Below are 144,179 nucleotides of genomic sequence, written 5' to 3' on the forward strand. Positions count from 1 at the left end.
GGGGAATACAAACATCACAACCACTAATACCTCTGGATGAATCCACCAGAGTGGTATCATTAGAAAGCAATTTTCAGTGAAGCCTGTCCTCTGTTGTGCAAAATTGAGAGCTTGCCCTGCTCTGATTTGTTTTATTTTAAAATCTTATTTTTTTTAAGGTTGCCAGTTGTCATTTTCTTTCATTAAAAGGAAGTGTTTTAGCCAACGCTTGTTTAACTGGAGGAAAAACAACTTGAGTTCTTCATACAGAGTAATTCATTATTATTTTCTGGGTATTTAAACAAACTTCAACTGCAATTCTCTTCCACTAAGCCATCACAATAAAAACATTTTAAAAGTCTCATTTCATTATATTTAAACAGTAATGCAAGACTAAATTCCTGGGAAAAGGGTGAAATGAGGTTGAACTGCAGTTTGTTTAGAAGGATTGGTTAATGGGCAAATCCTCAAAATTATTTAGTGATTTTATTCAGTACCCATTTTTGGCATCTTATTTTAACTATCCAGATAAGCACCTATTGGAAGTATCCAGCACTCTTGGCTATACAAAATTTCTTCTTCTGGCAAGGTAAACATAATATGCAAAAAAAATCAGCTGGAATTCTAGCATTCCCCCCCCCCCCCAAAATCATAATAATTCCCCAGGTAATATTCACTAGTATGAAAATTAAAATTTCATTTTTTTTAAACTCAGCTTCTTCCAACCTTTCCAAAGCGATGGACAAATGTTCAGGTTGTTGCTTAACTGTACCTGAACTGGTTTGCTCATTCCTTTTGATTGTGATACAGATTTTACTGTCAGCAAGCAGAGGTTCTCCCCTGTAGAGATAGCTGATGTTAGGCCTTTCACATGTCTTGGAGGAAAGCTGTGACAACAGTCAAGGTGACAGTGGCTGCTGAAAGGTACCATCTTTCTGTCAGATACCTCTCTGTTGGAAGTAACATGGACTGTGACCTGTGAGATTCAGGGAAGAAATATCAGGGTAATTTTATTTGTCAATATATGACAGTCCTAATTATTTACTTTGAAAGTTAATAACAAAAAGTTCTGGTGGTAATTAGTACATGTATTAAAAATCATTGTTTCATCTATCTGCACATCAGTAAAACACATTGGGATGTGCACCACTAGCCAAATAACACACTCCCAGGGTGTTTGTATGTAGTTCTTATCCTTTATTGCCAAGAACTTACTTAAATGTTCCATTTATTTTCTCATACATCCCCCAATCTGGTGGTCACCACAGAGGTAATTCGCTATGACCACAGTCTGAGAGCTGATGTTCTGTTCTCCTCAGAAGAAATTAGTTGGGAGATTTCCTCTCACAGTCACTGGAAGCCCCCCCCCCCCCAATATGGCCATTTTAAGGCAGCAAAAAACCTTGCTTAACTTTTTCATAGCTTTGAAAGGTGTGTGTGCACAGTGCAGCCCACCCTACCCCACCTTTCAGTGCCATTTATTGCTGTAAGCTCATCTGCTTCTGGCCAATGGTTTCCCATTTCACGTGATGGGTGTGCTTAGCATCCAGTCCATCTACTGTCCTTTTTGTCAACCTCTAACTTCCAGTAGCCTCCTATTGTTCTTTTCTCTTCTGTATGAACTTAGCATGCCCTACTTAGGGCTTATCTACATGGCCCCACTGCCATGACTATGGGAGTGTGAATTGCAGCATGCACTAAAGTGTGTTGAAACTGCCCCATGTAGACCCTGCTAGAGCAAATTTAAAGGTACCTAGTTGCATTAACATAGTCCTAGCAGTTCAACACAGCAGCACTACAGCAGCAGGGTTTACACAAGGCAGATACAACTTTGATGCACATGTAACAGATATGACAATATTCTGCAGTGTCCTGGACAAACATTAGGGAATTAAGATAAACATTATTTAATTAAGTTTAATACTTTTGGGATCCATTGTATTAAAAACACAATTGTGTGTATTTTATTGTGAAAGTGTATGTAACTTCTCTTGGAGATTGACTAATCCAATCTCTGGGAAGGATTAGGAACGTCAAAGGATTTTGGAACGATAGTTGTTAAGTGGATTTCCTAAGAAATATTTGGGTTGAAGTCAATGCAAATGACCCACCTCCAAATTTTGAAGCTGCACATTGAGAACAACTCATTGCCTACTGTTTACATGCTCCTGAAAACTCCAAATAAAGGATCCCTGAACTTTGTAAATGATGGGCTAAATTTTTCATGAGTATTGTAGTTCTGATCTGAGGGTGTTATGGACTTGTGACCATAGAAAAGATCCCTTTGAGGGGCATGGGGTCGAAGAACTCATATTGGAGACAGTTGCAGGGAATTCTGGTAAGCTTATTAGCAGGTGTGTGCCTTCTTTTATTGTTTTTAATATATTTTCTCTGTAATGCTTTTATCCTAAGAGTAAATATGCATGCATAGGAAGTACTTTGTGATAACTGTTGGCAATTACTCTATAATTAGTATCTGTTTAGGCTCCCTATCTTTAGCTCAGAGTAACGCAGTGAAGGCAAGGAACCACTCATTCTGAAAATACTCTGGTCAGAAGTTTCAGAGTGGTATCAAAAACACCTTAGAGACTTAACAAATGTATGTGGGCATAAGCTTTCGTGGGCTAGAGCCCACTTCATAAGATGCATGAAGTGAAAAATACAGGAGGAGGTATAAATACATGAAATGTGTGAGGTCAGTCTAACAAGATAAATCAATTAACAGCAGGATACCAAGGGAGGAAAAATAACTTTTGAAGTGGTAAGATATTGGCCCATTACAGACAGTTGATAAGAAGGTGTGAGTAACAGTAGGGAGAAATTAGTAATGGGGAAATTACGTTTAGGTTTTGTAATGACCCAACCACTCCTATTTTTTATTCAGGCCTAATCTGATGGTATCCAGTTTGCAAATTAATTCCAGTTCTGCAGTTTCACATTGGAGTCTGTTTTTGAAGTTTTTGGTTGATGAATTGCCGCTTTTAGGTCTGTTATTGACCAGAGAGATTGAAGTGTTCTCCTAGTGGTTTTTGAATGTTATGATTCCTGATGTCAGATTTGTGTCCATTTATTCTTTTGCACATAGAGACTGTCTGGTTTGGCCAATGTACATGGCAGAGGGGCATTGCTGGCACGTGATGGCATATATCACATTGGTAGATGTGCAGGTGAATGAGCCCCAGATGGTGTGGCTGATGTGGTTAGGTCCAATGCTGGTGTCCCTTGAATAGATATGTGAACAGAGTTGGCACTGGGATTTGTAGCAGGGTTTGGTTCCTGGGGTGGTGTTTTTGTTGTGTGGTGTGTAGTTGCTGGTGAGTATTTGTTTCAGGTTGGGGGGCTATCTGTAGGCGAGGACTGGCCTGTCTCCCAAGGTCTGTGAGAGTGAGGGATCATCCTTCAGGATAGGTTGTAGATCCTTGATGATGTGCTGGAGAGGTTTTAGTTGGGGGCTGTAGGTGACAGCTAATGGCATTCTGTTACTTTCTTTTTTGGGCCTGTCTTGTAGTAGGTGACTTCTCAGTACCCTTCTGGCTCTGTCAGTCTGTTTCTTCGCTTTACCAGGTGGGTATTGCAGTTTTAAGAACGCTTGATAGAGATTCTGTAGGTGTTTGTCTCTGTCTGAGGGATCTTAGCAAATGCGATTGTATCTTAGAGCTTGGCTGTAGACAATGGATCGTGTGATGTGGTCTGGATAAAGCTGGAGGCATATAGTTAAGTATAGTGGTCAGTAGATTTCCGGTATAGGGTGGTGGTTATGTGACCATCACTTATTAGCACTGTAGTGTCTAGGAAGAGACACATGGGTCTCTACCCAAGAAAGGCAATGACTAGGGAGCCGGAAGACAGACTGGGTGCCCTTGCTGAACCACAAAGAGGAAATACAGATATAGGTGCCCTGAACTGCAACAGTGCATAGCAACTTAGGCTCCTGGCTGCAGGTCTGTGTAGATAGCTTAGGTAATTTCCCATCACCAGATTCTGTCCACAGCCATTTCCCATCTCCTCAGTGAGTGAGCATATTGCTGTGTTCTGCCTACTTCTATGTTGTTATTGCTGGTTCTGTCCTGCTGAGTTAAGCTTTATCTCCATTGGAGAAATAATGAAGGATGACACAAATAATAAGAGCAAAAGTATTTCTATTGTCGCAAATCTAATCATTGCACTGTAGTGCCATCCATATATCTCCACTCTTTGCAGATACAGAAAGAGGGCTTTCAAAGCATAGTCTTACATGTGTTGCCCTTCAGGTCCTCTGCTAGAGGCTAGACCTCTCACTTTATTCTTTAAGAAAGTGCTGTGATCTGACAGATGGTTCTGGAGACAGACATCTTAATTTCCAAAAAGTCTGTGTTGTCAGATGGTATTTAGCACCTATTCACATGCTCTGACCCTCATGCAGATTCACATTTCTTAGGAAGTTACAACTCCTTCCGAGAATTACTACTTCAGAGGTAAGAAGGAAAATCTGACTTTAAAACTTAGGCTAGACCAGGATTTAAAGGTGTGATGTTAGATAATGTTACTTAACTTACTCTAACATGCTCTGAATTCTAGTTCGGACAAAGCAAGTTGTATTTTAGCATGTGCTCAATGGGTCAAATTAAACTCTAGAGAGGAACCTAAGCATATAAACAGAAAACCTGTAACCTCCTGATCATCTTCAAGCGAGACATCAGTCAAAAGTAACTTTTCTGAGCTACATGGTGAAGAAGAAATCTTATGCCAAGTCCAGCGTATGCATCCTGTAATCTCATTTTCTAATGAGGAACCTGCAAAATATGGGATTGCCAAATTCAAGAAGAAATCTATTAAATCCAGAGCAACTTCTTGGTCCTCAGATGAAGAGTTAGCAATTAACTAGTTAATGTAAAAAATCCACAGACATGTCCCTACCTTTTTTCAAGGAGGACATGTAAAAGTCAGGTCATTTGATCAGGAAATAAAAACAGTCCCATGTGATTTAAGTGAGTAATCTCATAGTGCAAATATCAGATTATCAGTCCCTTTATGCTTCAACCACCATTCCAGAGGACATGCTGATGACGGGTTCAGCTCGATAATGATCCAAAGCAGAGCAGACCGATGCATATTCATTTTCATCATCTGAGTCCGATGCCACCATGTCATAACTATAAAGGGAAGGGTAACAGCTGTCCTGTGTACAGTACTATAAAATCCCTCCTGGCCAGAGACTGCAAAATCCTTTTCCCTGTAAAGGGTTAAGAAGCTCAGGTAACCTGGCTGGCATCTGACCTAAAGGACCAATAAGGGGACAAGATACTTTCAAATCTTGGGGGAGGGGGAGGCTTTTGTTTGTGTTCTTTGTTTGGGAGTGTGTTCGTTCTCGGGGCTGAGAGGGACCAGACATCAATCCAGGTTCTCCACATCTTTCTAAACAAGTCTCTCCTATTTCAAACTTGTAAGTAAATAGCCAGGCAAGGCGTGTTAGTTTTCCTTTGTTTTTCTCAACTTGTAAATGTACCTTTTACTAGAGTGTTTATCTTTGTTTGCTGTACTTTGAACCTGAGACTAGAGGGGAGTCCTCTGAGCTCTTTAAGTTTGATTACCCTGTAAGGTTAATTTCCATACTGATTTTACAGAGATGATTTTTACCTTTTTCTTTAATTAAAAGCTTTCTTTTTAGAACCTGATTGATTTTTCCTTGTTTTAAGATCCAAGGGGTTTGGATCTTGATTCACCAGGAGTTGGTGGGAGGAAGGAGGGGGGATGGTTAATTTCTCCTTGTTTTAAAATCCAAGGGGTTTGGATCTGTATTCACCAGGGAATTAGTGAAGGTTTTTCAAGGCTTCCCCAGGAGGGAAAATTGATGGTGGCAGCGGAACCAGAGCTAAACTGGTAGTTAAGCTTAGAAGTTTTCATGCAGGCCCCTACATTTGTACCCTAAAGTTCAAAGTGGGGATCCAGCCTTGACACACCAGCAGAAGGTTGATTTTCTTTTTTGGTGGTTCAGGTTCTGTAGTTTCCATATCTGAGTGTTGCTCTTTTAAGTCTTCCGAAATCATGCTCCACACTTTGTCCCTTTCAGATTTTGGATGGCACTTCAGATTCTTAAACCTTGGGTCGAGTGATATTGCTATTTTTAGAATTCTCACATTGGTACCTTCTTTATGCTTTGTCAAATCTGCTGTGAAAGTGTTCTTAAAATAAACATGTGCTGGTCATCATCTGAGACTGCTATGACATGAAATATATGGCAGAATGCAGATAAAACAGATCAGGAGACATACAATTCTCCCCCAAGGAGTTCAGTCACAAATGTAATTAATGCATTCTTTTTTTAACGAGTATCATGAGCACGGAAGCATGTCCTCTGGAATGGTGGCCGAAGAATGAAGGGGCGTACAAATGTTAGCATATCCAACATGTAAATACCTTACAATGCTGGCTACAAAAGTGCCATTCGAACATCTGTTCTCACTTTCAGGTGACATTGTAAACAAGAAGTGGGCAGCATTATCTCCTGCAAATTTTAACTTGTTTTACTGAGCGATTGGTTGAAGTAGGATTGAGTAGACTTGTAGGCTCTAAAGTTTTATTTTTGTTTTATTTTTGAATGCAGGGTTTTTTTTGTACATAATTCTACATTTGTAAGTTCAACTTTCATGATAACGAGATTGTGCTACAGTACTTGTATTAGGTGAATTGAAAAATACTATTTCTTTTGTTTTTTACAGTGCAAATATTTGTAATCAGAAATAAATATAAAGTGAGCACTGTACACTTTGTATTCTGTGTTGTAATTGAAATCAATATATTTGAAAATGTAGAAAACATCCAAAAATATTTAATACATTTCAATTGGTATTCTATTGTTTAACAGTGTGATAAACCAGGATTATTTTTTTTAATCATGATTAATTTTTTTGAATTAATTGCGTGAGTTAACTGCAATTAATTGACAGCCCTAATCTCCACTGCTACTATGATCAGTACTCCCTACCACACACCTTTCAAGATTTATGCATCTGACATGTGCCTGTCACAACATTTGGTGTACCTCATCCAATGCATCAAATGCCCAAATAACTATATCGGTCAAATTAGACAATCATAGAAACTATAGAAATGTAGGACAGCAAGGGAGATTGATAGGTCATATAGTCCAGTCTCCTGCACTGAGACAGGACTAAGTATTATCTAGACCAGTGTTTCCCAAACTTGGGATGCCGCTTGTGTAGGGAAAGCCCCTGGCAGGCCAGGCCGGTTTGTTTACCTGCCCTGTCCGCAGATTTGGCCTATCACGGCTCCCACTGGCCACGGTTTGCTGCTCCTGGCCAATGGGGGCTGTGGGAAGTGGCGCAGGTCAAGGGACATACTGACCGCCGCTTCGAGCAGCTCCCGTTGGTGTGGAGCAGCGAACTGCGTCCAGTGGGAGCCGCAATTGGCCGAACCTGCGGACGGGGCAGGTAAACAATCCGGCCCAGCCCACCAGGGGCTTTCCTTACACAGGCGGCATCCCAAGTTTGTGAAACACTAATCTAGACCATCCCTGAAAGCTATTTGTCTAACTTGTCCATAAAAATGTAATATAAATGACATTCCACAATATTTGGTTCCAATGATTAACAATAAGGAAGTTTTGCCTAATGTCTAACCTTTATCTCCCTTGCTGCAGTTTAAGAACATTACTTCTTGTCCTGTCCTCAATGGTTAAGAAGTACAATTTATCACGCTCCTCTTTATAACGTACTTGAAGACTGTTATATTCCCCCTTCGGTCTTCTCTTATTCTGACTAAACAAATCCAATATTTTCAATTCTTCCCTTTTTGGTTATGTTTTCTAGACCTCTAATCATTTTTGTTGCTCTCCTCTGGACTGTCTTCAATTTGCCCACATCTTTCCTGAAGTGTGGTGCCCAGAACTGGACACAGTACTCCAGTTAAGGCCTTATATGTGCTCACAGCATTCCTGGTATAACATCCTAGAATGATGTTCGCCTTTTTGTGTGTGTGGCAAGTGTGACATTGTTGACTCATGATTAGTTTAGTTTGTGATCCACTATAACCCCAGATACGGTGACCAGATAGTACATGTGAAAAATTTGGACAGGGCATGAGGGGTAATAAGCACCTATACAAGACAAAGTCCCAAATATCGGGACTGTCCCTATAAAATTGGGACATCTGGTCACCCGACCCCCACATCCTTTTCTGCAGTACTCCTTCCTAGGCATCATTTCCTATTTTATATTGGTGCAATTGATTATTCCTTCCTAAGTACAGTACTTTGTACTTGTCCTTACTGAATTTCATCTTATTTATTTCAAACCATTTCTCAAGTTTAAGATCATTTTGAATTCTAATCCTGTCCTCCAAAGCACTTGCAACCCTTCCAAACGTGGCATTATCCACAGGATCTATGAGTGTACTGTGTCATTATCCAAATCATTGATGCAGGTATTGAATTAAACTAGACAAAATCATCTTGACTGTGAATCATTAATAACTACTCTGAGTACAGTTTTCCAACCAGCTGTGCACCCACATTATTGTAGGTTCATCTAGGGTGTATTTCCCTAGTTTGTTTATGAGAAGTTCAAGTGAGACAGTATCAAAAACCTTTCTAAAGTTGAGCTATAACACATCTATTGCTTCCTCCCCCCCCCATCCACGAGGCTTGTTACCCTTGTCAGAGAAGGATATTAGGTTGGTTTAACATGATTTGTTCTTGACAAAACCATGTTGACTGTTACTCATCACCTTATATTCTAGGTTATTACAAATTGATTGATTATTTGCTCCATTATGTTTATGGGTACCAATAATTCCCTGGGTTGTCCTTATTCCCCTTTCTATAGATAGGGTATGAGATTGCCCTTTTTCAGTTCTCTGGTATCTCTCCTGTCCTCCACAATTTCTCAAAGATAATCAGTAATGGCTCAGAGATCTCTTCAGCCAGGTCATTAAGTATTCTAGGAAGTATTTAATCAGGCCCTGCCGAGTTGAACACATCTAACTTGTCTAAGTAATTCTTAAATTGTTCCTGCCCTATCTCAGCTTCAGATTCTACACCTTTTACACTGATGTTCACTGCACTATCATCTGATCACTGCTAAAGTTTTTGGTGAAAACTGAAACAAAAAAAGGCATTTAACACTTCGGCCATTGCTATGTCTTCTGTTATCGTCTTTCTCTCCTCATACTAATGGCCTACCCTGCCCTTGGTCTTCTTCTTGCTTCTAATGTATTTGTAAAATGTTTTCATGTTACATTTTATGTCCCTAGCTGATTTTATCTCATATGTCCCTAGCTAATTTAATCACCTTTCTAATTTTGTCCCTACATGCTTCAAGGGGTGGGTTTCTTTATATTCATCCTTCATAATTTGACCTAGTTTCAATTTTTTTGTATAACTCTTTTTTGTATTTCAGGTGGTTGAAGATCTCCTGGTGAAGCTAGGGTGGTCTCTTACCATATAAGCTATCTTTCTTACACATTGGGATAGTTTGCTTTTATTCCCTTAATAATATGTCTCTTTAAAAAATGCCAACTCTCCAGAACTTTTTTCTTTAGACTTGATTCACACAGGAACTTACCAATTCTCTGAGTTTTCTAAAGTCTGCATCCATGAAGTCCATTGTTTGTATTCTGCGGCTTTCCCTCTTACCATACCGTAGCATCATTAACACTATCATTTCGTGATCACTTTCACCCAAGCTGCCTTCCACCCTTAAATTCTCAACTAGTTCCTCCTTTTTGTCAGAATCAAATCTAGAAGAGCCTCACCCATAGTCACTTTCTCCATCATCTGTAATAAAAAAAGTTATCTCCAATGCATTCCAAGAGCTGGTTTGGATAATCTACCCTGCCGTATCAGCTGTCTGTGCAGTTAAAATACCCTATCAACACCAAGTCCCATGCTTTGGATGATTTTGTTAGTTGATTTAAGAAAAGCCTCAGGCTCCTCATCTTCCTGGTTAGGTGCTTTACAGTAGACCCCTGCCATGACATCAATATATTTGCAAATGTAGAAAACATCCAAAAACATGCATAATAAATTGAAATTGGTATTCTGTTATTGTTTAATAGTACAATTAAAACTGATTAATCACTACTATATTTTAATCTCACAATTAAGTGCAATTATTTTTTTTTATAATTTAACATCCCAAATTATATTCTCTTTTATGGTAGACTAGGGTTTGTTTTGGTTTCTTTTTTGTGAAAACTAAGGGTCAAAATTAGCTTTATTAGTCAGTTACAAGGAGGATAAAATGAGTCAGTTCATAAAGTGTCAGAAAACATGAGACAAGACATAAAGCTATACTATGGATATGGTTTCCTTACAGTACCATATCTGTTTAGAAATAAGGAAAAGATTCAGTAAAGTCATTGCTGGAGAGCAAAACACAGACTGCTGAAACCCGCTCCTCTTTTATATAATTTTTGTGACTGCTCTAAATTTATCATTTGCTTCCCGATTACTCTCTAAACAGACAGCATGTCCCTTTCACTTGTGAAATAATCTGATGCAAGATGAATTACCTTCTTACCACTTCAGTTACATGCCAAGAAGTACTTTATTTTTCCACTAGAAAATAGAAAATAACAAGCTTGTATTTTACTTGCTGGATCCTTCTGCATTTTAATTCTGGACTCTGGGTGAACTTCAGAGGGGCCTTATGATGTTTAGCACAAAAGTGCCTGTGTTCATAGTTTTACTCCCGGCACTGAAAATAGCACGCAGTAAGCAGTGACATACTGTGAGTTTTCAAAACTAAAAGCACAAGTGTCTTTTACTGGCAGGAAGCTGTAACTTCTCAAATTTTCTGAGGAGGAGGCTGAGAAGTTAAAAAAGAACTCCTTCCTTTTCTCCATCAGATGTTTAAACTGATTTTATACTACCCATTCCTTTAAGGCTAGGAGGGCCCAGAGGTCTCACAGGTAAGTTTGTGATATTTTTTCTTCATTATCTGTACCAATCAAATAAAAAAGGTTCAACTGGGTGCCTCTAGTGTACATTTGAAAGACCTATAAATGCAAAACCAGAAGCCACTCAAAAACCCTTCAGTAGCAGGGCTCTGCTTCGGTACTGTTTTCTCAAAACATACTCGAAATCTTGTAATTGTTGGAAACTTGACTTTATTTACTCTGATTCACCTGATTGAATCATTTACTACACTTGTTTTGCGTACCTTGCATGTTAGAATTCTCCTGCTGATTATCAATCTGTGTTCCTGCAAGGCATCCTCTCCTGACAATTTATGAAAACATCATCTACTCCATAGTCATCCAGGACATTTTCATTTAATGTGTTCACAATTTTTGTGACCCTATAGAGATGAGAGAAAAGCTTCCTGTTGTCTTGCAGAAAGACTGAGAAGTGTTATCGGTTCCACAATTCAGCATCCTACTGCAGCAATAAGAAACTTTTTAGTTTCTTATGCTGTACATGCACATATCTGATCCTATTTCACTTTATAATCCTATATCTGACAATCAGAATGCCTTTCAGGCTGCAGAAAGTTATTCCTGTGCTTTTATTAGATCTCACATGTAAAACGGTGCTTGCCAGAAAAATAAGATTGTTCAAACATTAGTGCAGTATACCATAAATATATTGTAACTGAGCTTTCCTTTGTAAATCTACTATTAGCCAGGAGAAGTAAAATTTCCAAGAATGTTGGTGGGGTATTTTGTTTCTCTTTCATGTACAACATTTCTGAGATTAGACTGGACTAAAGAAAACAATCAGAAAAAAAGAGGTATTTAACAGTTGAAAAATTATCATTTCAATGCAAAATATATACCAGTGTGTTGAACTTTAAACATCCTTGTTCTATGAAACAGATATGGGTGATTATTTCACCACTGTAATATATGGTAACTTGGAGACAAATTCTGCTCTCATATACAAAAATTCACTTAGTTTCAGTGAAATCATTTAAGATGCACACTAGTATAACTAAATACAGAATTTGGTCTGTGCACTCAACCAACTATGATTGCAGAGATGTATTTTTAAAAGTTTGGCATATCTCTGTTGAACGTGATTGAACCAGACAGATATTGTGGTGTATGTGTGCCTACAGAGCTCTGTTTTTATTGCCTTTTCTGACATTAATTAATTCATCAGAATTATGACCAACTAATGGACAATGAAATCCATGCATGGAGATGTTTTTAATTAAGGGAGGAGTGGAAAGAGTTTAATATCACTTGGGGTATCACAATACACTGAGGAGAGCCATACATAATAGAATAGGATAAAACAAATCAGTACATTTGGATTACTATTAGAACTGCAATTTAAACTATTTTTAGCTATGTCAGATATTCTATGAAATGCTAGTATTGATTTCGTATCTGCGCAGACCAATGTTTAGAGTTTTCAGAAACTATCTCACAATAATGACTTCCTATTTCAGTGACTACCACTCAGATCAATAAATTCTCAGTAAATATTGACCAAGATCAATAAATTTTGATATTCACTTATATTCAATAAAAAGTCAATATATGTTATGTTTAATAATTGGAGCTGGATTGATGCTTATAGTTAAGGTTGCCACTTTTCATTTTAATGCTGTGCTTTCAGTTGCGTGTAACTTTAACAAATTTTAACTATTTGGGCTGACATTTTCCATGTGTAGTCTCTGTCTCAAGTTCAATTTTACTTTATTTTATTAGGTTTGATCAAAAAATGTTTGGCCATTACCAAGAATGTGATTAGTACAATATAAGGAGTTTTGCAAACCTCTTTAGAGTCTATGTGGTTTGAAGCAGGAATTTGAAATTTACAAGGGGGCAATGCTGAGACTGGAGAGATTCATTCTGTCCCCAAGAAAGACCATGGAGATCTGTCAGGGTTATATGCCACAGAAAATCTCATTTCCACATGTGCAGTAGAGCTTGTTCCACACTTGTCCCTTCATTTTGTGAATGTTACAACTGCACTGCACCTTGTTCCCAGACCTCACGGAGCCTTCCTTAGTGAATACCTACACTACACAAAGCTAGAGCTCTAGCCAGGAGGACAGTTCAACCAAATATTACCTCCTTCTCCACTTACTGCTATTCTCCCAACACCTTTATCCCAAGAAAATAATCTTTGGCCTAGAAGAAGATGCACTGGACTTGGAGCCAAGACCCCAGGTTACTAGCATTAATCACAACCCTTATTACTGGATAGGGCCTCATGCCCCTATATTAGGAATAACATCACATTCCCCATTTTACAGAGAAAGTAGCTGAGGATTAGAGAGCTTGCAGAAGATCTTGCACTGGGCAGAATTGGAAATACAACCCAAGTTTCTAATATGGCAGACTTATATGTCATTCCTTTAAACATATTGCCTATAGGAATGAATATGAGAAATATATGCAATTAGCTCTGGTGTCTTTAAAAGGGGATTACTCCTACATACTTCCTTTGAAAGACACAAATGAATAAGGCCTGAGTAAATGAATGCTTTTTGTTAATGAAGCTTATAAAATCCATAACTCTCACTCTATGCTCTAACCACTATATCACTCCTTAGGCACCAGGAATAGACTCCAGGAATCCAGATTCTCAGCATTGTGCTGGTGTCTAGCGAACAACTGTGTGACCAACTGGCAAAATATGTGTCATTTCCCCTTCAAATGACTGATGTACACAGATCATAACATACTATTTCTATCAGTTGATTGAGTTATTACTCATTTAGGTCAAGTGATAAATCAAACCCTCCTAATGACTCATGTGGGAAGTTGTTACCAAGTGATTTTTTTTCTTTTTTTTTTAAATCGCGTAAGGAATTTTAAAAATCTACATTTTTTTTTTTTTGGTTTGTCTTTAAGGATGCAAAATCAAGTTAAGAAATGCCAGAAATAAGGTTGCCCAAACAACCTCAATTCTGTCCCCTTGTACATTATTATACAATCCTTAATTATTTGCTCACAAACTCTTTTTGCAGAGGCAACTTTAGTTTTGGCATTTTCTCACTTTTGAATGTTTGACGTTGTAACTTAAAAATGTTTTTGTGTTTGATATGGAATTATTGCATGCTATAAGTCAAATCCAATTCCCATTAAAGTCAATAGAAACACAATATTTGACTTTGGTGTGAAGAAGCGTTAGCCCTATGCATTTATTATTAGGAAAATTCAATTCTATCAAGGCTAAAATTCCTCTGCTAACTCAACTTTGTTCTATTGTTTCCTAATTCCCTTAAGGAACAGCTCACATCCTGCTGCTCTGGGTAAATAAGATAAGAACATAAGAACAGCCATACTGGGTCAGACCAAAGGTCCATCTAGCCCAGCATCCTGTCTTCCGACAGTGACCAATGCTAGGTGCCCCAGAGGGAATGAACAGAACAGGTAATCATCAAGTGATCCATCCCCTGTCGCCCATTCCCAGCTTCTAGCAAACGGAGGCTAGTGACACCATCCCTGCCCATTCTGGCTAATAGCCATTGATGGACTTATCCTCCATGAACTTATCTAGTTCTTTTTGAACTCTCTTATAGTCTTGGCCTTTACACCATCATCTGGCAAGGGGTTCCACTGTGTGTTGTGTGAAAAAATTACTTCCTTTTGTTTGTTTTAAACCTGCTGCCTATTAATTTCATTTGGTGACCCCTAGTTCTTATGTTATGAGAAGGAGTAAATAACACTTCCTTATTTACTTTCTCCATACCAGTTGTGATTTTATAGACCTCTATCATATCCCCCCTTAGTCATCTTTTTTCCAAGCTGAAAAGTCCCAGTTTTATTAATCTCTCCTCGTATGGCAGATGCTCCATACCCCTGATAATTTTTGTTGCCCTTTCTGAACCTTTTCCAAGTCCAATATATCTTTTTTTTTAGATGGGGTCACCACCTGTGCACACAGTATTCAAGATGTGGGCATAACAGGGATTTATATAGAGGAAATATGATATTTTCTGTCTTATTATCTATCCCTTTCTTAATAATTCGCAACATTCTGTTTGTTTTTTTTGACTGCCGCTGCACATTGAGTGGATGTTTTCAGAGAACTATCCATAATGACTCCAAATCTCTTTCTTGAGTGGTAACAGCTAATTTAGACCCCTCATTTTATATGTATAGTTGGGATTATGTTTTCCAATGTGCATTACTTTGCATTTATCAACACTGAATTTCATCTGCCATTTTGTTGCCCAGTCACCCAGTTTTGAGAGATCCTTTTGTAGCTCTTTGCAGTCTGCCTGGGATTTAACTATCTTGAGTAGTTTTGTATCATATCCAAATTTTGCCACCTCACTGTTTACCCCTTTTTTCCAGATCATTTATGAATATATTGAATAGGACTGGTCCCAGTACAGAGCCGTGGAGGACACCTCTCTCCATTCTGAAAACTTACCATTTATTCCTACCCTTTGTTTCCATCTTTTAACCAATTACCAATCCCTGAGCGGACCTTCCCTCTTATCCCATGACAGCTTACTTTGCTTAAGAGCCTTTGGTGAGGGACCTTGTCAAAGGCTTTCTGAAAATCTAAGTACACGATATCCACTGGATCCCCCTTGTCCACATGCTTGTTGACCCCCTCTAGCATTCTAGTAGATTGGTGAGGCATGATTTCCCTTTACAAAAAACATGTTGACTATTCCCTAACAAATTATGTTCATCTATGTGTCTGACAATCAGGAAATCATCTGCAAACACTTGGAAGGTGGTAAGGTGATAGGGAGCAGCCAGCATGGATTTGTGAAGAACAAATCATGTCAAACCAATCTGATAGCTTTCTTTGATAGGATAACGAGCCTTGTGGATAAGGGTGAAGCGGTGGATGTGGTATACCTAGACTTTAGTAAGGCATTTGATACGGTCTCGCATGATATTCTTATCGATAAACTAGGCAAATACAAATTAGATGGGGCTACTATAAGGTGGGTGCATAACTGGCTGGATAACCGTACTCAGAGAGTTGTTATTAATGGTTCCCAATCCTGCTGGAAAGGCGTAACGAATGGGGTACCGCAGGGGTCTGTTTTGGGACCGGCTCTGTTCAATATCTTCATCAACGACTTAGATATTGGCATAGAAAGTACGCTTATTAAGTTTGCGGATGATACCAAACTGGGAGGGATTGCAACTACTTTGGAGGACAGGGTCATAATTCAAAATGATCTGGACAAATTGGAGAAATGGTCTGAGTTAAACAGGATGAGGTTTAACAAAGACAAATGCAAAGTGCTCCACTTAGGAAGGAAAAATCAATTTCACACATACAGAATGGGAAAAGACTGTCTAGGAAGGAGTACGGCAGAAAGGGATCTAGGGGTTATAGTGGACCACAAGCTAAATATGAGTCAACAGTGTGATGCTGTTGCAAAAAAAGCAAACATGATTCTGGGATGTATTAACAGGTGTGTTGTGAGCAAGACACGAGAAGTCATTCTTCCGCTCTACTCTGCTCTGGTTAGGCCTCAGCTGGAGTATTGTGTCCAGTTCTGGGCGCCGCATTTTAAAAAAGATGTGGAGAAATTGGAAAGGGTCCAAAGAAGAGCAACAAGAATGATAAAAGGTCTTGAGAACATGACCTATGAAGGAAGGCTGAAAGAACTGGGTTTGTTTAGTTTGGAAAAGAGAAGACGGAGAGGGGACATGATAGCAGTTTTCAGGTATCTCAAAGGGTGTCATAAGGAGGAGGGAGAGAACTTGTTCACCTTAGCCTCTAAGGATAGAACCAGAAACAATGGGTTTAAACTGCAGCAAGGGAGGTCTAGGTTGGACATTAGAAAAAAGTCCCTTATTGTCAGGGTGGTTAAACACTGGAACAAATTGCCTAGGGAGGTTGTGGAATCTCCGTCTCTGGAGATATTTAAGAGTAGGTTAGATAAATGTCTTTCAGGGATGGTCTAGACAGTATTTGGTCCTGCCATGCAGGCAGGGGACTGGACTCGATGACCTCTAGAGGTCCCTTCCAGTCCTATAATCTATAATCTATGACAATTTTGTTCTTTACTATAGTTTCAACCAGTTTGCCTCGTACTGAAGTCAGGCTTACCAGCCTGTAATTGTCTGGGTCACCTCTGGAGCCCTTTTTAAAAACTGGCAGCACATTAGCTATCCTCCAGTCATTTGGTTCAGAAGCTGATGTAAATGATCGGTTACAGACTACAGTTTGTAGTTCTGAAATTTCACATTTGAGTTCCTTCAGAACGCTTGGATGAATACCATCTGGTCCTGGTGACTTACTGTTTAGTTTATCAATTCATTCCAAAACGTCCTCTAATGACACCTCTATCTGGGACCATTCCTCAGATTTGTCACCTAAAAATAATGGCTCAGGCTTGGAAATCTCCCTCACATCCTCAACTGTAAAGATTGATGCAAGGAATTCATTTAGTTTCTCCACCTTATCATCCTTATCATCCTTGAGTACTCCTTTAGCATCTCGATTGTCCAGTGATCCCACTGGTTGTTTAGCAGGCTTCCTGCTTCTGATGTACTTAAAAAAAACCTTGCTATTACTTTTTGAGTCTTTGGCTAGCTGTTCTTCAAATTTTTTTTGGCCTTCCTAATTATATTTTTACACTTCATTTGGCAGAGTTTATGCTTCTTTCTATTTTCCTCACTAGGATTTAACTTCCACTTTTTAAAGGATGCATTTTTGCCTCTCACTGCTTCTTTTACTTTGTTGTTTAGCCACGGTGGCTCTTTTTTGGTTCTCTTACTATGTTTTTTAATTTGGGGTATACATTTAAGTTAAGCCTCTATTATGGTGTCTTTAAAAAGTTTCCATGCAGTTTGCAGGGATTTTACTTTTGGTGCGGATAACAATTGTAAGTCCTTTTATCTTGAAGTTAGATTCCTCATGGTCATTTCAACTGAACATTTTATTCCTACAAATGTATTAAAAATGAGTAACAACCCTAAATGTAAAATGGCACTGTAATCTTTTTCCCCTCAGTCATATAGATTGTATAGGCCATATTTAATTTATTTATTCACTGCAGGTATTTATATAGCACCTACCACCATACAATCTGCAGTTTTTAAATCCTCTAGACTGCAAGGAACAAAACTGCACAAGTATAGCATAGGGTACCAGCACACCTTTCCAACACAGCCACTTTACAGAATGGAGATGAAAAATGTGAAGGGAATTAATCGTTGGAACAGCTTAGCTAAGGATGTGGTGGATTCTCCATCACTTTCAGTGTTTAAGTCAAGGCTGAATGTCTTTCTAAAAGAGATGCTATATTTGAAACAGAAGTTATGGATTTGATGGGGAAATTATTGGGTGATGTTCTTTGATCTTTGTTCTGCAGATTAGATCATCACTATGGTCCCTTCTGGCCTTAAAAAAAATAAATAAAACTATGAGTCTATGGAAATCCTGCCAATACATTGAATTCCAGGGATACTAGTAGAAGTTCGCATTGAAGTCAGTAGCAAAACTGAGTTCAGTAGTAACAGGATTGATCCCTAAAAAATACCACTAGAAACATTAACATGGTTATTCACAAAACAGCAAAAAGAGTTCCCTTTTGAATGTTGAAAGATGAAAAGTTTTCATTTTACCTCTTCTGACACTATGAAATTGATTCAGCTACAATATGTCTTCTAGGCCTGTGGAAAATTGAACTCTTTTCCCAGAGTGTTAGAACACTAGAAATGGCCACAATCTCTTTATACAAAATGACTCTTTACTTGGAGGAGATAGAAAACATTATCAATTAAAGTACCAACATTTTTTCAGTGACTGGATTTCTGCTGCTGCTTCTCCTGCTTTTAAGTTCTTATACTTTCTTTTTGTTGAATTCTCAATAATGCTTTAAAATAAGGATCCCAACATTTCTTATTAAGGCCCACTTGTAGCATACATAATTTCATGTTTTCAAAAATTCCATATTAGTGATTGAGGGCTAAATTGTGGCTTTGTCTCCAAGCTCCACAAGAAGCAGTCCAGGTACCAACTTGTGACACAGTCTAGTTCCAAGTCCCCCCCCTATGCACTTTAGCATGCATGAGGTCTGGGGAAGTAATCTGTACTAGTCCTCCTAGTGCAGATTATATTCCCATAATGGCAGCATGTTGGGAGGCAGTGCTAAAGGTTCCACCCACTCCCTGTCCAGCGGCAGAGGTTACACTTAGAATCATAGAAGGTCAGGGTTAGAAGGGACTTCAGTAGGTCATCTAGTCCAACCCCCTGCTCAAAGCAGGACCAATCCCCAGACAGATTTTTGCCCCAGATCCCTAAATGGCCCGCTCAAGGATTGAGCTCACAACCCTCAGTTTAGCAGGCCAATGCGCAAATCACTGAGCTATCCCTTCCTTCCTTCCACCCTCCTTAAACTCTTAACACTCACCAGTGAAACCATGTTAGCTAGGCCATATTTTGGCCCTAAGGGTAACCCCATAAGGTGGGCAAGCTAGCATTGTTTATTTCATTCATGGTATTCCATGGTACAGCTCTGGAAAATAAAAAGAGTTCCAAACAAATTAAGAAGATGATAACCAGTATACATAAAGAAAATATGGGTGAGTATCTGTTTTTCCCCCCAACAACAAATGTAACATATAAATTGAATTGGTTTCAAAAGGCCAGATCGTTAGATAGCTGATGTGCAGGGTTATTTTCATAAAGAAACTGACCCATGAAATATATAAAAAGCATTTGGAAATGTCACATGGAGATAGACTGTGATGATGGTTCAACTTTTCATGTGTACATTTGAGAAATATGCTAATGCTATAAAATAAGGCCTTTTTGAACAGCATAAGATAAGTAGGGCTTTGTGTATAAAATATTATGCTTTTCAGTTCCTTAGCTCAGTCTTTAATCATTTAGTTTTCCTTTTGTGAAAGGCTTTTCTCCTTTGAAAGCTTAAGGGAAAATGAGACATGAACCTGAAGTACAGTTATATAAAAATAGGGAGTATTGTAAGAAAGGTATATAAAAATATGATAATAGATAGTGGTGTTCTAAGCTGCATGTAACCATATCTTTAATGGAAGCTCAGTGAACCCTGAGATGCTTATCCGGGGGGTCAGGTTGCGAGCCCTTTTTTCACATTTGTGAGCAGTTACTTACCTAAGTTGTTCTGTTACTGTCAATGGGACTATCTTTGCAAGTAACTGCTCACTCTTAGGAATAATGTGGTGGCAGTTTGATCCCAGTTAGCAAACTGTTTACACTTGGACAATACTAGAGGTCTCATAATTTATAGAAAACCCCTCCACATATTTTCCCCAAGTCTTTCCAGGTACATTGCATATATTTTTGATCTGAATTATTTTACTTATACAAAATATATGACTGGAACAACTAAGCAATAATGTGAATAACACAGCTGTAACATCACTATGTAAACTGAGGCAAGAGGCATTTTTACAGCAACTCTTATATCTCCATGAAAAATTTCCAGTGGTCTCTAGCAATAGTAGGAGTTCCCTGAACCAGCAATTTCCCATTCAGACATAAGAATATAATGGAATTTTAAAGAACGTCACTGCACCGAGGGATTTTAAGTGACATTTCCAATTACATTTGTGTCCTTGGTTTAATCCCACAGTCTGAAATTAAGCTGAAGGCAATATGTTTTTTCCCCCAGCAAATAAAACAGTTCATCCTGGAGATAAGAGAGAATATAAAGTGAGGTCTCACACCACGTGAGATACAGCATTTGCAAGTATTGGGCTTGCAGGATATATGAAGTGTCCAAGGAATCTTTAAAATAATGTCTCGATACACATGATACAAACTGGACATGAAAGTAATGTGGAAGTGTGAATAACTGTCAAGTTGCCATAAACTACAGATTCTTGCTTTCCTTTTCAGCTATAGTTTGGATCAGATAGTCTCTCCAAAATGACAGCAGGTTTTCAACCAAAGAAACAGTGTGTCTTACCTGTTTAAGTCCGTTTTGTTCCAAACCAAAACAAGGCAGCACAAAGTGTTGCATTAAAAAAAATTATAGTCTATATCACTATGGGGTCCAATTTAGTTAATCATAAATGTTCAAATACAAATGTCAAAGTAGCAAGTATACACTTTACATAAAGATAGCTGTGACTAAATTATCTGCTGGCCCAACTCCCGTGACTTTATGAAGATAATTTGATAACTGAATTTTGGAAAGCAGGAATTTTTATGGTGAGGAACTTTGTGTTGAGGACACATTGTTGAATTTTTTGGATATTTCCATATATACCTCTGCAAAGAGAGGGATATATTTCCTTTCACATACTCCTGATCTTGGGGACTGCTGGGGCAGGGGGTTGAACTAACCACCAGCACAAGTCTGAGCAGCAAGTTCCCAAAGCATAACAATCTGCTGTGATTCACTGGAAATATTGCAATAAACAGGCATGAGACACTAACATAATAAACTCTTTCACACGCTGAAAAATAAGAACATGAAAAGACAGAGACTTAAAGGATTTTTAGTCTTGTCCAAAAAGACATTTTTCAATTCTTGTGATACTTGAGAAAAGCGAAGCGTTGATTTTTTTAGAGTTTCAATTCAGGAAAAAACATCCAAGAGATCAGCTGTTTATCCCAATCTTATCTGAACATCTTCAGTTTTAAAACTGAGCTAGAAATCTTCTGAGAACAGGCTTCATAGAGGAATTTCCATTGATTTCAGCCAACTGGAAACGCTGCAGTTCTTTCACTGTAGCACTATCCCATTTGATACTAGACCAAGCTAGGAAATAATGTAGCCAACATAATTATATATATATATATATATATATATATAAAATCACCAAACATTCTCCCAAGCTGGAAAAAAAAAGTTGGATTTGGGTAACATTTTTGTCCCGTTCTTATTTGTCTGAACAGATTCATCCATCTTTACCTGAGATAGTTTATACCATATATATATGGAACACCCAGAATTAAACTTTAATTTCACAGTAACATTCTTTAAAAAGATGGTCTTCTTTAATATTATTATAAACACTGAGGTAAGTGGGACTACTTAAATAATAAAAAAATATGCAGTTTGAGGAAGGAGATCGGAATCAGATGCTAAAAAAATAGTTGAATCATTTAAAGTAGGACTGGATAAAGCATTAGGTAATATAATGGAGGAAATCTTTCACTAGCATGGGGATAGACTAGATGACTATTTAAGTATTTATCCAGGGGGGAGGGGAGAGAAAATATGACTCTGCGGTCCAATGGTTAGAGTACCCTCCTGGGAGATGGGAGACCCTGGGCCCAGTCCCTCTGTTCCAGTCACTCTTTCATTATTTATCCACAGTGGAACACCTTCAGCAGGGGAACCCCAGCTCAGAATATCCCATAACTCAATGCTTAGAGTACTCCTTGGAGAGGTGGTTCAATTCTTTTTTCCCCTTCTGGCAGAGAAGGGGGAATTGAACCTAGATCTCATTTCCACCATCCATAAAATTATTTGAATATTGTGTTCTGGAAAATCCTATTTGATATCTGATCTTTAGGTATCAGTTATTTGATTGCCAGTATTTTGGCATAATTAGCATAAATATTGGCAACAAGGGAAAGGAGGGGTGCAAAGTTGGCATAAAGCTCATATTTTTGCTTGACTGATCTTGGGCTGGGTGGATGCGGACACAGTGTCTGTAGTCTGCTCTACTTTATACCATCTATCCAAGTGATCAAGCGAGATATATGTCAGCTAGACAGAAAGCCCCTCCAATAGTACTGGGGGCATAAAGGCTGGCTTAGGAGCATTCCTGTACCACCTAAGAAACTTCTTACATTGGGGTGATCAGTCTGAGACTATTTGCACCAGATGTAGGGGTATTTTTTGCAAGCTAGATTTTTTTGCAGTGCAGAAGCTGGGCCCTTATGTAGAGATTGGCAGATGACAAGCATAAGATTTTTTCCTGAAGAATGAACACTGACTAAGTAAATATAATGTATAATTTTCCTCTCCAAGATGTATTTCCAAGATTGTGCATTTCAGTCGTCATGTCTGGGTATCTCTATTCACATTTCCTCTACCCCACATATGTTAGTTTATATCAGACTTTGTTTTGTTTTAAGTCAGATAAACAATTAAATTCCTTACCCCAAAAGTCCTTAACAAACAGGACAAGGTTAACAAAAGACTATTAGCGAACTCTTATATTCATGTACCTACTCCATATTGTATGCCTATTACAGCCTGTAGCATAGTGGCCAATTACTGAGCATACCCTCATGGCCAAGCGTACCTCTGCAGTGCCCTATCTTCCCTGGGCTCCTTAAACAAATTCTACACAGTCCAAAGGAAAACTAAAACTTTCCCTACCTGGGTTCAATGTATTCAGTCCTCAGGTACACACTGGCCTTTCAGGCTCCCGTCCCAGGTCTTTCTGCCTTAGGCAGGGGTGTGTATAGGGCTGTTCCAAGCCCTCTTTCCCAAAGGTGGGTCACAGCTCAATGTCTTGCCCCGTGAAGCTGCTTCTTCAAACCAGCTGCCGCCTTTCAGGCTTGTTTCCTGAGCTTTCCCAGCTTCCTGCCGCCTACAGTCTCAGCTACTCTCTCATCCACACCCTTCCCGGCAACTGCCTTTGATATAATCAGGTCATACCTTTCAGGTTGGGCTCATCTTGTAATGAGAGTGGGTTTAGCCTGAGGCTCTCCAGTCCACTGGCAAGCCACATTGTTACAGAACCCACTTAGCGGATTGTCCATTCCCAGTGTCTTTCTGTTCTCCTGATAAATATGTACTGTAAATGGTATCTCACTGTTCCTTTCCACTGAAACAATTTTAAGAGCCTCTTAGCAATCAGTATGTCTCTGTCTTCCATATTCAGAAAGTCCATTTTAATCTGTTTTAAAGGCATGGCAAAAACGCATGATATGAGAGAGGAACAATGATCTCTTGGGTAGTGCACTAGCCTGGATTTGGGAGACCTGGGTTCAAGTCCCTGATGCACCACAGATTCTCTGTGCGCATGGGCACCAGGTTTGTATAATTTTTGGAGGTGCCCAAGCAGTGCCATCCTGTCCATAGGACGAACCGGGGCAACTGCTCCAGGAGTTGTGCTTTGGGGGCCCCCGCACTTCAGGGGGATGCTGGGTCCAGGGCAGCCTCAGGTGTTAGCGGGGGGCCTGGCACCAGCAGCAGTGAGCAACCTGGCCCCAACCCACTCCATCCTGCACCCACTCCACCCCTCCCCCAAACTCCCACCTCTGAGCAATGCCAGGAGCCGGTAGGGTGGGGCGGAGCGGGCTGGGGCCGGGTCACTCGCTGCTGCTGGCACCGGGCCCCCCTGGTAGCCCCCAAGGCCACCCTGGAGCCTGCGTCCCCCTGAAGCGCAGGGCAGGGGTAGGCACCAGCATGTTGCACAACGAACACTTGACAAAATTACCAGACCTAGTGACGGACATTGTGTGTTGGGGGGTATTATGTCATTCAGTCATTCAACCTGTAAAATAGCACTCAATTTTCCACATTGAACCCCCCCCCAAAACAGTAATCTATCTAATAATAATAATATTTAGTAATAAATTCAACTCATATAATTAATGAAAAATGTGTGTATACTGTATATGAGATTATTACATGAGAAATGAAAATGAGCTTGCGTTGGGATTTTACGAGGCACTTATATCATTTAAACACATTTGGTGCCCTGAGTAATAACAACACTTCTTGCAAATCACATAAATAGGGAACCCATTGTCCCCTTCCCTCAACCCATTGCAAAGGCACAGGGGGTTATTGCTGGCTGCCCTAGGGCTGCAAAAAACCCTATGGGCAAAATATATGGAAAGAAGGGGATCAATTTATACAGAGGGCTGTAGGGGGACTCCCATAGTGCATTAATTAACACTTAATCAATACATCACAATTAAATACATTACAGAGATAAGAACCTGTAATGACAGACTTTACTTCATGAGACGCTCCAGAGAAAGAAGACCCAAGGGAGTAATGGTAGGGGGAATCCTAGGGAGGCCAAAGGGGCTGGTAGAGGGAGCGTACAGAGAACAACAGTAGGGGCAGAGTTGCTGCAGGATTAACCCAGTCTTCTGCCTCTCCCCTGTGTGTGGAAACACTGATCACTATCACCATAGGAGGGAACAATAGAATGGAATTCCCAGAAGAATTAATGACTTGAGGACAATTTCCTGAAAGGACCCTTACCCTTGCAGAGCTTTTCTAGCTCTGACATTTACCTTTCTACATAGGGTGGTTTGGCCCACAGAAATAAAAATCTGCACATCTTCCATGTGTTTTTGGACCAATGGAAAAAAACAGGTACAGTTCAGCTACAACATCACCGGCTCATTCACCTGCATGTCCACCAATGTTATATATGCCATCATGTGCCAGCAATGCCCCTCTGCTATGTACATTGGCCAAACTGGACAGTCACTACACAAGAGGATAAATGGACACAAGTCAGATATCAGGAATGGCAATATACAAAAACCTGTAGGAGAACACTTCAACCTCCCTGGCCACACAATAGCAGATGTAAAAGTAGCCATCTTACAGCAAAAAAACGTCAGGACCAGACTCCAAAGAGAAACTGCTGAGCTCCAGTTCATTTGCAAATTTGACACCATCAGATCAGGATTAAACAAAGACTGTGAATGGCTATCCAACTACAGAAGCAGTTTCTCCTCCCTTGGTGTTCACACCTCAACTGCTAGCAGAGCACCTCACTCTCCCTGATTGAACTAACCTCGTTATCTCCATACTGATTTATACCTGCCTCTGGAAATCTCCATTACTTGCATCTGAAGAAGTGAGGTTCTTACCCACGAAAGCTTATGCTCCCAATACTTCTGTTAGTCTTAAAGGTGCCACAGGACCCTCTGTTGCTTTTTACAGATTCAGACTAACACGGCTACCCCTCTGATACATAGAATCATAGAATCATAGAATATCAGGGTTGGAAGGGACCTCAGGAGGTCATCTAGTCCAACCCCATGCTCAAAGCAGGACCAATTCCTAACTAAATCATCCCAGCCAGGGCTTTGTCAAGCCGGGCCTTAAAAACCTCCAAGGAAGGAGACTCCACCACCTCCCTAGGTAACGCATTCCAGTGCTTCACCACTCTCCTAGTGAAATAGTGTTTCCTAATATCCAACCTGGACCTCCCCCACTGCAACTTGAGACCATTGCTCCTTGTTCTGTCATCTGCCACCACTGAGAACAGCCGAGCTCCATCCTCTTTGGAAGCCCCCTTCACGTAGTTGAAGGCTGTTATCAAATCTCCCCTCATTCTTCTCTTCTGGAGACTAAACAATCCCAGTTCCCTCAGCCTCTCCTCATAAGTCATGTGCTCCAGACCCCTAATCATTTTTATTGCCCTCCGCTGGACTCTTTCCAATTTTTCCACATCCTTCTTGTAGTGTGGGGCCCAAAACTGGACACAGTACTCCAGATGAGGCCTCACCAATGTCGAATAAAGGGGAACGATCACGTTCCTCGATCTGCTGGCAATGCCCCTACTTATACAGCCCAAAATGCTGTTAGCCTTCTTGGCAACCAGAGCACACTGTTGACTCATATCCAGCTTCTCGTCCACTGTGACCCCTAAGTCCTTTTCTGCAGAACTGCTACCTAGCCATTCGGTCCCTAGTCTGTAGCAGTGCATGGGATTCTTCCATCCTAAATGCAGGACTCTGCACTTGTCCTTGTTGAACCTCATCAGGTTTTTTTTGGCCCAATCCTCTAATTTGTCTAGGTCCCTCTGTATCCGATCCCTACCCTCTAGTGTATCTACCATGCCTCCTAGTTTAGTGTCATCTGCAAACTTGCTGAGAGTGCAGTCCACACCATCCTCCAGATCATTAATGAAGATGTTGAACAAAACCGGCCCCAGGACCGACCCTTGGGGCACTCCGCTTGAAACCCGCTGCCAACTAGACATGGAGCCATTGATCACTACCCGTTGAGCCCGACGATCTAGCCAGCTTTCTATCCACCTTACAGTCCACTCATCCAGCCCATACTTCTTTAACTTGGTGGCAAGAATACTGTGGGAGACCGTATCAAAAGCTTTGCTAAAGTCAAGGAATAACACATCCACTGCTTTCCCCTCATCTACAGAGCCAGTTATCTCATCATAGAAGGCAATTAGGTTAGTCAGGCACGACTTCCCCTTGGTGAATCCATGCTGACTGTTCCTGATCACTTTCCTCTCCTCTAAGTGTTTCATAATTGATTCCTTGAGGACCTGCTCCATGATTTTTCCAGGGACTGAGGTGAGGCTGACTGACCTGTAGTTCCCCGGATGTCAGTAGGCCTCTAATTTTGAGCATCCAACAGTAGATACCCTGGGCCAGATCTTCCTTTGAGATCAACTCTGATGGTGAAACAGGATCAGAAATATAGAAGGACCTATAGCACATCTCTAAGAGACCTCCCCAGATAGGAATTCCTACACAACGGTGTAGCCCTGAGTGGGCACAGAGCCAGTATAAGGAGCACACCATCTCCTGCAGTTTCCAGCATAGAAGGCATGCAGTGGATGGGAGGGAATGAGGAAGGGGTATAGAACAGAATCTAATCCTTAGGATGTGACGGGTTGGATTACAGAAACCCCCTTGGGAGCTGCCACCCAATGTGCAAAGACTACCCCTGCTTCTGTTTTCCCTGCCAGCTCAGGACTCCAGCACCCTGTCTTGCTGAGCCAGACACTCCTGTCTGGCTTCAGACACAGATCCAGGGTCTGAATCACCTGTCCCAAAGCTGCAAGTTTACCTGAAAACAGCTCGCAGTAGTGCGCTTGTCTTTAGCACTCAGATGCCCAACTTCCAATGGGGTCTAAACCCAGATAAATCCGTTTTACCCTGCATAAAGCTTATGCAGGGCAAACTCATAAATTGTTCGCCCTCTATAACACTGATAGAGAGATATGCACAGTTGTTTGCTCCCCCAGGTATTAATACATACTTTGAGTGAATTACTAAATAGAAAGTGATTTTATTAAATACAGACAGTAGGATTTAAGTGGTTCAAAGTAGTAACAGACAGAACAAAGTAAGTTACCAAGCAAAATAAAATAAAATGTGCAGATCTATGCCTAATCAAACCGAATACAGATAATTTCCTCACCAGTTTCAGAGTGCTCCCTTTTACAGGCTAAGCTCCTTTTAGCCTGGGTCCAGCAATCACTCACACCCCCCGTAGTTACTGTCCTTTGTTTCAGTCTCCTTCAAGTATCCTGGGGGGGGGTGGAGAGGCTCCTTCTTTAGCCAGCTGAAGACAACCTGGAGGGGTCTCCCACAGGTTTAAGTAGACTCTCTCTTGTGGGTGGAGACCCCCCTCCTCCCTCCTATGCAAAGCCCAGCTCCAAGATGGAGTTTTGGAGTCACCTGGGCAAGTCACATGCCCCTGCATGACTCAGTCTTTGCAGGCCGACGCCATTGTCCACATGGCATCTTGCATGTCTCCAGGAAGACTTCTCATGTGGATTGGAGCATTCCAAGATGCATTGTTCCCTAAGTGTCTCCTGATCAGGTACTTAACCTGGCAAATTCCTTCCTAAAGAAGCTGACCAAATGCCTCACAAAGCTTACTTAGAAATCAGGCAAGCATACAGCCCATATTCTTAACCTCGAGTAGAAAATGATATATATGTACAAATAGGGTGAATAGATATAGTAGACCATACGGAGATATGTTACATGGCACAGGCAGCACAAAACATATTCCAGTTATGTCATACATACATTTATAAGCACCCCCTCCCCATAAAGCCTTATGGGGTACACTGTCACAGTATAGAACAGAATCTAATCCTTAGGACCTTCACTAGGAGATGCTGACTTGAGTTGTATTTGTGGGTGCTCACAAAATCAGCTGTACATATCTAAAGTTAGGCACCCAAAATAAGAGGCACCCAAAACTGGAAGCCAACAACTAGTCCATATAAGCTGTGCTAGAGGTAAGGTGGCTGTACAGCACCTTTGTTGCCCCTTGGTTCACAGGGTGGCTGGGGACACTGGTGTACATTAAAGCATTGTAAGGTCTTCTCTAATTGATTTCCATTTTACATGACCCCAACAGTCCATTCCACCAGTTGAGGATTGCCATAGTGTAAGCCTCCCTTTTCTCTATCCATGCCTCCTAAATCGTGGCAGCAAAGAGCTGGTTTGGTGTCTTTATGCCACCCACAAACTCTTCTTATAAAAAGAGAATTCCCAGGTAGTTACTTAAACTGGCTTGCGACCTGCTTTGCATCAAACAGCCGGATTATGTCTTAATTCTTGAGTCTACTGACACTTTGAGGCTGTTTTAAATATTTTGATGATAAAAATCAAAGATGGGCATGCTTCTGAGAGTAACAGATTTATTCAGAGGAAAGCTGAGTGTTATCACTATTTTTTATCATATTAGCATTATAGCAGTGACTAAGCTCCAATCAAAGATAAGGGCTGTATTGTGCTAGGGACAGTAAAAATGTAGCGAAAGAAACAACCCCTGCTCTAGTCATCTTACAATCTAGCATTATGATACCATGTAGCAGGAGGATGCAATAGACAGCCTACAGCAGTAAGGGGAAGAAACGGTGTGAAGAATGTGGGAGGTATCTGATTTCATTTTTATGTATATTCTATCTCTGTGTGTTTGGAGGTTATTGCATTGCCGGCTAAAAGGTAGTTAAGGGTTAAATCCTGCAGGAACCCAAAATAATGGCGGTAGTCAGAGCTCTATTGCTGGTGCTCAAAGGGACAATACTGGGAATCTACTGTTGGAAGACTACCTCCAGTCCCTCTGGAGAAATGCATAAACCAGGTCTAATCAAGAGCTCCAAACCTCAGGAGATTTTTGCATGGGAACTTTCATACAAAGGATCTTGAAATAGATAAAAGACATCCAATGTCCTGAAGAAGACACACTAACTGGGAGTGAGTGGGGTCAGACTGTTAGATATGCAATGTGGAGGGTATCTAGGCTAAGTGAAACCTTCTTAAACTTGCAAGGAAACGTTAAGTTTAGGTAAGACAATTTGTGTTTTGGCTTTTGGTATTTTTAATCCTTTTCTCTCTGCTTATCAGATTCACAGGGGTAAATGAATTATACTTTGTTTTGAACAAGCTGTTTTCTATTATTGCATTTACTGGTTGGTCACAGCTCCCAGAGAGGATTCTGTAGCAGGGGCTAAACCCAGTAGTGCCTGCTGGAGGGAATATGTTTGGAAAACAGAGGGTGCTATCTCCTTGTGATCCAGCCTTAAACTGGGGTGAATCATGGGATTCCACTCTAAGAATATAGTATAGGTGTTGGTCTGTCAACTGTAAGAAGTTCCCATGGGTGGGAGCGGGGAATGGAGAGAGAGGTCACAAGTATAGCTCACCCCTGAACTGTAAACACAAGGTGACAGTAAGGTTAGAATGTTTAAAATAACGAAAGCATAGGTCTCAGGTTCCCACCTTTCCTACCCATATCAAGCACGCCATATTAATGTAAGTGGAGGCCTCAGGAACCCCAAGAGAAAGTGACGTAGCACCATGGGAGAATCTAGTGGTCCCATGAAATGATATATCTAGGCTATTAGATTTTATAGTATGGGTTATATAAAATGATGAAAGCTAGAGATAGGAAAAGACTTAATAGATCGTCTAGTCCATCTCCGTGCCGGTGTAGGGTTGGTTCCAATCATACATTTATTAATCTTATGTTCAAGGATTATGGATAGTTAGAATGAGTTAGGGCAATTAAAACACAGTGGCCCTATATTCTCCATTGCTTTTGAACCTAGTGTAATCATGTACACTCGTGGTTTTCAACCTGTGGGCCGCAGACTATGTCTAAGATTTCCAAAGGGGTTCACACCTCTCTTTGAAATTTTTTAGGGGGTAGCAAATGAAAAAAAGATTGAAAACCACTGATTTACACTATGGGAAATAGGTTTCACATGCTAGCCCAGGGGTTAGCAACCTCTGGCATGCGGCTCTCCAGGGTAAACACCCTGGCGGGTCGGGTCAGTTTATTTACCTGCTGACGCAGCAGGTTCGGCCGATCGCGGCCTCCACTGGCCGCAGTTCACCGTCCCAGGCCAATGGGGTGGCAGGAAGCCGCGGCCAGCAGATCCCTCGCCCGCACCGCTTCCCGCCGCCCCTATTGGCCTGGGACGGCGAACCGTGGCCAGTGGGGGCCGCGATCGGACGAACCTGACGTGTCAGCAGGTCAATAAACTGGCCCGGCCCACCAGGGTGCTTACACTGGCGAGCCGCGTGCCGAATGTTGCCGACCCCTGTGCTAGCCAATCAGAATGGTAGCATTTTAAGCGTATCACAGTTATAAATGACAGCAGGGAAGTAAGCCCAGTTCTCACATATGAAATTATGCACTGATCGAAGAACACACTCATAAGTGATAAGTGATCAGAGCTAGTGTGTGACCTCCATACAATTAATAGTCAAAGATCTGGTATTAGAGACTGTAACAGGCTGCTTGGAAGGCCAGGCTGCCTAGCAATTGGCATGCCTGACCTCTGGCCCCTTGTTTTCCTCCTTGACTTGCCTAATTTTTTTAGGTGGTGGGGTAGAGGATCCAGGCCCACCCTCTCCTCTGGGTCCCTGCCCAGGGCCCTGTATGAGTGAACCTTTGAACAGGGAGCCCTCTCAGCAAGGAGTCTAAATCCACTGCCCTGGGCTACTTCCTTCCAATGTCTCTTCAGTTTGGGGCATGGCCCCTATAGTCCAATTTTCTGGGGTGGCTTGCCTCCTGTAGCACCCTCTCATGGATCTTCGGTGGCACCCTGCCATGGTGTTATGGATTGGGAGGGAGGTTATCTGGTCTAATAATCAAAGCAGGAGTCCTATGTAGAGGTCCAGAGCCGGCATCCAGGTTGGGAATGAAGCCAAGGGTCAGTGCCAGAGTCAACTGCCAGTTACCAGAGCCAGAGTCAGAACCAGGAATTGATAATGAGGGTCAGAGCCGAGGTCAGATACCAAATGTCAGAGCCAAGAGTCAAGACAGAGTCAAGGTCAGAACTCAGAGTCGGAGCCAAGACTGGTCACCAAGGATTGGATGTGAGTCATAAAGACAGGAGGAGAGGCAAGGATCAACTATGGAGCAGGAGCACAATGGAAACAGGAGCACAGGCGGGAGTAAGGTAGGAGCAGAGCAGGTTGAGTGCAAGAGGCAGGTACAAGCAAAGTCCAATGCAGCCACACCAGGACACCACTTTGTTGCTCAAATTTCCTGTTCCTCCTTCTGGTATAAATGGCATAGTTGGACTGATCGGTGGAGCAGGGCAATCCTCCAATCGGAGCTCCTGTGGGTGGTGTCTTAGCTGGGACTATAGCCTTAGTAGCTTCCCAGCCAACGTGGTTTCAGCAGCCATTGGGTGGAAGCTAGGATGTGGCAACTGTCTGAGGACCCCAGGCCTGTGTTCCAGATGTGGGATAGGCTCCTTTGGGCAGGGCAGTTGCAAGTTTAGTGAGGCCAAACCCCACAATGTCTCTGGGCGTCAGTTACAGAGACTCCTAGGTATCCTCCTCAGTCACCTTTGGCTAGGGGGACAGTATGTGCTCAGGCAGCTAGCTCCTACCTCTTTACCAGTCAGCTGTGAACTAAGCCAAGCTCTCTCCTTTTCTCCCCCTCCAGACATGGCATTGGCTGTATGTATACCAGGGCAGGCTAGCGGGGACTCTCTAACTCCTGCCATACTGGTGGGCAGTTTCTCTGCTCATCACAGAGACAAATACATAGAGAAGCAGGCCACTTCTCTGAACTAATGGTAATGTGTGATTTTTTATTACTTAATTTTGACACATTCCATCTTGACATCACAGAATATAACAGATGACTGCATCGCATCACACATATTCCAACATAACAGAATTCAATACATCAAAATAAATGCCACATCTCATGACATACTGATGTAATGGATCAAATATTTTCCAAAAGCCTTTTCCCCTGTCTGGTTGCACAGCTTGCTCATTATTTGGGCAAACAGTGCTCTTCACAAATTATATTTGTGAACTGGAGCAAGCAGAACAGAGGACTGGCCCACCAATTTTCATTAGCTTGCGAAACCAGAAGCACTTTGCCCCCTGCTACTGCATTGTCCACGCTATTTTTACAGAGCTTAGCTTTTGCACTTTGAGCTCTTTTTTACTATGCTTATCAAAATAAATGTCTAATAAATTAATGATACATATCACATTTTGTACCTTAACATGAAAAGAATTAGTGTTACTGAATTGTGTTCTCCTATTCCTATTCATCCACCTTGACTTCCTGACTGCCTGAATATCAAACACAAAGTGCTTTTGTGCCAGTATGGGGCAATCAAAGCACATCTCTTACTATTAGGGAACTAGCACCTATTTATTAAATATATATACACATTTCATTAGCAGTGTACTTTATAGATAATACATAAATAATTAAAAACCTTTACTGTCTACTGAATCTGAGTTCTGGCTCAGCCAGACCACTGAATTAACTCTTTGTCCAATCAGTTACTATGGCAACATTATGGCCTACCCAATTTTTTCCGGCTCAGGATGAATTGTATTCAATGGTCAGTATCCCTGATTTCTGAAAGAAGGAGAATTATGTGTGGAAAACCAACTTTAAAGGAGAAAGATTACATGGAGAAATTGATTTCAGTTGTTGTTGTTGTAAGGGTTTCCTTTTTGTAGGCAATTGTAAGCAATTCTAAAAGGCAATGAAAATTAAAACCGTGTTTGTATGTTTTATACATATATATTTACATACACCTTTGTCTGTGTCAAAGATTTTTGGATGACATTCAGCCATCAGTGTAGAGGCCAGAGAATGTCCCAATGCAGCAGGGTAGCTGAAAGGGGACAGAAATAGCTACAAGACAGGAGCACAGGGAGATGTTATACTTTGAGCTTGACCCAAGGCCTTTGAAATTGATCGAAAATGCCCATTTGCTTCAACGGACTTTGGAGCTGTAAGCCCAGAAGGTCTCAAACCCAGGCCTGTAGAGTTGCCAGGCAAACACTGACACCCAGTAGCAGCTATAACCAGATCACACTTACCTACCCATACCCCACTGCAGTTATTGACCACAGACAATCCTGCCTCAAGGAATTCAATAGACAGCATCCTCATGGTGCCTAATTGGCTTTCCAAACAACACCCAATTGACCTGATACCTGGTACAGACCCTTGGCCTGATCCTCGACCTGTCTCCAGTTCTGACCTTCTGTCTGAACCTGGGCTTGATCATGGGCCTGACTATTTGCCCTGATACTGACTTCAAACCCCAATGGTTGTTCCTACCTACCGAGCTCCTACCACTAGTCGTGCCTACCTTTCCTTCAATGCAGCTTTGCATAGGTCAATGTATCAGGAGTAGTGGTGGAGCTTGGAGAGGTGTGACCACTGAGTCCACAATTACACAAATCCAGTTGTCAGAAAAATATAGAGGGCTGCCGAAGTTCATAACCACCATTCTATTCAGCTCAGGGTGCAGTTGTAGACATAGCAGGGCTGAAGACACCTCCTACAATCCTGCCCAACACTGGGAAATAATTTCTATTCATCTAGTTCTCCATAGCTCCTTACACAAAGTCCACTTTGAACTTTGTGCAGAGTGTGGAAGAAGTGAATGTACAAGAGAGAGGGAATTTAAGGACTCCTTATATAACAGATCCCATTTTTATATAAAAAAAAATCAATATCAGCACGCAAATAGCATTTTTCATAATCACCAGTAATATCAAACCATTTAGTGGACACAAAATATTTTTCATACTTGTGAAAACATTTTCTTCCTACTATTGCTTATAATAACTCCTTTGAAAATTAAATCAGTTTCCTCATGCAGGATTTACCTACCTCCCCAAAAAGACCAGTGTGTTTCTGTAGGCTTGCTCATAAACACTGTCTCTCTGATAGGATATATTTTAAGAGTTTGAAATATTTTCTGGAGCAAAGCCCTGCACATGCAGGATTTGGGGGAGGCAGAGTCCTTTTCTAAATATTATTATTGTTCACTGTTGATTGAACACTCTGGTGTTATATAAATATGTTATTAATAACGATAGTAATTAAATGGACTTTACAGATCGGTATGGGAGAAAGCAAGCCAGGTCAGAGCTAGTCTGAGTCTCCTTAATTATTTTCTGACAAACTTACCAAAACCATGTATTGATTTAGGTTCTCTCAATCACATGATACAATAGCTCAGGGGTGGGCAAACTACGGCCCTGTTGGCTGGATTTGGCCCACGAGCCGTTTTAATCTGGTCCTCGGACCCCCACTGGGGAGGGGGTCTGGGGCTTGCCCTGCTCCAGCGCTCCAGCCAGGGAGCAGGGTTGGGGACCATTCCATGTAGCTCCCAGAAGCAGCAGCATCACCCCTCTCCAGCTCCTATGCATAGGGCCAGCCAGGGTGCTTCGATCTGCATGCTTTCCCCGCCCCAAGTGCCGACCCTGCAGCTCCCATTGGAACCGCAGCCAATGGGAGTTGCAGGGGCGGTGCCTGTGGATGGGGCAGGGTGGAGAGCCACCTGGCCATGCCTCTGCGTAGGAGCTGGAGAAAGGACATGCCATTGCTTCCAGGAGCTGCTTGAGGTAAGCACTGCACGGAGCCTGCACCCCTGAGCCACTCCCTGCACTGCAACCCCATGCCCCAGTCCTGATCCGCCTCCTGCCCTCTGAACCCCTCGGTCCCAGCCTGGAGCACCCTCCTGCACCCCAAATCACTCATCCCCAACCCCACCCCAGAGCCCGCACACCCAGCCAGAGCCCTCACCTCCCCCCTCACCACATCCCCCTGTCCCAGCCCGGAGCCCCCTCCTGCACCCTGAACTCCTTATCTGGCCTGACCCCAGAGCCCTCACCCCCTCCCACATCCCAACCCCAATTTTGTGAGCATTCATGGCCAATCATACAATTTCCATTCCCAGATGTGGCCCTGAGGCCAAAAAGTTTGCCAACCCCTGCAATAGCTTCTATTCAGTAACCTAGATAATGTGAAAAATGCAGATGCACAAACTCTGCTTTAGCAATAATATATTTACAAGATTCACATAATTCTTTTAAATTTTGCCTCGTTACTTTGATTCTTTATGTATCCGCACATCTCCATTGCACATTTTGAGCAGCTATTTAAAGAAATAACCCTCCCCCATTCCAGGACATAGTCTTAAGAACAGCTATAAATTGTCTAATTGTTTATTAGCTGCTGAAACTTCCTACATCCCAGGACAATCCTGCCATCTTCCAGAGCCTCGTGTTATTTCCCCAACTTGATAACCCAGTGACCAAATCTCTCCTGTCCCAGTGATATTCCTGGTCTTTGAAGGAAGGCTGTGATTTCCTTTGCATCCCATTAACTCTGCTTGTTGTTCAGCTACATGATTTATTTCAGAACTACAGAATAGTCTCCCTTTTTAACAAGTTCTGATCACACAGCATCTATAACACTCTTATTTCCTGCTCCAATCTCTTACTAACCTGGGTCTGGAAGGTAGATCTCATCTCAGACCCTGCAATGTTATACACTAACCACACAGGCCATCCCTATTATATAGTGTTTTGCTTGTTAATTTGAGACAATTGTGACAGGCCTTAAAATTTAGAACACACTTCTGCCATCTACAAAAGACGGGACTCTTCTAGTGGAGCTTGCCTGGTTTCTGCAAAGTTCAGCCCAGCAACAGAAGATTACTTTAACAATAATATTTTTGAATTACGGTACCAGAGCCAAAAACTAAATGGAAACTTGCAGATTTTGTCTAAAATCTCAAATGAGTCTTATAAATGGGGAAGAAAACTGCAGCTTTTGGCAACATTCCATCCTGATTTCTGGTAACCTAGTATATGACGGTTGGCACAGGACACTGCTCTATGTGGAATAAACTGCTGGAGACCCGCTATTGCTATTGTTTCCCTCTAACTCAGTGCCTGGCTACTTTCCCAACCACTGCAGGAGAATTAAGCAAACTTTATTTTGTTTTGCATTCTGAACGACAGCCTCTAGCAGTCACTCACTTTTCTTTGTCATTTGCCTCTAATTCAGATTCCAGCTCCATTAATCCTCTCATGCGCTCTCAGACTGGCCAGGATTTATTTTTTAATGTGGACTCATTCTGTTTCTATCTTTTCCCTCTGCTGGCTTCTTAGCTTGAGTTGTATCTCTTGGGGAAAGAGAAAAGTATGTAATAAAGTTTAAAAATCTACAGTTTGATTATGCATTTAACACTACAGTAACATGGAAAGCACTGAAGATATCAAACACTATCCAGTTTGAGATATGAAAAATGAGACTACAAAGTTGTAGTAGCTCTTGAGGTAGACCAAATTACCTTCTGAATGAGTCACAGAGACTTTGGTTCAACAATATAATACAGCATGGTTTATTTTTTTTACAATAGTGTTCTATGAAGTAAAATATCAAAAACACTGTACAGAGAGCTATGATTGAGAGATAAAATTTAACAGAGTTAGCTACAGAGACTCATGTAGGTAAAGAGGGAATAATGACATACAAAGATTGAAGAGAGTTAGGAAACTTGGATCAAGATGCAATAAAGTATTCTGGCAGATAAGTTACAGTAGTGGAGATAGAACTGACAGGTGCTTTAGTGAGCAGGTAGATGATCAATCTTAGGCTCAAACAAACAGGCAGGTTTTAAATTAAGATTGGAAGAAATAAATTGATTTAATATCTTTATGAGAGGGGAGGGAGAATTCTGTGTAGGCTGGGGAGAGGAAGTAAAAAAGCGATTCAGCATTGCAGTGAGTCAAGGAAGATAAATTGGACAGACAGAGAAAGTGGGCAGGGAATTTACTGGATGTGAGGTCAAAGAAGAAGGGTAGAGAGCATATCATAGAGATGAGCATGGGGTTGATATAGTCCTGTTTCTTTAGATACACAATACTCTGCCAGCATGAGAAGACAAATTTGAATGAAGACAAAAAGGAACCAAACCCTAAAAAAACATAGTGGAATGTCTCAGGAAGTGCTTTCCTGAAAATCATCTGACAAACAGATTCAAGCGTGTTAAGTCACAGAATGTGGCCCTTCACATAGTTATGCTGACAAGTGGTGTTACAGTACTAAGTCATATCCTGAAGAGTTGACAGTGTTCCTGCAGGATTTGTCCAGTGAGTCAAATATTTTGTAATTAGATTTGCCATTTCTCAACAATAGAAATTGGGTACTGAAGGGAGTGATTTTTGATGTTGCCACTGTGTTTGTTTGTTTTTTAATCATCAAAACATTTATGTTAAGGACATGGTGGCAGGTCTTTTTTTAAATACACAATGCACAAACTATCTTCAAAAATATCTAGTTAACAGAATACTTAGAAGAAGCTACAATTCAAATATAACATTTTCTTACTTTAGTTTGTAGATTGTACTTCAATCATTAACATAATTGAATCTTTAGAGTCCAAGCATGTTTGCTAAATTGATTTCTTGATTTGAGATCTCTAAATAAAATTGCTGTATTTACTGAATGACTGTAAAAGTGAATGTAGTTTGTCATAATATTCAATTTGCAGGTAAAGATTTCAATTTTTCTTCAGCTTGGTAGCATCCAGCTGCAATTTGATTTAAATAGGATTTGGTTTTATACTAGTGTAATCTCTGAAGGAGAGCAGGAGATAATTATTTATTAGTCAGTGTTAGAGATAAACACTATTTTTAATCAGAAGTTTAATCAGATGCATTAAACTTCTTACCCATATTTTAATATCTGCTGGCAAATGCTAAGTAATCCAAGGGGATTTGGGATTGAGCTCTTCTACAGGTATATCATATACTCTGTGCATAATCTCCTTTGTGTAACTGCAATGATGTATTGCTCTGATCATGGTGATAGCTTGGAACAACCTTTTAGTTTTCAGGTTTAAACTCCTTAAAACAAGTATTTGAAATCATTGGAGCAACAGTTCTTTAATTACAGTATGAAAATAATCCTGATAATGAGCCAAAAATAGTATTATTTCTTTTATTATTAAAATCAGACAGTGTATATTAAACAATAATATATATATAAAACCCCCAAGCAACTTCATTCAAATTAGATTATTTAAATTGCTTATTTCAGTCTGAGGGCCCAGGCTCTCCTCTGCTGCTGAAAGCAGACAGTATGACACTGGCATTGCTTGGGCTAGGAAATGCAGAAGGAGGGGCAGCCTCCACAGCACTTCCCTAGAACCTGTGTAAGCTCCTCCCTAGTTGTTCCATGCAGAGCCCTACTGGGAATTTCAGTAGACTCCATCACACTCATTCAATTGTCCTCTATTCATTTCTTCTGATCTCTATTCATTTTTTTTAAATAGTCTCTGTTGGTTTCAGTTGAAAGACCAATAGTTCTAGGAACTAAGAGGGAAGAATTACGGAAATGTTGGGCCCTATTTGGCTTGACCCAAATATAAGCCTGCTTTCAGCCTCACCCCCCTGCAACTCTCTCTATATCTACTCTATATGCAACCAGGATGCATAGGAACTACTGCTAGAGTAGAAGAACCATTATTGCCATAGAACCCACTGTCTGTGGGGGAAGGAGAGCACCCTCACAGAGCCCTTGGATTTGGGGATGTCCTCTCAATATCCCTCTCCCACATACAGAGCCCTCTACTCATGTGGCGGGTGTGGTATGAATGACATGTCTGTCCCATCACTCTCTGTTTGGATGGGGAAGGCAGTCTTCATAGAGCTCTCTGTTCAGGTGGAGGCTGAAAAGAATGGCAGTGGTGGGCTACTGGATCCTGTTCTCCTGCAAGTTGACAGAAAAGCTATAATCGTGGCATTTGCCATTGAGGCAAGCTGGGGAGGAGGAAAGACTGTGGCTCAAACTGTGAGTGACAGGCCAATCTGTAGAGAAGTCCTACCCTTCCAGAACACCCAGGATCTGCATCCTCACTTGCCCTCCCCAGAGCCACATCAATGGCAGTAGAGGCAGTGGCCTTGGCTCGGTGGAAGACAAGCATCAGAGATAGGCTAATGCTCCCATACTTTAGGTGTGAAGCTGATACTGCTTCTGTGCCTAACAACTCTGAGCCTAGGACTTAATCCAGTCTCAGGAACATATAGCCCCAGGAACCAGAAGACCAACAGACCAGTTGCTCTGTACCAAAAAATATGTTAGCCAAAATTTGGAATTTGGGTTGGAGGGGAGGGGCACAAGGGGCCAGCTACTTTATGCAGCATATTACCATATAGACCAACACCATTGCAAATGACTGAAGCCTGAGAATAAATGTTTCCAAAGTATTTAAATGAATTAAGGGCTTAACTCTTTGAAAGTCAATGGGACTTAGGAACCTAACTGCTTAAGTCAACGTTGAAAACAGGGCATAAGTACTTCTGAAAATTTCTCTCCTGGCCCCCCCCCCCCCACGCTCTTCCGAGCTCTGTGGAATCTCCCTCCTGCAGGAGATACCAGGAAATGAGGGAGAGATACTGGGCAGTATTTTGGAGGGAAGGAGACTCTGGATGTGAAGTCCTTGCCTGAGGAGGATCTTAGGGACTTGAGCATTTATTGAGTTAAATTGAAGTGTTAACACACCTGGCTATGTGATAGAAATGACAACAAGAGGAATAAAATGTAAATGGTTGCACTAAAAGGCAATTGTATTTTATAGTGATTTGCTCCTGACAATATTAGTCTCCCTGAGTCCTGATTCTAGTCCCAAGAAGTGTCCTATGCCTTTCTTTATGTTTTGAAAAAGCAATGGCCAAGCAAGATTTTGAGGAGGAAGTGTCCGCTCTTACAACACCACACCATATTGTCTTTTAGTAGTTTTCCAAATTTGCTTTTCATTCTCAACACTTCCACGTGTAGGATTCAGTAGGAAATGCAGCCTGACAACAAAGATGCTGATTCTTCTATCATATCTAACATTTAAATCAGGTCCTTTAGCTTTTGCTATTGTGACCAATTCCTTGTGTATTTTTAATGATCTGTTCACGGAGGGGTAGGTAAGAAGTAATTATCAATAGGCTGCCCTGCAAACATACATTTTGGGACTGGTTAGAAGGGACTAGTAACCCCTTTTCAGGGTTATGTTGTGCCTAGCCTCTTTCTCCCACTCCTCCCCCTAATCATGCACTGTGATCCTGTCCCCCATTGCTGCTATGCGTGTTCTTGTAGCGGAGTGAAAGAGATGGAAGTTCTGGGCTCCAGCACACTGTAGTTGTTTGCACTATCCTAAGCTGTAGGGCAGTGATTGAATTCTAGGCCTCAGGAATGGTCTACGTTTTGTTATCACGTAAGCAGATGCAAATCCAGACAGCTGGAATCAAAGGAGCTACTTCAGATTTGTGCCTATTTAAATAAAGGTTGATTTGGACCCAGATATATTAGTTATAGACCTACATAAATATTATACATATGCCAGGCCAATGTATATTTTGACATTTGAAATAAAACACATGTTGCACCTAACTAAGATCTCAGAAATTAGATTTATTGGTAGGAAATAAAACATGACAGTAGTTAATGATAACTGGAGGTATACAGAGATTGTGACACAGTCGTCAGACAATCATTCAGATATGGCAGTGTGCATAGGAAACAAATTACATGAATACAAACATCAACATTTGTCATTCTCAGGTTAACAAAAGGCTTATCCATACTGGTATACCTCTCCATAGAGGTGGCAGGATTCATTCTCTTGAGGAAGAGATGCATAAAAGTTATCCATACAATAGTTTATTTTTTTTAAAAAGAGAATGTCAAAGTGGAAAACAGGAGAAATGGTATAAATCTAGTAATATTATGCAAACATTTCATAAGCTAAATGAGATAGGCCTCTTCAGCTTTGTTACAGAAAAAAAAAAACAGGGGAAGATACCTTACATCTTTCAAAAACAATGTTCCTCTCTGACAACTAACAAGTCAGCCTGATAGCACCCTTTGAATGATGCCCGAATCCACCCATGACAGACATTGTATCACCCTATATTATCCCGGATGATACCAAGCTCTGCAAGGACACAGCACCTGAGTAGAGTAGAAGAAACTGTGTCCTCATTGAAGCAAAAGTTGCATTTAGGGAGGGTTAAGTAAACTCCATCTGGCTACACCTAATTTTACTCAGCCATTTCAGCTGGTCATAACACAGCAAAGGGTGGACTAAGTGCATGCAGATAAATGAGAGAATACAATGAGACACAACAATATGCCATACAAAATGGCACATTTACCTACTCATTCCGTAGGTCTGCTTATCATAGGGCAGCCCTGGTTGAAACGTATCTCCAATAGCTCTTGCCAGCTCCAGAGGGCAGAATTAAGGTTGTGGGGCAGGCTGGCGTGTAACTTGATTCTGTATTTCCTGGTTTTCAGAGGTTTAAATATATTGATATTCTGGCAGGTACAAGGTCAACCTTAACTGTATGTTAACAAAGTTTTTGGCAGTGAATATTACAATTCACTTGCTCAAACCACCTTACAACTATTAACTAATTAATCCACGGAACACTCTTGGAAGGTAGATATTAGAGCTGTTTGGGAAGTTTAGTCAAAAATTAAATTTCAGTAAAAAAAGTTGTAAACTTCTGCAAAATTTCTAATGCATCCCCCCCTTTTTTTGGGGTGGGGGGGAGGGGTAGCTCTAATAAGGCATATTAATCACTGACGTGAATTACATAAGGCCAAAAAGAAAGTTCAGTGGAGCCAAGATTAGAATTAAGGAATTCCTTATTGCCAATGTCATACTCATTCCACTAGATCTAGTGTATTCCTTTTTCTAGTGTAGTATGCACAGTATTATTAAAAGAACTAAAGAGTAAAAAAGTTACATCAGACTATCCTTCACATAGGTTCCAAAAATATAAAGCTATAATTAAAAAGCAGCGAATAATAATAAAGAGGTTCTATAACACCAAGCCTGCAGTAATTGGTCTCTATTTACCATCTCGGTGGAATTCAACAACAGAAGTAGTAAGAATGGGATTATTCATAGACTCCAAGTAACACGCCTGCTCTGTGATGATTCTGCATTTACAATTACATTTAGACCTGTCCGTTAGACAATTTTTAATCCATTTAATGTGTGCTGTGTTCATTTTATCTCTTTCTAGTTTTTCATCAAAATATGATGTGGTACCAAGTCAAATACCTTAAAGAAGTCTAAAAATATTACATCAACATTTCTACCTTTATCAACCAAACTTGTAATCTCATAAAAAAAGTATCAAGTTAGTTTGAAAGATCTATTTTCCATAAACCCTTGTTGATTTGTGTTAGTTGCATTACCCTCTTAGTTCTTGATTAATCAAGTCCCATATCAGCTGCTCAATTATCTTGCAGGAATCAATGTTAGACTGAATTGCCTTTAATTACCTGGGACATCACATTTACCCTTTTTAAAAATTGTCATAACATTAGCTTTCTTCCAGTCTTCTGGAACTTCCCCCGTGTTGCAAGACATACTGAAAATCAACATTCATGGTCCATTTCCTAAACTAGCTCTTTTAAAACTCTTAGATGCAAGTCATCTGGACTTGCTGATTTAAAAGTGTCTAACTTGAGTATCTTCTGTTTAATATTCTTCAGCAATACCAGTGGAATGGAAAGAGTGTTATCATCATATAATGAGACTATATCATCCATTGAAAATACAGTACACAACTATTTAACACTTTTGCCTTTTCTGAATTATTATTGACATCTCTACCAACTCCATTTAGTAATGAACCTCTATCTATCTATCTATCTATCTATGCTGGCCATAGATTGCCACTTGTGTCACTTTGCTTCACTTATCAATTTTCTATTATTCCTAACTTATGATTTACATTCATTTTCATCAACTTCTCCTTTCTCCCATCTGTGTTGAGAGAGAGAGAGAGAGAGAGAGAGAATGCACTGTCTTCATTTTTTCCACTAAACCGGGTCAGTTTTTAATCAGTATGACCTTTTATGGGATTGTAGCTTTTTGGCCATCTAGTAGGGTGTCCACCACTTGGCACACAGGAAGAGAATTAATAATTTCACACCTATTATTGCACAAATGTGTTTTTTTCCTTCAAAAAACAAGTTACAAAGAAAAACAACAAACCATACACATTAATTATATAGTTTGATCTATATATGAGTCCTCCATTGGGAATTACAGAAATAATGAAGATAACATTTCAAATAAATTCCATCCTTACTGGTTGAATCCTAAGTAGCTGGTGGTATACAGTAGCACATTTCCAGAGGTAATCTTTTTTCAAAGAAACATATAACAGCTTATATTTTAATATAGTAAAATTATCACTAGCTTATCATATAAAATAGTGTTTCCCAAGCCACTTGATTAGGGAGACCCCCTGGGGGACCGGGCTGGTTTGTTTACCTGCCGCGTCCACAGGTTCGGCCGATCGCGGCTCCCAGTGGCTGCGATTCGCTGCTCCAGGCCAATGGGAGCTGCTGGAAGCGGTGGCCAGCACATCCCTCGGCCCGTGCCACTTCCAGCAGCTCCCATTGGCCTGGAGCAGCGAACAGCAGCCAATGGGAGCTGCGATCGGCCAGATCTGTGGATGTGGCAGGTAAACAAACTGGCCCAGCCCGCCAGGGGCTTTCCCTAAACAAGCAGCGTCCCAAGTTTGGGAAACACGGCCTTAGTAAATAGATCCAGAGGTCCTTTCCCTTCTCTGTGTTTTACTGAAACAGTCTTTTGTTTCTATTTATAGACAGAACAAACCCCTGTCTTGTTGTAAAAATTCCTTTTTTTTTTAACTTTAAGTGGTTTTGATTGTTTGCAGTTCCCTCTGATGGTTTTCCATTGAAAGTTTTAGTATTGTGCAAGGCGAAACAAATGAGCCTTGCAATGCATCACCAGCTAACCATAGTGGGTAACAACTCCCTTCTGCCTGAATGGGTCATCATTGAGACACTTTATGCCCTGGTGACTATTTTTTACTCCAAGTCCTTTCAATATAAATACTTAAATAATACCCATATATGTATTTCACAATTGTTAGGAATCGTGACAAGTTACGAGCTTTCTATATATACATTACATTGGGGTTCCCAAACTGTGATATGTGTACCCTTGGGAGTATGCAAAACATCTCTGGGGGCACGTGGGATACATTGTGTAATGGTGAATTCTATGTATTAATTTATTTCTTTATTGAATTTTCATAATTTTCATAAGCTTTATAACACTTTGGGCATTTGTTATATAAAATACAGTACATTATTTACTTCAAGATATACCAATGAGAACAGTTACACAGAGACGCTGACATACAGAGCCCTCACCTCCAATCACTGTACAGCGTGGGTTTAGTTGCCCAGCAACTGTTCAGTGTAACTGAGCTCAGAACTTAGGGTTTTCTTTTTGGTTGTATGTGTTGCACTATAACTATATCTGTACGTAACAGTGAAATATGGACAGTTGGCTAAAGACAGTTAGTGTTAAGAACACACAAAGTATCAGTCATGAGAAGGGTAAGGGTAGGCAGGCAGCTGCTAGCTCTGGAAGGGTGCATGCAATAAGAATAGTTAGGGAACCTCTGCATTACTCTATATAATACATATCCTGTAAGACGTGTTTAGGGTAGTGAAAGTTTGGTGTAGTGAGTTTGTCAGATCTGACATGAGAGTTGTTTCCAAAGAAGGGGGACCCTTTGCTAAGGAGCCTCTGTGTCACAAACCCCAGGAATATGACTACTGTGCAATATGTTGTCCGTGGGGCAAATTTCTTCCTAATCCATAGCAAGTTAATCATCATGGGCCCCTAAAATTTTTTAGCCTGTCTAGTATTATTGCAGTTGATATTCCTATTATTCTTGTCAATGTAACAGTGCAATCCAACCCAAGTACGGGGCAACATGTAGCTGTATTGTCTGAAGAGTAGGGCAGAGACCAGACTATTACATTGAGATGCACAATCTGGTCCCTGTTTCTCTCTTGCTCCATGTGGCTCCATGTGCCAGCCCTTTTGCTTATCCACCCAACCCCTTCCCAAATACAACCCCCACTTGGCAATAAATTGGCTTCTGTTTCTTTTTTTTCCTCATAAAAGAGGATCACTTGTGAGTTTAAAAACTACAACCACTCACCCTCAAAAATCTCACAATATTTTTTTTTCATTTCCTTAGTTTGTTTTTTGAAACTGGACTAATATTTTTTACATATTTAGTGAACAGTATGCAACACCTGAAGCCAAGAACAATTTTTATTCCCCTTAAATTGGAGGTTTTCAATGGAAGTAACTGCAGCATACTGTAGATATGATACTATGCCATGAGTATCATAGCCATCATCACAAATAAGAAATACAGGAGAAATGTATTAATTATATTCTTTCAATTGTCTGTCTAATTGATGGCTAGCTGTTGAGTGCATTCTTAATGGGTGAGCAATAGGAGAGCAACATAGTCTTATTCTGTATAGTTATTAAGTTGATGTGTATACATACAGTGTTTGTCAGATGAGTTTACTAACAAGCTTCTGTTTCCTTCTGCTTGAAATACTAGTTTATAACATGCTTGAAGGAGTCTATTAAACTGGATGGGTAAGGTGGGTAGCATCAGAATAGATGGTTGAAACACAAGCTAATGTGTAGCCAGAAGCAGGCTAAGCCAGAAGTAGCCTAAGCCCAAGCTGAACACCTGTCAGTTGATTTACGTCATGATTGAAATAATTTTCTTTATGAATTATCTGAAAAGGCCACTTGGTTTTGATTTTCTTCAGCGTGTTTTCCCTTTGCTATGAAATACAATACAATGAACTGTATATGTCAGATTCCAATGGCTTCTTTGAGAGATATTGTAAGTCACACATCACTAAGGGTGAAATTCACCCTCTGTGAAGAAGAACAGCCCAAGGCCTATGCACTACTTAATTCCTCTGTAGCTTTATTTTCAGAGCTAAAGTGTACCTCTCTCTGGCCTTCTCACATGCCATGAAATTAATCCTTAGTGAGTGTTAAGGAATATAAGGGGGAGATTTTCAAATGTACAGAGTGGGTAGGCATCCAACTCCCACTGAAAGTTGATGGCAATGGAACCCCTAACTTCAATTCCTTCCTTTCAAAATCTCCCCTATGATACTACAGCTTTAATATGGAAGAAACAGAAGAACGTGTACAAATTTAAAAGCTGAAACATACAACTCTTGATACCTTCCTATTAGCACTTTTTCTTTTCTTCTTGTCCCTCAGCATGTAAATTTCTTCAACTTAAATTCCTTTACACCCACCTAAAAATGAGTATATGACACTTTGCATTATAAGTGAGAGACATTACAGTTTCTCTCCAAGTAATGCAGCCTTGTGAGATTCCATTCCTCCAGGGCAAGTATGTGCCAGGCCAAGTGTCTTTAGTTTGTGTTGGTATTTTTTTTTTTTTTTTTTAATTATTAAGGGAGATATCCCATCTCCTAGAACTGGAAGGGACCTTGAAAGGTCATCAAGTCCAGCCCCCTGCCTTCATTAGCAGGACCAAGTACTGATTTTGCCCCAGATCCCCAAGTGGCCCCCCTCAAGGATTGAACTCACAACCCTGGGTTTAGCAGGCCAACGCTCAAACCACTGAGCTATCCCTCCCCCCCATTCATTACTATTGTTATTAATATCATCATGGTGAAGGGTAGGTGAATAGATGTTGTGCCTGGGTAGGTAAGGATACATGACAAGTTCATGGTTAAAATGTGGATGTATAGCCAGATTTGTCTGCAGTGCTGGCAACCTCCCTTATATTCTAAGAGCGGACTGACATGGAGTCAACTCATAAAACACATTTTTCTCATACCTAGATAACCTCATCATCCCCAGAGACTGGATTTCCGAGTAAGGTTTTAACACGTGTGTGTGTGGCCAAGTATTACAGAATCCTTTATTTCACCTCATAAAGGATGGCCATTCTCAGTCAAGCATTGCACTTTATTTCAAACTGACTGTTCTGTTAATTCTGTCAGTGCAGGAACCACTCACAACAAATGATAATAGCATACATCTTGTGCAAAGACTTGGCTTACCTAAAGAATAATTTGTGTGATCAGTTAAACTGACTGGTAGAACGCAAGGGCTTCTAGGCTGTATTTTCCTTTTGTCTGTTTAATTGAAAACATGAAATGTCAGAGGAGATAGAATCGGATGAGACAGTTAATTTCTATTGATCAGGAAAGAAGAGATGTGCACATTTTAGCTGCTTCTTCTTACCACGCTAGCTCCTTCGGCATTTTCAGCAGGGTGATTTTGTTGTGATAGGAGGCAGGGAATGAGGAGATTAAAAACAATTGTATGCACTCCTCCATTTTAGCTGTCAGTCATTAGGATCACGGAGGCTACTTATTCACCCTTCAGGCAGTTCTGTGACTGCAGCTCAAAATGAGCCTTGTCTAAGCAGAAATGTACAATTATACCAATCAAATGATTGCCGGTCTACACAATACAATTATCCAGCTTAATTTGGAGGATGAATTAATTGAAGGATGATTTTCTATTTTGCATAGAAGGTCCCTCTGAAGGGATTTCATAAACAGAAAATTGAATGCTTGACTTTTATACCTTTGAATCCCTAATAAAATACTTCTCTTTTTTAATTAGAAGTTGATTTTGTTCTGGTTCTTCTCTTTTAGGAATAGGAGGAATTTTTAATAGTAAAAATGATCTGTTAGATTAACATAGAATCAATATTTGTAAGGGGCTGGGGAAGTGCTACTTTGTAAAAGCTTTTCTTTTTTTTTCCCCCTTCCACAGATGAATATTGATTGAAAGGAGGTTTCAGTATGAATTGTTATACTTGGCTATCTCTTCTGCTAACACTTGGTCAGCTATGGCCTGGCCTTCCAAGTATGCAGAACCATAACATCCACAAAATGAACCAACCTTTTGCAACACTTCAGAGAGTGAAACGTGGCTGGGTATGGAGCCAGTTTTTTGTGCTGGAAGAACAGATTTTAACAGAGCCTTTGTCTGTTGGCCAGGTACGTTCTGTGGGAGATACAGTAACATAAAATGCAATGCTTTGACTTAACAAGTTGATTAACAACTGTTTGCATCACATAAATCTGGCCATGGACAGAGCAATCACCTCCAGAGATTTGGAAGACTGTGCTCAGAAGCAGGAGGGAAAGTGCACTGGCAAAAAGGTTTGTCAGATGTCTGCACATTTGCCCTTATTATGGACCTAATCTTACAATCAGGAAGATCATTGGAGGGTCGGAGCCCTACATATGCCAGGCTTTTACCAGTGCAATAATATAAGTCCTTCACCTTCCTCAACACCAAATTCATTATGCAATTAAAAGTAAAATCACACACAGTAGATGTTGACATGAGACTTTAAATTTCCCTTTTATCTTCTGAATGAAAGTTAAGGACTCATTTATCAACATCTGGCAATTTGCTTATGCTATTTTTGGCACTGTATGGAAGCAGACATACTGAGTGCAATGCAGTTTACAAACAGTATTTAGCATGATTTTCTATTACACTAAGTAGCAGGTGATTTACCCCTCATTAATTTTTAATGAAGCAGATTAATACTAAATCCTTTTACCACTGAGAAGCTATAGGAACCTGCATGGTTCATTAGATTAATGTAGCTTTAGCACAATGAGCAATTATTTTTCAACCTCTTTTAAAATTGTGCATTAAGATAATTTTCTTAATAAGATCTCCCTCTCTGCTTATTTATTTTTATTTATTATTATTAATAATAATAATAATAATAATTATTAATTTATTTGCCTTTAAAAAAAAACAGAAATAATTGTAATCTCTAGATCTGGTGTCCTTTTCTGTAAGGCACTTTCTAGATGAATGAACTGAAATAAGTTTAACCACTAATTAACTAGCACTAAAATTTAATTGGGCCCAAAGGGTGAAGTACTCAAAATTCATTAATTACTTTTTCACAGCTCTTTCAAAGTAACTACTGTGGAAGTATGATGTCTCACTTCTAAAGAAGCAAGTGTAGATACCGCATATGCTTTTGTGGCTAAGAATTTAGTTTCATGCCAAAAAAATGCTATGATTTCCCTGATCCTTAATATAATTCTTATATTCTTTCCTTTTTGTTCTTCACAGTGCTACAGGTAAATTGATATGGAATTTTAATTGAGGATTATGGTTAACTTATTGCTGTTTAAATCAGCCACATTTACTTGTGATTTTCCACCAAGAAGCATATGCTCTGTTGTCAGTAGGGAAGTGACAATCTAAGATCAGCCAGTGACTTCTTAGTAAATAAGGCCCTGCAGGGAACTGCATCAACAAGAGTCCAAAAACAGACTGTCTCTGTTATTAACTGTCACTTATTCCAGCTCACAACTCCCCTGCACACTCTGATTGTACAATCAGAGCTTATGTTTCTGTAATTTCAATTTTGAATCGGTCCCTCCTAGATTTCCAAATGTAAATGAATCTGATGAATCTCTTTGCAGTGATCACATTTGTGAAAAGATATGTGTCGATCAACATCACATTTGGAACTATTTTGGGGATGTTCTGTGGCTGTTTTATGCAGAGGTCAGACTAGATGATCACAATGGTTCCTTCTGGCCTTGGAATCTATGTATCTATAACCCCTGATATATTCTTAAACCAAGTACATAAAACCTTTTGGGCCTAATTCTCATTTGTAATACAGGACCATTTACTTTGCTGTTATGCCCCTCTGACTTAATATAATTTACACGTACTCTAAAGTCCTTTTACATCACCAGGGTAGTGCAAAGAGATCTTAGTGTAAATAAGAATTAGGTCCTTTTATGTATTGCAATAAATGTTCAATATAAGAAGTATCCTATTTTTATGTAATACGGTCATGTCACCTAACACAATCTTTTGGTTACAAGGATGGTAGTACAATATTGGTTAAGGTTGAGACCAGCTGACTGTTTTACAGATGATTTTTTAAATGGTATAAAATCCACCCACTTACGTGGTTTGTCTTGAAAATCAATGTATCCCATGGGCATCTGGGGGTAAGATTAGTGGTAGAGCTGGTTGGAACATTTTCATTGAAATTTAATTTCACGAAAGCTGAAGAATTTCATAGCGATATTCTGATTTTGATTAAGTATTTGTTGGGAATGCGAGAGGAGAAGAGAGAGAAAGAGTTTCTCACACTCTATAGCTTGGTGGTTACGGTACTAGCCTGGGATGTAAGAAATCTAGGTCCAAGTCTCTATAAGGCTCAGACTGATCTGGGATGAAGGATTCTGCTCAGAAACAGGCAGAACAGGCACTTAAAACTGAGTCTCCCATATCTCAAACCATTATCAACAAGATCTGGTTGTGGTCCAAAACCAGACATTTTGAACCAATTACATTTCATAAAAATATTTTTAAAGTTTTGGATTTGTTCCAAGGTGGAATGAAAACAAATTGTTAAACCTCAAAAGTTGCCACAAAACACAATTTTCATCCTGTGATCGTGTCAAGTTAATGGTCTAAATGTGAGGTTATGTAAGCAAGATACAGCCCCCACTAAAATAATCATGTGACATCAAAATGTTTTGGTTCTTATAACACATTTTTTGCACACACCTGGAGCTCAAACTATTATGCTGATCTTCTTCACACTGATATCACCTACCCAGGACTGATCTCAGCTAGTGTCTGGCACCTGCTGTCCTTGTGGGGAAGCAATATTTAAAAAGTCATTCCAGGTAAAGGTTGGGTGTACACTGTGGCTAGAGCCAAGGTTATGCTCCAGAGTTATTTGTACATGTGCAACAGTGCTGTTATTCTGTTGCAAGTTAGTGTTTGTAGGTAACCTGATCTCAGAGTAAGTGTGTGGATCAAGGTGACCTGCTGTAGTCATTGAACCTGAGCAACTACCTTGAAACCTATTCCATATGCAAGGCCAGTTAGACCAGCAGAACTGCAGGGTCACAATGTGTGGATGAGATGGTGGTGTTCAGAGAAGGGATTTGCGTTTATTAAGAACTGGGGAACCTTTGGGGAAAAGAGGATCCTATGCAGGAAGGATGGGCTCCACCTAAACCAAAATGGAACCAGAGTCCTTGAATGTAAATTATAAAAGGTCATAATAGAGTTTTTAAATTAATGGCTGGAGTAAAGCCAATAGGTACACACAAGCACACATTTTGGACAGAGACATCCGTTAGGGGTTGGCTTATTAGGGGGATACTCTATATCGATGTAAAGAGAAAGGACAGAAGCTGATAAAGTACAGGAAGGAACCTGAAGAGAAACAGTCAAATGAAAAAGAGACCCACTCAGTTATATCACATGAAGGCAGACCACTAGATATTGAAATTTTTTTTAAGTGCTTATATGCAAATAGTGGAAGTCTTAATACCAAAATGGGATAAACTTGACTGCCTGGTATTAAATGAATATATTGATATAAAAGGCATAATAGAAACTTAGTAGAACAATTGTAATCAATGGGTCACAGTAATTCTAGGGTTCAAAATATATAGGAATGACAGAGTAGAGTCGTGCTGGTGGGGGAGTGGCACTAAATGTGAAAGGAAGCATTGAGTTAAAAGTTGTAAAACCTTAAATGACTCAATCGCTATGGATGGAAATCACATGCTTGTGTAATGAGAGTATAGCACTAGGAATATACCTACCATCTGACCAGGATGGTTATGGTGATTGTGAAATTCTCAGGTTGATTAGAGAAGTTATAAAAGCAGAAAACCCAGTAATAATGGGAGATTTCAATTATTCCCATATTGATTGTGTATATGTCATCACAGAACAGTAGAAGAAGTTTTGGATCAAACTGATAAATTAACAGTAATACGTCACCAGAAACAGATGGTATTCACAAAAGAGTTGTGAGAGAACTCAAATATAAAATTGCAGAACTACTAACTGTGGTATGTAACATATTACTCAAATTAACCTCATTAGGTCATGGGATAAGAGGGAAGGTCCTCTCATGGATCAGTAACTGGTTAACAGATGCGGGGAAAGAGTAAGAATGAAGAGTCAGGTTTCAAAGTAGCAGTCATGTTAGTCTGTATCCTCAAAAAGAACAGGAGTACTTGTGGCACCTTAGAGACTAACACATTTATTTGAGCATAAGCTTTCGTGGGCTACAGCACACTTCATCGGTTGTATAGAATGGAACATATAGTAAGGAGATATATATACACATACAGAGAACATGAAAAGGTGGGAGTTGCCCTACCAACTCTAAGAAGCTAATTAATTAAGATGAGCAATTATCAGCAGGAGAAAAGAAAACTTTTGTAGTGATAATGACAAGGTGTGAGGATATTTAACATGGGGAAATAGATTCAATGTGAGTAATGGCTCAGACATTCCCAGTCTCTATTCAAGCCTAAATTGAAGGTATCTAGTTTGCATATTAATTCAAGTTCAGCAGTTTCTCATTGGAGTCTGTTTTTGAAGCTTTTCTGTTGCAAGATTGCCACCTTTAAGTCTGTTACTGAGTAACCAGAGAGGTTGAAGTGTTCTCCTGCTTTGTTTTGTTATGATTCAGTTAAGAGTCAGTTTTCACAATGGAGGGAGGTAAATAGCAGGGTCCCCTAAGGATCTGTACTGGGATCAGTGCACTTCAACATATTCATAAATGACCTGGAAAAAGGGGTAAACAGTGAGGTAGCAAAGTTAGCAGACAATACAAAATTACTCATGATAGTAAAGTCCAAAGCTGACCAAGAAGAGTTACAAAGAGAACTCATAAAACTGCGTGACTGGGCAACAAAATGGCAGATGAAATTTAATGTTGATAAATGCAAAGTAGTGCACACTGGAAAACATAATCCCAACTATACATATAAAATGATGTGGTCTAAATGATCTGTTACCACACAAGAAAGAAATCTTGGAGTCATTGTGAATAGTTCTCTTAAAACATCTGCTCAATGTGTAGTAGCATTCAAAAAAGCTAGCAAAATGTTAGGAACCATTAGGAAAGAGATAGATAATAGGACATAAAATACCATAACACCATTATATAATTCCACAGTACCCCCACACCCTTGAATACTGCATGCAGTTTTGGTCACCCCATCTCAAAAAAGATAATTAGAATTGGAAAAAGTACAGAGAAAGGCAACAAAAATTATTAGGAGTTTGGAACAGCATATGAGGACAGATACAAAAGAATATGACAGAGATTTATAAAGTCATGAATGGTTTGGGGGAAGTGTTATTTACCCCTTCATATAACACAAGAACCAGGGGTCAATGAAATTAATAGGCAGCAGCTTTAAAACAAACATAAGGAAGTACTTCTTCACACAATGCACAGCCACCCTGTGGAACTTGTTCTAAGGGGATGTAGTGAAGGCTAAAAGTATGACTGAGTTAAAAAAAGAATGAGAAGTTCATGGAAGTTAGATCCATCAATGATGCAAGCCCTTGATCTTGATCTCCCTGAACCTCTGACTGCCAGAATCTGGGAGTGGATGACAGGGGATGGATCAATTGATAATTATCCTGTTCTGTTCAGTCCTGCTGAAGCATTTGGCACTGGTAACTGTCAGAAGACAAGATACAGGGCTAGATGGACCACTGATGTGGCTCATTATGGTCATTCTTATATACTGTGAGATTGAATCTTACACTTGGAGCTTTCTGAGAATGTGTATTGTCTGCATTTCTGTAACCTGCAAGGCTCCTTCTGGACCTGAGAGCAAAGTCTCCAAATTTAACAACTAATTTTCTAAATATTCTGAAATCCACATGCACACTCAGATTTTACTTTAGAAGTATTGTCAAGGAAAGTACCATTATGTAAACAGAAAGAAAATGAAAGACTCTAGTAAGCAGCAGCATTAGGGTAATGTAATCATGGCGTATGCTCCTCAGTCATTTTGTGAACAAGGGAACTGAGTGTGATCAAAGGACAGTAAATAGCTGTGACTTTCATCAATGTCAGCATGATAAAAGAGGTTGTTGAGAATCAGGAAATGTATTTATAATCATGTGAAAATGCAGGAAAAATTGGAATTTACATTTTTAGAGAAAATGTTTAATTTTTATATGCTGTGAAAAAAATTTAAAAAAAATACAATAGAATCCCATTTATTTGAGCCTCCATTATCCATTTTTCCATATTAACTGGACTGGGGCTAACAGCAGGAGCCCTGTTGCCCAGGTCTGAAGCTCTCCAGATTATCTGTATTTTTGATTATCTGATCTGGCCCCAGTCCCACTTAGATCAGATAAACAGGGTTCCCTGGTATCAGTAAAATGTTGTGTTAAACTGATACCAGTATATATTGTGAGTAGGAAAACTAAAGTTCAGTGTTTCATTTTAATCATGGAAAAAATTGGGTTTTTATGTTTTTTTTTTATTGGAAATATATATATATATATATATTAATAATGGAAAACTAGGATCCCTGTTCATAATAGAGATCCATATTCTAAGGACTGGAATAAGCTTGACAGTGACAGGTCATTGCCATCAGTTAAAACAGTAATTTGTGTTTATAATAAAAATAAACATAAAAACTAAATTTCAACCTTCTACAAGAATTCATCCAACGTACACAAACCTAAGTTTCATGCCTATTTTCACTCTTCAACATGATGTGGTTTTTGTAAAGAAGGGGTCCAAAGCAAATATCAAATAGAAAAAAATCACAGCCTTTTTAAAAACAATTGTAGCAAATCTCAAATTATATTCTCCCTCCCTATAGAAAAAACAAGCAGTGTGAAAATGACAATCAACACTCAAAAATGCTATTCTAACCAAAAAGACAGACTTTTAGTAGATCTTCTTCTTCCCTATTAAAATAGAAATCCTTGTGCCACTCTACCCATCCATAATATTTGTTATGCCACATTAGAGCCAACATTAAAGTTGTTAGTGTAAATTATGGTCATTTGATCAAGGGCTTTCTCAGATATAGCCCCCACAATAAGTTGTTGATTTTAGTTTCAAATTGAAGTCAAACCCACATGCATACCGAGATTATCTTGAAAACTGATATTCCACAACAGGTGGACTTTGGGAGAGGAGGAAGGAAAACACACATTTTGATGAATGGATCAGTTCACATCTCTTGTGTCAGGCTGTATTCATCTCCAGGGGGTGTTCTGATTCATCTAAGAACCACAGAGGGTTTTGCACTGCTCCTGAAGAGAAGTATAGAGTTCAAGACTTCCCTCCTTTTCTCCTTGCTGACTACAGCTGGTAGATGTGCTCCTCACAGCTAGAGCTAGGTAAAAAAAAATTGGACACATCTTTTTTTTTTTTTTTTTGCTAAAAAATGCAGATTTGGTTTGATGAAACATTTCATGAACTCATGTTGAATTTGCATAATTGCTGTGGCTGAAAAAAAAAAGAAAAATCTGAAAAAGTTAAAATGATTTTTCAATTCAAAAGGGCTTTTCATTTTGAATTTTACTTGGATTTTATTTTTTAAAGATAAAAAATGTCAAAATGTTTAATTTTGGATCAAAGAAAATGTTTAGTTTGACCTTAAACATTTTTTTTAATCTGTTTTGCTGAAAATTTAAAAAAAAATGTAGGTTGACCCAAAACTTTTTTTTTTTTTCAGGTCAGCCATTGAATTGACAAATTGGTTATTTACACATATCTACTCACAGCCCTTCAGTTACCGTCTTCCTTCCTCCCCATGGTCCTTCAGCTCTATTGGAGCCATAGAGAGGCAAGGAGAAAGGCCAATCTGATAGCTGAGTTGCAGTGAACTGTTCTCAGAAAATGTCCATGTGCACCCCACAGGTGCACCTCAGTCATACCCTTCTCATTTCCACTGCTTCCCCCCGAAACAAGGGAAATCCACAAAACAAACAAAGCTCTGAAAACCAGAAAATACAGAATTAAGGTTCACATTATTCCCACCTGCTTAACTCTGTCCTCTTTGAGTGATGCCACAATCTGCCCCAACAGACATTGTAGCATTCTATCCTTCCATATGATATGGAACATTGCAGAGCACACAGCATGTGGGTACAGTAGGAGAAACTGTCAGACCACATCCACACTAAGGCAAAAGTCACATTTAAAGCTAGCTTAGTGAAAACCAACTGGCTGTGCCTGGCCTGCCCTCAACCACTTCCCTACACTGAACAAACCACCCATTAGTCACTAGATGTTACCACCCTTTGGCCATTGTATTAAGGACTGTCTGGAACATCACCTGCACTTACGTCTGCCTTGTAGTGCACTGTTACATACACAACCAGACTGTTACAAATTCCCATGATTAGAACTAACTATTGTGCTTCTCTGCTTGCACAGCCAACATAACTCACCACTGAAACCAGGGGATTGTGATCCCTTTGGGAACATTTGCTCCTCTCCTCATATCACAACGTGAACTATGTCATCCTGCTGCAAGTAATCCCTGAACCAGTCAAAAGAGCTGTCCCTAACTCAGCAAAAGGTAGATCAAGTGCCTGGAGATAAATGAAGAAATACAATTGTGTGGGACACAACACATCACATAAAGTGGCACATTTACTTAGTCATTTCTCATGTCTTCTTATTATAGATAGGGCCCTACTAAATTCACAGCCGTGAAAAACATGTCACGGACCGTGAAATCATACCTTCCCCTCCCATGAAATCTAGCTATTGGAAGGAGGTTAGAGGAGGGCCCCCAGCTCCAACTGCTAGTCCCTTCTGGACTGGGGATGGACAGTCCATCCAGACTTACTCTTCCCCTGAACAGATCAGACCCACTTCTGGGTACCTACCCCAGCTGCAGGAACGTGCCGGAGGTGGGTCTGATCTTCCCCATGCTGCGGGAGCACCCCAGCCAGAGGCTCATAGCTGCTAGTCCCAGCTGGGCTGGGGAGGCACAGGATTTGCTCTTGTGGGGAGATCATACCCACCTCCTACTCTGGCAACCTCCTGTAGCTGCAGGAAGCTCTGGCTGCAGGCTGCTTCCCAATCCCGAAACTTCCTGCAGCTGTGGGAGGTACCTGGAGGTGGGTCTGATTTCCCCCCAAGCATGGCCATTCAGGGGAAGAGCAAGTCCTGTGCCTCCTCAGGCTGGCCAGGACTAGCAGCTAGGAGCGTCCGGCTGTGGTGCTCCCAGCAGCATGAGGGAGATCAGACCCACCTCCACCTCCAGGAACCTCCAGGAAAACTCCGGGGGTGCTGCATTCAGAGCCCAGGTTTAAAGTCAGTGCAGAAGTGAGGGTGACAATCCTGTGATCTCCCCCTTACAACAGCTTTGCAACTGCTCCCATGACATCCTTTTGGGTTGGGACCCCCACGTTATAACACAGTGAAATTTCAAATGGAAACATCTGAAAACATTAAACTGACTAATTTTCATATCCTATGACTGTGAAATTAACCAGAATGGACCATGAATTTGGTAGGGTCCTAATCATAGGGCACCCTTGGCTGAAACATACTTACAGTATTACCCCAGTGGCTCTCTCCAGCTCCAGAGGGGGCAGAGTTTAGGTTGTGAGAAAGGACAAGGCTGGTGTGTACCTTAACTCTGTATCCTGGTTTTTAGAGGTTTAAATATGGGTGCACGTGACATTCTGGAATGCTATGAGACATTGCCAGTTAACGGTAACTCTGCATTAATGAAGTTTTTTGGGCTGTGAATACCCACAATTACAGCCCACATGAGGGACTATCTCTCTGCTCATGGTACACCAGGGCTGCCCCAGGGGCGGGGGGAGAGGGCAAGTGGGGCAATTTGCCCCGGGCCCTACAAGGGCCCCCACGTGAGTTTTTTGGGGCCCCGGGAGCGGGGTCCTTCACTCGCTCCAGGAGCCCCAGAGCTTCTTCCGCTCCGGGTCTTCGGTGGCAATTCGGTGGTGGGGGGTCCTTCCGCCCTGGGACCCGCCGCCGAAGTGCCGGGTCTTTTGGCGGCAATTCCCCACCGCCAAAGACCCTAGGCCCCCTGAATCCTCTGGGTGGCCCTGTAGTACACTGCCACAGTAGCAGTCAACAGAGGCCCTGATTCAATATCTCCCTTGATAGAAAAGAGAGGGGGATGGCTGGCCATTCATTCTTCACAAGGCCATGATGGAACTCTGACATGCTTTCTTTTCCCTGGTCCCAAATAGCGTGGTTCTGCCAACTTTCAGGGAGTGATATAGAGCCCATTTGTTTCACTGGCTTTTACAAGGAAGCAGGGAACAGTGAAGCACTAGCTAATGGGCTGAGATTTGTATTGGAGGGAGCTTCTGCTTGATAGAAGGAATGAAATGACTGAGACTGGATTTTTAATTTTATATAATTGGCAGTGTGCTCAGAGATTGTGTATGGGCACTGTTTATGATTCAAAATCAAAAGGAAATAAATGGAACACTATAAAATAAAAGACATGTTGGAAATTGTTGTTCTCATAATACCATAATTATAGATCTTTGGCATGTTATAACTGCATAAATGGTGACAAAAGTGCTGTTAACTGGTGTTAATACTAAGAAAATAATAATGACAGCATGAACAAATCCGACTGGACCAAAATGATCTCTGTGGCTCAGCCTGGTTAGAGTAAACCTCATCATAAACCTAGTCTTAGCTACAGGAACATAGACCACCACCTTGTAAAGAAATGGGAAATAGCAATCAATTATTTCAAAATAAATAGCACAGAATTACTCCTCCCACCCTCCTCCAAATAGCTTTGTATACATTTACTATTACTGTATAGGTACAGTGCCACTCTTGCTCAGATGTAGATTTACTATTGTTAATAGTTAGTATAATAGTATATTATAAATAGTATAAGAGTATAGTATAGTAGTATATATTACAATAATATAAGAGTATATAGATAAATATATATAATATATATAGAGAAAAAATATATTATATATATATATATATATTATATTTTTTCTCTATATATATATTATATGTTTATCTATGTACTCTTATATTATTGTAATATATATATATATATATGAAAAAAAAAGTTGAACAGTTTTTCACCCCTTCACTATCCCATTACATAGGTATATAGGCCCTGATTCGGCAAAGCACTCAAACATCAAACAGTGATGTCAACTGAACTTAATCATGTACTTAAAGTTAAGCAGGTGCTTAAATGTTTAGCTCAATTGTCGCCATAAATCAACAAGAACTACTGCATGGTTGGATGGATATATCACAATACCCTGTAGCCTCAGCTTATTATAAGACCCTAAGAATGCTTACTGTTGACCAGACTCATATAAGTCTGAACAAAAAAAGATATAATTCTTTTGATTTGTTATCCAGAAAATAAATAGTTATCTTTTTCCCTTGTAGCTGAAGTCTGATTCCGACAAACTTGATGGCACTTTCAAATACATTTTGACGGGGGATGGAGCGGGAAGCATTTTTACTATCGATGAGTATACAGGTACAATTCATGTGACACAGAAGCTTGATCGAGAAGAGAAACCTTTCTACACTCTAAGAGCACAGGCAATTAACAGGAATACCCAGCTGCCCGTTGAACCTGAGTCAGAATTTATCATCAAAGTTCAGGATATCAATGATCAGGAACCAAAGTTCTTGGATGGACCTTATGAAGCCACTGTTCCAGAGATGTCTCCTGAAGGTAAAAGAAAGTCAAGAACCAAACTCTTTTTTCCCACCTTGCTGGACCATTATATTATTTGGGGACTTCAACAGCAGAGTCAAGGGAAAGGGTAGGGACGGCTTTGTGGCCTGCATCATGCGGGAGGTCAGACCAGATGATCGTAATGGTCCCTTCTGACCTTAAAGTCTATGAGTCTATGAGTCTAAAATATTTATATCCTATTTTATAGAGTGCCTTTCATTCAGAAGGGCTCCAGAGCATTATCCCAAAGGGGAGCTCTAACCCTGCAAAGACTTACAATGCAGGCTTAACTTTAATATGTGAGTAGTCCTACTGAACCCATGGGCATGTTTACCTTTAAGCATGTGGGTAGTTCCATGTGCATAAGTCTCTGTAAAATCAGGGTCAAAATGAGCAGATATATAATTATGGCTACATCCCTTCATACACATTATGGATACATCCCTTCATACACCAATGAAACCCTGCCAACTTCTAGGCTTGAAAATAGTAGCTGTTAAATATCAGGAGACAGCAACATTGCATTTCAAGACAGGCAGAATATTGTATCAAGTTGAGGTTGCAAAGGAGAAGTGAGGGAAACAGAATGTAACATTCAAATTTAAAGTTGGCTAAGACTCCACTCCTCTAATCTCTCAAAAAGTGTCACATATCATGTTTACTGGTCACAACCTGTCTGTTCTTCAGGCTTATATCCATGGAAAACTAACACTATACATTTAAACAGCAAGGATCTATAACCCCTATTGACTCTTCTAAGTACATAAATGTGAGCTCAAACTAAATGAAAATTACTTAATAACCTCTTTCAGGCTACTCTGAGTGTGTATGATGATTAAATCATAAGCTTTTATTATACTCCATGTAATACACCATGTACTGTAAATGGAACATCATGGGTAGTCAGTATTTTCCCCCTAATTTAGTTCCAGATTTCAAGTTTAATAATCTGGTCTTTGTTGGGAATTGTGTGGGGATGCAATAGGGTGGCGTGGCACTGCACTGACCAAAGATACAATTCCTTCTTTCTGGCATGCAGTGAGAGTGTTCACACACCACCATCCTTTAGACTGGTGACACTTGTTCCCTAATCCTCGCCCAGTCAGTTTCCCTCCATTCGGTGTGAATTATGCTCTGGAGGTGCAATAAGGGAAACACCCCTGTATTCCTTAAGCATGGAGACGGAAATTTTCCCTGCCCCTTGGATAGGTTGCACTAGAGGAGAGGGGTCTTGAAGATAATTTGTATTCCCTCTCTGACCCTGCATCCTTATGTTAGGGCCAGACAGAATTTGGACCATGATTTGGAATATGTCTGGAAGGTTGGTACTGAAGGTAACAAGTAAAGATACCTCCTGTCAAAAAAGGAAAATTAGGAAAAGAAAGCAACTGGGACAAATGAGCAGGTTATAGATAACTCTCATGTCCGAATTGTCCTGAAAGACAGGAAAAAATGGATCCTTTAAAATTTACTCAACAGATCCCTCTAGTCTCTTTAATTACTACCTTCATCTACTTCAGTTATTTCCATTGCAAATAATACTGAAAAGAAAGTCAAACATTGTGCCAGTTAAAACTGTGTGAATTAATAAGCTCATTACCTCAATAACATCAGTGATCATAAAAGCTAATAAAAACTATGTATCATTCAGCATTACCCATTTACTGTTAGGGCAGCTTCACTGAATTTGTCACAGCCTCACAGAGAGATGTAAACTACAACTTCCTGTGCTGGTCTGGATCTCAGCTACCAAGCAGGAGAGATTTAGTCCAGAGGCCAGGAGGCAGTGCTTCCCTCATATGCATATAGTAAAGGGATTCGACCCAGTATTTGGATAGATGATTTAGAGTGTGTTCAGGGTGAGTGCACTGTCATTGTTCCTATCCCCTCTCTCTAATAAAGTGGGAGGTGAGGAAGTGACAGTTGAAGGGGAAAAGGGAGATGGTGGAGGGACAGAGGCAGGCTGGGGGGAACCTGAGAGAGAGACAGAAACAAAGTCAGTGAGTAAACTGAGAGAAACAGGCTGAGAGGAAGAACGGCCACATGGACAGAGGGAAACCAGGACTGAGAAAACTGTGAGTGAGTGGAGAAGCTGAAGTTGAGCAGGACAGACAGAAGTGCAGGAGAGGGTCCCCTGAGTTCAATGCTGGCTGGTCAAGTCAGTGTGTATTTGATGGCATGTTCCTGAAGGCTCCTGAGCATCGGACCTGGTCACCTCCTGTCATTGATTCATAATGTCCCAGAGATCTAGAACAGGAGAACCAAAGGTCCTTCAGATCCCATGGGTCTGGTTTAATGTGCACCCCTGCAAATAAGCACCACTGGAGTCAAGTCCATCTTTTCAGGAAGTCACAAGAGGCACTTGGGGCTCAAAGATTAACTTGGGTATTAGACAGCACCCAGTGAGATATCTGGGGAGAGGGGAACCTAGAACTAATAATAATAATAATAATAATAATAATAATAACCTATAAGATAATAGCCTGTACATACTGAGATAGATATAGTTTTTTTTCTCTATTTAGAGAGTTATATTTAGTTAAGTACACTTAGTAGTAAGTTAAAGTGTGTGTGTTTATTCAAACAGTTATTTTTTATTATATATATTCTTCATATATTTAATGTTATTGTAAGTAGATGGAAACCAGTTCCATTTGTTTCAATTTAAATAAAATCCCTGTTGTGTTTTTTTTTTTGACAACCATCTTATCTATCATTAAATAACCATTTATCATGGTGTAACACCCACACCCTGCCTCCATCTCTCATCTGCTGAATAAATTATAACATCACTATGATGGATCATTACTAAATCATGGTCAGTGATTTTGGGATAGGGTGATGCTTGGTTGTATTTCAAATTATAACATGATAAACTACTCCGAGAGGCCAGTTTACACTCATTTGGGCTTCCCATAGAGCAGGGGTCGGCAACCTCTGGCACGTGGCTCGCCAGGGTAAGCACCCTAGTGGGCCAGGCCAATTTGTTTGCCTGCCACATCCACAGGTTCAGCCAATTGCGGTTCCCACTGGCTGCGGTTCGCTGCTCCAGGCCAATGGGGGCTGCGGGAAGCAGCGCAGGCCGAGGGGTGTGCTGGCCGCGGCTTCCCACAGCCCCCATTGGTCTGGAGCAGCGAACCGCAGCCAGTGGGAGCTGCCATCAGCCGAACCTGCGGACGCGGCAGGTAAACAAACTGGCCCGGCTTGCCAGGGTGCTTACCCTGGCGAGCTGCATGCCAGAGGTTGCTGACCCCTGCCATAGATGGAGCATGTTCATTCTGCAGCCAGGGATCCATAAGACTGCACTAGCAGATGCCACTTGCAGATCCACTTAATCAGCATATCTACTACCACAGGCTATACCCATGTCCTGACAGTGATGACCACTTTGGGGCCTGTTCTGGGCCCTCCACTGCCACAGAATTCTGTCTTGGCAGACATTTTGGCCTTAAAACCCTTCCATTTAGGTTTGCATGGAGTCAGGCATAAATCTAGAATTGGCCCTTAGTCTATGTAATTGATGTTTAGAATTGACTATACACATGATACGAAGATTGAATTAACATAAAAATAGGAGCATAAACAGGCATCAGTAACCCATGAAAAATGGTTTTAAAATGTTAACCTTCTAGCAAATACCACAGTGGAAGATGAATTAATAAGGAAATAATGGTTAATCAAAAATGTTTCACTTCCCTCTGTTTTCCGAATTTACATTTATACATTAATATTTTGTGTGTTACTTATATATTTGTTTCCTTTAATTATGTGACAATTAAATTCTTATCCATGAAAAGTGCTGACTTGACAGCTCAAGAGATTGTAGGGCAGATCCTCCGCTCAGTGGAGCAGGGCCACTTTACATCATCTGAGTTTTGGATCAATATTTTTCTATAATCCTTCAAAGAGCTACAACATGGGGTACAGTTGTGAAAGTTTCTTGCTCTGTCCTGCCTATAAACCTCAACCCTGAGGTTTATAAGGTAGTTACATCTCCACAGGAATAAACTCGGGCCTTGACCTCTTGGCTGAGCCTGCCAACAAGGGTGCCAGTTAGGGTCAATTGTATTGGCGATGTGTGTGTGTGTGTGTGTGTGTAGACCTGTTCCCTAGGAACTTTTTTGAAACCATCAGCTTATTTCAAATACTCCAGCAAATTGCTTTTAGATGATGCTAAAATAATTAGTGACCGGGGATAGAAATTGACCACGTAAAATGAAAGGCTCAAAGCCCTATATCCAATCCCCTGAATCATTTATTATTTATTTCCATTTTAATATATCAGAGAAGTCCAGAATAATATGACTTAAATATTCCATCTGGTTAAAGGTTTCTTTTAATCTAAGATATTCTTCTAAAATCATGTAAGAGGTACTTGTACTTCGACAATTACAGATCTAGTGCCTATATCCTCCCCTTAGCACAGAAAGTAGTAAAACTCCCTCAGCCTTACCTGAATGAGTGATCTCTGAGAAGACTCTCTGCATGCTTCCCTCTTGGAGGGACACTTGGTTTACAGAAGTGATAGATTCATGGTCTTCTGATCATCCCAAGTCATGAATATAAATCTAGGTGAAAGCCTGCAGATCTTGAGACACCCATATAAAGCAGCTTTCTCTGGGTGCACCAGGGTGCGGGAACCCCTGCAGCACTGACAACATGGTCATTTAAAAAGTTATACTGCTACAGACAACTCCCATACCCACACTGGCTGAACATGCCCCTTTACCCTCACTCATACTGTCATTGGAACAGAGGCCTGGTCTACACTGGAGGGAAGGAGGGGGAAATTGATCGAAGTTACATGACTTCAGTTATGTGAATAACATGGCTGAAGTCAACGTATTTAGACCTACTCACCATGGTGTCTTCACTATTTATCACGTCTAGACTAGACGCGATAAATCGATCCCCGCTGGATCGATCGCTGCCCGCCGATCCGGCGGGTAGTGTAGTCATACTCTTAGAGTGGTGTTAAATACTGGCTAGCAGTGCTGCATTGTGTGTAGAGACTGCACCCTGAATCTGGACAAAGCAAGTAGAGACAGGCCAAAGACCTTAGTTTCTCGGCCTCCTAAAACATCAATTCCAGTAGAGGGTCCTCTAACCTACCAGCAGATGGAGACTGGAAACAGCAAAGCTTTGTGACGTCAACCCCATGCCAGTTCAGCACACCAGTTCTTTCTTCTCTGCCAGCAGACAGAATTCCCCTTGGCTGAGTTAAGCATGTCAGTTTGCTTGTATCTTCTAGCTTAGGTTCCCTTCAGATCTGGGCATCACCTAGTGAGCAATCAGCACTACAAGGCTCTGCGCTCATCTTCTGCCTCTGGGAAAGAGTTCTCTGCTGGCAGACAAGCACAGACCAAGGAAAATAAGGTGACAGCAAGCACTGCATAGTCAAATACAATAATGCATTGCTTTCCCTAGTGTGCACACAGAATCCTCTGACCCCCCACACACATTGGAAAATTTAGCTCAAAGTTAGGTTCAAATACCAATATTTATATTAACATAAATGCAAATGAGTATAAGAGTTAGTATGCTTTCTAAGCTCTCCCTTATCTGCTGCATTTAAATTTTATTAGGATTTTATATGCAAGTGTCATAGTAAATGAAACATGTATCTGTAAATGGACTCTTCTGGGAGTACAAGACTATGGTTTTCCCTTAGGCATTTGGTATGATTTTATATAAAGTGCTTCCCATAGTGCTATTAGACTTCTACAAATGCAGTACATCTTATGGAATGGGTAGGAGTCAGATGCAATGATATATCAGTATGTAACATGTTTTATCTATTTGGGGCCCTAGTTAGAAAAACAAAAGGATATTTCCCATATGACTGTCCTGTAGCTACCTAATATATTATAACAGGTAAATGACACTGATGTTTGCACCATAGGAGGCTCCAATAATAAAGAGAACAATTTTATCTTTAAAGAGAATGTACCAGAAAGCAGTGTACCCAAGTTAAATGTTAGCGTAGTATCATAAAGAAAGTGTAAATAGATTTATTATCTAGATCTACGTTTGAACATATAAAACACATATTTGGGTCTGAACTGTTTTATAAGTATTGTGTAATCCAACTGTACTGTATTCAAAGACACAAGTGTGTGAAAGCTGATGGGTACGTTTGAGTAACTTGCATCTTTGGCATACCAAGGTCAAGTTCATTGTCCTTTCCAAACTTCCATTCCTGCATAAATGATACTTCCATAAATGGTATCATAATTCTGAACAATACCAATTAGGCCATCTATTATGTCATTTTTCTTCTGGAACTTTAGAAAATGGCTTAAAAATGTGTGAACCCACTAGTATAAAGTATAACATTTGTATTTGCTGATTTATATTTTTAATTCCAAGCAGGAAGCTGCAAAAATCGTTTATACTATTGTTTCAGGGATGCTAAAAGCATATTAGCAGTTGCAACTTTTTATTATTCAGGCATAACTGCCCACGTTGACATGTTTAATGAAACACTATTCCACTGAGGTAACTTCTTGCTTTTGCTAACACAGGTAATACTCATACAGAAAAATCTTCCATCTGAGGTGAGAAATTCAAAATTGGAAAGGAATCTCTCCTTGGAGAATGTGTAGTGTTGGGCTACCTAGTACCACATCCATATTTAACCCATGATGTGGAATCTCATTCCTTGGGAGATGTGAGAAGACAATCCCCTCAAAATAAAGCTCACCCCTTTCAAAAATATGTTCCAAATTTTAAAATGGAAGTTCTCTTCCAACTGAGGTTCAAGCAGGAGAGGAGCATTTACCCTAACCTTGAGACTGGACTCTCTTTACCAGATTACCACTACTTGCTTACTTCTCCTTTTATACCCTGCCCCAGGGCCTGGCAGAGCCCACCTGTAGGAGCTCCATGCTCATTAACCTTTCCTTGTTTGGTTCTATACCTCAGCAGAGCCAACACAGAACCAGAGGGATTGGACTGGAGCTGCTCAAATGGGCAGCACTACCAATCACAGCTTCAAGTATTCATTTTTTAATAAAATGAGTAGAAAATAAAACATGGCTTTAACTGAATGAGACCCAATAGGCTGCAATCATCATATTGCAGTCACATAAGCAATCTCTTTTTCTGTGTATCTATATCCCTGATCTATTAAATATAATCCCATAAAACAGCACATTTCTGAGCTTTACTGTTTGTATTTTGGTTCCTGTTTCAGAGATGGCATCAATCATACACTGTATCTACTGGATTATCCACAGTGGTAGCTTTTGTCAATATTAATACTCAGTTACTTCAAAAGGGCTGCATTATTTTCATGCTTAACAGTGATTTTCGTATGGCAGGAGTGGTTCAGTGAGACTGATCTCTGGTGACCTTCTGTTTCTAGATCACAGTTTGTTTTGAGTTAACATTTATGTACTTGAGTGTACTTACTCGTCAGTCATATTTGAGAACAGTGTTGCTTCTGAAGTTGTAAGCCTCAAATGTTTGTGGTTGTTGAAGATTAACCTGTCAATTTATCTTTGAAATTTCTTCCAGCAATAGAGAGATGTATATATCACCAGTTTGATCAGCGGCAGAGCCAGATTTTGCAACTAGGGGGATAATGGGTTGAAAAAGTGTGGTTGATGCATCCCTTGATTTTGACTGCACCTCCCCTCTGCCTTGCATCATTATAGTGCTCCCCATCTGTTCCCTGCAATGCTTCATGGTTTCCTCCATCCCTGGGACCAGGGACACACTCCACATCGAGCCCTTGCAACCCTGCCCTTGGAGCTGCTCAGTTCAATCATAATGGGGCCCCCTGTCTGTCTACCCATACTCCACACCCCAGGCTCCCCTCCCCTGCCTGGCCCCCCAGCAGCAGTAGCATGCGCCCAGAGTGGTGGCAGCAGCAGCTGGGGCAGCAAGATCCACAGAGACTGGTGTGGAGCAGTAGGTGCAGGCTGGTACCAACATAGAGCCGGGTGAATCACTGCACTTGTAACCAAAGCCCCACCCTCAGACACAGGTGCTGAACAGCTCGGGGCTGCTCCTGGTAGTACCCGTGATCTTATTCGCTGGGGGTGGGGCGAGAGTGCTTCCCCATCAGGCACAGCCTATTTGGGGGATGCTTCCTGCTCCAATGAGCAGCCCCTGAGAAAGAGGCAGGAGCACTTCCCCACTAGTGCAGTAGAGGGCCATTTTTTGCTGTTCAGAGCCCCAGCCACCCCCTGCACTGGGCAGCCCCACCATCTTCATACCCCGCCATCACCACTGCCACTTATACCATTTCTGCCCATCGGCAGCCCCCAAAATTTGCAGCTCTAGGCAGCTGCTTATTTTGCCTATAGGTAGAGTGGATTCTACATAACATGCTCGAAAAAGTGCCACATATACACCTAAAGGCCACGAGTGTGTGTGTGTGTGGAGGGGACTCTCTCTTCTCTCCACTCCCCACTCCCATTAGTTTCACTCTGAAACTGATATTATAGGCATGTTCTGAGGATGGTATTCTATACCTGCTCTAGACATAGAACTGCTCTTGAAGTTAACAGCAAAGGAACAGCATTTCGCTCCAGACTACTGCTTTTTCCAGACTACTGAGTCTTTAGTCTGAGAAGTTTCTAAAAGAGTATTTTAATATCCAGAGAGTGGCCTCAACTCGGATCAAGATCTTTTGAGAAGATACTGTATTTTACACTAGTGACCCCAAACCTTCAGGGTGTTGCTGACTTAATTATCAGAGAAAACATGCAACAGAAGAGACTGTCTTATGATAAGATGTTATAATGTGATCATATGTCAGAAAGTCATGGAAAGTGGCTCTGGGTCTTGTTTTTCCTCAAGAGAGGTAGCTATTTGTATTCTTATATAGAAGTCAGGTAAGAAATAAGATAAAAATAACCATTTTATTATAAAATGATGATGCTGAGGAATATTTCTTTGCAAGGATATCCTCATGGATGGCCCATGGGGATGTTGTCAATTTTGGATCTAGGACATGACTGACTCCCAACTAGAGATGAAATCGTGTTCTGCAGATTGATTTTGCTATCTCTTTTGCAGTAGGAAAGGCTCATTAAAGGCCTCAAGGATATAAAATGCTATTAGAGTCTTGTTCTATTTCCTGGCTGCTTTGCTTGTTAACAGTTTATTTCTATCAGCTCCTCTGTAGGTTTTAAATTAGAGGTTCATACAATATTCGTCTTTTGTTTTGGTTTGTTTTTTATATGGAGCACTTTAATAAAACATCTTAAAGCATATTCAATGGAAAATAAATCTGAAAGTAGCCCATTCACATATCATAAATTAGAAAAACTGAGGACAATATACAGTATTTGCCAATATAGAGATACAATCCCACTGGAAAGTCCCAAGTTAATCTTTTGTTTTAATATAAATTGAAAAGGAGAATGGAACCAGTACAGAGGCGGAAGAAAAGAAGAAATATTAAGCCTTCTATTGAGCCTATTTTTGGAACATACACTCTACCATTCTCTCTCTGCACTGTAGGATGACATAGCTGGGTACATGAAATGGTTAGAAGTCAGGTACAGTGTACTATTCTATTCTAAGTTACCATATATACTCGTTCATAAGCTGAATTTCTTTAGTAAAAAGGGAAGCACCAGAGACGGGGGTCGGCTTACGAATGGGTATAGAGAGGGACACAGCCCCTCCTCACAACAGAGGGAGCAAGGAGAGGCAGCACAGCCAGCAGAGACAGAATGGAAGAGGTGAGGCCAGAGTCTCTCCACTTCTGGCCACGCTGCTCTCCCCTCAACCTCCAAAGCAGCTCCAGCTCTGGGGCTGGCAGGCTGCAGCCGTGCTGCTCAGCCCCGCCCCCCCCAGAGCAGGCTGTGGCCGCGCCGCCCGGGTGCCGGAGAACGCTTCGGCCGCGCCGCCCAGCCCAGCCCGCTGGAACATGCTGCAGCTGTGCCGCCCGGTCTGGCCCGCCGGAGCAGGTTGCAGCCATGCTGCCCAGTCTGCCGGAGCAGCTCCAGCCAGGTTAGAGACATCCTTCCCTGGCCCTCCCCAGATAAGATGGGAAGGGATGGGATTGGGCAAGTGTGTGGGTCCCAGGCTAGGGGAGGGGTCATGTGGAGTTACTCCCCTGACTCCCAGCTTCTCCCCCCAAAAAAACTGTCCCCACCAGTTGCTGTCCCGGCCCGTCAGGGTAAGCAGCTGGTGCGCCGGGACACTTTGTTTACTTAGGTTTACCTCCGTGCCTGTGGATGCTTGAGATAAACAAACTCAGACCACTAGTGGCTTACCCTGATGGCCCGGGAGCCAAAGTTTGCTGACCCCTGAATTATAGTGTCGGTTTATGAATGGGTTATAAAAATTTTTACTTATCCATCTTGGGGGGAGAGTGGGGGGGTCAGCTTATAAACAAACCGGCTTATGAGGTTTTTATACCACACTCATCACCATAGTACCTGAGTACCTTCCAGTAGTGCATTAATCAGCATGACTACATATTTATCACAGGTTTGTTTTCTCATTTTCTCTCCAGTGAGAGAAATATGTGCAGTGGAATGTCTTGTTTTGGCAGTGTGTGGTTTATATATACACATACTGCTGCTATGTAGTTCTGTTAGGAGAAGGCAAGATCAAAGAAATGAGCCTTGAACTTGGAGTAAAAAAAGTGATGAGGTTGTAATGGTCCCTACTTCCTCGGGGAGTTAATTCCACAGCCTTAGACAGTCTCTGGAGAAGATGTTGTCTCCTGCACAGACAAGATTTACTCTTAATCTTGAGAGTTCAACTGTGTCACAGGAACATAGTTGTCAACCACAGTCTTAGACACCCTGGGCCCAGGCCATGTAGTGCTTTGAAGATAAGGACTGAGACCTTTAACTTGTTTTTAAATTATGTGGGAAGCCTATAGAGAGTGGAAGGTGGGTTTGATGTATTTGTAGCAGCCTGTGTTGCTGACGGGATGTGGTACAACATTCTGAACTACTTGGAGTTTCCTAAGTGCTGAAGGATGCATGACCAGTTATAGTGAATTGCTGTAATCCAGCGGAGAGGTGACAAAGGCCAGGTCACCAAGATGGAATGGAGTTTCCAAGCCAGATGGAGATGGTAGAAAATCTTATTTGTAGATGCTGATATGTAAGAGCTCAACTTCAGAAAGGAATATAAGAGTTCTCCTTTACAGACAGAATTGACTACGGACTGATTGACCAATTGTGAGTGCACTATGATTGCAAACTCTTCGAAATCCTGTCCTCTGTCCACCAGCATCACCTTTGTCTTGATCCGCCTCAGCTTCAGCCAGCTTTTCTTCATCAAAGAATTGATCTTTTCCAAGCACTGGGCCTTTTTGGTGGTTTGCGATGTGGTCATATTTGTTGAAGGATAGGTACACTTGTGTATCATCAGCATATTGCTGTCATTTAAGTTTTGATCTGACCAGTTCACGTAGTGCAGGGGTCTCAAAGTCCCGGCCCGTGGGCAATCTGCGGCCCGGGAACCTCCCCACTGTGGCCTGCGGAGAGACGCATGCAGCCACATTGCTGGCAATGTCTGCTGTAAGCGCCACCCCACCCCACTCCGCAGCTCCCATTGGTTGGGGGAGAGGGAAAGAGATACCATCACTAGTTGCCGGGCAGAGTCAGCCATGGAGTTAGCATCATTAGTTGCCGGGCAGAGTCAGCCATGGAGGCAGCATCACCTTTTTCCACAATGAATATAAACAAGTCAAAATACCGAATACAACTATCTGATGCACACCTTGCTGCAATCTGGAAGGTTTTAACTGCGGCCAAACATCAACAAATTGACAGAACTGAAGCGTTGCCAGGTATATGGTAAAGATTTAAAACTCTCTGGCAGGCGAAGGATTGTATAAAGTTGTATGACAGTTTTATTATTTCTAAGAAATTCAAAATAAAAAATATAATAGAAACATTTTCTTTTCTGAACACCATCTTCAGTGACATTATTGGCCTGCTAGGAGGACTGGCACTGGCCCTAAGGTAAATTGAGTTTGAGACCCCTGACCTAGTGGTGTTGTGTTAATCCTGAAAATAACCAGAGAAAAAATTGATCCTTCTGGGACTGCACAAGTAACAGGTCTAGTGGTGAAGGTACAGTTTCCCATCATTACTCATTAGGTGCATCCCTCCAGGAAGGACTCAAACCATCTTAGTGCATTACCCTGAACAATTGCCACCTCTCTCAGGTAAGATAGCAGAATCTTGTGGTCAACAGTGTTGAATGCCGCGGAGAGATCCAGGAGGATGAGAATGGATGTCTGTCCTCTATCCATGGACAGCAGAAGATCAACCATCAGTGCAATTAAGGCAGTTTCAGTCCCAAGTCCTTGCCTGAATCCAGATTATGCAGGGTTTAGAATGTTAGCTTTAGTTACATGAGCATTTAGTTGGTTTGCTCGAGAATGAGACGTTTGACACTGGGTGGTAGTTGGCCAGTACTGAATATATTCATACAGTATGAGTTGATTTATATTAAATGAAATGGGTAAAAAAATAGATGTAGACAAAGACGAGACAAGAAGAGAGAATCTGACACTGGTTAAAAGCTATAGATATGCCAAGACAGAGTTATATGTTATTTATATGGCAAACAGTCATTTCATTTTAAACAAATATATATAAGAAATTTCTTATTTCACTTCTTTTCTTTTCAGGTACTTCGGTGATACAGGTTACAGCTACAGATGGAGATGATCCTGCTTATGGCAATAGTGCCCGACTGCTTTATAGTATTTTGCAAGGACAGCCCTACTTCTCAGTGGAGCCAAAGACAGGTATTGTTAGGTCTTCCTATAACTCGAGCTTCATTCATGAACTCTCTTAAAATATCTGTGTGTCAGGTAAAAATTACAATAGATTGTAATCTTATTTTCTCAAGACAGCACAAGTATAATGTCCTCAGATCAAACAATCTACCTACCTATCTAGTACCCACACCTGCAGTATCTGAATGTCTCCTGATTTAGGGCTTGATCCTGCTCCTGCTCCTGCTCAGGTCAATGGAAAAAACTCCCATTGACTTGACTAGTGCAGGATCAAGCCCTTAGGGCCCAATTTGGAGACCATTTAAGTCAATAGAATGAGTCATATTTACTTCAGTTGTTTTTGGATGGTGCCCATAGTCACTTCATTAAATTCAACGGAATATATTTCACATAAATCTAAGAAAATTTCAGCCTGTGAGACATTTCAGATATATCCCTATTTTTAAGACATATATAAAACTGGTTCAAATAATAGTCACGATGCAAACATTAAATTCCAGGACATATAATAATAATACTCCCCAGTCTATAAGATTTTATGTTTAACACCTCAAACAAAATTTAATCAACATAATTTATTTATACCTCAGTACTTCTCTGAAGTAGGGAATATTATTATTCTCATTTCAGAGATGAGTAAGCTGAAGCACAGAAAGTTAAAGGACTTGCTAAAGGTGAAAGTGAGACAGTGGGATACCCAGGAACATATAAAACAAGAAGTCCTAACTTCCAGCACAAGGCCACATGTGCTATGAACTAATCAGTGTGTATATTATTGGTTGTGGCCAAAGACTTAAAACTTGATGGCATTTGTCTGTTTGTCTGTCTGTCAATTTGTATGTAACAAAACAACCTTTCAAAACGGCATCTGATCAATTCCAAAACTTCAGGGAATATTCTAGGAACCAATGAGCAGAACCCTATTGATTTGGGAGATCATGGGGGACATGTGTAGCTCCCTTTACTCCGTTTAACCCAGCTTCAAATACCTATGCAACTGTATAATGATTAAACCACTGGTTGATAGCACCAATTAATGGCTTTGAGCATAACAATATCCCATTTCTGTCCATCCTCCCAATAAAATTTAACATGGCATGAGCAGAGGATGTGGGGCATTGTGTGGGAAAAGGGCAAATGGGAGGGGCACATAGAATCCCTAGCATGGGGTAATGGGGATGCATATAGAGCCAGGACATGGTGTAATAGGAAACTCTGGCATGGTGGGAAGGAGTCACACAGAGCCCGTGGCATGAGGGAAAGGATGGAGGATGCAGGGAACCCCTGCAATAAATGACAATGGGAGGGTGTCACATGGGTGGGAGTGTGGGAATGCAAGAATAAGCTCAGCCTACAGATGTTATGAATTGTGAAACCTCTTAGTGGTACTAAATCTGATGCTTCTTTTTGTACTCTTAATGTCTGGTCAGTTATTGTAAATAATGTGCTTGGCTAACTGTATCTTCCAGGGGTCATTAGAATTTCTTCCCAAATGGACAGAGAAACTAAGGAGCAATACTTTGTCATTATCCAAGCCAAAGATATGGTTGGGCAAATGGGTGGATTTTCAGGAACAGCAACTGTAACCATCAACCTCTCTGACATTAATGACAACAAACCCATATTTCAACAAAGTGAGTAAATGGCAAGAAGTTTTATTATTACACATGAGACTGTGGGGAAAATTTAGTACTAGTGCAATGTCAGTGAGTTCAGTGGTATACCCATTTACATCAGATCTACATTTTGCCTTTTATATCAAATAAAAGATTGATAAACCGATAACTTTTCCACACAAAAAAAAGCCTGGACTAAATAGCTAGAGAGCTTAAGCAAGTGCTATATTTTGTTATAGTTTTGAGCTAACAAGAGACCTACTTTAGGGAAGTTAAATACAAAAAAAGTATTTTTTCTCTCTTGGGGTTTAGAGCATAATTTTTCTTTATTACTGTTAATATATTGACAACTGTAAAATTATGTTTCTCAAAGGATAAAAATTCTCTTTCAGGACTTACTAATTAAACGATAAATACAAACTGAACTAGTAGGGAAGCCATGCATTGCCACTGCTATCTAGCATGCAGCTGCATTCAGGAGAAATAAACCACTATGCTGGTTTAATACAGAAATCTATATTTTAATGGCAGTCTTCCCAGAGTGTGCATCTGTAGAGAGGAGGTTTCACACCACTGGTTTTCTGCACGCTGTGGTCACTAATCTGAAATAAAGATTAATTATAAAAAGTGTGGAAAACAAAGGTGGTTTCAGAATGAAGTGGTGGGAAATAATTCGGATTTAGATACTTTTTAGTCAGAAACCTACCGTAAATAATAATAATGTTGCAAGTGCACACCATACAAATGCTGTAAATCAGTTGGGTCCAACTATTCAGCAGTAGAATTAAATTTAACAGATGAATTCCTAGTCCCACTGAAGTTATTGTGAGCTTTGCTATTGATTTCAACTAAGCTAAGATTTCATCCAATAGTTTAAAAAAGCCAAAGAGCCACAATCAATCTTCTATTTCCCTGTGCTCAGGCATAGGCAATTGAGCTGCTATGCTGTCCTCCCTATGGATCCCTCAATCTAGCAAGGAAACAGGCAGTGTAGAACCTTAATTTTCTCTCTCCTCCCTTCCCTTTGCCAGGAGACTGAGCTGTTGTCAGTTAGGCCTAGTGGTTGGAGTGGGAGTCAGGCCTAGTGGTCAGAGTCTGAATGCCAGGACCAGGAAGCAGAGTCAAAGGTCAGAACTGACTTACTAGGAGTAAGGGAATGCAGGCGCAGGATTGGTTCTGAGACAGGAGGGGGACAGGAGGGGAACAAGGCTTACTGCAGGGCAGGATCTGGACTGGAGCTGTGGAGGAGCAGAGGAGGAGCAAGGCTTGGCGAGAGACAAGCCCTGGGAGAGAGAGAGGGTGTGGGCGTTGAGCAGCCAGTAAGCTACTGCTGCTGCTGAGCTTAAGAACTGGCCTGTTGGCTTCCTCAACAAATCAGGCAAGGCAATCCATCAGGCAGTCCAGCTGGCTTGTTAGGATGTCAGGAGTGCTGAGCAGGTGCAGCTGCAGCTACAGGGACTTACTCTAACAGTACCTCTCATTAAGGGCATCTTCTAGGTACCCCAGGCCTGGTTTCTGTGAAATGTCCAGAACAGATCCAGGGTGTAGATGTGATTCAGTAGTGAGTAACCAGGCCTGATGAAAGAAGCAAGCCATTGATAGACTCCACCAACTCCAGGATGTCCTTGCGTTAGGTGGGAATATGGTGTATTCATGCAAAGTCCTGATCCATGAAGTTACCTGAGACACTCAAATCCACAAGTGACTCCAGGTGGACCTCGGAGATGGAGAGGTGTCAGACTTGTAGAGGAAGCTGGAGATATGTCGGGACCGCTTGCTCATTGCCAAGATACCAGCAGACATATACTAATGTTGGGTACCAATGAGAGGCAGAGAGCAACACCCCAACCCAGACCCTGCTATCAGTGGCTGGGGTTTGGCATTCCCTGACCAGGGTGCCAATTGGACCTTAGCAGGGCAGCCTGACACAAAGTGTCCTGGTCTTCGACACTATAGGCATATCCCCAATGCCCAACGCTGCTTTTTCTCTGTGTCGAGCTGTGTGGGTTGGGCTGTGGGGAAGGTGCTGAAGGTTGGTGAGCCAGAGATGGCAGGGCTGGCAGGAGTGGGGAAGCTGACCTTTTTTCTTGGCAGCGTTCCATCAGATGGTTGACAGTTTTTATGCTTTAGGTCAATCAAGGCATCAAGGCATCCAGAGTCGGTGGACAGTCCACTTGTGCCAGCTCTTCTTGATGTCATCATTTAGGTCGAAGTGGAAATGATAATGCTGTGAAGTCTTATTCCATTCAGTATCTGTCCTGGTGCAACACTCCCAGGGTGGCCTCAGCTGTACACTTATGATTAGAGTCACTGAGGACCCACATCCATGATTTGAATGAAGTCTTCAAGCTGGCCCAGGATTGGGCTTGTTTTCTCTAGGAGTGTGGATGTCCTCTCCAGAGCCTCCCCAGTCAGCAAGCTGAGAATCAGTTGTACCCTGAATTGATCAGTGGGGAATGACTGCAGGCACAGCAGAAAGAGGAGCCAGCATAGACTGAGGATCCCCTGAACCATGCCCCGATCACCGTTAAACTTATCAGGCAGGAGAATCTTTGGCTCACACCAAGTGGGAGGCAGAGTCAGGGGTGGCATTGCCTGCCTGTGCAGTGCTACATTCTGTGCCTGCAGGACAGTGACGTTGGCTTGCAGGTTAGCAACTTGGGCTTCCAGGATCTGTAAGGCAACCCCTATCTTTAGCAGGGAAAGATTGGCTGGGGTGGGATCCATACTACCCAGTGCTCTGGACCTCTTGTCAGCCCAGTTTCCCTCTGTTTTAGTTTCAGGCTGCTCAAAATGTCAGGAGAATGGGTTGTAGGCAGTCTGGCCTCGTGGTCGGTGTCCAAATGCCAGGGATCGAGACAGAAGCAGGGCTGAAGTTCCGAAATGGAATCAGAATCTGAATGCCAGAGCCCAGGGCTGAGACACAGTTGGAGTCAGGAATCACAGCCGAGGGTTGGAACCAGATTACCAGGAGACAGGGAAAGCAGGAGTAGGGCTGGTTCTGAGGCAGGAGCAAGACTGGGACTGGGGGGAACAAGGCTGGGTGCAGGGCAGGAGCTATGGATGAGCAGAGCAGGACTTGGTGAGATGCAAGAACAGGGAGGCAGTGAAGGTGTGGGCGTTGAGCAGCCAGCGAGCTACTGCAGCTGCTGAGCTTAAGAACTGGCCTGCTGGCTTCCTCAGACAATCAGGGCAGGGCAGGACAGGGCAGTCCATCAGGCAGCCTAGCTGGCTCATTAGGGTGTCAGGAATATTGAGCAGGTGCAGCGCCAGGGCCTTATCCTGATACCCTATCCCTGCCCCTGCAAAGTAGCAGGCTACCAATAGGGTCACTGCTGAGCAGCTGTAGCAGGAATATGACAGTATCTGCTCAGAGAGCTCCCAGCTCACCTCAGAGCTGTTTCTCAGGCAGCAGGGGAGCAGTTGTGATGCAGTTATGGCGGTGCTGCCCCCTAGTGCCTCCTCACAGGAATGAGGTTGGTTCAGACACTTCCCTTTGATACTCACATTATCCAGCTCAGGAAACATATTTTCAGTTTATATTCAGGCAAACATTTTTTCTTAAATAGTCACCCCCCCCCCATGGCCTCAGGTGAGTGTTTCAAAGGCCACTACTATTCCCCAGGCCACAGGTTGCACACCACTGCTTTCAACTGTTATAGATCATTGACAAAGTTGATGTTTAATGTGATGGTACTTGGCTGTTTCTTTAAGAGTTCTACTACATGAATATCTCTGAGGCAGCACCACCAGGCTCTACCATAGGCAAAATCATGGCAGAGGACAGTGACATAGGGGAGAATGCAGCCATGAATTATGTCATCGAAGGAGAGGAATCACTTGTTTTTGACATCATTACTAACAATGAGACCCAAGAAGGAATTGTTATATTAAAAGAGGTGAGACATTAAGAAACCCACTAAAATGAAACATATCATTAATGTTTTAAAATAATAACAACAACTGCTACTAAAACAACAGCACTTCATGTTGTTGTTTCCATGTTTTTTTCTATCTGGCTTCTTTAAGCACTAATAATCTGACTGAAAATAGGATCTGGAATGGTGTGGGGAAAAACAACCTCACTAGCTTAGAAAGTAAATTGATATTTTTGGTTTGTGGCTCAAGCAATCGGGGTCAGGATATCTGGGTTTTATTTCCAGCTTTGCACTTGTCTCCTTATGTGATTGTGGGAAAATGTCTTAGCCTCTCTGTGCCTTGTTTCCTCACCTGTAAAATGGGAAGAATAATAGGAGAGGAGTGTTCTGAGGCATAACACACTGTTAGTAAAGAATGTTAAGATCTTGAGATGGAAGGTACTTCTGTGTATAAGTGAAAAGTGTTATGATTTCTTTAGTGAAACACACTCAGGAAGCTTCAGTTGTATATGGGACTTATTTTAGCATCACATAGGGAGAAAAAGAGTTAGCTACTAGAACTGAACTGATGACAAGGTTTCATTTTAAACCTTGCAGGGGAGGGAAAAGACAGAAAGTAAGTTCATTCAGTTGGTTACCTATGTTCTCAGTTGGTATGGGAAGCCAAAAAATATTCTGTGATGGAGCTAGAGCGCACAGGGTATTTACTCAGAAAATGTCAGCACTTCAGTGAAGTATGAGAGACTAAAGAATTTGATGTTGCTGTCTTTTGCCCATTTGGAACAGTTAAGAGGAAAGGAAGCTATTTCGCTAATATTTCCTGCTGTAGTTTGTATTACTAATCCTGACTAAACAAATGGTATGACAGACAGCGTGATCAGTGAGTTATTTTCATTGGTTTTCTTAAAGGGGAGGCAGAGTTATTTTTTCTGAAGACTAAACTGTAATAAACTCAGTTTGAACATCTGAAAAGTAACTAATTCCCCTTATTCTACATGAAAATTCATATGGTATATTGTATAGTGTTAACTCTACATGTGAAATAAAGGCATTCAGAGCATAACCTACATTAAACATAAGTGATAAAATAAAGTAAAGTATCCATTACAATACTATTAAATCATAACATCAGAGCAAACCAAGGAAATCAATCCTTAATAGTAAAAGCAAATTAAAGTAAGATACAGATTAATAATTAAACTGTTATTGCAGTGTGTATATATGTGTGTGTAACTGTTTTTAAAACATTCCCAAAAGAAGTGTACCACTATTTCTTGTCTTTAATCTTACATCAGTCATTAATGTATTATTAATTTGCAAATTCTAAAAAAAAAAAAAAAAAGGAATATTCCACTTCCCACTTTGTTTGTCTACAGAGAGTGGATTTTGAGAGCAAAAGGAGATACAGTGTTAGAGTAAAAGCTATCAACAGGCAAATGGACGACCATTTTATGAAAGAAGGGCCCTTTGAAGACACAACCATTATCAAGATCAGTGTGGAAGATGCTGATGAGCCTCCAGTTTTCACCTCACAGAACTATGTGATGGAAATTGCTGAAGGGACCACAAATGGCTCCTTTGTTGGTGTTATAACTGCCAGAGATCCAGACAATGCCAACAGTCCCATCAGGTACACACTGTAAAATGTAAATAGGTATGCTAGGAAAAAGTGATTTAAAAACCAGGGCTGAGATTTTCAAAGGGGCCCCAAGTCTATTTAAGTGAGAAAAATTTCCAGGGGACTCTTTTCCATTCCACAGGTCTGTGCTTCATGAATGAACTAAAGTTCACCTACGTTGTGATAGCCTGGATATCCTTAAAGCAAATAGTCTGGAATAGTAAAATGTCATTTCCCTCTCTCTGGGCTTAATCCTGACCCTGCACAAAGCCTGAATAAATGGGTTTTGTAAATCAATTCTTCATAGTACCCAGCGGATGGAAAAATAGATCAAATAGTGGCCCTGTAGAGTATATGGAGCAACAGCAGAATGGTGGTGCCATGTCCACAGCTAAAACCTCAGGTCTGCAGTAGCACAGATGTCACTGTGTTCTGCATAACTGCTGATCCACTGGCTATGCCCTTATCCCTACTCCAGCCTGCTCCCCAAAATCTTCTTTACAGAGGAGCAGAGGGAAATATTGTAGTGCAGGGCTATGTTTTAGATTTGGGTAGGAACAGTGTCCACTCCCACAGCCGGAATCTAGCCAGCTCTGGGTAACATAACTGTACCAGTTCCCTTCTCTTTCAGCCTTCCAGGATTGGTATTTGCCCCATAGTGAAATGTTGTAGTCAACAATTCTACAAACTATGTATTTCACAAAATAGTTTCACTGTATCTTAAGGCAGGACACAGTTGATTCATCTTTAGCTATGATATATAATTAAAATACCACTTGATTTAGACAACCTAAGATACAGGACAAACTAGTGTGGTGCAAAATAATCCACTAGTGTGGATTAAATTATCAAGTTCTTAGTATCTGATATACTCTAATATCATCTATGCTTCAACAGACTATAGATTTCCATTTTTTTTTGTCTTTTTAAATACTAGTTTCCTATTATATTGACTTAGCCTGGGGTAAAATTAAGTTAAAAAAGTATAAATATATGTACAGAATTTTTCAAAACACTTGTTTTTTTTTTTTTTTTGCTTAGAGAATTATAGCATCTGTACCAAAACATGTAAATACTGTGAATATTTATAACATTTGTATAGTATATTTTTTCAAAATAAAATATTTCTCTAGGGGTTGCTGTGATGTATATGTGTGTCTATTGCCCAATCCAGCAATGTTTAAGCAGGTTTGTTGCACCATAGACTTCCTTTAAGATGGAACATTTCATTTCACAGCATGCATCAACTATGATTTTAAAACATATATATGTATGTTTGGGGGAAAGTATATGCATATGCAGCCAATTATTCAACAATAACTCAGCTGTCAGTGTTTTCTTATCATACAAAAACAAAACAAAACAAAACCAGGCCTGATTGCCATTATGGACACCAGTTTGCAAACAGCAATATATATTATAATAAATACAGTTTATTTAAAACAAACAAATGTCTGAAATCAGAAAAAAAACAAAACAAAACAGAAACAACAAGAAAAGATTGTGTGGGGAGGAGGGATGAGAGGATACTTTCATAAATGAAATATGTTGGAAGCTAAATTATAAATCCATGAAATAAGAGTTTATAAAGGAGACATTGACAAGCCTCTTGCTAAACTGAAGTGAACAGATGACAATCTATTATAGTAGTTCTCGGATTTAGTATCTTGCTGCTTTTCACGCAGGCTGCATGGTAACTATAAATTAAAAGTTAGAGAGTCGACCAGTCACTGGCATTTAATAAGGGCTATCAGCGAAGAGTCCTAAGTGTCAATTTGTAATATAAAGGCTTTATCAAGCAAAATGAAAGCTGGAGAAGAAGAGGGAATTGTTAAGTACAGGTATTCTAAACAGGACCAATGCAGACTTTCCGAGTATGCGCAAATTTTACTTCCAAGATAGAGCCACCTACTGTGCCTTATGAATAAAGCCACATATTTAGTTTTATCTTATTTTTTAAAAAAATCCAATCATTTAAAAATCTCTGCCATTCTAATTTATATGTTTGACTTCACTCTCTGTCTTTTTCATAGTCACTCATATGTGGCCAATGATAAGAATGTAACTATCATTCCACCTGCATTTTGTATGTGTGCATATGAACATGGCATGCAGAGCTTTTCAAATGATGGTTATTGCGGTAGAGCTCCAAGTTGGGCTCATTGCAATCATTTCTCACTTTTGGATTTTGTACCTGGGGTTAGCAGACATCTCATTATAGATAGTCAGATGCCTCTCTTTTTCCCTAATGCTCATTCCTTCGACATCATAACATGTCAGCAACAATAAAATAGATTTACCATTATACCTCTACTTAGTTGCCAGTGTTATTCATTTCACAAGTGGCATTTTTGCTGTTTCTTTTCAACCAAGTCATTCACCTGCTGTGAGACCGACTTAGAAATAAGAATGAATAATGCATTTTAGATTCAGTTCACATTAATATAGATCTGAGGCATATTTAGTTTTATGAAAAGAAGAGCTTTGATCTTGGCAGCAGTGAATTTTAAATGTTTATAAGTGTACATTTTTCATAATTTCTGAGTTCCTGCTGCACACATTTATATGGATATATCCACAGCTCTGTTTTCTCGACTGACAATAGCTTTATATGTCCTTGTTTCAGATGGAACATTTCAGTATTAGACAATCTCTTTACTTTTTTGGTGCAGGTATTCTATTGTCCACAGCACGTATTTAAAGAGATTGTTCAGCATCAATGCACACAATGGAACAATCATTATAACTAAGCTTCTGGACCGAGAGACAGCTGCTTGGCACAACATAACTGTTACAGCCACAGAAATGAGTGAGTAAGAATTTAAGGAACACTATGTTTTATATCCTGCATGCACTTAGTGTAATTATCATCTGAACATCCCTTCTTTTAAATGGAGAATACATGCTACTTTCTCATTATATTGCTGTTTCTTGTTACATTAAGGAGCATTATTAAAATGATGAGTTCAGTGGAAGCAGGATGTTTTTGAGCTCCAAGGTCTTGTGCTCTTTCATAAAAGATGACCTTATAAAAAAAGAAGAAAAAAAAGAAATTGTAATGAGATGGAGACTCTTAACACTTTCAAGTTATACTGAAGCATATGAATTGCTCCCCCGGTGCAAGATCTTATGTTAAATTAGACCCTGGTTAATTTCACACCAGATTTTTGACTAGTGTAAAATTAGCCAGGGTCTAATTTAACACCAGTCAGAAACCTGTATTTCAAATTAATGGTTAATGTCAGGCCTAAATCAGCTAGACTTCTCTACAGTGACAATTAAATCTGGGAAGCATCCTTTATATAGATTTCACCTGTCAGTTTTGTCTGAAAGTCAAATGCAAATTGCTTCTGTTTGTGCTTTCAGTTATCCAGCTGCCCTATCTTTGGGACAACATTATGGAAAATGCTTGCTTGCTAATTTGGAACTGGATGTGACAATGTGTTTCTTCTTAGTTAAAATTAATCACATCATCCACAGGAAGAGACAAGGTCAACAAAATAGGAGGATATCAATGGATCAGCTACTTATTGCCATGTATTTTTAACAACTAGCATGTGTTTTAGACATTGTGTCATATACATCTGTTTTTTATGATGACTATTTAGAAGACTATTTAGACTATTTAGACTATGAGTAAGACAGGGTGGGTGAGGTAATATCTTTTATTGGACCAGCTTCTCATCTCTGGTGAAAGAGACAATCTTTAGAAATATGTTAATCCAATATATTCCCCATAAGAAAGCATTCCCCATATATATATAGAATAGTAGATGCAATAGTGAGCTTAATATAGTGAAGTTGGTAGCAATATTTACTGCAATCCTCATTTTATATTTGTGAATTGATAGTCTTGTTTGACTTCTTGGTTTATCTGTGAGTTTTTAAACACAAATGTATCTTCTTTTTCACTTTGTTGGACAGCTGGTAGGTGATATGGTGGAATGGAAAGCATCTCTGGGATATTTTTGTCATACCTTGAATAGGTCTATGGAAACATTGCAGGATGACTTCAGTCTAGGATTGTGACTTTTCTGTTTAGCTAAACACTAAAAAGGGAGAGAACCAGATGTTACAATTGAATAATTGTCTCCTGAACCAGAAGAAATGCCGAGGCTTTCAATGTCAAGAAATATTAAGATATGTATTGTAAGAGGAGGGAGCCCTTCTCATTTTGCTATATTTATTCTCCAGCTCTTTAATGATAATAAGGTCACCATTTAATAAGATGATATCCAGAGGTGTTTCACATTGGTTCGGATATGCTTGAAGATGATTTGCTTTATCAATCAATAACATTTAACACGTGAAATATAATCATCATGTCTATCCTGTGTACTTAGCAATCTTTGCTTGAAAAACAAAGAAACTATGCATGAAATTCTGGCTCCATTGATGCCAATGGCAAAACTACCATTGATGACAGTGGAACCCGGATTTCATCCCATATGGACCATGTATGGTTACAGCTCCTTTGCACCAACCAGGTGGCATAAATCCAGCTTCAAATCCCATAAGTGTCTTGGCATCTGCACCATAGTCAGGCCTCCATCAGGTCTGACCTTGAGATTCTCAGAGCCAAAACCAGCTGCTTAATGACGCTTCCTCTATCGTGAGCTGAGTGGAGTTCCAACTCAAGAGCGAATCAAACCCAATAGTATCTGTCTCTTGGTAGGTGTTAATCTGCCTACATAGAGTACACAATCCAAACAGAAATAATAGCACTCTAATAATGCAAACAGAATAAGAAAACTTGAGCCACCAGACTGACTTGAAGGTGATTTGTTCATTCACAAAAGGAAGGTCATTAGGGGCCAAAATGTTTTCTGCCTCCTCTTTCTGTCAATTGAAGTATAAATCTCCATCAAGTACTTCTGATGGTAACAGCTGACTGAAACATGGGACAACTTTGACTCTAATTTGTTATTTCTTTGGATGTCCAGAGGTGTGGTTCACTACCAGCTCTAAGTAGTTACCAGTAAGAGATAGCAGAAAGGACCATCTGTCCTGAATAGTTCAGCACACCACACCTTTTATACTGAGCTTCAGAATCTTCTTTTGACTACAGAATTCACAACTCTCTTCAGCTCTTAAGCGTGGAAGCTAAAGGATTTAACTCACCACTCCAGTTTTGTCTGATAAGTGTGATTTTATCGATTAGCCTTTCAGTTTATATACAGTTCTTTTATATTTTTTACCTTTTAGCATTACCATTCAATACTTTCTTCCTGCTCATCTCCACTAGGAAATGAGGTGGGAGAACACACAGTCACAACCTCGCTCAGCCTAATCAAGCAAGTGATATGATTTCTTTTTCCATTTAAATTTTATTTACAAGTGAGCTTATTGGGGGGGGGGGGGGGGAAATACTCACTGCCTGGTTTCTCTCTTTTTGTCTTTTAGGTTTCCAAGGAATTCTTTTCCCTGATGGTGCACTTTAATGCATTTCTCCCAGCAATGTTCACATTTCACTACCTGATTCAACACACAGTATAATTATTTAGGTCAATATTTTCAAAAATGGATGCTTACAGATATGCTCCTAAGTTCATAGTTAGGCCCCTAAATGCATAGCCTGATTTTCAAAAAGGCTGAGTAACCAGCAGCTCCCATTGAAGTCAATAGGAGCTGCTGGGTGCTCAGTACTCCTAAAAGCCAAACTACTCAGACTAAGTTTAGGCATCTTCCTATAATTCCAAATACATTTTTTTCTGTTTAAATCATGCTTCTATCTTTGAAACACTCTCCGCTCCCTCCAGCCCAATATTCAGCGTGAAAACCTGGCCCTATAATAGTCAGTGGGAATTTTGCCATTGACTTCAGTCAGGCCAGGATTCCATCTGTAACATTTTCTTTGTTTTTTATTTTAATTCATGCTTTTAGCCCAACACTGTTCTGTTTGCTTCCTATTACTTACGCACACACACACACACCTCACTCCTCCCAGTCTGATAAAAAATGCCACTGCTAACACATAGGATGACTCCAGTCAGTCATAGCAACAGAGAGGATTCTGGGAAGTTTTACCCATATTGCTCTTCTCTTTCACACTATTTCTGGCTCTGGAATGACTCTGGACATCCTCTTTCACCCATGGTGTGGTGCATCTCTGTGCTACTCTGAAGCAAGCCCACTCCCTTTGCTTTCGCTAAATTGTTACAATCCATCACATACTCTTCCCAATGAATCAGCAGTGTCACAACTTTGTTTCACTCTCTTTCTTACAGATTCTGTTAATAGCAATGAATTACTTTGAGATCCTTTTTGGTTTACACAGAGATGACTGAGGTACCTTTACTTGGTTATGTTGAGTATAAATGACTTATTGTTTTCCTGAGAGCCCTCTGTTTCTTCCCAAGTGCATATTCTTTTTGGCATCATGATTAGTCCTAGGGTTTATTTCTCCTACCTCACTTTGGATTCGCCTTTGAGAGTCCAGAATTTCTTTAGTTCTCTGCACCTATTGGATAGGATTTTATCACTAGGGGCAATCACATTATGATGTTAGCAAACTTTGTTTTGATTTCTGCATGATTTGGCCAGTTTTGTCTCCAATAATTACTGCTACAACCTTATTTTTTTCCTAAAGAACCTTCCTGGACACCAGCCACTCTGTTACTGTGGATCGCCTACTGTCTTGGAATCTAGCTGTCTCTCAGCTTTCTCTTTCTCTCCTGCACACTGTGTTCTGCTTAGTTAATATTCTGCTTATCGTATCATAGGAGCTGAGTAATATACCTATGCTCAGATCCAGATATCCTCATTTTCTTGTGCAAGGGATAAGTGGTGAGACAAGAGGTGTGTCTTTCTGCATAGGTATTGAAGCCTTTCCCTCACCATTCAATGGTCTAGCCAGATACCACCTGGCCAGTGCCTGGGACTGCAGAAGCAACTCTGTGCCCCCTGCTACCTCAGTTAACTTGCCCTGGACAGCTATTACACAGCTGTGACAAATAATTCAATAGTACAATACTTCCTCTCAGGAAAAACCTCTTCTGTTCTCTGAGGAATGTGAGAACCAGCTAGCTAACTAGTTCTGGCTCACTGCCAAACTGCAAAGTGGGATGGTGCTGGCCAAAAGCTCAGAGAAAAGTTGGGAATCTACCAGTAGAAACAGATAAATGCCTAAAAACACCCAATGGAAGGGTAATTAACTGGGAAAAGAAAACAGGTGTGAATGGTAGTTCATGGCCAGGAGGAGCAATATAAACTTCCCACACTCACATTTGCAGGCCAATGAGGTGCCCATGCAGTCTATAAATGGGCAAATCAGGCTCTGAGGGCAGGAACTAAAATTCCCCTAGTCCACTCAAGCTCTGCCCATGAAACTGCCAGGAGGGATGGGGATGGGGATGGGGATAGGGATGGGGGTGGCGGTGGGGAGAGGCTATTCCCTCCCAAACTAGCCAGGAACTCAGAGATGTTTTTCCTCTGCCATCCCAACCAAATCTCCTCACCACATCCCTGTAGCAAATAGGGTGAGGGCTGCAGTGTCAAAATTGTATTTAAGATACATGATTATTTTTTCCATGCTTATATTATGTAAAAAAATAGCCCAACCAATTTTATTAATACATTCTGGATCAATTCTTATTAACATTAAGCATGAGAAATTTCATCTCAAAAAGAAATATTTCAAGAAAGATATGAAGGCGTTAATATAAAGAGTTATCATGAACTTTGATGCCTCCAATTAAGGCTTACCATAAATCACCCCAGCTCCATTGGTTTCAATGGGTCTCTGCCTCTACTCACCAGATCAGACCTGATTTATTTACAGTTGTTATTTCTGATACCATTCCCTCTTGCAGAAGACTCAGAAGTAATCAGCTCAGATTCCAATGTTCGTTGTAAGAAACTAGTGAGCTGCACATTTAAAAATAGGTTTTTGTTTGATTGTTTGTTTTTGCTGTTGATCCATTTGACCCATTTTCCTGAGTAGAGGAAGCAGCCTGGTGGGAAGGCTGGTCAGCAGGCAGCTTATGCTAGCACACAACAGTTTGCATTGTCAACTTGTGTGAAGGGTCTTGCCAATATCAATCATGCTGCATAGACAGACCAGGTTGTGCCATTCGTCAACAAGAATGTACTACAATGGTTCTATTAACTGGAAAATATTATGCTTAAGCTCCTAATCCAATAAAGCACCTGACTTTAAGCATTTTAGTATTCCTGTTGACTTCAGTGGGACTATTTATGTGCTCAAATGCTTTGCTGTATTGGGGCCAAACTAGGTATGTTTATTAGGGTGCCTGTGACATGTCTGTTTCTGAGTACATCTCTTTCTCTCAGTAGAGGTTTGATCCAGTAATGTGAAGAGTGCTTCCAAAAGTTGTTGATCACCCTCAACTGCCCCGCTCTTATTGACTATAGGAGACATTCTGTGAATCTTTTAATAAATGAGCAAAAATATGTCTAGGTCTGATTTGCATACAGATTGTGTACCAGTATAACTATTTTGATTAGGGTGTGATTTTTTTTTTGCTGGAATAGTTATACCAGTACCCTGTGACCCAGGAACTTATTTGTGCCAACTGGGTGAGGGAATGGGAGGCAGATCTATGGAGTTTTACAGGGATCCCCTGGGTCAAATATATGCACAATAATTCACAAAAGTATGGCATGTGAGATTTCTACTGAGAGCCAGTAGCTCACTTGGCATCATAATTATCTCAAAACGAATGTACAGATAATAGCTAAGAAGTTGGGTATCTATACTGGAAATTATGTTCTCAATGCCTTGGAGTTTAGGTAAACATGGTGACATGCCTCATACCAGTTCCTTCTAGAGGGTAATAGACGCTGTCAAGGTTCCTTCCCCACTCTGAACTTTAGGGTACAGATGTGGGGGACCTGCATGAGAAGCTCTAAGCTCAATTAACAGCTTAGATCTGGTCTGGCTGCCACCACTCCCAAGCACTAATTCCCTTCCCTGGGTAGCCTTGAGAGACTTCACCAATTTTCTGGTGAACACAGATCCAAACCCCTTGGATCTTAAAACAAGGAGAAATTAACCATCCCTGCTCCTTTCTCCCACCAACTCCTGGTGGATCCAGATCCAACCCCCTTGGATCTAAAACAAGGAAAAATCAATCAGGTTATTAAAAAGACTTTTAATTAAAGAAAAGAAAGGTAAAAGAAAACCCTCTGGGAGAGATTAGCATACCAGCTACTCTCACAGACAACAGATTCCAACACAGAGGATGTTCCCCTGGGCAAAAACTTTCACAAAAAATACCCAAATACCCAGTTTGACTATTCCTCTAATTGCACAAGACAGGTTACAAAGAAATAAACATAAACCTATTTCTTTCTTTCACTAATACTCACTACTTAATAAGAGGCTGAATTCTGGAGCTTTCCCACTCCAGTCCAAAGTGAAAACTCAACAGACAAAGGGAACTTCCCTCCTTCCCTTTGAACCATCTTGTCCTCTCATTGGTTCCTCTGGTCAAGTGTCAGCTAGGCTAGGTGAACTTCTTAACCCTTTACAGGTAAAAGAGGCATTAACCCTTAACTATCTGTTTATGACAGACACTATCGCACTGGCTGGGAATTGTGCATTGTCTGCTTCACACTATAGCTCTATTTACATACTGAGCTAAAATTTGAAACAAGATATTGTGAACTATATGAGAGAGGATATTTACAGGAAGAAATAAAGCAGCAGGAGGGAATATTGTTTATGAGTAAAGACGGTGGATTATTGGAGTGTTTCGGGGGAGCAGAGGCACCCCCTAGCATATTTCACTGAGGAGGCAAACTGGCAGTGTGACTTATCTCATGAATGGAAGATCAACCCTGGTTGAAAATCACTGCAAGGTCTTTGGGGTGAGCATTGATCTGTAAAACATGAAAGTGGGAAATTAAATAAATCTAAGTTCCAGAATGTGAGTTATGATTTTATTTTATATGTAATCATCATTTGTTTCCAATATTTCTACTTGCTATCATTTGAATCTTTATTTTTTGTTAAATAAACTTTTGCTTGTTTTCACTATGAACATATCTAAGTGCTGTGTGTTAAGGAGAGCTTAAGAGGAAAATCTAAGAGGAAAATTGTAAGCTGCTACTTTGGAAATAGCAAATCTGTGAAGTCTGTTTCTAATGGACCAACGTTTGGACATTCTAGGGAGATGTTCAGAGGGGTTGTAGCAACTCTATCACTAACCTACTTGGAGACAGTAGAGCCTGCTTTGGCTAGGAGGGGAGTGCTTGTGTTTCCTGTGGCCGATGGAGTCAGGGAGGTGACACATGGCAGGCACAGACAAGGCTTCCTCATGCTAATGGCAAGTGGTAGCGAGGTGTCTCACAACCCTGGTTACCCCCTAGGAAGCATCACAACCCACTAGTGTGGACAAAGTTATACCAATAAAAGATGCCCTATACAAGTGTAGTTAAATCCCCTTTCCATACCAGAAAAAGGTATAAGAACAATTACACCAGTATAACTGTATCCACACTATGGGGGTTGTATCAATATAGTTAAAATGGTACAACGTATGCATGTAGACAAGACCTAAGAGTTCATCCTTTTATATGTATGCATATTTTGAACAAAGCTGAATTGGGAGACAAAGGTGCTAGTTTGGGAAAGTTTGGAAATATTCAGGTTTCTGCACCCATATGTGTGCTTGGAGGCTTCTGGATATGTTGTTACCCACGGGCCTCATTTCTCTAGAATACAGTTTCTCAACCTGTGGGCATGAACCAGAGGATGGTGTATTCATCCTGATTGGTTTATGGCTAGAGCTGGCTGGATATGTTTGAAACAGTGGGAATTTTGGGGAAATTTGTTTTTGCCCAAACTTATGAAATGTCAAATAAGACCAGCTTTAATGGCATCCATGCCTCCAGTATTCTATGGTGTTCTGCATGGGCAAAGCCCTGTTACATTCTATGGAGCTCTCTGCTGGTACAACTGTTGGCGTGCATTGACCAGCTTGTAGGATCAGGTACCATAGTTTCCTTTTAAAAAATAAAACAATTCATAATACAATGGATGAATTAACAAATCCAACATTTAAATAGAAAGCATTGTGGATGATTAAAAAGAGCTTTGGAGTTAATTGCCTTTTTTAAAAACATGGTGGTTTGTGGGAGGGTGTTTTTTAGACAATGAATTAACAGAATATAAAATAATAATAATAATAATAATAATAATTAAAAGAGATTCTGCTTTACAATTTTGGCTGCTTCTCCAAATGACTTATGATATCAGAAATTCTTCTTGGTTGCAGCTACAATCTTATAATCAGAAATGTTACCTTGCTAAAATAATTTTACAGCACAATGGATTGGAATACCCCAACCAATGTAATATTTTGGGCAGTATCTGTGGGCATCAGTAAGGATTTCCTTCTCAGCTGAAGATTTTCATCACTTAACAGAAAATTTTAATAGCCTTGTTTCTTGAAAATATGCAATGGGTTAGACTGTAACTATTGATTCTTAATGTCCTTTCCTCTTTTTATTTAGGAAATCCAGAACAAGTTTCTGAAGTAATTGTGTATGTTCAAGTTCTTGATGTTAATGACCATGCTCCAGAATTTCCAAAACACTATGAGATTTATGTGTGTGAAAATGCAAAATCTGGACAGGTAAGAGGCTGAAAATTTGTTGTGTAACCATATTGTTTCCCTTTACAGTGATCTAAGACATTTGGCATAGGATATTGCTATTTGCTTTAACCAGTTTGTTTCTATATTACAAATGCAGGGTAATAGTATAGAATATAATATTTCTTTACAATAAGAGCAATATCCCTGGCAACTAAACAAGGAAATAATCTTAGATAGGTAGAGAAGGAAACTGCTAAAAAAACACCACAATTTTAATACAGTTTAATGTCACAGAGACAAAATCCTATTGGGGCTGAGATTCGCAGCAATTGTATATAGCATTTTGAGAGGCTTATTCATTGTCTTTTGGAATACAATTAGGTCTAAATCTTTAATTATGAACCCTGATCAAAAGCCCATTGAAGTAAATTGAAGTCCTTCAGGTCCTGTTAGCATATTTTAATGCTTTAACTAAAAATGTAATGATATAATTGTAGTAAATAATACAATGTACAAACAAAGATTTATATAATCAATAATTTTTTCGTTTGTTCACAATTCAAAATGACATTTGTTTCCTTTTCTAAAGTTACTACTGTTGCATAATAATGTTGTGTGCTGATGAATTGCTGTTGTGTTTTGCCCCAAGGATTACTTCTTTTCAGGAGTAGGTGAAGAAATCTCTGAATTTACATATAATTTCTACAGTGATCTGGAATCCTCTAGGAAGAAAGGCAATAATACACATTAATGAGTGAAATCTCACCACACCTATCTGAAGTAGGAAAATATTATTTGCCATATTTTACAGATGGGAAAACTATAGAACAGATTTGTTAAGTCACTTGCTCAACACCAAACACTCTTGGAAGGAATAATAAGAAACTGTTACTGAAATGCATAATTATCACAGTCAATTATGATGATGTTTTACTTAGCTTAATGGTATAAAAAAGAGATTGTTATGGCTGATGTGCAATATAAATTTTATCTTCCTTGACTTTTAACAGACTGTTTTTGTAGGCTTTCCAGATAGATAGATAGATAGATGGATGGATGGATAGATAGACCACTGAAATCAGTGGAAAGGTTTCCACTGATTTCAGTCGAGTTTGATCAGTCAGTCAAATACAACCCCTCTTTTTGGCCATCTTTCTGCAACTAACTCTATGATGGCCCAGGGTTGTCCACACATTGTCAATTGTAGATCAGGACTTCTGGGGCCGTCATGATAAGCTGGAGTGCTTGAGGTATCTTCCCCCCTAATTATGTCTGAAAAAGGTGTTGAGGGGTATTTTCAGTGAGGGGCTCCTACCTCTGGAAATTGCTTCTTTCCTTAGCCTGGCAGAGCTGGAGTTTGTTTACTTTCATGGGGCACTGCAAAGTTTATCTATATTCTCAGGTTTTTCAAGATGGGGAGGAATTATTGAAGGGGAAAAGTTCCTTATGCTGTGGGATTTAGGGGATTTTATTTTTGATGCCAGTCCAGTTCGTAAGTGAAAACAAAAAGCAAACATATACCAATACATTATTTGGGAATGATTAAAGATCATAAAATGGCCATATTTTAGAAAACGAAGGAACTATAACAATAAATAAAATAAAAATGCCCTTTTGCTTAGCCAAAATCAAAGACAGTGGGATGATACTATAGCTTATATCTAAGAACAATGCTAACCTTGAATTACATTTTCTTTTCGCCAAACCACCCCCCCACACACACGATTATTAAAAAGTTCTCAGTCTATTTTTAGCAAATTACTTTTGCTCTCATTTTTCCTTTGTTATGTTTTGTTTCCTTGTGAGAGTTACAGATATCTTTGGTTTAGCCCCTGGAAGTGGTTCAAATAAAAGAATTGCAGTTGGGTCCTTGGGACTATCATCTGAAAAGATAGCTTGACAATAAAAATGAATGTAAAAGAAGATGGATATTTTTGGCTATGGTCCAAATCCATCCATCAGGTTTATCAGACATTTTGAATGGATTTTTCATTATCCATTTTATGTTATAGTTCTGCACCTTCCTATAATCCACACATCAACTGCATAGTAGCTAGGAAGGCGGCTTCCTTTTGCACATCGAGAAACCACTTTCACTGCACTGCCAGTATTAAATCCATTACTTTCAAAATAACTTGAGCATGAAAGGTGCTATATAAAATAGAATACTATCCTATTATAGCTATTTCTATCATCAGATCTAATAGAACAATATTAGTAAACCATGTAGCTATTGGATTCTCTTTGGATTCACATTGGATCTCTTTGACCTTACAATTATATATATATGAATCATAGGCTCAGCCGTTTTAGGAACTTGTTGACCACAGTGTGATGTTTTTTCTTTATTGCTTTTATTACAATAGTTACAAACTCTGTTGAATTCTATACCAAAATCTATAGAAATGGCCAGTAAGCAAAATGGACCAAATACATTCCTGGTGTAAGACCACAGATGTCATACCAAGAATGAATTTGGCCCAGTAAGTCTTATTTACTGGGCATTAATGAATTGACTCTAGCTCAAACTGCAGCTTGAGAGCTTTAAATGTACTACATCAAATGACTTTCTGGGATAGCGTAAGTGAGTTGAGCATCCAGAATGTGTCCAGTTATATGTGACTCCTAGTCTTTCTTCATATCAAGCAAGAAGCAGATTTCAGCTGAAGACAAGCTGCACTGAGTTCACCTACATTTTGAATTAGTGCTGTCTTCTCTAATGTGTATTTGTTTTGCATGAATTCCTATAATTTTATGATTGCATATGAACTGACTTTGATGTTGCAGTTTACTTTGTAATTTTACTTATTAGATCCAAAAGCAGAGACTATGTAATCTGCACTTTGAATTAGAGATCAGAAAAAATCCATGCATTTACCCAACTACTTAGCATATAATAAAATAGCCAGCAGTTACAGTGCAAGTGAAGAGAATTTATGTGATATTAGCTCCCTATAACATGAATTGTTGCACACACACACACACACACACACACACACAAAAAAACCCCTCACAAATATATACCAACTTGTATATAGAACTGGATGTACATGATTCAGGTTGAAAATGAGCAGTTTGCAAAAAAAGACATAAACTATGTTTTAAAAAAATTTTTGAAATCAGGAGAAAGAAATTAATGAGTAAGACCACATTTATTATTTTACCTTGGTATGTCTATTGATCATGTACAAGTAGCACATAAAGAGCAGTGATAAGAAAACAGGGAGGAAGAGAAACGGGGATACCCCCATAGAGAATAAAAGAAAATGGAAGGAGTGTGTAGGGATTTAAATTTCCGCTTGCCCTAACTGCATCTGCTGATGCATGGGAATCCAGCTTCTGGTACACCTCTACCCTGATATAACGCTGTCCTCAGGGGCCAAATAACCTTACAGCATTATAGGTGAAACCGCGTTATATTGAACTTGCTTTGATCTGCTGGAGCGCACAACCTCCCTCTCTTCCCCCTCCCCAGAGTGCTGCTTTACTGTGTTATATCCGAATTCATGTTATATCGGGTCATGTTATATCAGGGTAGAGGTGTATTTTGAGAGGGTGTGTACTATGGCGCAAGTGGCCGTATTGTAATTATAGTTAGCTAAAGCGTGAGGTTTTCCTGACCACATAGTTGAGGCTGATCCGGTAGAGTGTGCTCATAGAAGAGTTGTCCAAAAGTGGAAAGAATTTCAATGAATTTTAAGGATGCAACTTGTGAATAATTTCAAACAATGAATTCAGTGGATAACTGGTTGTGAACATTTAGCAAACTTCCGGCATACCCATGGTTTTCCCAAACTGACAGCTTCATCTACCTCCAACAAATCTGGCAAAAATGTGTAAAGAATCAGTGGGCTTGGCCACTCCAAGGAAAACCCCAAACCACATCTCTAGGGGAAGAAATAATGGATACATCTCAGTTTAATAACAAATGCACATTTTCAAATTGGCTCCTAGATTATTAGAGCTTCCAGATTAATGAGCCTCAACGTAACACATTTCATGGCAATTAGATTTAAATCCAATCAGATGACACAACCTTATAAAAGCAATACCTAACCTCCTTATCTTTTTTTCTCACATCAAGCACATAGGCTTTGTAGACCTTGATTCACAAGCAGTTAGTGCCAAACTGTGACACTGCCTTTACTGAGGTGCCAGCCTGACCCAGGTTAGATGCAAACAAGTCTAGGGAGATGGGAAAAAGATATCTTTTTTTTCTTTCTGGATCATTTTTACTTCACACTTAGAAAAATCAGAGCTGTCCGTTGCACTCATAATCATTTATAGACTTATATGGTTTATGCTGATTCCTAGTAGAAATGACCCAATAAGAAATAAAGATTAAGACATTTCCCTACCTATATGTTGACAGTATTCCTTCAGTTCTAGGATGAAACTCACAAGGTACATGCATATGCTTAGAATAGTCATAAAGAGGCAGGTTTCCCATTTTCCACACCTTTTTTCCCCTCTCCTTTTTTTAAAATAGCACAGACATAAACAAGGACAAAGTCAGCCTGTTATTATTCCAGACTGAAAATGAACTTGTCAAAGAAGTATTAATTTTGATTAGTTATAACTGATATTGTGTGGGAAAAATAATATATATATACAGATGCACACATTTATTTATATATTATTTATTTATCTAGTTATCTATACATGAATTAATAGTGAAATAGCAAACCAGCTCCATTGATTTGAAACTGCAGATATTTTGAGAATTCCAAACATGATGGATTTGTAATGTTTTGGTTCCTGATTAGATGGCTATTTTACTAATCAGCACAATGCAATTGCAATTTGAGAGTATCACAATCAAATATATAATTAATAGTTTGTGTGATGTTGTCAATCTTCAATGAGCTCCACGTGACCAGACTGCATTGTCTGTGTGGACTCACCGCTGCATCAGTATCTTGGTTAGCTATATAGTTAACCAATCATGGGACTGAAAGAATGCCGAATGACATGATAACTAACTAATAAAGCACAAGTTGATAATTATGAGGTATCAATTTTACAATCAAATAGTCAAACATTGAGGCTCAACTTTCATTTTTCTTGAAACTCACATTAGTAAAGTTCAAAAATCAATGGAAAATGACCATGAAACTGCCATGAACACAACCGAATTGTAATTTGCTTTTAAATTTAAGCAAATATTGCGGAATACACACTGCCATATAGTTTTGTCAGCTATAGGCATTATCATCAAACCTGATGAAAAAGCCACTTTAGTTTGTTGAGTACATGATAGAATAGCATGGGAAGCAAAGGGCTTCATTCTCTAGTTCTGTCAATATTGCACTGTCTGTGACAATTACATTCACTTTTCAGAAGATAATCTTGCATCTATTCTCATAGTAGTGTTGAGGGAGTAGCTTTCCCTGCTATGATTGGGGCTAGTTCTCACTCCCCCCTTTCTGCATATTTGAATCACCCAGGATACTCTCTAGTTCTGAGAAAAGAGGAAACATATGTAGCGGACACCCTTTTGTCTGATGTGGGAGACATCCGATGCATTAGCAATCAGTGCTCTAGCACTGCCACAATAAGGCTACATAGGACTTCTCTTTCTCCATGGGATCTTTACACAGATGGAAGATGGCTTCCTCACATGAACAAGAGGGAGTACCAAGAATATGGGGCACGCACAACAGCAGCATATCCTGTTGCTTTCACAATTGCCTCATTGTACATTCCTTAAGTATCGTGGCAGAAAAGGCAGATATCATGATACTCCCATGATTATTATCTTGCCTAAAAGGAAATGGTATTTATGTTTACTTAGAACTTTGAGTGGAAAATATTTGTTTGGGGGGGAGATTTTCAAAGACAAATGGCAGTTAGGTGCCATTGGCTAAGTGCCATTTGTGACTTTGAAAATCTCCACTGTAGCACCCAAACCAGTGAGGGTCTCTCAGCTTCACTGTGTTCAATGGGAGTTGAGTGTACTCAGAGTCCTGGAGGCTCAAATCCATATACAACATGAAGACATAATGACTGATAACATAGAGTCACGTTATTCAAAATGGACATGACATTTTCCAAAGTATCAAAGATTCAGGTCTGGATTTTTGGTTTGGGTCCTTATCCAATTAAAACATACTTTTAAGAAACCCGTCTCTGCTAATGAAAGAAACAAATTGGCTTTTGTAGAGATCTGTGAAGATCTTCATCGAATGTTGTACTTGATGATGCATGATTCACTGAACTGATAATAGTGATAAATATTTGCTCTTTGCAAGCAGAAATATTGCTCATTATATTAACTTAATCTTGGTTGTTTATTCATGAAGATGGCAGATATTATTTTCAGGGCTAAGATGTTAATTTTGACTTTGTTCTCTTGCAAATGACAATCTGCTTTGACACATTTGTAAATAAGGCCTATTTTGTTTTCTTGAAAACCAAAACAAAAACTTCCATAATCAGTCTATCATAATTTCCAGAATCAACAATTCAACACATGGATTTGTCACCATCACTTACTGCCACTATAATACATCAGTTGAATGATGCTGCTGTGTTTGTGGGCTGGAAGGAAATAGCTTTTGCACTGGAGGGCTGGTTCAAATAGAGAATGATATATTTTTCACCTTGCGGGAAAAAGGAAAGGGCAAAATATTTTATATATGATTCTTGTTTGCGTATCAAAACTTTATTTACCCTTTGCATTTTGATTCTGGAAGCTATTTACATTATCCTAGGTCTTTAATGCTTATCTCCCTCAAATCAACATAAAATCAAATGGCATAATGGCAGGACACTAAAAATACATTAGAAAACCAATAACCCCAACAAGATTGCAATTATATACATTTATTTGCTACAGAATTTGTAGCCTCAGCAATTCATTATAATGTCTGACATGTATTATGTTAAAAGAAAGTAAATAGTGTTTATTCTTAAACAGTCATGTATGTCAATGTTTGTTTGCAGCTAATCCAGACCATCAGTGCAGTGGATAAAGATGATTCAGTAGAAGGCCATCATTTTTACTTCACTCTGGCTCGGGAGGCCACAAACAACTCAAATTTTACTGTCAGAGATAATCAAGGTAGTGTCATTCATGTAGCTTTTTAAAAATCCCTTCATGAAAGATTCATGCTTTAATAGTGCTCACATCACCAGTTTTGTATACTTGTCCACCCATATAGAGAAATGTTTGGTGTTAAGTTTGAAATAGGGCAAAAGAGTTATCATGAGCAAACTTTAATAATAATAATAATAATTCAATAACCTCATGTAGAATAGTTCTTTTAGAATCCAAATAACTTTAATCAACAAAAGATAGTATTACAGAAGAGAGAAAAATACTTAGCACAAAATCAAGAAAAATAGATTTATATTGCTTAATAGATAGTTAAATATAGCATGTGTTATGGGACATAACTTTAACTGCTAAATTGTCACATGTTGGTGTTAAGGGGAAAAAAAGAATGTTTTTCAAATAAAATAGAGAAATGCTGTTAATAAGGGTCCTCTCCTTTACTCAGTTCAGCAAAAATAGAATTATAAACAGAAGCACAATTCACAATTATGTAACTTTGCATCCTGATACATTTAGAACTGTATGCATTGATTACTGATGGCATGATATGAATGACTTCTCTGCATATCCTAATGCTGGACCATTTTGGTATTGATCCAGATACTTCAAAAGAATGGTCTAGGGGGTCACCAATCGAAACTAATCTGAAGGGAAAACTTAAGTTTAACAGCTGGTGATATTATAGGAAAGATGACCAGTTAAAGTCAGTCTTCTGAGACTTAGAAGAAGAGCTTTTTCAAACTCAACTAAAATACACATTACTTACATTGGCTTTGCTAATTATTTTAATGGTCTGGCTAGGTGAATAAATCAATGGGACTAACTTTTGGAAAGTTCACTCTATAGGAAACTAGTTTTTTTAATGTCTCCAAAAGGAAAGGCAACGTTTTAATATGTATTTAAATTCCTGGTTTTCATTTACCTCTGACCCACTGCCAGGAGGTGGAATGCTATATAGGGTTGCCAACTTTCTAATCATACAGAACCAAACACCCCTGCCCCCCTGCCACCTGTCCCACATCTTTTTCCAACAAGCTACATAGTTAAAGTGTTTCTAAGATGAAATGTTCCCTGGCCAAAGTAGCAGGAGCACACTTGGCTCCTGTTTTGAGGTTGTGGATGCTCACAACCAAGTTTGTCTGTCTCCCCCTGCACACACACATCTATCAGAAAGCCATCCTTTGAATGTTGAACCTTTTGATTAGCCAGTTATACAATATGCTCTACAAACAGCTGGATAGGATGGCAGCTGGTTGCATGGGTCCATTTCAAAGAATCAGTTAATCAGTTTGAATATGGGCTAGGTGTTTTTTTCCCCTTTTGGGTTTGAACATTAAAACAAAGTCCTTTGATCGAATTCTGCCATCACTTCTGGAGTACTTTCACTGAAGTAAATGGAGTTACTCTGGATTTACTGATGTAACACAGAGCAGAATTTGCCCTCCCCTGGTTAGGTTACCAACAAACACAGATATGCGGACAAACAAAACTGAATGTTTGTGTGTGGGGGTTGGGGAGTGGGTTGGGTTGTTCATTTGTTTTGCATACTTAATTGAAAAGCTGGTTTTACAAAACTGAAACTGGGGTTTGTTTTGATGAACCATATCAATATTCCAAAGTTCAGAAGGTTTGGATAAATGGCTCTGTATTAGGCCCATGTTTATATTAATTTACTAAAAAAATATGCGGTATAAACAGTCATGAGTTGTCCCTGGAAGCTGATATGCATGGTGTATTGTAACTGATGCTTTTTTAATCTATCAAAACTGAAATGCCTCATTCCGCTCAGAACATCCTGCATTTTACCTGGTTTTGCTGATTTAACACCCATTTAAATCAGTATATTCCTCCCCACACTTCTCTTTCCTCTCCAATGACATACACCCTTTCAGAATGTCATTGATTGCAAATAAGGATAAGTTATTAGCCAGATTTTTTATTTATTTATTTTTGTTAAAGTGACAAATATCTGATACAGATGCTTCATCTTCTAGATAACACGGCTGGAATTCTTACAGCAAAAAATGGCTTCAGTCGACAAGAGCAGTTTGCTTTCTTCCTGCCAGTCTTAATTGTGGACAATGGAACCCCCTCACTTACCAGCACAAACACCCTAACTGTCAGCGTCTGTGATTGTGATACTGAAGCTAGTGCCCAGTCTTGTCGATTTGGGGCTTTCATGTTTTCCATGGGTCTCAGCATAGAAGCATTAGTTGCAGTTTTGGCCTGCATACTAGTAATATTAGGTAAGAAAAAAAATATTTATGTGTCCTACTGCCCTCTTCTATTATATGCTAGACTTGATCATTTGAATAGAGATTCCTTGGATTGTCTGAGCTATTTAAGCTGTTGTATTTATTGTGTTTCACTGATTACAAATCAAATCGGTTCGGTTTACAAGTAAAAAAAAAAATGTCTTTGTAACTGCCAGCCCTGAAAATCTGGCCAAAGTGTAGGTGTGTTCCTGTATGCACATCTATCATCAGCTGTCATAAAGATGTGGAAGGCTAAAATTTTGTCTTAGCACACGTAAAACTAAAGCAGAATTTAGCCTTACCGTTGAAATTTAGCTGACAGTTCTACTGATGATGCATGAGAAGGAATAGAATCCAATTCTCTCCATCATAACTATGTGGTTCTCTAGAGCTAAGATAATTTGTTACTGTTTCTTTTTATTTATTTTTGTCATAAAGGAGGCAGCTATGACTCTGAATACAGAGTTGATCTGTTGAATAATAAAGTGATATATTTACATAGTCACTTCTTCAAATACAACCACTCTTATGCTACTCTTTTCCCTTCCCCCCCTCCCACTTCCGCCACCTCCCCATGTCGATACAAATTTAGGAAGCACAGTGCTAGGCTTGTTGTCACACATGCAGTCTTTGCACCTAAAATGTTTCCTCCATTTAGATAGATTCTACTAGTTTGAGATATATTCCCTATAAATATAGGGATAGAGTATGAGTTAACTCCTTATGCCTGCACAGGGATGAAGGTTCAAGCAAGAAGCTTCTCCTTTGGCATTGCTGTGAAAGGACTGCTCACAGTAACGGGCTGTGCACTCCTTGCACTCTGAGTGCAGAAACTGTTTGCTTCTGCTCTCTTCTCAGCCCATCCCCATTCAGAGTAGAGCTAAAACACAAGGGGAAGCAATCTGGTCCATCCAAACTTTCAGTGTGAGTTTGAGCAAGACTCAAATCCAGACCTTCAGGATTGTAATCAAGTGCCTTAACTCACAGGTTGCCAAATTGTGATGCCATCTGCCCCCAAACATGTCTGAACTTGCTCCAAAAACACTGCATCAGGAAGTCCACATTTTGATCTACAAAATGGAGGCCTTCACACAGCATAACCTCATGCATACAGTGCATGCAGGGTCATGCTGTGCAGAGGTTGCCATTTTGTAGATTAGAATGGCAGCCTTGCAGCATAACCTAGCATATATGATGTGTGTGAGGTCACATGGTGTGGAGAACACCATTTTGTAGAGCAAAACAGTGGCCTCTTGGTGCAGCATTTGTGGAGCAGGTTCAGACACGTTGGCTGTGTGGAGATTGCTGTGTGGACACCAATTTGGCCATTTGCACCATGCAGCTGTGCAAGTATCCATTTGAGGGACTTGAATGCAGAAAATCCTTATCTGTGGGTAGCAGCCTCATCAAGAGAGCCTCCTCTCCGCTTGAGCTAGTAGGAACCTGTGCTAGTCTTTTCTGAGATGGGAATCTGCACTAAGACGAAGTCCATAGTTTTTTTTCATGCCACCCTGAGTACCCTTGTCATTTGAGGATAAAGAATCATTTTGCTGTCCTAGTATCACCACGCAGGGCCTTCCTAAATCCTGGCCTCATTTGCTGAAAAGTGAATTCCTCTTTCAGATTTGTGGTAAGAGGCACAGAAGACTCATTTTTTACCCAGAGTATCTGCTTCAGCCTCCAGCAGTAAATCTAATGGTGTAGTTATGAACAAAAAAAAAAAGAGTGCAAGAAACCTGCTTGAAAATACGATGAGGCTTTCTTTGATTATGACTTCACCAGTGATTTCATCAAGAAAGATGAAAGGCCAAAATGCCTGCTATAACACGGTGTCACCTAGTGAAAGCATGAAGCCTAATAAACTTAAACTCTTCACAAGGAACACATAGAAAAACCTTTCACAAGGAACACACAGAAAAATATTTTTCCAGTATCAGAAAGAAGAACTTTCACATCAACAATTGCAATTCAAGAGAGCTATATCCACCTGTGACCATGCTCAAAAGGCATCATTTGTAGTGAGTTACCACACTGCACAGGCCAAGCAGCTTCATACAATTGGAGACACTTTGTTTTTCCCAGTTGCAATTGATGCGATGAACATAATGTTTGGGGCAACTGAAGCAAACAAGCTCAAAGCCACTCTCCAACAACACAGTGAAGTAAAGGATCAAAGTGACAGCAGCAGATCAATAAAACACACTGATGGAGTATCTGAAAAACACAGATTCTTTTGCTCTTCAAGTTGATGTGAACACTGAGGGTTGTGATGCACACTTCTTGGCTTTTGTGAAATACACATGAGATGGTGCAGTTTTTGAAGACATTCTGTTCTTCCTCTTCCCGGACACAAGATGGTGCAAGATGGTTCAATGTGCTACCCAGCTACATGCAAAACAAAAATTTACGGTGTGATTGCTTGGTGGGCTTTTGCACACATGGAGCTCTGTCTATGGCAAGCCACAAAGCAGGTGTGCATGCCTTGGGTAGAGACATTAGCTCCATTTGCTGTGTGAACTCACTGCATGATTCAAAGAGAAAAACTAGCATCTAAAGCTCTGAGTCCAGAGCTATGTGAAGTTTTGCAGAAGGTCTCATCTATTGTGAACTACATCAAGACTCAGCCTCTTCATGTGTGTCTCTTTGCAAACCTGTGTGAAGACATGGAATCTGATCCTGATGTGTTGTTCTTTGACAGTGAAGCTTGTTGGCTCTTGAGAGGAAAAGTACTGGGATGATTTTTTTAACTGAGAGACAAGCTGCGTGCCTATGTACTGGATTGCAAAAAAAGCCTGAGTTCATTGATTTTTCTGGGTGACCAAAGGAAGATATGCCTTCTTGCCTATGTCACAGACATATTTTGGAAACTGAATGAATTGAATTCATGTCTGCAAGGAAAGAACACCACATACTTCAACTGAGTGATCACAACACAGGAGTCACAAAGAAAATTGTTTTCTGGAAGAATAATTTGCTGAAGACAAACTATGAATCCTTCCTGAAGCTTTGCAAGTTACTGGCTGACACACAGGTAATGGCTGAGTATTTCAGATGACAGAAGGACCAGTTTGTATCCTTTTTCCCCGACTTGGACATGACAAAGTATGATTAGGTATGAAGCCCCTTTCAGTGCAAGGCTGATGCCATTGGTTTGCCAGCAGCTGAAATCAAACAGCTCCGAAATTCTCTGTGATCGATTCCTGCAAGGAACATATACTCAATGTTCTTTCCCAGAGTTCTGTGTCACTGTCATGAGATAAAAGGGAAGGTCCTCTCATGGAACGTTAACTGGTTAAAAGATAGGAAACAAAGGGTAGGAATAAATGGTCAGGTTTCAGAATGGAGAGAGGTAAATAGTCCCCTACGGGTCTGTACTGGATCCAGTCCTATTCAACATATTCATAAATGATCTGGGAAAAGGGGTAAATAGTGAGGTGGAAAAAATTGCAGATGATACAAAACTACTCAAGATAGTTAAGTCCCAGGCAGGCTGCAAAGAGCTACGAAAGTATCTCTCAAAACTGGGTGACTGGCAACAAAATGGCAGATGAAATTCAATGTTGATAAATACAAAATAATGCACATTGGAAAACATAATCCCAACTATACGGACAAAATGATGGGGCCTAAAGAGAAACAGATCTTGGAGGCATTGCGAATAGCACTCTGAAAACATCCACTCAATGTGCAGCTGGAGTCAAAAAAGCTACCAGAATGTTGGGAATCATTGTGAAAGGGATAGATAAAACAGAAAATATCATATTGCCTCTATATAAATCCATGGTACACCCACATCTTGAATACTGCGTGCAAGTGTGGTCTCCGCATCTCAAAAAAAAAAAAGATATATTGGAATTGGAAAAGGTTCAGAAAAGAGTAACAAAAATGATTAACGGTATAGAACAGATTCCATGTGAGGAGAGATTAATAAGACTGAGCCTTTTCAAATTGGAAAAGAGACAACTAAGGGGGGATATGATAGAGGTCTATAAAATCATGGCTGGTGTGGAGAAAGTAAATAAGGAAGTGTTATTTACTCCTTCTCATAACACAAGAACTGGGGGTCACCCAATGAAACTAATAGGCAGCAGGTTTAAAACAACAAAAGGATGTATTTCATCACACAACACAGTCAAACTGTGGAACTTTTTGCCAAAGGATGCTGTGAAGACCAAGATTATAAAAGGGTTCAAAAAGAACTAGATAAATCATGGAGGCTAGGTCGGTCAATGGCTACTAGTCAGGATGGGCAGAGATGCAAAACCATGTCCCTATCATCTGTTTGCCAGAAGCTGGGAATGGGTGACAGGGGATGTATCACTTCATGATTACCTGTTCTATTCATTCCCTCTGTAACACCTGGCATTGGCCACCATTAGAAGACGGGATACTGGGCTGACCCAGTATAGCCATTCTTATGTTCTTATGTATGGTCAAGAATGAATATCCTGCATTCTCAACATGCACCTCAGAACTGGTAGTGCCATTCGCGAGTATTTCTGTGAAGCTGGATTCAGCACGCTTGTGTCCATCAAGTCTCAGTATCGATCTATCATTGATGTCACATCAGAGATGTGTAATTTCTACCTCACTGCCAGACATGAAGAAGCTGTGTCACAATACGCAAGCCCATGCATCACAGAGAGCATTAAATAATGTACTTAATGTGAAAATTCCTTGGATTCCTTGGCTGCTGCGGTGCTTTGTTGCTATCTTGAGTCAAAGGACACAATAAACCTCAAAATAGGCTCACACAAGCAAATAATTTATGAAACCCTGTGTTAACCACTCAGCCATTGCACCGCCATCTAAATGTAATGCACAATAATCCCTGCTAGCTCTAGAGTGTTCATTTAGCATTCCCTTAGAGGGATGCATCAACCCCAGTGAGCTTGTTAAAGAGCTTGTTTCTTATGGTAACATTGGCACAGCACACCATTTGACATGCTACACTTTCTTATAGCACGACATGGGCAAAACATCATCCATCATCTAAAGATGTGGGTCATCAAAAGCAAGGACAACTTTTTCAATGCCTCCTTATCAGCTGCTATCAGAACTATATAAATTCACCAGCACTAGAGTTATTTCACAGATGGTGTGATTTAAAAGTCATAAGTTAGGCAAACATAATTATTTCACTGGAAGTGAAATTTTAATTAAAAAAATGAGTAGAATCTCAATTTAAAATTGATTCCACCAGTTACAAAGGGCATGATAATGAAGAGGTGTTACCATTCTAAATCATGCAGCCATGGCATGAATTGTACTTGTTCTTCAACCCTTCAGAATTCTTCCTAAGAAAACTATCGCTAAAGATGTAACATCAGAAATGAGAAAAATAATTATAAAAAGTTCCAATGCATTTTTTAAATTAACAACCCAAACCTGTATGGATAAATATTTTCTAATATTTGAATCAAATTTGTCAATCAAATTTGTTTGGTTTATTTTTTAAGCTTAAAACTGTTTTCAGTTTCCAGCTATAATTAGTTACAAACTGAAATCATGCATCGTTTTGGATCCCATTGTGTATTTGAAATGGACACTTCGGTTTGGGATGAAGCGAGCCAGGGTTTGGTGTGGGGAGGTGGCAGGGGGGGAATGAATGCTTATTAAAAAAAAAAAATAGACAAATGAAAAATCCTTTCTATCTGAGCCAGTCGTTCTACAATCCAAGCTTTTATGTCAGTTACAAACAAGGTATTCTTACAGATAGAGCTTGTTGGTGCACAGATATGAGGTACAACATCCCCAGAAATTCTCAAATTTGTAAAACCAATTACTAGAAACTATTGGACCAGTTCCTCACTTGTTTAGCTTAGCTTCATTGAAGTCAAAGGAGTTGAACCAATTGACTCCAACTGAGGAGGATCTAACCCAATAACATTCTTTTTTTATTTCCCAGCCCTTCCAGTGTTTTTGATCTGGGAGAGGGAAATGAAAGTATGAATGGAGCATTGATATATTATGTAATAAAACAAACTAGTTTCAAACAGCACAAATAACCTGTGATTCCCTCAGTGCTCCAAACTCTCATTGGCCAAACAAATTGCTCCATTTCCTTAACCCATTTTATAAGTCCCTTTGTAGCCATTTCCCCACCAAAAATACTATATCTTACAACCATAAATCCACAAAAAAAATCACAGCTCTACAAATCCACCTAGATTGCTTGAGTTTGCACATGCTTCAACATTAGGAAGTTTTACCACCCTTAAGACTTTCCAAACACATAAAAAGTCTCTGGTTCTTTTCTTTTTTCTTGTCAGTGTTTTTTTTGGCAATGCTGGTTTTAAGGCAGAGGAGGAAGCAGTCCTTATTTCCTGACAAGCCTGAAGAGTTCAGAGAGAACATTGTCAGGTATGATGATGAAGGAGGGGGAGAGGAGGACACAGAGGCTTTTGATATTTCAGCACTCAGGACTCGTACTGTCATGAGAGAGCACAAGTCTAGAAGAAACATCACAACAGAAATCCAAAGCCTTTACAGACAATCTCTGCAAGTTGGTCCTGACAGTGCTGTGTTCAGGGAATTCATTTTAGAAAAGCTTAAAGAAGCTAATGCAGATCCTACTGCTCTGCCATACGATTCCCTTCAGACATATGCATTTGAGGGGACTGGCTCATTGGCTGGATCCCTCAGCTCTTTAGGATCAAGCATGTCAGATGTGGATGAGAATTAAGATTGCCTTACTGAGCGGGGGCTGGACTTTAAACAACTAGTATGCATATATGACCCCAATAAGAGTGCAAGGGATTAGCAGCCACTAGGGGCCACATTTTCAGAAGTACTCAGCAGCCAAAATCAAGTCTGTATTTGAAAATGAGACCAATTTAAGCATCAAAATAAGTGGCCAGGTTTCAAGAAGAGCAGTTCAAAAGGATGGTGGATGCTGAAAACCTTTTGAAAATCTGCCCGTAAGTGTCACTCTGAGAAGTGCTGAATGCTCAGCCCTTTTGAAAGTCAACTCTTATTCAGGTGCTTGAATACAAGCTGCGCTCCTTTGAAAATCTAGTTCCAATGGTGGGTGCTTAAAACAGGTCCCACAAGTACAGGATAAAACAAAACAAAATAACTATGGTTCCTGGAAATATTTGTCCTAGCTTAGGCTTTACAACTATTTCCAAAGTTAAGGCTGACTTGGTTGGGGTTTTTTGTTCATATTAATTAACCAAAGTTAATGCTTGCATATTTGTATTATGTTTCATAATATAAATACTATTGTGTAAAAAATGTAGGCACCAGACATATTTTTAAAGGATTGTCAAAAACACTTACAAAGTCTTCTATTTATTTTTTTAGGATAAAACTAAAGCTAATGCAGTTTTTAGCCATGTAGCCAATAAAGGCCTGTTACAGTCAACATTTATTCACTATTAAATTCGAATTTTTATTAAACTGTTGGGAAGTGTGTTAAATTCCTAATTAATTTCTCAGTTAGTGCATTCAAAGGACAAAAAGTATTAGATTCAAGTTTGAATGAATATTCAACTTAAATACAGTAGTATCAACCATGTTACATTTTACTGTGCACAGCGTCAAATACAGTTCACGTCTGGGCTTTTTCCCTTTTATTAAGAGCTTAAAAGATGACTGATTTCCCAGCACAGATATTTTTTATTATGGAATATAAAATTAGCTGCAGTACTCAATTTTATTGTAACAGTATTAAAGATCTTTAAAATGCTAAGCTGGTGGATATAAAACTTGATGTATAACATTAGATAATAAGATAGTAAAACACTTTAATGTTAATCCAGTTCTTCAGAAAATGATCCCACATCATTCTGAAGGAATCGAGTCAGACTTCAAAATTAATTTCCCACTGTATTTTTTTACACAGTCTGTACTGAGAATAAAATTGTCTCAGAACTATTCCCTTTCACTTATCTGTATGGCGGATCAACAGAAATTAATGTTCTAAAAATCATCAAATATATTCAAATGGCTGGCTAAAAATGGAAGGCTCTGCCTTATATTTATTCACCATTTTTCCATTAGCTGTTTATTTTACAGTATCTGCAACATGTAATCAATTGAAACATTTCAACAGCTGAAAGCTGGCATCAGGATACGGAAAACAGAGCAATTAGCTTTTTTATTTAAGCTCTCAGGTAAGCTTCACTGAATTACAGAAGACTAGACAAATCTTATACAAGAAATGAAAATGCATGAAGCCTAGCAAACATCACAGAGCTTGTAAAATTATTTGTTTATTAAAGAAAAACAAGGGATGTTGGCTAAGCAGAAAGATGCCAGCACAGAGACACTGTAAATGCCTGCAAGTTAAAAATAAAGCACACGAGAAAGTAAGGGAATTAGGACACAAAGGGGGGTGTGTCCAGAGAAGAAAAGCTACGGATGCTATTTGTTCTTGAAACAATATTGACAAGCATGTGATTAGCAGCCAATGAACCAACACATGTATAATGTGGAAAAGTTGTTTTTTGGTGACAACAATGTTAAGGTTCCTCGATAGAAGAGTTGCCACAGAGTAACTTTAAAAGATGCATGTCAATGAAGCATTGCAATGATAGATCTAATGCTTGTATTCAATGGCACTCAGACAGATGTGACAAAATGGTTTCTAGTTAGATAATATTGTGCATATCAATCATTAGCTCCATGGAGAAGAATAGGAATGAGACAACAAATGAGCTTGTGTGTTTGTTTTGTGGGATGGGAGTGTGACGGGCTATATACAACTCACAAACATGAGGAAAGCACCAGAGTCCCTGTGTGGGGGGCTAGTTCCATCCCTTGGTCCTGTCAACCATGTATTGGAGGGACAAGACCTTTAAAAAGGAAGAAACTGCAGTCAGCTGGGAAGAGAGACCACCCTCAGCAGGAAACTGCTGGAGCAGCTCCACAGGGGGGAACTCCCAACCAGAAAATCTCCACTGTTATCCTATCAAGAGTCCAGCAAACTCTCAGGCCAAGCATGACAGCGTGATCCTGATTCAGGAGCCCAACCAGAGGGACTCCTTGAAAACCATTGCACAGATGCTGTACTGTTGGACTTTTTCCATTTGAGGGGCCCCAGTAAAAAGTTATTTTTGGGTATGCTGAGGTGTTTAACTTTCCTTATGATCCTCCATTAGAAGGCACTTAAGAAAGCCCACAAAGGGGAGGGTCCCCTTGCAAGAAGTAAGAAACTGGGCCCTAAGCATGAGCCATGTGTAAATAAATGTAAATAACTGGGTGTTGTGAGTGTCTTCCACCATCTGGGAGAAAAAACAAAGGGGGCTCTTTTACAGGGAGTACATATCTACATCCAGATTCTGAAACCGTAAGAGGTACCATACTCCACAATTGGTCCCATTGACTTTAATTAAACCCCCTGTGGAATGGAATAGCATTCATTATGAAGAAGGATGTGAGCCATTGTATCTCAACATGGATTGTGAGAAAATGATCACTGTTCAATTGTTCAGACAGAGGAGTAGGATACAATCCATGTTTATGCTGATATTGCCTTTGATTCTGCTTGAGGTTGTGCTCCATATATCATCCAGTTTTACTGTGTCCTATTGGTTCATTGTGTTGTATATCTCCTTCTAGTAGCTGCTCCACATAAAAGGATAAGAGGCTACTACTGTTACCAGATAAAGAAATTACTCCTTTAGTTCAACTGATAGAGGACCATGCTTCTAGTAGTGAGGGTCCTGCAGTTAAATTCCACGGTAAGCAGGGGTCATAGTAAGTTGGCACTGCAGTGGATTTCAGCAAGATTTCTGATAATCAGGCCCAATGTCAACCTTGTGGACTCATGTTTATATATGATAAAAAAAAATCAGCAATCACTGGTCCAATAAAATGTAACAATTCCTGTGTTCCTATATTGACATGATCAAACAGTATATGAGCAAACCAGGTTTAATTTGGCCAAGCAATGACTAAAGGGGATATTGTTAGATGTCTACAAATATAAGAATGTACACACCAAGAAGAGACAGGAATTACCTAAATAGATGAAAGGGATATATAATAAGGGATAATGGGATAAAACTAATAAAAAGAAGGTGTAGGCTGAATACCAGGCAATAATTCCTGATTGTGAGATTTCTTACTCTGTGGAATATTAAATTCACAGCATAAACAAAGAGAAGTTAGATAAAAACATAAATGGATAAAAAATATGATGGAAAAGTTGCAACTTAACACTATTTCTTATAATTCAGAACGATAACAATGAAAAAACAAACAGAGAGATCAGGCTTCCGCCTACAGCAGAGATAGACAACTCACCCCACCATTTTCTAGGCTGTTTCTTTGCATAATGAGTTTGATTGCATGCTTTCTTATAGAGCCCCCTATCGTGCAAGCATGAGCAGGAAATCACCCCCATTTTTAAAACGATACCTTGCAATTCCACCTTAGTCATCAAAACACCACATGGAATAGTCCTCCTAAGGAAAACCTCCATTACTTAGGCCATCTAAACTCAGACTGGACAATTCAGTTAAATAGGTGCTATAACAAACAATCCTTCAATGGCAGGGGGTCGTTAGTTCCTAGTCTGGGGTTCATGACCCATGGGAAAATTATAAACATGTGTCAGTGGAATAATGACCACTCTTCCCTTCTTCATGTCTATAAAGGACAAATATATATATATATATATATATATTCTTTTGTAACATAGAGTAACAATTTGGAAAAGGTTGAGAACTGCTAAACTAGAGGACCTAATTCACGTGGCGGGAAGGACAGGCAGGGCAGAAAAGGTGGAGGAGTTGCATTGTATGTAAGAGAGAAGTATGACTGCTCAGAGCTCCAGTATGAAACTGCAGAAAAAAAACGAGAGTCTCTGGATTATGTTTAGAAGTGTAAGTAACAAGGGTGATGTCGTGGTGGGAGCCTGCTATAGACCAGAGAGGGATGAGGTGGACGAGGCTTTCTTCCAGCAACTAACAGAAGTTACTAGATCACAGGACCTGGTTCTCACGGGGGACTTCAGTCACCTGATATCTGCTGAGAGATCAATACAGTGGTGCACAGACAATCCAGGAAGTTTTTGGAAAGTGTAGGGGACAATTTCCTGGTGTAAGTGCTGGAGGAACCAACTAGGGGCAGAGCTATTCTTGACCTGCTGCTCACAAACAGAGAAGAATTAGTAGGGAAAACAAAAGTGGATGGGAACCTGGGAGGCAGTGACCATGAGATGGTCAAGTTCAGGATCCTGACACAAGGAAGAAAGGAGAGCAGCAAAATACGGGTCCTGGATTTCAGAAAAGCAGACTTTGACTCCCTCAGGGAACTGATGGGTAGGATCCCCTGGGAGAATAACATAAGGGGGAAAAGGAGTCCAGGAGAGCTGGCTGTATTTTAAAGAATACTTATTGAGGTTGCAGGAACAAACCATCCAGATGTGTAGAAAGAATAGTAAATATGGCAGGTGACCAGCTTGGCTTAACAGTGAAATCCTTGCTGATCTTAAACACAAAAAAGAAGCTTACAAGATGTAGAAGATTGGACAAATGACCAGGGAGCAGTATAAAAATATTGCTCAGGCATGCAGGAGTGAAATCAGGAAGGCCAAATCACACTTGGAGTCACAGCTAGCAGGAGATGTTAAGAGTAGCAAGAAGGGTTTCTTCAGATATGTTAGCAACATGAAGAAGATCAAGGAAAGTGTGGGCCCCTTACTGAATGAGGGAGGCAACCTAGTGGCAGAGGATGTGGAAAAAGCTAATGTAATCAATGCTTTTTTTGCCTCTGTCTTCATGAACAAGGTCAGCTCCCAGACTATTGCACTGAGCAGCACAGCATGGGGAGGAGGTGACCGGCCCTCTGTGGAGAAAGAAGTGGTTCAGGACTATTTAGAAAAGCTGGACGAGCAAAAGTCCATGGGGCCAGATGTGCTGCATCCGAGGGTGCTAAAGGAGTTAGTGGATGTGATTGCAGAGCCATTGGCCAATATCTTTGAAAACTCATGGCGATACGATGACTGGATAAAGGATAATGTAGTGCCCATCTTTAAAAAAGGGAAGAAGGAGGATCCAGGGAACTACAGGCCAGTCAGCCTCACCTCAGTCCCTGGAAAAAACCATGGAGCAGGTCCTCAAGGAATCAATTCTGATGCACTTAGAGGAGAGGAAAGTGATCATGGTCAGCATGGATTCACCAAGGGAAAGTCATGCCTGACTAACCTAATTGCCTTCTATGATGAGATAACTGGCTCTGTGGATGAGGGGGAAACAGTGGCCTAGTTATTCCTTGACTTTAGCAAAGCTTTTGATATGATCTCCCACAGTATTCTTGCTGGCAAGTTAAAGAAGTATGGGCTGGATGAATGGTCTATAAGGTGGATAGAAAGCTGGCCAGATCATTGGGATCAACGGGTAGTGATCAATGGCTCCATGTCTAGTTAGCAGCCGATATCAAGCGGAGTGCCCCAAGGGTTGGTCCTGGGGCTGGTTTTGTTCAATATCTTCATTAATGATCTGGAGGATGGCGTGGAATGAACCCTCAGCAAGTTTGCAGATGACACTAAGCTGGAAAGAGTGGTAGATATGCTGGAGGGTAGGGATAGGATACAGAGGGACCTAGACAAATTAGAAGATTGGGCCAAAAGAAATCTGATGAGGTTCAACAAGCACAAGTGCAGAATCCTGCATTGAGGATGGAAGAATCCCATGCACTGCTACAGACTAGGGACCGAATGGCTAGGCAGCAATTCTGCAGAAAAGGACCTGGGGGTTACAGTGGACGAGAAGGTGGATATGAGTCAACAGTGTGCCCTTGTTGCCAAGAAAGCTAACGGCATTTTGGGCTGTATAAGCAGGGGGATTGCCAGCAGATCGAGGGACGTGATCATTCCCCTCTCTTCGACATTGGTGAGGCCTCATCTGGATTACTGTGTCCAGTTTTAGGCCCACACTGCATGAGGGATGTGGAAAAATTGGAGAAAGTCCAGCAGAGGGCAACGGGGGTGATTGGGGGGCTGGAGCACATGACTTATGAAGAGAGGCTGGGGGAATTGGGATCGTTTAGTCTGCAGAAGAGAAGAATAAGGGGGGATTTGACAGCTGCTTTCAACTACCTGAAAGGGGGTGTTAAAGAGAACGGATCTAGACTGTTCTCAGTGGTACCAGATGAGAGAACAAGGAGTAATGGTCTCAAGTTGCAGTGGGGGAGGTTTAGGTTGGATATTAGGAAAAACTTTTTCACTAGAAGGGTGGTGAAGCACTGGAATGGGTTACCTAGGCAGGTGGTGGAATCTCCTTCCTTAGAGATCTTTAAGGTCAGGCTTCACAAAGCCCTGGCTGGCATGATTTAATTGGGGATTGGTCCTGCTTTGAGTAGGGGGTTGGACTAGATGACCTCCTGAGGTCCCTTCCAACCCTGATATTCTATGATTCTGTGATTCTAATGATAGGTCTTTTCCACTTCTAACTTCTGATATTCTAGTGATTTGACACTTTGGGGTATAAGGAATACTCTTATATTTGGAATATAAGGAAATAAAGACTGTCTGTAAACTTATTATAAATTTGATATAACAAAGCAAAAGTTATGTGTTACATATTGTGACTTATGAGTCATTGTTATGATTCTAGGGGGGGAAGTCTTGCTCACTCACTTCCCAGTAAAATATTTGATTTGCCTTCATTTGCATTTCAAATTGTACTTTTATGATCAGAACACTGAAAAACTATCTCTTGGTTGCTGCTAAAAATAATCATAAGAACTTTATTCTGGGTCAGACCAATGGTCCATCTAGACCAATATCCTGTCTTCTGACAGTAGCTGGTGTCATGTGCTTCAGAGGGAATGTATAGAACCGGGCAAGTGATTCCTCCCCTATTGTCCAGTCCCAGCTTTTGGCAGTCAGAGTTTTAGGAACACCCAGAGCATGGGGTTGCATCCCTGACATTCTTGGCTAATAGCTATTGATGTACCTATTCTCCATGAACTTCTCTAATTCTTTTTTGAACCAAGTTATATTTTTGGCCTTCACAACATCCGCTCACAGTGAGTTCCACAGGCTGATTGCATTGTGTGAAGAAGTATTTCCTTATATTTGTTTTCAGCCTGCTGCCTATTAATTCCATTGGGTGACCCCTAATTCTTGTGTATATGAAGGGATAAATAATACTTCCCTATTCACTTTCTCCATGCCACTCATGATTTTATCAACTATTATCATTGTCAGGACTGAGATCCCCACTTTGAACTTTAGGGTACAAATGTAGGGGCCTGCGTGAAAAACTTCTAAGCTTAATTACCAGCTTAGCTCTGGTTCGGCTGCCACCATTTTCAATGGATTCCCTCCCTGGGAAACCTTGAAAAACCTTCACCAAATCCCTGGTGAAAACAAATCCAACCCCTTGGATTTAAAACAAGGGGAAATTAATCAGGTTCTTAAAAAGAAGGCTTTTAATTAAAGAAAAAGGTAAAAATCATCTCTGTAAAATCAGTATGGAAATTAACCTTACAGGGTAATCAAACTTAAAGAGCTCAGAGGACTCCCCTCTAGTCTCAGGTTCAAAGTACAGCAAACAAAGATAAACACTCTAGTAAAAGGTACATTTACAAGTTGAGAAAACAAAGGAAAACTAACACGCCTTGCCTGGCTATTTACTTACAAGTTTGAAATAGGAGAGACTTGTTTAGAAAGATGTGGAGAACCTGGATTGATGTCTGGTCCCTCTCAGTCCCGGAGAACGAACACCGTCCCAAAACAAAGAACACAAACAAAAGCCTTCCCCCCCGAAGATTTGAAAGTATCTTGTCCCCTTATTGGTCCTTTAGGTCAGATGCCAGCCAGGTTACCTGAGCTTCTTAACCCTTTACAGGGAAAAGGATTTTGGAGTCTCTGGCCAGGAGGGATTTATAGTACTGTACACAGGACAGCTATTACCCTTCCCTTTATAGTTATGACAATCATATTCCCCTAAATTGTCTCTTTTTTGAAGATGAACAGTCCCAGTCTTCTTAATCTCTCCTCATATGGAAGCTGTTCCATACTCCTAATCATTTTTGTTGCCCTTTTCTATATTTTTTTTCCAATTCAAATACATCTTTTTTTGAGATGGAGCAACCAGAACTGCAAGCAGTATTCAAGATGAGGGCATACTCGGGATTTATATACTGTCATTATGATGTTTTCTGTCTTTTTATCTCTCTCTTTCTTAATAGTTCCTAATATTCTCTTAGCTTTTTTGACTGCCATTGTACACTGAGCAGATGACTTTAGGTAACTATCCACAATGATTTCAGGATATAATTCTTGAGTGCTAACAGCTAATGTAGACCCGCATCATTTTGTGTGTATAGTTGAAATTATATTTTCCAACATTTTAGAGATAATCTTAAATTCACATAATGTATCCACATCTCCTGCCATAAATACTGTCATTCTTATACTAGGTTTGCTTGCTAAATTTGCATTGGAAATACAGTTGTTTTAGCATGCATACTTAATCATACAGGGTAACCATGTCAAATAAGAGGAAGATATGACTCAACAGACAGCATACATTATTATGTCTTAAAGTGGTTTTAATGCACACTTTTTCTCTGAAAGTTCCACTCTAGAAGTGGGAGTTAAGAGACTTATATGATATTACATACTGGCAAAGAATGTGTTTTACCCTTGGCTCACAAATTATGAGAATAGAACACAGAATTGTTTGACATGCCACTAAAAGCATGTATACATAAAAATATGATCTGGTATTATTTATGTAAGGTTAGACTCCTTTTCACAGCAGTAATTTACATCTTATATTCACATATCACAAAAAGAATAATCCTTCATAAAGAGGTCTACATTCTCCTCTCATTTCCTACACAGAGGGTGCAAGAGGGCAGCGGAAATTAAATGGTGCACTGGTTGTGTGCTGGCCCTTAGCACGGGGTGAATTCTACCCATAAAGACGTAAGGGAATATAACAAGTGCAAGTTAAGGGCAGGGCACAGTATAGGAGCAAGGCTGTATGTAAGAAAAAAAGAGCACCACAAACATTTTAGAGGATGCTCTTTTTATTCTCCATTAACTATATATACCTTTTCTTAGAGCTTTTGGGGTTCCCTATTGCAGAAGGGATCAAAGCAGAAAGTCCACTCAAATGTGGATTAAGTCTCAAAGTAGGTATGGTGATAAATTCTAATCATCCATGAAACTCCTCCATGTGGTTGGGGTTCAACAGTTTGTGGGGGAGAGGTCTGATGAAATGCGATAAGAGGAAGAGAGCCCCCCTCCCCCTTCATGGCATTCTCTCTCAGTGACTAGGAAAAAGTCCAAGAGGCAATTCAGATGGGAATTAATGGTGTTCCACTCCACTTTAACTCCCTTCTGCAGCTTCCAGTACACCTTGGTGAATGGTCACTTGCAAATGAAGAAGTAGGAGGCAGCATGACTCCTGTATGGTCTGTGTCAGCATGGGGAAGGGGGCCCCACTAAACAACACAGAGAGATTAGCCCTCCCTACAGATGTCCCAGGATCCAAAGGAGTTAGGCCCTCAGTTCTCCCTAGAGCCAGACAACATGCAGGCTTTCAAGGTTAAATCGCTTGAGCTCTCACTAAAACTTTCGTTTGAAACCCCTCTCACCCCGAGTTAAATATTCTCCAATTGCAAATATCTGCTATTTGTAAGTATCCACAGGTCACATGAATAATTTTCCGACTACTGATTTTTCACAAACTGTTGACTTCAACTGTTTGTTTTTCAATATTTGAATAGCTGCTCCTCGATCAGAGGACAAACTTTATCAGGAGAATGACAAAACTTTCAGGGTATGCAAATATGTTCAGGGACACAAGTCACTATCTAAGAATTCACAAATAAGTTAGACAATGAACTCATAAATATAGAGATGAATTTGGAGTTTTTTTGTAGTGTTTTTTTGTTATTCATAAAAAGAACATCAGAATGTAAGTCACTGCTGAGACAGTATATAGACTGCAGTGTAACAGCTAATGCAAAATGAGAACAATCTGGTGTCATATTCCATCTCTTGTAGGTTAAATGGGTCCTTTCAAACATTATTGAAATAATGTATTAGGTCGGGCACAAGAAGTAATCCAAATAAAAAAGGAATAATATTTCTTGATACTGATTAGCCCACTCAGCTCATGCCAGCTCTCTGATTTTCTTTTGCAGTGCGGAGGGCATGAATCTACTACTCCTGAGATTCACTCATTAATATTACAATTTTTTGGCTTTCTCTCCAGAGACTATCCAAACAGTTTCAGCTTTTCAAGTTATATCTACTTATTGATCTACTGTCCTGAACAATTTTACCAGGTATGGTCAGAACATTTCCACTGATGAGCCCCTCATGCTGTTCAGGAAGAAAATCATTTTTTTCAAACAGTAAATTCCCACGAAGCATGACCAGTAAGAAAATAAACTCAACAAGCTATGTGAAACTTCGGGTAGGTCTATATACCATTGCAGCACACACTGTCAAACACACTCAGAGCTGGATCTGCCTGGCTGCTCAACTGCTTAAAGTCTGATGAATAAATAACATGGAACTTCATTTTCCCTTTGCAAAGCACAAGATGCCATTCATATCTATATTGACAAATATAAGAAGAGCTATTGTTTTAAATGCAGGACTCAATATAATTCTGACAGTAACATCAGATTCTTGAAAAACTGTTAGGAAAGGCTATTGGTTAAATAAGAAAAGCAAAAGTCTAATGACAGAGTTCACCATGTTAAAAAAAAACTACTGACATTAAATAATAAACAAGTAAAAAGCATCTACCCATCCTATGCAATTAAAGTGCAGCTACATTTCCCATCAAAAGAAGGCTATTTGCGACTATAAGATGATCAGGTACTGTGGTGGTGAGGGACATATAAGTAGTTACATATAAACCTACAAGGTCAGTAGACTATTAAGGAATATATGGAGGGAGAACGTTAGACAAGGCAAATAGCGGAGTCCCTAGATACAACATGGAAAAGCTTTGACCTGGTGCAAAAAACACAAAGAGCATATTGTATGGTGCACTTAGTAAACACCTTTGTCATTCACTGAACCCCCATTTTTTAATCAGAGCAACTTCACTAAAAACACAGGTTCATTCTATTTGGAGATGCAGTTTTCACTTTTGCAATGCACTGAAAGAATTAGGAGCTGTCACTCTACTTGAGTATCCACAGATTTTGCTATAATCGAGTTCACTTTGAATTCTCTTCTTAATCCAAACCCATTGAGTGAAAATGTGTTATCAACACCAGACTTCTAGCTGTGTGCAATTTACTGCCTTGTATTTGTAAGTGTGGACTAGTACTGAAGTTGAGATGTGGACAATTGGTACTCTAGTCCAATGAATGAAATTTCACCTATTCCTCAACTCAAAGTCTCACTCTCCATCCTTTAAAAAGAATAGCAGCTGTATGAGATAATGCTTAGCCCTTACTGTAAATAGCATTTTAAAAGTTCTGTAAACTTTAATTAATTAGTGTTTACCACCATACTCTTAAAAGTAGGTATTAGAATTCTACAGAGGTGAAAATTAAAGGATAGAGATCAAATGACTTGACTTTGGCAACTAAGCTAATCAGGACTAGAACTCAAGAGCACCCAGTAGCCTTGCCTGTTGTTTAACCATGCCCTTCTCTACAGGCAAAGATAGGAATGCCATACAGAACTGAAAAAGAGCCTCTAGATCAACATTATTCTATTACATGCAGGTGATCAGACAAGAGGATCATAATGGTTCCTTCTGGCTGTAAAAATCTATGAATACTGGAAGGAATTATATGGGAGAAAAAAACAGAAGAGAGCAGATATTACTACCTGAGTTAAAGGAATTGCAGCAATGCAACAGAAAGTAAAGTTTGACCCATTATGTATGGTATTTGTGTGTCAAAGCTCCTCAAACAGGAAAGCTGTTTTGGTAACTTAATTAGCAATAATTTTTTTAAGGGCTGAAACTGAGTGATCTTATATATTAATTATATCTAAAATGATTCTAGCTAAGGGGAAATAAATGCTCATGCTATTAACTAGCAGAAGCCATCTGGCTACCTTCAAGGCTGCTGGTAGAATTTGAGCCCAAGGCAAAGGATATTTTTTTAGCCAGATTTGTGGGACAGGCAATTAAGTTTGCTTCTTGCATTGTAGTTGATATATTCAGACAGAGAGAGCATATAAACCCTGAGTTCTTAACTGCCTACTATTTCTAGAATATCCAACAATTCTTTGCTATGCAAAAATGATAACAGTTAGATCAAGACTTGAAACCATCCAAAATTTACCTGAATTCATGAATTATTAGAAACTTAACACTTAGAGCAGGCTCATCAAAAGTTCACAAACATGGCCAAATTTTAGAGTAAAGCTGAGCATATTTTGCATGGTTTTACTGTGAAACCATTCATTTGCAATCCACTGAAAAGCCTAGTGAAAGTGCATAGTTTGACTGAGTTTTGAGTTCATTTCAAGTTGAAATTCAGAGGAATGGAAATAGGAAGGAGACAGAAGGTGTGGGTCTATCAGGTTCAAAACCAAAGGAAAAATATTTTTGCAATGCCCCAAGAAACAAATCCATTGGCCTTTTCATAGCTCTGCTAATAATTTAATCCCCTTCTGAGAGATGGCTACAATACACAAATGCCCTATTTCTCTCCTCTCTGAGTACCTTGAAGTAGTAACCAGTGCCCTTCACTCACCTTCTACACTCTCAAAAATGTATTTATTTTTTAATGCCAGGTTTTGGTTGCCCTATCTAGAAACGATTTTGCAATCTCCCCTTCCCCCCTTTTAGTTCATAAACTAATCATTGAGGAGGGACACATTCCAGGCAACAGTCCAGCACCAATTGACATTACAGCTTTCAGAAACTTCCTCTTTGGGCTCCCAGATGCCTCCTTTTTATCCTCCATGCTTCCTCATCAAAAAAGCTAATTATCCAATTTACAACACATATTCTAAACCCCTAATACCTAAACCTGGTACACCAAATCCCCAGTGCACACTTAACCGCATCATTTACAAAATAAGAGCTATGAAAAAAAACAAAAACCTATCCTTTAAACTCTATTTTCAGATCCCTAAATTGCTACATGACATAGCCTGCAAAACTGATACTAGAGAAAGATGAGATTTTTCAATCTGCTGTAGTTTCTAGAGCTTGTGAGCAGACAAGTGCCCAGCAAAGCTCAAGAGAAAAAAAAAGTATTCCTAGAAAATCATTGCAGTGAAGCATCAATGACCAATACTGAATAACCACACAAAAGATCAGGAAAAAATAAAACATATATATTAGAATTGATGTTAAAAATCAAATAAAGTCATATTGGAGATATTTTAAAATTCTGGGATATTTTAAAGCGGTTGCTTTGGCCATGAGGTTACTTATTGCTAGTGCAGGCTTGCTAAGCCTAATATTGACCAAGAAAGAAACACAAAGCAATAACATAACTGCAGCGTAGAAGACTATGAGTTCCTTGACCAGCAAATAGGCCCATTAAATTGATTTTAATTTGTTCACCTTCTGCATTTGTATGGATATATTATTCTGAAGTTATCATAAAATCCCAGGGTGGGAAGGGACCTCAGGAGGTCATGTAGTCCAACTCCCTGATCAAAGCATAACCAATCTGCAGACAAATTTTTGCCCCAGAACCCTAAATGAGCCCCTCAAGAATCAAACTCATACTCCTGGGTTTAGCAAGCCAATACTCAAACCACTGAGCTATCCCTCCCCACAATATGCCACAGAAAGACTACTGAAAATATTGGTCCCACTCCTGTGTTATGCTGTGGCTTCTTTGCATGGTGAGAGCATCCCCGGATCGCCCTGGAGTGGAGAGAAGATGGGCCATAGAGTTTTTGAATTTTAATGCAGTATGTTTATAAGGGAGATAAGGGATTGGAATCTCTATAGTAGAACAAGTGTTCAGAAAGAATCTGCATCATTATAATGTGCCTATGAAAAGCACAGATTTTTTTATCTGCAGGATTTTTTTTGCAAAATTATGAACATTAATATTTCTAGCTATGTTTGCAACTTTTTATTTGCTGACAATGGAAAATAGTTTTGTCATCTATTTAAGTAGTGAATGTTCATGGCTTTATGAGAGAACTCTAGAGCCAGTGCTTACTGAGAATTACTTTACAAGCAGCTTCCACTAAGTAGGTGATTATATAGATCCTTTCATGCTCCTGTGTTAGGTTAAATGCTGATTATTGTGTTTCTTTTCTTTTCTTTCTTTCTTGCTTTTTTTTTTTAACTTAAGGTGATTTATATGGGTTCAAGTCTGAGCACGTAAAGCATAGATGTGCTACAGTAGGGTCTATATTTTATAGCATAGAGCTTATTGGTGGGAAAATCCTGATATCCCAGGATTAGCTTCACATTGTGATTAACTTTTCAGTTGCAGCTAGATGGGATACTTAATTCCGGGGCTTAATAAATTTATGTCTGTTATCAGCAGAACATTTCAGTTGGAAATATACTACTTTAACATAAACCATCTCTTTAGTCTGTATTCTCTTCTTTATTCTTTCTTTTCTTTTCTTTTGGTTTCCTACTACACATTTCTGCAAATAATACTTAAACATTGACTTGCAAAATAGACATAGGCAAAGCTTGCAAACTTGAAGATTTCATGAGTATCTTCAAATAGATTTTTATGGTTTCAAAGCTAGTAAAAGTTTGCAACATTTTCTTCCCTCTAATTTAAACTTTTGTAATCAACTAAGATTCCCCCCCCCACCCCCCCTTGGCAGCAGAATCATTTCTGGGGCAGAAGCACAAACATGAGATCTTCTGTGTGTTAGTCTTGACTTCTGTTCCAGATGTGGAGTTTGAGAAACTTCACTTCATCACTCACAAAGTAGACAATTCTCTCTCTTGCTTAATAAAATCTAGCGGCCAGAATCTCCTCTCACTTATATTGGTTTTACAATAAACTTTCATGGAGTTACTCTCAATATTCACTGGTGTAATGAACAATTCCATCTGATAGAGTCCAGGATCAGTGGAGACCATCAACACCTCTCTCAGAGAGCCTAGGGTGCAAATGCTAGAAATTTGCTCAGGAATATCAATAATACCCTTCTAGATTATTCCAGTGGTCCTTTTAAACCAGTTCCTTCCTCTGATGGTGGTTAGACATAGATGGCTCACCGGAAGCTGTAAGAAACCTGGCACTCACCTATTATGGAGTGACACACTCAACAGAGGAAAGATTTCTTGAAGCCCAGTTCATTTGGAGGTTGGTCGCATCTACAATTTGATTTTTATAATCCTATCTAATGAAACTAAAGTTCTCCTTATCTATCTACATGTTTAATCCTATTTTGAATCCTGGAATTTAGGTCATGCAAACACTCACTATCATGAGAGCTGTTTACCCTCGTGAGTAGGCCCATTTTCTTCAGTGAAAGGTGAAGTTGATCAGCATCTTTGAAAATCGGACTACAAATTTAGGTATTGAAATATATATAGAGAGAGAGGCCTGATTTTAGGCATCCAAATGTGAAAATATTAGCTTTATCTCTCTGTGTCTCCATTTTCCCATCTTTAAAGTGGTAACAATGAGGTTTTTCTACCTTTTCAAAGTGCTTTGGGATTTATGGCTGAAAAAGTCTTATGTCTTATATCAGCCAATGATGTGGACTTTGGATCTGCTGGCCCAGTCCTCTTGCACTAGCTGCGGATCTAACCCATAATTTCCAAATGTTTATTAAAAGGTAGATTAAATTTAAATTCAATTGGGATTTTGAGATAGGAAATCCATGAATTATCAAATGTATGGCTTTGACTGGACGTACAGAGCAGGAAGCCTCAGATATTTGGCTTAATAATATTGTGATCAAATTTGCTCCAACGTTTAACTGTGCAGCATTTCATGAAATCATTTAGAGGATAAAGTGAAATATCTTGATTTCTATGAGATTATGTGTAGTATAAAAATGAATGAAATGTATTTCATGAAGTAACACTTAGGGCCATAGGATGTCCACTGTGAATGCTATTCAAGGGAAGAATTTAACCTTTATTGTATCACAGCATATGGTGAATTTACAGCTAGTTTGGAATGGATAGCTATGCTCCCATAACATTTCATGAGTTAATCTTCCAAGTTGCAAAAACCTTTATATGACTGATTTAATTATAAAACAGAGCACTGTATGTGACAGCAAGTGATTTACAATGGAAGATCCACTTTTGTCATCTGTAATGTTGTCTAAATGCTTTTAGAATGTTTGGGCCATAAAATTCTATTGTTTGTCCCTTTGGGAAATTGCTTTGTTTACTGTAGTAGATCTGGTGGGCTTGGATGTGTGTTATTATTAAGTATTATTGTTATTAATTATTATAATAATAATAAATAATGAATAATAATAGTATTTTTTTCAAATCATTCTTAGAATAAAATAAATAAAAAGAATGATGCATAAGGAGTTCTGACTCAGTGGAAAATATTATTGCCGTAAATGCATAGTAATACTTACTGCATGCCTTGAGAAATCATGCAAAGGGAAATACAGGGAAAGGGAGGATGGATCACGGACTTGGTCTTCTTTTTTCCAGCCTCTCTTCCTCCCACATAGGAGCTACTGGTATTCTGGAGCCCAGGGCACTGTGAGAGAACTGTGAATAAAGCAACCAGTTCACCCACATTGATGATGGATCTTGGAGGGTGGTTACTGTATCATGATCAGTGGAACTGCAGTCAGTCGGCCCATGTTTCCTAGAGGGACTGTTCTTGATGGGACACCAGTGGAACAGGGAGGAAGTTAGGCTGGAAGCAATTCTGCTTTATTCACTTATTCAGCTTAAGCTGTATTCATCTTCACTCTTTGTGAATGAAACAGATATGAGTGCCTTTCTCATCCCTCTCTCTCCATATCTTGCATTTTGCATACTGTCAGAACTTACCCACACTTTCTTGCCCTCATCAGTGCTATCAGCCATTCCCTTTAGTGAGCAACAATTTCACCTGGAAGCTTAGAAACAGACTTAGGCGCTGACTCGGTGGGTGCTCCAGGGTTCAAGCACCCAGCAAAAAAAATAGGGTATGCTCAGTACCCATCAGGCCAGATTAATCTTTTGTGGGCCCTAGCTCCCATGGCCCCACCCCCTACTCCATCTGTGCTCCATCCTGAGGCCTCGCCCCCACTCAGCCACTTACCCCCAAGTCCTCATCTGCCATTCACATTAATTAAGGGGAAATTGTGCAATAGTAGAAAAACTTCATTCCCTAACTCATGAGAATCACAGCACCTAACTTCTATGTGCCTAGAAAATCACTGGGATTCCCCAAGCCTGAGTTAGGGTGCAGGATCCCTATACAATGAATAAAGGGAGACAGGCACCTAAGAACTGGATTCACAAACACCATCATGATAAGTGTCTCTTTGACTAAACTGGCCAATGGGAAATGCAGAAGAGATGGGTGTGTCTTAAGCCCCATCCCTCTCACAAAGTTCAGTGCCTCCCTCTCCTTGGGATTCTCAGTGGATTTAGGGCATCTGAGGTATTTTTGTGAGAAAGAGGAGAAGCTCCCTCATAACTCTTAGCCCAGTGGTTAGCCTATTCATCTGAGATGTGGAAAAGCTCCCTAAACTGAGGTGGGGGGAAGGCTTTGATTTGGAATTGCCACCTCTCAGCCTAGTGGTTAGAGCAGTCACCTATGGGATAGTCTGAGGTCAGATTCCCTCAGTTTCTCTTGTTGAAGCTGTTTCACTGTGTATAAATAATTTATTGGAGCAGGAAATTGGATCTCCGACATCCTAGATGAACGTCCTAACCACCGTTGGATTAGGCATCTGGACACCTAGAGTAAGGCTGCTGTGCATGTGTCCAGAAGCTGAAAACAAACATGTGTCCAGAGTTTATTGGTGCCTAAACTCATTCAACACCTAAGGTTCGAGAGATGCTGAGTGGAGGGATTGTGAATCCCAGTGGGACCTGATTCTGGGATTTAGGTGCCTGTGGTAGTTAAGCACCTAAATCCTTTTGTGAATCTAGCCATGAGCATCTTGATAAGGAGAATCAAAACAAAGAACATGCTTAAGTTATTTCCTTATATATTTTGGAGATATTTCACTCTCTGTCATGTGCTCCTACAAAAAAATGTGGAATAAGGTAAAGGTGAACAACCAGAGAATCATTTTGTGATGTTCCATATAAGATGGAATTAGGGAAGTTAAGAAACAACTACCATCTAAGCTCTGAAATAATAATACAGTCATACTTTTGCTTGACAAGTGTATTATAAAAGGTATTAGGGGTTCAACATGAAGGCACTGGAAATGCCCAAGAGAAAATGAAAGCAACAGGTTTAGTTTCAAGGCCCTTCCACCTTAAGCTCTAAGGCCTGATTCTCCTCTCATTTACAATAGTGAAAATCAGGAGTAACTCCTCTTAGGTCATTGGAGTTAAATGCATGTAAAAGCTGTATATGTGAGAAGAGAATCAGTTCCAATAAACTCTGTGTCATTAATGGAGTGCTTGCAATAGCAGTTTCTACATTTACACAGTCCTTGAGGGCTATGCTCCAACTCTAAATGAGATTCCTTATTAAGAGTAAATGAAGGAAAAGAAACAGTCAAAGAAATAAATATTATTTTGGAAAAATATTTCAGACAGGGGGATATAGAGCCTTTCTGTATAATTAGTTTTGGCATAGTCACACTTAGGGTACAGATTGTTGCAGGCATATTGATTTTTAGATTTATAGATTTGGAGGGCTAGAGAGACTATTATGATCACCTCGGCCCATAGTCACTGACTAGACCATGCCTATCTCATGAATATCTGGATCCCACAACTATCTCTGAAATGGTGGACTCCCTGCTCCCACGAAGTGCTCTATGAAAGTCAGTGGGGATCTACATAGACACTGGGGTCTGCCTGCATGAGTTCAATTGTAGTATTTGGGTCTAATTCAGATACACTAGTTTGTGTGAAAAATAAAGTCTTTAAAATCTAAAATGGCTATATGTGGTGATCATCTTCAAATATCTGTGTTTTACAAAATGAGTGTGAATATCTTTCAGCATATTATTAAATTCTTTAATAAAAGAGAAGAGGAATAAAAGATCCATTTCAGAGTAGCAGCCGTGTTAGTCTGTATCCGTAAAAAGAACAGGAGTACTTGTGGCACCTTAGAGACTAACAAATTTATTTGAGCATAAGGTTTTGTGGGCTACAGCCCACTTCATCAGATGCATAGAATGGAACATATAGTAAGAAGATATATATACAGAGTACATAAAAAAGTGGAAGTAGCCATACCAACTGTAAGAGGCTAATTAATTAAGATGAGCAATTATCAGCGGGAGGAAAAAAAAACTTTTGTAGTGATAATCAAGATGGCCCATTTTAGACAGTTGACAAGAAGGTGTGAGGATACTTAACATGGGGAAATATGTGTAATGACCCAGCCACTCCCAGTCTCTATTCAAATCTAAGTTAATGGTATCTAGTTTGCATATTAATTCAAGCTCAGCAGTTTCTCGTTGGAGTTTTTTTGGAGCTTTTTTGTTGCAAAATTGCCACCTTGAAGTCTGTTACTGAGTGACCAGAAAGGTTGAAGTGTTGTCCTACTGGTTTTTGAATGTTATGATTCCTGATGTCTGATTTGTGTCCATTTATTCTTTTGCTTAGAGATCTATGTTTGCTTTGTTTTGTTTTTGTTTTGTTTTCAGGAAATGATTGCACTGGCTAGTGGCCACTACCTGACTAAGATATGAATCTTTTAAGAAGTGCTGTATATGGTAATTACTCTACTGACTATATTCATTGCAAGAAATGGTAGCAGTGGGAAAAATTATGGATGAAATGTAGAGTGATATGCTGCAAACTACAGTTATTTCAAAGTCAAACAAGCTGCTACTGAATAAAAAAACAGCCAAAAGTAGAGGGCAGAGAACTGAATAAATAGCATCAGAACTTGCAAAGTTTACATATTACGTTTGGATTCAAAATGGCTTTTTTCTCCTTAAACTAAAATTTTCACAGATAATTTTTATTTCTTTTGAAATGTTCTTTTTTTTTTTCAGTTAAAACCTGAAATCCAAAAACTTTTTGGTTTTCGAAAAGTGAAAGAAACCAGAATGGATCTAAAAACATTTTGGAAAAAAAAATCATCTCCTTCAAAAATGTCTATGAAAAATATTTACATTTTCTAATCAGTTCTATATACACATATGCTCCTTTAGTCAGCAGAGAGGAATGCATTAATGGCCCTGAAAGGAAATACTAACAAAAATGGTATGAAGGATGAAAATACGGGGACGTTAATATTATATTATTGAGCTCAGTGTCTGACTACTTTGAATGATTGAAAAAGAAATAAATATATCACTCTAGGTACTTCTAACCAAGAACTAAATAGTTTGCACCTATAGAGCCCTATGTTGTGATCCCATCAGATCTGACAAGCTCTGCAGCAGTGGATGGGTCATAATTAAGACAATTTTACAAAAAATAGTAATAAAACAAATATAATACAAGTACTGCAATCCCTTTATTGTGAAAGTGAAACGTATAACTATAGAATTATTATATTTTTACGTAACTGCACTCAAAAACAAAATCATATAAAATTTTAGAGCCTACAAGTCAAAGCATGAAGGGGCATATGAATGTTTAGCATGTCTGGCACATAAATACCTTGTAATGCCAGCTGCAACAGTGCCAAATGAATGCTATTCCCACTTTCAGGTGACATTGTAAGTAAGAAGCGGGCAGCATTATCTCTTGTAAATGTAAACAAACTTGTCTTAGTGATGGGCTGAACAAGAAGTAGGACTGAGTGGACTTGTATGAAGTGAGTTGAAAAATAATATTTCTTTTCTCTTTTCTACAGTGCAAATATCTGTGATCAAAATTATAATATAAAGTGAGCACTGTACGCTGTGTATTCTGTACTGTAATTGAAATCAATATATTTGAAAATATAGAAAAAACACAAAATATTTATAATACATTTAAATTAGTATTCTATTATTGTTTAACAGTGTGATTAAAACTGTGATTATTCACAGCTATTTTTTTAAATCTAGTTAATTTGTTTTGCAATGATTGCATGCATTAACAGCCCTAATAATTACAATAAATCTTCTCACCTCATAAACTTGTAAGAAGAACCCTCCTCCTCCTCCAAATAAAAAAGTCTGGTTAAACAGAGGAGCCATTTGTGAAGCTGAATGACCAGATGCCATGGAATCTGATGCCAGGTATAGTAAATCCTGTCACAAGCTAAGGAGCATAGAGTTAGTAATCCCAGCGGGCAAGATCTACCAGTTTTAGGGCACCTTTGTGGACCAGTAGAAAGGAACCAGACCATGATAGAGTATTAGGCTTTATGTGTGTAATTTTGTGGGGAAAAACAACAACAAAACCTTCTCATATATAGGTACTTAGAAATACATAGAACTGTTGCTTGATGCATGGCTGGTACAGGTAAAGCTCACCATGGTTAAACTTTGTTTAGTATAAAAGTAGTGTCCTTCCTTGCTAACAATTTAACACATTTTGAGCACTACATTATTTTTTATAGATCAATCATCAAGCCTAGCGTTACTGTCAGCAAGGCAATCTACCATGAAGGCAGAGAGGTTTATTTCGCAAGCAATGAAGTCCTTGGAAAGCCTGAGGCCACTAAAGCGGATAATCTTAGCTTTGTTCTCTATTTAACTTTCTTTCCAGCAAGCTAAGACACGTCCATGTAATATAACAAATCCTACTTCTCTCTCTTTTTTGGGGACTCTGTGTGTGTGTGTGTGTGTGTGTGTGTGTGTGTGTGTGTGTGTGTGCAGTTGCACGTACATTCCCACTGTGAGAACTAGAGACTGTCCCACCAAATAAAATTACTCAGGCCCACAATTTCTTAATACTCCATTTAGAAATTTTACACAAAGAACAAATACAAATACTCATTCCCATTTTTTTACTTTCTGTTCTCCAACTCCCCCCCCCCCCCGAGAATTATCATTATTATGTATTTATTTATAAACTGTATTCATTATAGTTGTGCTCAGAACCTCCAAGAAAATTGGGGCCCCCACGGGTGCTGGAACAATTTGTATACTGAGGGAGCTGAGAGCCATTGAACCAAACCATAAACCCTGTATATGATGGAAACCACTTCAAACCGCCCCGCATCCCTAGTTTCAGCACCTATGGGCCCCATTGTGCTATGTGCTGTCTGAAAAAAATCTGATTTGTATTTATTTTGCATTTCTTTGTTCTTTTACTATTTTATAAACTTCTGCTATTTAGAGTCAGCCAGTTGGTTCCCTCCCACACTGTAATGTAGAAGCTTAATTTCTGATAATCGCAAAGCAATTTTGCTTTTTACTTTTTGAAAAAAAGAACTCAACTGTACTTGCAAAACTGTGTCCTCCCTAAGTTTAGTATTAATCTGAAGCATTTATGTGCTATCATTTCTACAAAAGAAAACACCATTTTTAGAAATATGTTAAAAGGCAAATTTTATTTTTAATGTAAAAGTGACTAGTTAAAGGGCACTTTCATAGTTGACAAATATACAGGCCCACTAATCTCTGTTTTCACACACAGAAAGCAACATCTCACCAGGTATCAAAGGGAATACTGAAGCTAAAATTGCATGAATAAAATTGTTCTGTCTGAGCCACATTTTCAAGAATATGGCTGCAAGTACAGTCCATAGAAATAGTATACAAAAAGTGTGCAATTATATAATATGAATACAAATTGTGCAATCATAAAGAAACTTCTGCACGCATTTTTGTTTGCACATGTGCACATCCAGGACTTGATCCTTGAATCATAGAATATCAGGGTTGGAAGGGACCTCAGGAGGTCATCTAGTCCAACCCCCTGCTCAAAGCAGGACCAATTCCCAACTAAATCATCCCAGCCACTTACCCCCAAGTCCCCACCTGCCGCTCACATGGGGGTGGATTTGCAGATGACGCTAAACTGGGAGGAGTGGTAGATACACTGCAGGGTAGGGATACGATACAGAAGGACCTAGACAAATTAGAGGATTTGGCCAAAAGAAACCTGATGAGGTTTAACAAGGACAAGCAGAGTCCTGCACTTAAGACGGAAGCATCCCATGCACTGCTACAGACTAGGGACCGAATGGCTAGGCAGCAGTGCTGCAGAAAAGGATCTAGGGGTTACAGTGGACGAGAAGCTGGATATGAGTCGACAGTGTGCCCTTGTTGCCAAGAAGGCTAATGGCATTTTGGGCTGTATAAGTAGGGGCATTGCCAGCAGATCGAGGGACATGATCAGTCCCCTCTATTCGACATTGATGAGGCCTCATCTGGAGTACTGTGTCCCATTTTGGGCCCCACACTACAAGAAGGATGTGGAAAAATTGGAAAGAGTCCAGCGGAGGGCAATAAAAATTATTAGGGGGCTGGAGCACATGACTTATGAGGAGAGGCTGACGGAACTGCAATTGTTTAGTCTGCAGAAGAGAAGAATGAGGCGGGATTTGATAGCTGCTTTCAACTACCTGAAAGGGGGTTCTAAAGAGGATGGATCTAGACTGTTCTCAGTGGTACCAGATGAGAGAACAAGGAGTAATGGTCTCAAGTTGCAGTGGGGGAGGTTTAGGTTGGATATTAGGAAAAACTTTTTCACTAAAAGGGTGCCGAGATACTGGAATGGGTTACCTGGGGAGGTGGTGGAATCTTCTTCCTTTGAGGTTTTTAAGGTCAGGCTTGACAAAGCTCTGGATGGTATGATTTAGTTGGGGGTTGGTCCTGCTTTGAGCATGGGGTTGGACTAGATGACCTCCTGATGTCCCTTCCAACCCTGATATTCTATGATTCTATTTGGCACTGATGTTACTGCTGCTGGAATACTGTGTCCAGTTCTGTTGTGTCCACTTCAAGAAGAATATTGATAAATTGGAAAGAGTACAGCAAAGTGCCATGGAAATGATTAAGGTATTAGAAAATAGCAATATACTCAAAAAGCTCAATCAATTTAGTTTAACAAAGAAAAAGTTAAGGAATGATTTGATTACAGTCTGTAAGTACCTATATGGGGAACAAATATTTGCTAATGTGCTCTTCAATCTAGCAATTTTTAAATACAGAGTGGATTATTTTTTCTAAAATATATGCTCTACAAACTATTTAAGGAAAGTTCTCTGTCTCATGTTGTAGCTGAGCTCAGACTAGATTATCACAATGGTCCCATCTGGTCTTGGAATCTATGAATACTTTAGCTTTTGAAAATTTGTCACAATAAATATTTTCTATCTCAAATATGTATCTTTCAAAGACAAAATATTCATTCGTAACATATCTTTCTCCCCTTTTTAACAGACCCCTCATCTATGTTATTTGTATAATCTGTGGGATGTAACATAAATAAAATGACTTTGATATAGCATCTTTTAAAAAAAACACCTCAGAATACTTCACGCTACATACATAAAGTGCTCTGGGTGTGTTCAAACCAAGGGAAGAAGAAAGGAAGCATTCTAAAGTTGTTGTGCTTGCTTTGCATGCTGAATTGTATTAACGAATACAACCAAATGAAAATGGATCCAATTAGTGAACAACATAGCTTGCGTGTTTTTAGGCAAGATTGTCTTTTGCATATATTTTTTCAGTGCTCAGATAACTAGAAACAATATTAATGAAGTAATCAGAGGGAATAAAGGGATGCACATATGATATGACAGCAATATCAAGGTTTTTCCGATATGAGTTTGGGACAACCACAGTACTCAGGAGAGTCAAAAGCATGAGGCAGATCATTTTAAAAGAAATAATATTAATTAGTTAAATTGAGATGAGTGTGATGTGGGGAATTCCATATTTGGAGTCAGGTTCTTTTTTTTTTTTTTTTTCAAATACCAGGTGTTTGAAATTATTTCTTAAAGTAAAATAACCTTCCAGATAACTGTTTCCTTCTATTCTTCTAATGTGAAATCTCCTGTCTCTTCCCACATTACACTGCTTTGAGATGCACCGTTCTGAACAAGTGACAGGTATTAAAATATGCTAAACCCTTCAAGATTAGAAACCTGATCTGTATACCCTTGGAAAGAGAAGATTCCTAATTTAGGACAGGATAAATAGCATTTCCTTCTTGATTCAAAAGACACTGAAATATTGCACTTAAACTGTGACAGTGTGGGGCAGATCCTCAACTGGTGTAAATTAGTAACATTTATTAATATTAATGATCTACTCAAATTTACACCACCTGAAAATCTGGCCCTTTATGTACAAAAACTCTAGGTTATTTTCCATGTGTTGTAATGATAATAACTGCAATTAATAGTTTGATTTATGCTAGTTAAGGCACCTGGCTCATGGTGACGAAGGCCTCAATCTCGCAAGGATTGTCCAACTCCAAAATAGCTAAACATTGTTTCTTAATCTAGTTTTCAAAAAAGATTCAACTTTGGACAGACAGAGACCTAGAAAATTTGAGCTGTAAAGATGAAGGTTTCAGATATTTATGGGAGAATGAAAACTTGCGGGGAGAATTATTAAAGCTGGTTAGAAAGCTGCAGGAAAAATCACAAACATTTTCATAAAGTCTTGTTTCTGTTTCGGATGAAATTTCATTTTCATTGCATTTTTTCTAACCAGCTGTAGTAATAATAGAAACTTTAAAATAAACTTTACAAGAGTTGCTAGTATCACTTGTAACATGTATTCCAAGTTCCCAGTCCAGCAAAGTATCTAGGCAGATGCTTAACTTTAAATCAATGGGATTAGATTAGGTCACTAAATTATCACAATGGTTTCTTCTGGCTTTATAACCTATAAATCTATGAATCTATTCATGTGTTTAAAGTTAAGCATGTGCTTAAATTCTTTGTTGGATGGGGGTCTAATAAGTAAAGGCTGTACGAAATTCAGATAGAAGTGATTTATTGGTAGGAACACTTCACTATAAACTACAATTGTTTTTGAATGAAAGGCTAGAGGCATAATGTTATTAGAGGAATTCTAACTTTTCACTGGGCCCAAGAGACCAAGTCCCTAAAATATTTGAATTTGGAATTTTTAAGAAGGAAAGAAAAAAGAACAAAACAAAAAAAGAAAAAAGGAAATTGAAAGATTAGAAGGAACATTAATCTAATGTTGTTCAATATTTTGCTACAGCCCAAGGAAGGCCCTGTGGCTGAGGCATTACCTATAATCTTATTTTCTCTTTCTAGAGTGTATTTTATTAATGCATTTTTGTACTACTGAGTGAAGGAACACCAGGCTTTTTCCTTTCATTTAAAATTAATAAGGAATATATTACTGTGCTAGGAAAGGATGGCAAAAAAAGTCCTTTCATTGCAATAGGATGTATAGTGGTTAAAGGAGAAGTCTGAGCCTTAGAAGACTTGAGTTCTATTCTGGTTCTTACTGACTTGTTCTGTGAACTCTGACAAGTCATTTAGCCTTTCTCTACTGCAATTTCCACAACTGAAATATAATGTCATTGTCCACATCTCTAATGTCATGTTGTAGGGATGTAGTGAGGCTTTAGTAATTTCCCTGTTGCATTATTGTACACCCAAGAATATAGCTTGAGATTTTCAAAGCATTGACACAAGATTTGGCTATACATCTTCCATTACAGTTAAGATGTGTAGCTAAATGCCACGTAGTGCTCTGAATTTCTCAACCCTAGTTCTTAGTCCCCAACCATATTAATTTTTGTATATTCAACTAATTTTTTGGTGGGTCTGGAGGGGATATTTAAAACCATCAGTGAAAACTGAAATGGTCCAGAAGCAAACCTTTTTCAAATTTTAAAATTATTTGGGAAACTCATTTTTCCATCATTATTTTTCTCTGTTTCCTGTTTCCATTGCTGCACTTCTCTTCTGAATAATTAAAGCTCAAAGGAGCAAGAAAGAAACTTCAGACACCTGAAGGGGTGGATAGAAGCTGATTCTGTTCACAGAACAAAATATTTGCATGAGATGCTGATTCTGTGTCTCAACATAGCATGATTTAATTTACAAGTTACTGAACAAAGAGAAACACAAACTGGATAAGAGACAGACAGACACAGGCAATCAGTTCATGTATTAAAAAAAATCTGAGTGTACATCCCACATGTAAAAAGAAATCTAAGTCTTCATCTGGGGCTTGATCCTGCTTGTGGCACATACGGTAGGGTTACCACACTGATTGGATCTACAACAGCACTAAGGACAGCTCAGTGACCCTGACAGTGAAAATCCCCAGTTGCACCTGGTGCAGGGAGTTACATACATATGGCACCCATTTAGTGGAGGTGGCTTACATGCACTCAGCGTGGTGAGCAGAAGGCAGAAGGGATGCGATGATGGACAGAGTTGGGACATGGTGCTACACCCACTGAAGATGTACAGTCCAGGAAGATGGACCTACTCCCATCACCAAATTCCCCTATGCCTACTAGCTACAAGTGTAAGGGCCATCTGCACATACAGGGATCTGCAGAAACCCAGAAGCTGTATCACAAGGACCATGCACTTGAACACAGGCAACCCTGCTACAGAAGGGGCACATCTGAAAATTGGCTAGGTCATGGTGTCCCTATTTCAGAAAGCCAAAGAGCTGACTTCAGACAGAATGCCTTTCCCTGCTCTATGGTAGAGCCATATGCTCCTTTGAAGTGCATGTATCATCTCTCCATGACAGCTTGTCCCCTGCCATATGAGCAGGCTTTGGATTGCAATCTGATCTGGGGGGTGCTTGGCATACGCTGAAGGGCTCCATGCATTCAGCAGTGCCCTGAGAATTGTGCTGTGGTAGTATCAAGCTTGCACTGGTAATTGAATCCATACCAGTATGCATCAGGTAGGGATTTGGTCCGAAGTGTGTGAAATGTGGAAGGGCTAAAGAAACCTATTCTCTCAGTCCAAGGTCAATTAATGAGGCAGCTGGGCAACCCTGTTTCAACTCTATTGTGTCCCATCTTGCCATGATTACTACTCCAGATAAAGACCTATATATCTTCTGTGCTAGTTGTTTGGAGTGTTCAGGCCACTAGATCTGCCCAAAAGGAGTAGTGGAGATAATCACACATATTTATTAAATGGAGTATTCCTAAATTTAGAGGTTTTCCTGTACTAAGCATTTATGTTAGGTTCTTCATTAAAACATTGGAGTCAGTCCTACAACCCTTATTCTCCCACCTACACCTAGCTCATGTGAGTAGTCCAATAACTCCACTGGACATATTCATGTGATGATAGAATGCAGGACCAGGCTCATATTTTCTATTAACTAAATATAATCAACATTTTCTGGGTAAAAGCTTCAACCAGCTCTACATTTCAATAAAATATTTTAAAATGTGCTTTCTCTGAGACTGTAATGCACCAGACTCCCATGGATTTAAAACATGTTGAGGTCTAATGTATCTTAATTATATGTAATATTTCAGTAACATAGAATGCAACAAAATCTGAACAAAAATGCTAACAATGCTTTTTGTAAGAAATTGATTTTAATGGTGCCAGTCTCCTGAGTGTAACTAAAAAGTGTCCAAATTGTCAAGTAACTAGTCTGGTAGGTAGGGGGAATGTGGTGGACATAATATACTTGGATTTAGTAAAGCTTTTGACACAGACCCACATGACATTCTGATAAGTAAGCTGGAGAAATGTGGGCTTGGCAGAACTACCATTACGTGGATACAGAATTGGTTAAACAACTCCAAACAAAGAGTAACTATTAATGGAATGATGTCAGATTGGAGGGAGGTCTCAAATGGGATTCCACAGGGATCTGTTCAGGGTCTGGTGTTGTTTAACATCTTTGTTGATTACCTGGATGTAGGAATAGAGAGCATATGGATCAAATTTTCAGATGACACAAAGCTGGGGGTGGTTGCCAACACTTTGGAGGATAGAGCTACAATTCAGAGGAACCTTGATAAATTGCTGAACTGGGATATAGACAACAAAATTAAATTTAAGAAAAACAAATGTAAAATGCTACACTTAGGGAAGAAAAACCAAATGTGCAACAACAGAATAGGGGATAACTGGCTTGGCAGCAGCACTGATGAGAAGGACCTGGGAGTTGTGGTGGATCGCAACTGCAACATGAGTCAGCAATGCGATGCTGTAGCAAAAAAAAGCAAATGCAATTTTAGGTTGCATTAATAGAGCCATAGCATGCAAGTCACAGGAGGAGATATTACCTCAGTACTTGGTGCTATTTAGGCTTCATCTGAAGTACTGTGTCCAATTTTGTGTACCAATGTATAGAAAGGATGTGGAGAAACTGGAAAGGATCCAGAGGTGAGCAACAAGGATGACCAAAGGGATGGAACGCAAGTCATATGGTTAAAGGCAGAAGGAACTGGGTATGTTTAGTTTGGAAAAGGAGATTGAGGGGCGACATGATAGTGATCTTCAAATACTAAAGAGGCTACCATAAAAAAGGTGGAGGCAAGTTGTTCTCTCTTGCCACAGAGAACAGGACAAGAGGAAATAAATCTCCAGGAAAACTTCCTAACTATAAGAACAGTAGGACAATGGAACAGGCTGCCTAGGGAGGTTGTGGAAGCTCCTTTGCTGGAGGTTTTCAAAAGGAGGCTAGATAGACATCTGTCTTGGATGATTTAGACACGACAAATCCTGCATCTTTGCAGGGGATTAGAGTAGATGACTGTTGCAGTCCCTTCTAACCCTATGATTCTGTGATTCTATTTTAGCCTCCAATTCTCCAGATATTTATGCTAATGCAGGCACCCTTCATTTGATTTTCAGTATCCAACTGATTTGTGGATAGGTCCATGCTAACTATCTCTATCTGCAAGATCAGAGCACTAGAAGCTGAAGAATAAAGGGAGAAAAAAAGAGGATTAAGTTAAGTCTTTGCAACTTGTCCATTTTAAAAATTGTATATTGGTGAACAATGCAATTTATTAATTGATACCTAGTTGTATGGATCTTGGGCTTAGAACTGGAATAAAATCCATGCAAAGGTTGAATGCTTCTTCAGGGTTTGGATGCTCCAATCCAAAGGTCTGCTGGGACCACAGATTTGACAAGATGCCCAGATCAGAGTAGTTGATAAGGCTATCATAATTTATTTTTTGCTATGCTGCTTACCCAACAACCCCATAAACCTATATTAACACCATTAATACTCCTTTTTTTAGGGACATAAAAGAAAAAATGACTGAAGTGAAACTGAGAAAGGGAAGGGAGGAAATAAAGGAAAGGGATGCTAAAAGAAGAATGTATAATACCTTTTCACTGTTCATAGGGCGTAGATCCTATGAATAAAAAATGCCTAGGTAGATGAAAGATAGCTTTTCTAGAGGATTGTTGAAAGACAGCTTTTCTACAGGATCTCTGAAAACTATTGGTAAAGTTCATTAAAATCAACCAAAAAAACATTCCATTGATAGTTTTTGTGACAGATCTGGTAATGTCCTGCCACACTTTGGGAGACCCTATTAAATTATTTTAAAATACCCTTGAGGTCCATTGTATTCAATTAATGGTTTATATATTACTATGGCCCGGAATTGTATGCAACCTCTCTAGGAGGGAGACGTAACAGATGTGAGGCCTGGGAGTTCAAAGGACTGTATTGAAAACGTTCCAGACAAGAATAAACTTTTGGGACAATAAGTGTGAAGTAGATTCCTGAAAAATACCTAGGGAGAGGTTAACACAAATTCCCTACCTTTGGTTATACAAAAATCCAGCCTTTTGAAACTCTGCCCTTAGGAGAGGGTCTCTGTCTGCTGATTACCTGTTCCTGGAGACTGGAGAACAAAGATCCAAGCTGTATAAAGAAACAGCTGAACTGCTCAGCCTGGGTTATGGTTCTGAATCTGAGGCAGTTATGAATTTGTAACCATGGAGAAAACCCTTTTGTGGGTTTTGAAGGACTGATACCAACCAGAACCTGAGGTTGGAGTTGAGGTGACCTCTGGTAAGTTTTTTTAGGATGCATGTAAGTTCTCTTACTGTTTTCATATTTTCTCTGTAATGCTTTCACCTTTAGAGTAAATGTGCTTATTCAGGAATATATGTACCTCTGAAGAGAAAGCAAAGTGCAGGCTGGCTTTCTGGGAATATCACAATGTAGGTAGGGAACTGTGCAGCCTGGAAATTCCCCGGTCAGCACGGGAGAGAGATGTGAGTCTTCACTTTAGTGACGTAATGGCTGGGAGCTGTAAACCTTTACATGAGTGGCCTGGAAGGACCATGGAGGGAAAATGCAGGCACAATTGCCCTGAAATTGTAACAGTTTTTATGACAATGACTTTAGTATGGGGATATTGTGTTTTAAGGAAAGAGTTTTGTAATATCTTTATTCAATAAACCCAACATTTTACATCAGAATAAATTTAGAATGAAATTGTTACTTTAGGCACATACCTGAACATGGCATGATGGGTAAGCTGCACCACCCCACAATTAGTACCAGATAGACAGACAGACCAGGTTCTTTAAGAGAAATATAAGTCACTTCACTCTTTTATGTGGAATAGCTTATTCTCTTCTGTGCATCCAGCCAGTGCTCTGTCAGTGATTAGCAGAAGCAGAGACAGGGCTATTACGTACCCCGCTTCCCTCCACCCCTATCTTGCACATTTTCTCCCAGAGGGGACTATTGGGCCAGTAACGCCCACTCTCCTGACTGTGTCCAGATTCAAGTCTTATTTTGCAACAGGTTTTCCCTCCATCTTGACTGAATCATAAGGAGGTCAAGTTGTCTAAGATGTCCTAAACACTCCAAATTTTGCTGGTGTGGCTCCTACTTATCTCTTAAACTGATCCCTCCCTGGTCCTGAGAGATTCAAAGGTTCAGTGACTTGTTCCCACTCTTTATCCCAGTATATTTATCCAGTTGGGGAACGGAAACAATTCTTCGTAACTACACATGCCAATCACATTTGGTAATGGTGGATAACAAATACACACAGTAAAGACAGTTCACAAGCAACCTATAGGCTGAATTATGGCAGCATAAAGTGTTTCTTACACAATTTTAAGTAGCAAACAAATTATTTAATATTAAAGTCTGTTTGCAAATAATTCATGAACACACAAATAAAAATTAATTAGATGGATGGTTCTCCATTTATGGTTTGCCTACCTTCACTTAGAACACTAAGGCCCTGATTCATCAGTCTTCCCCCATTAAGCAAAACACTTAAGCATATGCTTAATTTTAGCATATACTTTAATCCATATTAACATCAATTTAGTGTTAAAAATGTTTATACTAACACATTTATAAAATATTTCCTCTAGAGTCAGAAGGCAGAAGAGGATCTGAAAACACAGTCTGATGTTCAGTTTCTGATTCAATTATATCAGAAAAATCCATCTTTGATTAAAAACTAAGCCAAGAATTGACCTTTCACCATTTTAAAATATTTCATAAAATTAGTCACCTTCTCATGTATTGGTTTAAAAACCCTATAGATTTTAACTCTTTCCTTTGGAGTGTGTATAATAATAGCTGTTCTCACACATTGGTATGTTGAACGTATTAATGCCTGCTTAATGATACTACACTACAGAATATAAACATTCAACTTTTCATCCTCATTCACTATTGTTTTCTGCTGGTTTTTTTTTTTTTTTTTTATGATATAACCTAGTGCCAAATGCCTACAAAATTGCTGTTTACTAGTCTTTTGGGGAAAAAATAGATTTAATTCTAAGATATAAAAGGATGAAAGACTTCTGTAAAACTATTATTTTCAAAATATAGTAATAATTTTAGCTCATCTTGTTCTTATTAATCTAGATGTTCTTCTTATTTATTATTCTTTTTTGAGGTTGTACTTAACCATTGAATACAGTTTATTGCTCAAATCAATTGATCTCTTTTTTACTTCATGTTTATTTTATTTATTTTTAATATTTATTAAATGCAGAGATATGTTGATTCTTCTCTCTAGTTTGTCACTTTGGAATTATTTTAGCTGGCCTTGCCCACCAAGAGTAAAAAACCAACAAAATTGCTGCAGAATTTACATCATAAGTTGAACTCCAAAGAGTGTGCTAATTTTTATCTCTTGATTGTATTATATTAGTTATTAACTGGTTATTTAATGGCCATATTTTTAATGGATTTTTTTTTCATTTTGGAATGTAAAATATTCATAGATTCATAGATTCTAGGACTGGAAGGCACCTCGAGAGGTCATCGAGTCCAGTCCCCTGCCCTCATGGCAGGACCAAATACTGTCTAGACCATCCCCGATAGACATTTATCTAACCTACTCTTAAATATCTCCAGAGATGGAGATTCCACATCCTCCCTAGGCAATTTATTCCGGTGTTTAACCACCCTGACAATAAGGGACTTTTTCCTAATGTCCAGCCTAAACCTCCCTTGCTGCAGTTTAAGTCCATTGCTTCTTGTTCTATCCTTAGAGACTAAGGTGAACAAGTTTTCTCCCTCCTCCTTATGACACCCTTTTAAATACCTGAAAACTGCTATCATGTCCCCTCTCAGTCTTCTCTTTTCCAAACTAAACAAACCCAATTCTTTCAGCCTTCCTTCATAGGTCATGTTCTAAAGATCTTTAATCATTTTTGTTGCTCTTCTCTGGACCCTCTCCAATTTCTCCACATCTTTCTTAAAATGCGGTGCCAAGAAATGGACACAATACTCCAGCTGAGGCCTAACCAGTGCAGAGTAGAGTGGAAGGATGACTTCTCGTGTCTTGCTCACAACACACCTGTTAATACATCCCAGAATCATGTTTGCTTTTTTTGCAACAGCATCACACTGTTGACTCATATTTAGCTTATGGTCCACTATAACACCTAGATCTCTTTCTGCCGTACTCCTTCCTAGACAGTCTCTTCCCATTCTGTATGTGTGAAACTGATTTTTCCTTCCTAAGTGGAGCACTTTGCATTTGTCTTTGTTAAACTTCATCCTGTTTACCTCAGACCATTTCTCCAATTTGTCCAGATCATTTTGAATTACGACCCTGTTCTCCAAAGCAGTTGCAATCCCTCCCAGTCTGGTATCATCTGCAAACTTAATAAGCTTACTTTCTATGCCAATATCTAAGTCGTTAATGAAGATATTGAACAGAGCTGGTCCCAAAACACACCCATGAGGAACCCCGCTTGTTATGCCTTTCCAGCAGGATTGGGAACCATTAATAACAACTCTCTGAGTATGGTTATCCAGCCAGTTATGCACCCACTTTATAGTAGCCCCATCTAAATTGTATTTGCCTAGTTTATCGATAAGAATATCATGTGAGACCATATCAAATGCCTTACTAAAGTCTAGGTATACCACATCCACGGCTTCTCCCTTATCCACAAGCCTCATTATCCTATCAAAGAAAGCTATCAGATTGGTTTGACATGATTTGTTCTTTACAAATCCATGCTGGCTATTCCCTATCACCTTACCACCTTCCAAGTGTTTGCAGATGATTTCCTTAATTACTTGCTCCATTATCTTTCCTGGCACAGAAGTTAAACTAACTGGTCTGTAGTTTCCTGGGTTGTTTTTATTTCCCTTTTTATAGATGGGCACTATATTTGCCCTTTTCCAGTCTTCTGGAATCTTTCCCGTCTCCCATGATTTTCCAAAGATAATAGCTAGAGGCTCAAATACCTCCTCTATTAGCTCTTTGAGTATTCTAGGATGCATTTCATCAGGCCCTGGTGACTTGCAGGCATCTAACTTTTCTAAGTGATTTTTAACTTTTTTTTTTTATTTTATTTTATTTTATCTGCTAAACCTACCCCCTTCCCATTAGCATTCACTATGTTAGGCATTGCTTCAGGCTTCTCAGTGAAGACCGAAACAAACAAGTTATTAAGCATCTCTGCCATTTCCAAGTTTCCTGTTACAGTTTCTCCCTCTTCACTGAGCAGTGGGCCTATCCTGTCTTTGGTCTTCCTCTTGCTTCTAATGTATTGATAAAAAGTCTTCTTGTTTCCCTTTATTCCTGTATCTAGTTTGAGCTCATTTTGTGCCTTTGCCTTTCTAATCTTGCCCCTGTATTCCTGTGTTGTTTGCCTATATTCATCCTTAGTAATCTGTCCTAGTTTCCATTTTTTATATGACTCCTTTTTATTTTTTAGATCATGCAAGATCTCGTGGTTAAGCCAAGGTGGTCTTTTGCCACATTTTCTATCTTTCCTAACCAGCGGAATAGCTTGCTTTTGGGCCCTTAATAGTGTTCCTTTGAAAAACTGCCAACTCTCCTCAGTTGTTTTTCCCCTCAGTCTTGATTTCCATGGGACCTTACCTATCAGCTCTCTGAGCTTACCAAAATCTGCCTTCCTGAAATCCATTGTCTCTATTTTGCTGTACTCCCTTCTACCCTTTCTTAGAATTGCAAACTCTATGATTTCATGATCACTTTTACCCAAGCTGCCTTCTACTTTCAAATTCTCAACGAGTTCCTCCCTATTTGTTAAAATTAAGTCTAGAACAGCTTCCCCCCTAGTAGCTTTTTCAACCTTCTGAAATAAAAAGTTGTCTCCAATGCAGTCCAAGAATTTGTTGGATAATCTGTGCCCTGCTGTGTTATTTTCCCAACATATATCCGGATAGTTGAAGTCCCGCATCACCACCAAATCTTGGCCTTTGGATGATTTTGTTAGTTGTTTAAAAAAAGCCTCAACCACCTCTTCCACCTGGTTAGGTGGCCTATAGTAGACTCCTAGCATGACATCACCCTTATTTTTTACCCCTTTTAGCCTAACCCAGAGTCTCTCAACACTTCCGTCTCCTATGTCCATCTCCACCTCAGTCCAAGTGTGTACATTTTTAATATATAAGTCAACACTTCCTCCCTTTTCCCCCTGTCTATCCTTCGTGAGCAAGCTGTACCCATCCACTCCAACATTCCAATCATGTGTATTATCCCACCAAGTTTCAGTAATGCCAACAATGTCATAATTGTATTTATTTATTAGCACTTACAGTTCTTCCCGCTTATTACCCATACTTCTCGCATTTGTATATAGGCATCTAAAATACTAGTTTGATCTTGCCTCCCAGTTTTGCCCTGACCCTCCTTTCTCTCTGCCATTTTAGCCCACGCTCCCTTTTGTTTCCGACCCATCTCCCAGGTCTCCATGTTCCCCACTTACCTGTGGGCTTTGTTCACCTGTCCCCGTCGAACCTAGTTTAAAGCCCTCCTCACTAGGTTAGCCAGTCTGTGTCCAAATAGGGTCTTTCCCTTCCTCGAAAGGTGAACGCCATCTCTGCCTAGCAGTCCTTCCTTGAATAGCATCCAGTGGTTGAGGAAGCCAAAGCCCTCCTGGTGACACCATCTTCGCAGCCAGG

General features: G+C 39.7%; 1 protein-coding gene across 2 annotated transcripts; it reads left to right on the forward strand.

Moving 5' to 3' along the window:
• Positions 1-10,719: 10,719 nt before the first annotated feature.
• On the forward strand, positions 10,720-108,394 carry CDH19 (cadherin 19). Of its 2 annotated transcripts, none has more exons than XM_034762551.1 (12): positions 10,720-10,887; positions 48,502-48,728; positions 59,960-60,254; positions 72,877-72,996; positions 74,457-74,621; positions 78,318-78,502; positions 79,858-80,111; positions 82,772-82,908; positions 91,578-91,699; positions 98,606-98,723; positions 100,712-100,963; positions 107,245-108,394. In XM_034762551.1, the coding sequence occupies exons 2-12, from the start codon at positions 48,531-48,533 to the stop codon at positions 107,655-107,657; spliced, it is 2,259 nt and encodes a 752-aa protein (XP_034618442.1). In that variant the 5' UTR covers positions 10,720-10,887; positions 48,502-48,530; the 3' UTR covers positions 107,658-108,394. The 2 variants fall into 2 exon arrangements, with proteins under 2 accessions (XP_034618442.1, XP_034618443.1); XM_034762552.1 differs by lacking the exon at positions 107,245-108,394 and adding an exon at positions 102,596-104,711.
• Positions 108,395-144,179: the final 35,785 nt, after the last annotated feature.

The sequence above is a fragment of the Trachemys scripta genome, chromosome 2, assembly GCF_013100865.1.
Source record: "Trachemys scripta elegans isolate TJP31775 chromosome 2, CAS_Tse_1.0, whole genome shotgun sequence".
NCBI classification, from domain to species: domain Eukaryota; kingdom Metazoa; phylum Chordata; order Testudines; family Emydidae; genus Trachemys; species Trachemys scripta.

Coding starts and splice junctions, on each gene's coding strand:
- CDH19 (XM_034762551.1), top strand. CDS start 48,531: ATGAATTGTTATACTTGGCTATCTCTTCTGCTAACACTTGGTCAGCTA. Junction 82,909..91,577: donor TGTTACAGCCACAGAAATGA/GTGAGTAAGAAT, acceptor CTTTTTATTTAG/GAAATCCAGAACAAGTTTCT. Junction 100,964..107,244: donor CTGCATACTAGTAATATTAG/GTAAGAAAAAAA, acceptor TTTTCTTGTCAG/TGTTTTTTTTGGCAATGCTG.